This window comes from Nerophis lumbriciformis, linkage group LG08, assembly GCF_033978685.3.
Source record: "Nerophis lumbriciformis linkage group LG08, RoL_Nlum_v2.1, whole genome shotgun sequence".
NCBI lineage: Eukaryota > Metazoa > Chordata > Actinopteri > Syngnathiformes > Syngnathidae > Nerophis > Nerophis lumbriciformis.
The window spans coordinates 19,695,717-19,817,612 of record NC_084555.2 but is presented as its reverse complement, the minus strand read 5'-3'; the positions used below and the strand labels follow the sequence as shown (position 1 = coordinate 19,817,612).

Genomic DNA, 121,896 nt, shown 5'->3' with positions numbered 1-121,896 from the left:
CAATGTGCTCTAAAGTGTAAACAAAATACTGCCGAGGTGACTGTTTTTAAAGCCAAAGTGCAACAGAAAAGGGATTTATGTCACAGTCGAAAAACATGTCAAAAGGGAATCAACTGGTTCTTTTCATTACTGGCAAATAAGAACTTAGCAAACATCAGTTTGTGTTTATTTTTGGGGTATGTGTGTTGTTTTACCAATTGTTCTTGAAGGCCCCCTGGGGATTTTTTCTAAAAGCTGACTTCTTTCAGCATTGTCAGGCTCAAAGTGCCCTGTGACAGGAACATCACTGCTCATGTATTATAGAAGAGACTGAGTCGCAATCTGCAGTGGAATATCACCATTAGAACATGCCTTCACAGTTGTCAAACAGCGGGGGGTGTTGGGGGGGTTCATTCCAATTCCAATCCAGTCAAGTTCAAGACAAAACACATGAGAGTCACTGGGAGGTTGGTCAGTGTCGCTGGCCATTTTTTCTTTTCAGGAATGGCAATTGAAAAAGGAAACATTCTTTTTTTCTTGGTGTTGAAAAGCAATCAGTAGATCTAAAAAATAAATGTTGTTATATATTTTATGGCAAAAAAACGAAAATCCCCAGTCAGCAAAAATGATAAAATTGACCAAAAACATGTTTTGAACCGGAACCGAAAGTTGCTACTTAAAATTGAGACTGCAAACTGGCCTGCAGGACCCTGCTGTAATGTTCTGGTGTATGTCTGAACCCCGGGATGGAGAGACGGCAGGCAAGTGCATGAAAGAACCCCAAGTGCATGAAAGACGCAGGTAACACAAAACAAACAAAGATGTGAAGACCAGACCAGAGAAGCGGTGGTAGATGGAGGTAAATAGGAAGTGGAGTGAAAAATAAGAGCAGTGGAGAAGAAATAATAAAAAATATAGGGCTTTAATGATAAATGTCATGTGAGATCATGACATCTGCGTCAGAAAGACAGATCGTCGACCAATAACTTTTTGATAGGGCTATCAAAAATACAGAGTTAACTCATGTGATTAATCACAAAATATTATTAATTATGTATATACGCAGATTAATAACGCAATTTCTTTTGACTGTACATGCTTCTTTAGCTTAACTGTATGGAGCCAAAACACTGCCAGTAAGATTTCCTATAAAAATGTTTTTATAGCACCAAAACAAGCTCTGGCAACAAATAAATAAAAACATTGAAAAAAGACAATAATTTTGGTGGCTATTTTTTTGTATCATGGAATGTTATTGATGCCAATATATATATGTATATATATATATATATATATATATATATGTATATATATATATATATATATATATATATATATATATATATATATATATATATATATATATATATATATATATATATATATATATATATATATATATATATATATATATATATATATATATATATATATATAAGGGACGGCGTGGCGCAGTGGAAAAATGGCCGTGCGCGACCCGAGGGTCCCTGGTTCAATCCCCACCTAGTACCAACCTCGTCATGTCCGTTGTGTCCTGAGCAAGACACTTCACCCTTGCTCCTGATGGGTGCTGGTTAGCGCCTTGCATGGCAGCTCCCTCCATCAGTGTGTGAATGGATAAATGTGGAAGTAGTGTCAAAGCGCTTTGAGTACCTTGAAGGTAGAAAAGCGCTATACAAGTACAACCCATTTATCATTTATATACTATATATATATATATATATATATATATATATATATATAGTGCTTTACAAATAAAGTAAAAATTAAAAAAGCAATAAAAGTAGTTCACTATATTTTGTGTTCATAAAATGTTTATAAATCTGATGACAGCAACACACATAAGCCTATTAAAAAAAATAAATAAAAAAAAATTAACCTCATAGTTTCATATTATGAAGCTTTTAAAAAAGTATATTTTGATGCCCTGAGTCCTCCCGTCTTCCTTTACAGTCTTTTACCTGCATGCCCAAGTCTAGTAAAACTGTGGCACCTGCTGCCATTAATTTGAAACCGTAAAAGTGCACAAACATATGAATATTGGCATCGAAAACATGTCATGAAACAAAAAATATATCCACCATGATACTGTCTTTTTTAATGTTTGTATTTATTTGTTGCCGAAACTTGTTTTGGTGTCAATACAACTTTTTCTACGATGTCATTTTTTTTTTTTGTTACCAAATTTTACTAGCAGTGTTTTGGCTTCATATAACCGTGGATGGTTACTTGAAAGGCACCAAGGTTTTTTATTGATCAGGTCAACGCATATGTCAGTGCAAAGATGAGCGAGGGGACTCCAACGGGTGTGCTCGGTTGTAAATTTCACTTAAAAATAAACCCTGACTGGACTTAACATAACACTTTTAGCAATGTTTGAGCAAAACAACGATGTGCATTCAAGTAAAGCATTTTTAAAAAATGTTCCTGTATGACATTTTGACAATAAAATTGAATTTGTGTGAAAATACTGGGGTAATTTTTTCAAGTTAAATTGAATTATGCAAGCAAGTAATAACCTGTGATTACCGTAATCATTATTAATCCAAATTCAAAAGTGTAATTATTCTGGTAAAACAAAATCATCCTTTGACGGCACTAGTTTTATATAAAGTACAAACGCAGGCTACAACACCACCCTCTTTTTTCCAACAGGCCAGTCTGCAGTCTTGTCTTTGAATAGCAACTTCCGGTTCTGGTGTCAGAATATAGAAAACATCTGTTTTTGGTCGGGTTTTTTTGTTGGTGGTTTTATTTTATTGTATAAAATACAGTGGTACCTCAACTTAAGAGTGTTTTATGATAAGAGATAAGAGTCTCTCTGATAATTCTCGTGAGTATAAGAGTATGAGATGAAAGCTAAAATTTGAGTTCCAAGCATCCCAACAATTAGTTGGCGTAGCAAATGTCACAGTAAGCCTTATAAGATCCATCCAGAACATCTTATCTTACTCGCTAGCATTTGCATGTAGCTTTTTATTTCATTAAAGAAGAAATAATCAAAAACATGAATGAGTTAGAATGAGAATGAATCTAATGCTAGACAAGAACATTAAAATAACATCTAAACAGCAATCATTTATCCATACAAATATGGAAAAGCTGCTGATGGTGGGTTTGACAACAAAGCAGCTGGTAGGAGATACTGTAGGAGTCCACTCTCCAAGGTAAATTATGTCCATTATTATTATTACATTATTTCATAAAACTGCCATAGTTGTTTGTAGTACATTCAATTGTATTATTTTTATAAAATATTTCTAATCTAAAAGTTTGTTTTTATTTTTAAAATCCATGCTACATTTTGGAATCGTGATGGGTTTTTCCAAAGACATGCACCTGGGGATAGGTTGATTGGCAACACTAAATGGTCCCTAGTGTGTGAATGTGAGTGTGAATGTTGTCTGTCTATCTGTGTTGGCCCTGTGATGAGGTGGCGACTTGTCCAGGGTGTACCCCGCCTTCCGCCCGTATGCAGCTGAGATAGGCTCCAGCAACCCCCGCGACCCCGAACGGGACAAGCGGTAGAAAATGGATGGATGGTTTTTTTTTTGGTTTTTTTTGGGGGGGGGGGTCATGCTCTAATTTAATTGATTTTAATTCCTTTTAATGGGAGACATTGATTTGAGATACAAATATTTTGAGTTAAGAGCTCTGTCACAGAACAAGTTAAGCTCGTAAATTAAGGTACAGCTGTATAAAAAAAAAAATCGAATTGTTTTTTTTTATAAATAGTTATTGCATTTCGACACAAAATGGTTTATTTTTCCACTTTTATTTTTTGTATTTCAAAATGAAACTCAGATAAACAAATTGTTTTTGGTTTCCAATTTCCATTCTTGAAATGAAAATTCAATGACCGAAACATACACTGACCAAGGTTGCACCATTCCACAGTGTATGATTTGCTGCATTTTAGGAAATATTACAAATATTTAGAAGGCTTGTTTTTTCATGTTTGCGGTTACCACACATCAGAATTCAAACTGCATATAAGGTTTCCAAGTGCACTTTTTTTTAGAAGGACCTAAAAGCGTGGGCAATATTTTATATTTTTGTCACTGCTGCAGAGAAGTGTTGGACCACAAAGCAGTGTTTTAGAATATATAAGAATCATCCTTGAACAAACCTCCAAACTTTGTACTATAGTGCATTCAATATAAGAGACAATGGAGAGAGCATCTGCTTCAGATGGGATACGTTACTGTACATGGGGCCAGCGAGCAGTGATCACTGTATTAAGTCCTTCCATCCAAGAGTGTTGTTGTATAAGTTAAAGGCGATTTGTGATGCTGGTAGATTGGATGATGACGAGGATGTGTGCGTGTACGCAGTGTGGGTTGTGGTGTGGATGGCACAGCAGTCCTTGGAGCATCCATCTGTGAAAAAGAGTAGGAGGAGAACCAGTCAGTGGGTGAATTAAGAAAGCTCTCATCCACACTTTTTAGGTGAACTATAAAATAATATACAGTAGCTCCTTAATGATGTATTCCATATATTGGTGAGTTTTTGGTGACAGTATAATTTCCCTTGAATCAACATCCTGTACAGTAATAACATACAGTTGTATCTCGGCTTACGAGTTTAACTGATTTTGTAGCTAAAACAAAACTCCAACAGTGTTAACTCAACTAAAGAGCTGTCCCTCAGCTAATTGTTATGCTTTAAGTTGTCAAACGTTTGATTAATTAGACTTAAAAAAAAAACAGGAATAAATATTTATACAGTATTATAGTTATATTAGCATATAAGATAGGTAGCAACTAGCGCACTCATTTCTAGCTAGCTAATAGCTGCGCGATACTGTATTCTTTCAAAACCAGAGTATTGCACAATAACAAGGTTACTTTAGGACCAGTTTAATTTAAAGCACAAATTTATACAGCATACGTAAGTAGTGGGTCCCATCTGCATATGAGTTTTGGTAATCTAGCGCACGAGTGGCCAGCTAGCGAATATTGCTTGAGCTCTTGCTAGCAATTAGCGCTCTAGTTGCCAAGTAGCTAATAGTGGCGCTCTAATGAATTATTTCAATATGTTAGTAATGCACAATAACAAGGTGTCTAGCGACTTGCGCTCTAGTTGTCAGCTAGTTATTGGTTACTAAAACATGGCCACGAAGTGGACATACTTTGTCACATCCTGAGTAATTCTTCTCAGTTAGACCTAGGATTCCATGTGCTGAAACCACAGGCGTGTGTTCTGCAAAAAAAAAAAAAAAAAAGTAGCAACCGAAGCACAGAAGCCAGCAAGTGTAGAGGAGGAGACTCTAATGGTGCCAGGCAGACCTCTTTCTCTTCCCTAAATAGAGAGTTTTATCATCACTGCTGTTTATATTCCACCCAATGCTAACATTAGCACTGCTATGAGTTAGCTGTTAGCCTCCATGATTTCCTTTTTTGATTCAATGAAAATCATCCGCTTCTTCTCACCACTGTCCTTCAACCTCACTTACTCCCGACCCAGATTTTAATCTATAGCATAACAGTTAGCCAAGAGAAAAAACGTGTGAGCTGGGGTGCCACTGTATTTCATTTCACATATGTTGTTCTTATGCTTTACTTCCTCAGGTATATTTGCAGTATTTGAAATATATTGTAGTACTAAGTAGCCAATAACAAGAGCTACAAAAGGCTACGGTATAGATCGATATGAATCAATATACATACAGATGCATAAACACAGCTGTTTGTGGGACTCTGATGAACCAACCTCATTTGTTTTGATTGCGGATTCGCAGACATCGCCTCTTCGGTGAAGGCCCCAGCTCTGGGCTGCCGGTTGCTGATAATGGTGTACTAATGGAACAGGACAGAATGGCTGTTTTCTCAGTGCCGGGCTTTGGCACAGGCTGGATAACCACGCAACCTCCTGTAGATAGTAGAGGCACGGTGTAGGCATGTTCCCCATCCTCCACATTGGAGTCAAGGTCTGATTTACTCTCTGCCTCAAACATCTGGCCATGCGTTGAGCACCGCTTCACAGATTCCCATTCTCCCACACAACAGTTGTTCTCTTTTAGGGCTTCTCGCTCCAGATCACCATTTGCTGGGTGCTCCACTGCCTTTTCTTCCGCTGCAACCCCATCTCGTGTTCTCTCAGAGTGAAAAGTATGAAGTGAATGCCAATCTGTGCCATTGACAATAACATTACACGGGGATGCAGGGCTTGTTTGGAGTTGAATCCTTGGTGTGCTGGAAGCAAGTTGTGTAGTAATGTCATTTTGAAGACCATTCACATCCAAAGAAAAGCTTTTGTCACTGGAAGTTGAATTAGATGTTCCCAGAGTGTCTGAGCGAGTGGTCCCAAACATCTCAGTATTACTGAGGGGTCTCTGTAATGCCGGCCCTTCCCATAGATTGTGACAGCCGTTAACTTCCTTTTCTAGCCCAACAGGTGGTGAAGGTCTTGACTCAACCACTGCTTCTATTTTGCTCTGAGCCTGAGGCGCCATCCGCTGAAAGACGTGCTGTTGGCATGATTTCTGGCTCACAGTTAAATCAATAACCCCTTCCAGTAGTTTAATGTCATTGGTTGGACTCACGTTCCTCATATTGTCCTCCACCTTCACAGTCATGTTCATCACCGCTAACCTGTTTCTCTCTGAGCTTTCAGGAGAGAGGCATTCTCCATTGCTAGCATCTTGCCTCTGTGTGTCTCTCTCTCCTACAGGGGGATTTGGAGACCTAGATGCTGAAACATCTGAAAAGACAGGAGCGCTGTTGTCTTGCTGGTCCTGGGATGATTTGGGATTGAAGGGGATTGGAATTGGAATGGGAATTGGGACTGGAAGGGGTACAATGACAGGGTAAGGGACTAATAGGGTTGGTGGCGGTACTAATGGGGCGAGGGATGGAAGGCCATAATTCATCATCGGTGGCAGGGGGATGGGTCCATTGGGCATCATATTGATAGGTGGAAAAGGGGGAAGCCCTGGCATTTGAAAACCAGGATAAGGTGGCATCATGCCAGGATTAGGATTGGATGAAGGGTACAAATGCGGGGACATCATGGGTCTATGCATGGAGCTAGATGCAGCACCAAGAGTCCGGGGTGGAGGTGGGGGACCTATACCAGGGATCATGGGGTTTGACAGGGGACTGTTGGGTCCGCCTGGGTGGACCGATGGACGTAGATATGGTGGTCGGATCTGCTGCATCATCTGATGTTCCATAAACAGAGGCAAAGGCATTGGCCCCCGAGGGGTCATCACCATCGGGGGGCTTCCAGAGGGGACCCCAACAGCTGGATGCAAAGTAGGTATGGGCGGCTGGGGGAGCGTTGGGCTCTCATGGGGTCGGGGTGTGGAGATCTTGGCTGAGGAGGAGGAGGACGGTGAGCAAACGACATCCGAGGACATGTTAGATGAAGTGCAAGGAACTGAAGAGTTGATGGGTCCTCCCGGTGATGGAGCTGTCCGCCGAAGGTCGTTATAAGGCGTTCCCCAGGATTCAGGAGTAAGTAGCTGTACACCTCCACTGCACTCTGCCTTACCCTCCAATTCAGGCCCATGTCCTGGGTTACAGAGAGATACTGGCAGTGCTGCTTGGGTCTCCTTATAAAATATGTCCATCTTATATTGGTTCAAGCATTTGGCACTGCAGAACTGCAGCCGTCGTTCACCTGCCCCAAAGTCCAGGTACTCCTTTGTGTGGCGGATATGCTTGCACCAGTCACACACCTATGTCAAAGTAAACAGAGCACACAGCTTCTCAGTCACCCTGCTTATAAACGTGGAAAAAAAAACAACACATTGTCCTTTAAAGCACCCCCAACCATATGGAGATACACATTAAATAACGTATTTTGATGCTACATTTTTACACACGGCACTAAACCTTGACTGAATAATGTTCAATCCTCTGTTCTGTGTTTGTGTAATTACATGGTTGTTAACAAGGCCAATTTGCAATGTAAAACACACTCGCAATCTACTAAAGATCACGACTGGAGAGTTGTCCTCAACAAGGACAAAAACCCAAGTCCCATTAGTAAGACTTTTTACACTTTGCATCTCAGTGTGTGAATAACTAATAGACAATTGATCCATCTGTTGTTACATCTATGTTCTAGATAACATGTTTCCTGTTCAGGGTCATAGCAGGAGTTTGAGCCTATCCCAGCTGACTATGCCTTGGACCTAGGCTTTGTGTGGCCCTAAACAATATTTTGTTTGTGGCTCTATTTGTGTCCTTAATATTACTTATTTATTTATCATCATTAAACTCCTGAAGGGCCAACCCCCCCATCTTAAACCTAACGTCACCACCCCACACACCATCCATCCATCCCATCCATCTTCTTCCGCTTATCCGAGGTCGGGTCGCGGGGGAAGCAGCTTAAGCAGGGAAGCCCAGACTTCCCTCTCCCCAGCCACTTCGTCCAGCTCCTCCCGGGGGATCCCGAGGCGTTCCCAGGCCAGCCGGGAGAGATAGTCTTCCCAGCGTGTCCTGGGTCTTCCCCGTGGCCTCCTACCGGTCGGACGTGCCCGAAACACCTTCCTAGGGAGGCGTTCGGGTGGCATCCTGACCAGATGCCCGAACCACCTCATCTGGCTCCTCTCGATGTGGAGGAGCAGCGGCTTTACTTTGAGCTCCCCCCGAATGACAGAGCTTCTCACCCTATCTCTAAGGGAGAGCCCCGCCACTCGGCGGAGGAAACTCATTTCGGCCGCTTGTACCCGTGATCTTGTCCTTTCGGTCATGACCCAAAGCTCATGACCATAGGTGAGGATGGGAACGTAGATCGAGAGCTTTGCCTTCCGGCTCAGCTCCTTCTTCACTACAACGGATCGATACAGTGTCCGCATTACTGAAGACGCCGCACCGATCCGCCTGTCGATCTCACGATCCACTCTTCCCCCACTCGTGAACAAGACTCCGAGGTACTTGAACTCCTCCACTTGGGGCAAGATCTCCTCCCCAACCCGGAGATGGCACTCCACCCTTTTCCGGGCGAGAACCATGGACTCGGACTTGGAGGTGCTGATTCCCATCCCAGTCGCTTCACACTCGGCTGCGAACCGATCCAGTGAGAGCTGAAGATCTTGGCCGGAGGAAGCCATCAGGACCACATCATCTGCAAATAGCAGAGACCTAATCCTGCAGCCACCAAACCAGATACCCTCAACGCCCTGACTGCGCCTAGAAATTCTGTCCATAAAGGTTATGAACAGAATCGGTGACAAAGGGCAGCCTTGGCGGAGTCCAACCCTCACTGGAAACGTGTCCGACTTACTGCCGGCAATGCGGACCAAGCTCTGACACTGATTATACAGGGAGCGAACTGCCACAATAAGACAGTCCGTTACCCCATACTCTCTGAGCACTCCCCACAGGACTTCCCGGGGTACACGGTCGAATGCCTTCTCCAAGTCCACAAAGCACATGTAGACTGGTTGGGCAAACTCCCATGCACCCTCAAGGACCCTGCCGAGAGTATAGAGCTGGTCCACAGTTCCACGACCAGGACGAAAACCACACTGTTCCTCCTGAATCCGAGGTTCGACTATCCGGCGTAGCCTCCTCTCCAGTACACCTGAATAGACTTTACCGGGAAGGCTGAGGAGTGTGATCCCACGATAGTTGGAACACACCCTCCGGTTCCCCTTCTTAAAGAGAGGAACCACCACCCCGGTCTGCCAATCCAGAGGTACCGCCCCCGATGTCCACGCGATGTTGCAGAGTCTTGTCAACCAAGACAGCCCCACAACATCCAGAGCCTTAAGGAACTCCGGGCGGATCTCATCCACCCCCGGGGCCTTGCCACCGAGGAGCTTTTTAACTACCTCGGCAACCTCAGCCCCAGAAATAGGAGAGCCCACCTCAGATTCCACAGGCCCTGCTTCCTCATAGGAAGACGTGCTGGTAGGATTGAGGAGGTCTTCGAAGTATTCTCTCCACCGATCCACAACATCCGCAGTCGAGGTCAGCAGAGCACCATCCCCACCATACACGGTGTTGACACTGCACTGCTTCCCCTTCCTGAGGCGGCGGATGGTGGTCCAGAATTGCTTCGAAGCCGTCCGGAAGTCGTTTTCCATGGCTTCCCCGAACTCCTCCCATGTCCGAGTTTTTGCCTCTGCGACTGCTGAAGTCGCAGACCGCTTGGCCTGTCGGTACCTGTCCGCTGCCTCAGGAGTCCTATGAGCCAAAAGAACCCGATAGGACTCCTTCTTCAGCTTGACGGCATCCCTCACCGCCGGTGTCCACCAACGGGTTCTAGGATTACCGCCACGACAAGCACCAACTACCTTGCGGCCACAGCTCCAATCAGCCGCCTCGACAATAGAGGCGCGGAACATGGTCCATTCGGACTCAATGTCCAGCACCTCCCTCGTGACATGTTCAAAGTCGTTCCGGAGGTGGGAATTGAAACTCTCTCTGACAGGAGACTCTGCCAGACGTTCCCAGCAAACCCTCACAATGCGTTTGGGCCTGCCAGGTCTGTCCGGCATCCCCCCCACCATCGCAGCCAACTCACCACCAGGTGGTGATCGGTAGAAAGCTCCGCCCCTCTCTTCACCCGAGTGTCCAAAACATGAGGCCGCAAATCCGATGACACAACTACAAAGTCGATCATGGAACCGCGGCCTAGGGTGTCCTGGTGCCAAGTGCACATATGGACACCCTTATGTTTGAACATGGTGTTCGTTATGGACAATCTGTGTCGGGCACAAAAGTCCAATAACAAAACACCGCTCGGGTTCAGATCCGGGCAGCCATTCTTCCCAATCACGCCTCTCCAGGTTTCACTGTCGTTGCCAACATGAGCATTGAAGTCCCCCAGTAGCACGAGGGAATCACCCGGGGGAGCACTCTCAAGTACTCCCTCGAGTGAATCCAAAAAGGGTGGGTACTCTGAACTGCGGTTTGGCGCGTAAGCGCAAACCACAGTCAGGACCCGTTCCCCCACCCGAAGGCGGAGGGAAGCTACCCTCTCGTCCACCGGGTTGAACTCCAACGTACAGGCTCTGAGCCGGGGGGAAACAAGAATTGCCACCCCAGCCCGTCGCCTCTCACTGCCGGCAACGCCAGAGTGGAAGAGAGTCCATCCCCTCTCGAGAGAACTGGTTCCAGAGCCCTTGCTGTGCGTCGAAGTGAGTCCGACTATATCTAGCCGGAACTTCTCCACTTCACGCACTAGCTCAGGCTCCTTCCCCCCCAGCGAGGTGACGTTCCACGTCCCAAGAGCTAGCTTCTGTAGCCGAGGATCGGACCGCCAAGTGCCCTGCCTTCGGCTGCCGCCCAGCTCACATCGCACCCGACCTCTATGACCCCTGCTATGGGTGGTGAGCCCATTGGAGGGGGGACCCACGTTGCCTCTTCGGGCTGTGCCCGGCCGGGCCCCATGGGGACAGGCCCGGCCACCAGGCGCTCGCCATCGTGCCCCACCTCCGGGCCTGGCTCCAGAGGGGGGCCCCGGTGACCCGCGTCCGGGCGAGGGAAATCTGGGTCCTTGTTTTTTATTATTCATGGAGGTCTTCGAGCTGCTCTTTGTCTGATCCCTCACCTAGGACCAGTTTGTCTTGGGAGACCCTACCAGGGGGCATAAAGCCCCCGGACAACATAGCTCCTAGGATCATTGGGACACGCAAACTCCTCTACCACGTTAAGGTGGCAGCTCAGAGAGGAGCACCAAGACACACACCCAATCATAATGTTTACATGCACTGAAAAATTAATTACTGACCTAATTTGGTTGAAATAGCTTTTTGAAACACATTCAACATGCCGCTTGTATTGTCTTCTTTGATTTTGCATGGAAAAAACTTTAATAATTAATTTAATAATAATTTAATTTAAATTTAAATTTTTGACATTTTAATATATCTAGATGATGTGATTGTAAACTAGTTCCTTCTTGCATGTATGCACTCCCATCCATCCTTCATTGTATCTTGCATTCTACGCATATGCCATATATCTTTTCAACGTGACAACTCTGGAAGCACAGTAGATGGCACACACCATGATCAGTAAGCCCATAATATTTACATGTTTATGTCAGTTTCTTTAATAATTTTTCATCAAATGTTCGAACCAGAGGCATCCATCTATCCATCTTCTTACGCTTATCTGGGGTCGGGCCGCACGGGCCTCAGCCCAAGCAGAGAAGCCTATACTTCTCTCGGTAAGCTTATGCGCAGGCAATTGTGTCTCTTAAATTAGTAAAACAAGGAGCACAACCCATTTAGCGTGTCTGTCTTCATGAATTTGCAGAATATATGCTCATAATCAGAACGCCCACAATACTGGCAAGCAACAATGCCAATAGAATAATTTTACAGTTTACATACGCTGTTTTTTGGAACTTAGTAGATCAGGCCCAGTGTTTATGCGACGGGTCGATCCTGCTTTTACCGCTCGCCAGTCAGATGCAGGGAAAATGGGTGGAATTCTCACAGTAGCTGAATGAAAGCCAGCTATAAATCACATGGCTTCCATCTTTGTTTTACTTTATACTCAGTATTACAGTAAATCCTATTGGAAATATTTAATTAAAATGCGAAAAGTAGCTGATTTTACAATTTAGAATCCACAAAATGCTTCCCTGACACCACACAGAGATGACTGAAAAGTTATCTTTCCCTGTACATAACCCCTAAACAACCCTGCTGCACTGTGTCATCGCTGCAATACACCTTTACGGGAACAAGCGGTGCACATTTTTCTTGTGGAAGAGAATGAATGTGACCCTGGTGGAGCAGATAGCAGTGGGCGAGCCCCAAACACAGTGTTACTTGTCAGGCCACACACAGCTCACTCTGTCAGCTCAGGGAGGAGTGGCGGGTCCTTGCTGGAGATAATTAAGGCATTAATCAGTTGTCAAACTCCTCAACGACATCCATCCATCAAAGACATCTTAAACATCCCTTGGTACTGAATGTTAATAAGACAAAGGATGCAACTAGACTGGAAAAATTATTTTGTAGCCCACGGCACAGCAACATTGGTTTAACTGACACTGTCCTCTTTAGCAGGAAAGCGAAACAGACGTGGATGTCGACTCAATAGCTTCAGTCGGTCACAATTTACTGCACAGTTTGTTCTATCTACATAATTCAAAAGCCATTCTTTAACATACGTGTTTGAAGGTCCTGATTTACTATGGTCCAAATATCATGCACTAAACAACGTGTGCAAACTATAAAATAGTGTGTACTATTAGTGGGCGAGTTGCGTGTGATCTACTAAGACTTTGTGTACAATTGATAACTGGTGCAAACCCTCCTATGAGGCTTTCACCATGGAAATACTCATTTACAGCACATTTATGTTATAACGCTTCTACGGTTTTTTCTGGGTAATTTAGAAGCAGTCCTGCAGTGCGATCTACAACAGAGCACATTTTTTTGGCGTGCTGAAGGTGCGATCTTGGAAGATGCTGTTATTAACTGCGAGTGTGCGCTGTACTGTTCCGGACGAGACCTGGCTGCAGAAAAACATATTGGGGAGGGGAGCACCCAGCATTTTTGGCAAATTTTTTCAAGCTACAATTGATTTGCTTCAAGCTGAACAATAGCTCTGTGAACATCTCTGGTCACAGCCTTAGGAGAACTACATGTATCATAACAAAGTATATACTGTGCTGTTTACGTGTTGAAGTACCCTTTAAAAAACTGAAATCTACCCCACATGACAATACAGTGGTTGCCAAAAAGGAATTCAAAATCAACCTCAACAGGAAAAAGGGTACTTTCAGCTTTTTAAAGAGTAACTCAAAAAGTAAACGGTACAGACGCAAGAAAATTCATATTGTTCGTTGACACCAAAAAGCCTCAACTAAATTTGTAATCATCCCCTTAGGTCATCCATCAACTAAACAAATATAAAATGACAGTGCTGAATATGTCTAATATTTTTTTTGTTTTTGACAGTAAATATATGTTCACAAGAATACATAAGCCAGAGCTGTAGCCCAAATGCCTCTTTTCTCACAGCTATTTCTGTGTAATTGACAGTTTTTAATATTTTTAATAAATATAGACGCCAAAACTGCAGCAACAGAACAATTCCAGTCTCAGTATTGTGAGCGTTCTGATGATCAGCATTAAGTCTGCATATTTAGTCACGCTACATGGATTGTGTTCCTTAATTTGTTCACTTAAAAACTCACCTCTGACCTGGAAGTGTATCCTTACCCGGCATATAAACATTGAAGAGATGCAAGCAAAAAGTTAATTTTGATTTCGTATCTACGCCTTGTTGTGCGAAGATACCGAAAATGGCTGTGAGTGTAACCAAGAAAAGGGCTTTCTTTGTCTGGACCCACGACGAGGTGGAGTTATTACTGAAAGTAAAAAACGATTAAAAAACATTGACTGGGAGTCCTCGCCATCGAAGTATGGGGACATTCTGTCGCGATTTCTCAAGTGCTACCCCTCGCCGTTGGAGGCCAGCTCAAGCACCAAAGATTTTCCCCACCAAAATTGCTATTTTGCCATCTGAGATGTGGTGTATCCGAAATAGCTGCATTCGCGCATAACCTTCTCTTAAGGTATTCTTGTGTGATTTCTATAAGCGCCTGTACATGTAGAAGAAGGAGAAACACGGGCATGTCTGGATGATTCGCCTCCATCTTTCTAGAGTTTACTTCTAAGTGGAAACCGGTTGTTATAAAGCTGGCTGTGGCGCGTTGTTTCTGACGTCACTTGCTCTCCGAACTGAGTTTATAAACGATCAACGAGTCTACACCGAGCTAAGAGATTCAAAAAATAGATCCGTGGAAAAAAAATTCCCAAGGAGGGGCACCTTAAACGATGGGTTAGTGTAGCTGACACGGGGTTTAGGCTAAATAGTTATTTGTTTAAGGAGTTATCCGGCCTAATATAGATAGGGCCTCAGAGACGCAATCCTCTGCAAACCAGTTTAGTAGATCAGCTTTGCGTGCGCTATCAAGTTTGCACGTGTTTTATTACACGCAAATCTTTAGTAGATCAGACTCCAAGTGTATTAAATAGATAGAGTCGTGGTCAAAAGTTTACATACACTTGTAAAGAACATAATGTCATGGCTGTCTTGAGTTTCCTATAATTTCTACAAATCTTATTTTTTTTGTGATAGAGTGATTGAAACCCATACTTGTTGGTAAAAAAAAACATTCATGAAGTTTGGATCTTTTATGAATTTATTATGGGTCTACTAAAAATGTGACCAAATCTGCTGGGTCAAAAGTATACATACAGCAATGTTAATATTTGGTTACATGTCCCTTGGCAAGTTTCACTGCAATAAGGCGCTTTTGGTAGCCATCCACAAGCTTCTGGCAAGCTTCTGGTTGAATTTTTGACCACTCCCCTTCACAAAATTGGTGCAGTTCAGCTAAATTTGTTGGTTTTCTGACATGCACTTGTTTCTTCAGCATTGTCCACACGTTTAAGTCAGGACTTTGGAAAGGCCATTCTAAAACCTTAATTCTAGCCTGATTTAGCCATTCCTTTACCACTTTTGCCGTGTGTTTGGGGTCATTGTCCTGTTGGAACACCCAACTGCGCCCAAGACCCAACCTTCTGGCTGATGATTTTAGGTTGTTCTAAAGAATTTGGAGGTAATCCTCCTTTTTTATTGTCCCATTTACTCTCTGTAAAGCACCAGTTCCATTGGCAGCAAAACAGGCCCAGAGCATAATACTACCACCACCATGCTTGACGGTACGAGTGGTGTTCCTGGACTAAAGGCCTCACCTTTTTCCTCCAAACATATTGCTGGGTATTGTGGCCAAACAGCTCGATTTTTGTTTCATCTGACATCACATGGACAAAGATAAGACCTTCTGGAGGAAAGTTCTGTGGTCAGATGAAACAAAAATTTTGCTGTTTGGCCACATACCCAGCAATATGTTGTGGACGAGAAAAAGTGAGGCTTTTAATGGGACAATGAAAAAAGAGGATTACCTCCAAATTCTTCAGGACAACCTAAAATAATCAGCCCGGAGGTTGGGTCTTTGGCGCAGTTGGGTGTTCCAACAGGACAATGACCCCAAACACACGTCAAAAATGGTAAAGGAATGGCTAAATCAGGCTAGAATTAAAGTTTCAGAATGGCCTTCCCAAAGTCCTAACTTTAAACGTGTGGACAATGCTGAAGAAACAAGTCCATATCAAAAAACCAACAAACTTAGCTGAACTGCACCAATTTTGTGAAGAGGAGTGGTCAAAAATTCAACCAGAAGCTTTCCAAAATCTTGTGGATGGCTACCAAAAGCGCCTTATTGCAGTGAACTTGCCAAGGGACATGTAACCAACCTGTATGTATACTTTTGATGAAGCAGATTTGGTCACATTTTCAGTAGACCCATAATAAATTCATAAAAGAACCAAACTTCATGAATGTTTTTTTTCACCAACAAGTATGTGCTCCAATCACTCCATCACAAAAAAATAAGAGTTGTAGAAATTATTGGAAACTCAAGACAGCCATGACATTATGTTCTTTACAAGTGTATGTAAACTTTTGACCACGACTGTACATATTCTAAAAGCATGAAAATGTCCAGTATGTAAAGGCAACTGGTGTGCGAAATTACATCATAAGAGCTTTTGTCAATCAAATTCACTCTCGACAACTTAACGTTGGCCATTTAGCGCTGGTTAATTTAAGGATCATTACTAATTTAAAGTCAAAATAGCACTCTTATCAGTTGAATTTGACAGTAAGCCTTGGACATTTTGAATAATAAATGTGCTGAAATGTTTCATCACTGTGAAGGACAGATGGAAAGCACTTAACAACTTTGTGCGCTGTGAGTGAAATTCCACTGCACATTACGCTAATGGAGCTGTGCTCTTCACATCCTGCACACAGATGTTTGCAGTTGAATTTAATTACCATCATTTATTTCCACTGCGGCTGACGTACAGACACCGGTGGTGCGATTTAACCGTTCACAGTACAGCAATTACCATGGTTCCTGCAAGTCAGTAATCTCACCAAGTCTTTATCTGTACATCTGACCTGATGAGCAGGCCTCCTGTAATGAAATTGCTGTCCTATGATTTGATTCGACATTGATAGATTGGATAAGAGATGTATTTGACAATTGAAGGAAATTTTACTTACAAATAAAAATGGAATGAACGGGTTGTAGAAAAAACATTCGCTCCTTTCACACTGTCCTTACAAAACCAGCTTTAACCAGGTTGTTATGATTCTGTTTCAAATGAGTTTAGCATGTCTGCATGTATCTGCAAAATAAATGCTGATTATCAAAACGCTCAGAATACTGGTAGGAAGAGATATCAAATATAATAATTTAGCGCTCGCAATGTGTTTTATCCGGACTGTTCTGCAGCCACTTTTTTACATTTATATATAGCACATGGAAAATGCGCGCGCAAACTGGCACAGTTAAATACACAAATGGCTGTTTTGTCTAGAATGCACTTTAACAGTATATTGCCAAGGGAAGTTGGTGTGTGCTGCATATTAAACCACATTACGAAAAAGCACAGGTTGGACCGTTGGAGCATATGATGCCATGAACGTGGAGAAAAATGAGTGTCGCCAAAAACCTAACCGTAAGGCGGTCTGGACCACATTTGCACTTGTTATCATTTGCAGGGGCAGTCTTAGTAGATTACCAGTAACACGCTCACTAATAGGACACTACACACAATTGTATAGTGTGTACATGCTATTTAGCACGCAGTTTTAGGATCTTGGTAGGTCAAGCCCATTGTATAATAATATGTGCGATCTATGCATTTGTTTGCCAAACTGTTTGACATATTTTCAGGCATGCAGACACTTCCCCAGACTCCAGAATACCTTTTCTACCAGTTTGTTTTTTTTACTTGTCACTGCAGCAAAGACATGATGCCTGAATTCATTTTCGATGTTGATGCTTCATCATCAGTATCTCTTCCTTGGACACTTGCATGAAACATGAGCACTGAGTAATATTATCAGTCCTGCTTGTTTGCTCATGCTTGCAGTGTGATACAGGTAAATTAATTATAACAATGTTTGCCTTGAAAAAGAACTAAACTTCACAATCCACCTCGACTCTCACTGAATATTTTGTAGCTGCAATGATTTATAGTAATTTCTAACTAAGTCACGTACAGTGATGAAAAATGAGAAAAGCAAATGAGTATGCGTATTTCAGAAATGTAAACCCACAAACTTGAATAGGCAAATATTATGTAAACAGTACAGAGCAGCAAAGTTTTCCCACTATAAAAAGCTGAAGTCGAAATTGTGGAAACATTTTGGGTACTGACCAGGAAGTCATTGAAGACAAGGGCTCACCCATTTGCAAAACCTGCCATAAGAAAGGTGCAGCTAAAGGGTCTATTATGTACAATTTGTGGGCTCACCACCTAGTTTTACATGCCAAAGTAAAGGTAAGACATAATAACTGAGTTAATTTGTTAGTGTCAAGTTACTTCATGAAGAATTGAGTTCAATATAAAGGTGTCACAATCAGTAGCTTAGCGTTGAGTAAACAAGCAGCAAAAGGTACTCCTGTCAAGGGCTTCATTTAGTGACCATTCAAGGTTAGACGTGTGTGTAAAACACTAACAAAACAGAAGAGTGTTTATAGGTCAGATTTGACTTTTATTTAATTGCAAGAGAGAGAAACATTTTGTTTTATATTTACTATTTTGTACTATTATTTGATTACTGTTATTTTCTACCAGGGCTGGGCGATAAAACGATATCGATATATATATCACGATAGACACGTAATCGATATCAATAAAAAATGCATTAGGTAAAACTTTTTTTTTTCTTTGTCGGAAGAAACCGGAAGTTGCAAAGCAAGGTTAATTGCATTAATAAAGTCAATCACTTCCTGGTAACCGAGCAATGCAGGAAGTGATCACTGATTAGTTGGCGTGACATGCTAACAGCCAATCAGGTAACAGGTAGCTATCATGTCTGGTTGCGCTATCTTGTTGTCGTGTAGTTAATTATTTGCATGGAGTAAGAAGATAAATCAGAAATGAGGACTGCAGACTACAAAGAAATTGTCGATAAAACCGGTACAGTCACCTTGACAGTGTGGCCATTTTTTTTGTGTTTTTATTTTAAATCGACCGTAGACACACTAAGGCGCTCGTAACAAGTAATACCACACCACCTGAGATGCGCTCACCCTTGAGCACAGGCGGCACTAAACCTGCATAAAGTAGTTCTTCTCAGGCTTCTCTATGTTCACATTTTCACACTTTGTAAGCATTTGTTACATATTCCTTATTTTTGCGCCCTAATTTTAAGAGGTTATTGTTAAGTGTTCAATGTTTTAAAATTTTGTAAACAATGATTGTTTGAGTGTTTTCCATGTTGGTGTTAACATTTCTGCATTGATAGCTGAGGGGATTATAATTAGAGGAAGGTGACATTTGAAATAAATATGTTTACATTTAATGTATTTTTTGACGGGGCCCGAAGTGTAACAAGCTTGCGTACGCACAAAAACCTGTCGTACGCCCTTTTTTTTACTGCAAAGTTGAGGTCTATCAATACTGACAGTGATGTGTAAATATCTGATGTACGCACATTTCTACAGGCCATGTGATGCTGGGTAACAGTTCACAAAAAAATGTGCCAGCTTTTAGCCCTCAGACTGATTAATGAGCCCATCAGAGACATACGAACAATTACCCCGTCTACCCCCTAAATTTTGTGGTAAATTGCACACATTATATTTATATTGGGGGTAATCAGAGTCACCAACCTCTTCTAAAGTTTTACGTATCGTTGTGCGACTATCTTTTCAAACGGGGTGCAGCACTAATTCTCTCGAGTTAGTTTTGCACACGCACTTCTACCTTCTTCTTCACTTCCTTCCTGACACGATCATTTCTTTGTTTTCTATAAATCTATGTTCAATTCTCTGAGACATGGAAATGGCAGGCTGACAATTGTTTTGTCTTTGCTCAAAACACAAGAAAAAAATCACCTCCACTGACTTGGGATTGGTCAGATCGCACTGAGCTCAAGCACATGGCTACTTTCAATATGATTTGCGCATGTATAAGGGAGCGTAGTCTGGGCATGGTATTGGCGTGCTAAGTCACGCACCCGTCTGTGGTCGATTCCAAGTAGATTGCGGTGTAACAGAAATGTGCTTGGATTTGTGCTTGCGAAAATTCTAATATATCTGTATTTTTACTTGCGTACGCCCATTTTTAGTAGGAAAGCCACGCAACTGTTGTTACATGAGGGCCCTGGTCCTAATTTTCAATAAGTCATAAACAATGTCAATAATATCGGTATGTACAGATTAGGGTTGTACGGTATACCGGTATTAGTATAGTACTGCGATACTAATGAATCATATTCGGTACTATAACGCCTCTGAAAAGTACCGGTCCGCCATACCCCCCCCCCCTCTGCCCCTCCGCGCCCCCGTCGTGGTCACGTCGTGTCATTGCTGGTTTAAGAGCAGACGAGCATGTTCGGTAGCTCACAATCACGGAGTACTTACAAACAGACACAGTGTGTAGACAGAAAAGAAAGAACGAACGCAATTTGGCTTAAAAAATGACGATAAAAGTGAAGTTATATCACTGAAACACCCACCGGAAAAGGTGCTTTAAGACATGGCTAGCTAGCTAGCAGCTAAAGTCCAGCCCCAGTTGGCACGGTTTTAGCTACTTCTAAATCACTAATCCTTGTCTCAATGGCGACAAATAAAGTACGTTTCTTACAAGTATCATCCCTGCAGGACGAGGAATAGCTAAACATGCTTTATTACACACCGTAGCTCACCGGCGTCAAAATGTAAACAAACGCCATTGGTGGATCTACACCTGACATCCACTATAATGATACCAAGTATAGGGATATTTTTAGCATCACAACATCTTATTTTGTTTTTTTAAAATGTATATTATGTTTATAAACTCAGTAAATATGTCCCTGGACACATGAGGACTTTGAATATGATCAATGTATGACCCTGTAACGACTTGGTATCGGATTTATACCCAAATTTGTGGTATCATCCAAAACTATTGGAAAGCATAAAGAAGCAGAAGAATAAATGATTATTGCATTTTAATAGAAGTGTAGATAGATCATGTTAAAAGAGAAAGTAAGCAGATATTAACAGTAAATGAACAAGTAGATTAATAATGTGTTTTCTACCACTTGCCCTTGATAATGTTGACAAAATAATAGAATAGAAAATGACACAAAATGTTACTGCATATGTCAGCAGACTAAATTAGCCTTTGTTTGCTTACTTACTACTAAAAGACAAGTTGTCTCGTATGTTCGTTATTTTATTTAAGGACAAAATTACAATAAGAAACATATGTTTAATGTACCTTAAGATTTTTTGTTAAAATAAAGCCAATAATGCAATTTTTTTTGGTCCCCTTTGTTTAGAAAAGTATCAAGAAGTACCAAAAAGTATCGAAATAATTTTGGGACTAGTACCGATACCAAAATATTGGTATCGGGACAACACTACTACAGATATAGAACACTAATATCGTAAATACAGTTTTTAGTCATATCGCCCAGCCCTATTTCCGACAGTAATAAACTACACATCGAAATCTCTAAGGAATGTAAATGTGATTTTATAAATGTTTTCTTATGACGTTAATCAATGCATAACAGTCATAATAAACGTGAAACTGTGGTTATTACTCAGACTATAATTGTATAGTCATAATCTATAATTGTTGTATCCCTAGCTGACAGTATAAGGAAGTATGAAGGTGCCAGTCCTTGTCGATGACCTAACAGAAAAATTATCCCCTTTTCACAAAAAAAAAAAACACAACAACATGAAAACATTTTTGCGCAGTAAGCTGCCAAGCTTAAGCAATATCTGGTGTTAAACAGTTTAGGGTCCTTACAAGCACATCGCTGTTTGTCTTGAAGACAAGCCTGGGCGTGTCCTGAGTAAAGCTGTGCTGGAGTAATTTCCCACCGAGGCCATCGTCGTCTCTCGCCTGGGGTGGGGGGAGAAATAATGGCTTCTTTTTATGGATGGACAAAATGAACAAGTGAACAGACCCAACAAGTCAACTCAAGAATGAAAAACAAGAGTGAGGAACAGAAATGGTGACTGTAACATGGCGAAGCATTTATTAGTTTATAAATAAACCAATAAAAGAGCTTCTTTAAACTAAAAACTGTGGGAGTGAGTGTTCATGCAGAATTTCACTTTGCAGTGCACAGTTATCTCATGCCAGATGAAAATAAAACATAATGATAACAAATGTAAATGATACAAACAAATTAAATATGAATATATTTTAAATCTAAATATTTTTTTATTTGATCCTGTTTCTGCTGCACTCTATGCAGAGGTACACAAAGCAGAAGCCACCAGTAAAACGGACAAATCTTCATTTATATTCATTTAATTTTCGCCAAACCCAATTGGAAGTTCAGGCTAATATTTACAGTAAAAATCCGTGGGTCCGCTTGCCAAGTAATACAATATGCTGAAAAAATTCAAATGTGTGTGTCCATAATTGGTCAGATGAAGACATGGTCAGAAGGAATATAAACCAATCCAATATCTGAAGTGCTAAACACCAGTGTTATAACCTCATTATCTGAACATTTTATAAAAAATGGAAAGCACTACACAGAATAACAATAGCACAAACATACCATGAGATGAATAGTAAAGTTTAATGTAAAAGTAAAATATTTATATTTCAAGTCTCTTTACCTGCTCTGCTGACAAACCGCCCTGCATTTGGATAATCATTAGTGTATCATCATTTATCACTTAAGTCCTGAGCGGCACTCCAATGCACATGTCAACTGTCTAATCAAATCATATGTTTTTTTCTTGTGTAGGTGAAGCCAGAACACTACCAGTAAGATTTGGTATTAAAAAAAAAAGACCTTGTAGAAAAATTTGTATTGGCAGCGAAGCAAGTTTTGGCAACAAATAAATACAAACATTACAAAATACAAATATATTTTTGGTGGATGTTTTCAATGCCAATATTGATATTGTTGTATTTCATTGTTTTTGTGTTTCAAAGGTTTTTATGATTGCTTCTCTTTTTTACAGTTTTGTCTTTTTTTTTTCGGTTTCGCTTCTTTTTTTTACGGTTTCAAAATAACGGCAGTGTTTTAACGCGAGGGGCGGGTGCCTGTGGGCAGGGCTTATAACAAGTTCACAAAAACTTACAAAAACACAGCAGAAGAAAGGAGGACCGATGGCGTCTAAATCAAGTCCATCCATCCATCCATCTTCTTTCGCTTATCCGAGGTCGGGTCGCGGGGGCAGCAGCCTAAGCAGGGAAGCTCAGACTTCCCTCTCCCCAGCCACTTCGTCCAGCTCTTCCTGTGGGACCCCGAGGCGTTCCCAGGCCAGCCGGGAGACATAGTCTTCCCAACGTGTCCTGGGTCTTCCCCGCGGCCTCCTACCGGTCGGACGTGCCCTAAACACCTCCCTAGGGAGGCGTTCGGGTGGCATCCTGGCCAGATGCCCGAACCACCTCATCTGGCTCCTCTCGATGTGGAGGAGCAGCGGCTTTACTTTGAGCTCCTCCCTAAATCAAGTGTAAAAGTTATATGATATATTTGTGTTAACCTAGCCATACTTTGAGGATGTAGTACAAGCGGTACAGAAATTATGTATTTTTAAATTATCCATGTTTGTCTCGATATAGCCGTGATATTTAACGAAACTCCAATGGAACAATACTTTGGCACTTTGGTACTTTAACTTTAACTTTGTTACATTTCCACGTGGAGAGAAAAGAGCGACTTTAAAATGTAAGTGTAGCTGTATTTATTCATTTAAAACGTTTAACACCAGACATCTAAAGCTGGTGTGACATGAGCTTGTATGTGTTAAAATACAAGACTTCGACTATTGTAATGTTGAGCGACCTCTGGCGGTTCATCCTCTTGTGCCCCCGTGTTATTTTGTGCTGAAACAACCGCTGTTGTGATTAATTACCTGCCTTAATTGCAAATAATACAAAATTGGGGGATACATTCAGATATCCTAAATAATATTCCACATAATATTTACATGTACATTTGAAAGTACAACCTACACCATATTAACATCATCGACTGCTAAAATGTAGAGCTATGGGATTATTTAAAATTAATTTAAAACATAGGCTGGACTTTTAGAACAGACATTTCTATTAACAATTACTTTAAAACATCTTTAAAAATAATATCTGAATAGTACTTTTTGATGTTACTGTATATAATTCAGCAAGAAAGACAAAGACAATCTCTGCCTTTGTGGGACAACTGGGCAAAGCTGATGGTTGACTGTTACATTTTATTAAAACAATTAAACAATCATATAATGAATCCTCCATAACCTTATCATAACTAATAATTATGAGTAATATTATTATGAGCAATAATTATTTTTTTGCTTTGTAAAGACAATTGATGCAAAAGACATTTAATAAATAACAGAAATATATCCGAATAAACTCTTAATGCTGAAATATGCTGCATATATAAAACCAATTGTGAAAGTAACAAAGTTGACCAGAGTGCTTTACGAAGTAGTCAAAGAGTAATAAGAGTAGTTGACTGTATCATGTTTACGAATACAATATTTCTATCTGAGCAGGAGACGAATCTGCCGATAGCAACACATACAGGTCTACTCAAGATAAATGTAAAAAACTACTTTTTAAAGCTTAAAACTTTTTCCGGGTAAACGTGTTGTAAGCCCCGCCCACAGGCACCCGGGTAAACACTGCCTATAGTTTGAAAGCGTAAAAAAAAGAAGCAAAACCGAAAAAAAAAGAAGCCATCATTAAAAACCTTTGAAACACACAAAAACAATCAAAGTGTACAAAAATATGAATATCGGCATCGAAAACATCCACCTAAATTATTGTATTTTTTCATCGTTCATATTTATTTGTTGCCAAAAAATTGTTTCTGTGCCAATACAACTTTTTCTACAATGTCAAATTTTTTGGGGATACCAAATCTTACTGGCAGTGTTCTGGCTCCATAAAACAGCAACTTGTAACAGTATATCAACTCTTTATTGCTTAAACTGCAAAATTGTCCATCACCCGCGTACCTCAAACCTACTTATGGTTTCTGGGTGATGTACTATATGTACTATATATAAACATTTACTTCCTGGTTCACATGTTTTTCTTTAACTTTATGTATCCAGGATAAGGCAATTAAGAACAGATTTTCATTTGCAATGATAACCTAGCAAAAAGGCAGCATTTACACGACAGAGTTGTTGACGTGTGATGATAATCTCTCATCGTCTCTCATTTCTATTACCTTACCTTGCGTTTACGTTAGTAGTAGGGGTGTCCCGATACAACATTTTCATTTCTGATACGTTATCGATATTGGAGCCTTGAGTGTATTAATCTGATGCAATTTCAGTGGGAATCATAGTGCATATTTTGATTATTTTGTTGTGTAGAATGTTAGAAAATGTTTGATTAGGTGAAATAACAGAGAACAATAGTAAGTATGAAAAACATTAACCTTAAGACAGATGTATGTTTTTGAAGTGGAGTGTTAGTCTGTGTTTTCGTGACACTTGTGGTCATAATAAATCATTAAAATTAAGGGCATTACGCAGGAAGTTGAATGACAGACGACTTATACATGCATTGCTAGCCTAAAAAAAGTATTTAAAAAAAATTAATACAAAAATCACAGAATTTTAATCAATCTAAATAAAGATATGAAGTTACAAAGCAATTAAGGAGACATACAAATACAGTACTTATTAAATACAATACTGAAAGAAGGAAAACCATTATAAAAGCAACAGTATCAATAATAATAATGATAATATCAGTAGTGTAACATTGTTAATCAAAAGATTAATTTAAAAAATCATAAAAATTGGCAAAGAAATGTACAATTAGTTTTTTTAAATCGTTTCTCGAAATAATTTTGGAGCACCAATTTAATATAAGATAATATAATACAATATGATATAATATATTATAATGTAATGTAATATAATATAATACAATTTAATAATATAACATAATATAATATAATATAATATAATGTAATTATTGCGACTATAATTATTTGATACTTGTTTATATTGACAAATATTGTGTTTTAGACTGCAATATTAAGTATGTTTAGCTTGTGTGCTATTGTGTGCTTGGCTGTTGTGTAGCTGCTAGCTCTTGGTAGCCAATAGCCTACCATGTTTACCTTTTGTAAATTACAAGAGGGACACGCGGTAGAAAATAGATGGATGGATGGATGGACTTCACTTAAATATAAAACCAACCTTGTGTGCTTATTGGAGAACATTTAGCTTTTAACTGCCAGCCAATATTATCCAATACTTGCTGATATCGGACCGATATCTTATATCAATATCGGGTTGGGACACACCTAGTTATAAGCTTAAACTTTCAGGAAATGTCTGAAATTGGATAAGGAACAACTAATAAGATTTTGGGCCTGACTGAAATCATTTTCTAGTATGTTACCTAACATTAGGAGCTACAACTTATGTGTACCATATTTTTCGGACTATAAGGCATACGGTACTTAAATTCCTTTCATTTTCTCAAAAATCGACAGTACCCTATATAACCCGGTGCGCCTAATGTACGGAATAATTTTGGTTGTGCTTACGACCTCGAAGCTATTTTATTTGGTACATGATGTAATGATAAGTGTGTCCAGTACATGGCAGTCACACATAAGATATACGTGTAGACTGCAAGATGACGGCAGTAAACAACACCAAAACTTAAAATTTTCCATTGAGAATATAGAAAATTACACACGATCACAAATCTGTCAAAATGTTTAAGTACGACTTTGGTAAGCTATGAAGCCACACCGCTTGATAGATTGTCTGACTACTATTGTGCTTCATCATACAAGTACAAAACCCAAAACCAGTGAAATTGGCACGTTGTGTAAATCATAAAAAAAACAAGAATACAATGATTTGCAAATCATTTTCAACCTTTGTTGAATACACTGCAAAAACAAGATACTTAAAGATCGAACTGGTAAACTCAGTTATTTTTTGCAAATATTAGCTCATTTGGAATTTGATGCCTGCAACATGTTTCAAAAAAGCTGGCACAAGTGGCAAAAAAGACTGATAAAGTTGAGGAATGCTTATCAAACACTTTTTTGGAACATCCCACAGGTGAACAGGCTAAGTGGGAACAGGTGGGTGCCATGATTGGGTATAAAAGCAGCTTCAATCAAATGCTCAGTCATTCACAAACAAGGATGGAGCGAGGGTCACCACTTTGTGAACAAATGCGTGAGCAAATTGTCAAACAGTTTAAGAACGACATTTCCCAACGAGCTATTGCAAGGAATTTAGGGATTTCACCATCTACGGTTCAGAGAATCTGGAGAAGTCACTGCATGTAAACGGCAAAGCCGAAAACCAACATTGAGTGCCGGCGACCTTCAATCCCTCACGCAACATCAGTGTGTAAAGGACATCACCACATGGGTTCAGGAACACTTCAGAAAACCACTGTCAGTAACTACAGTTCGTTAAAACTCTACTGTGCAAAGCCAAAGCCATTTATCAACAACACCCAGAAACTCAGCCGGTTTCGCTAGGCCCGAGCTCATCTAATGTGGACTGATGCAAAGTAGAAAAGTGTTCTGTGGTCTGACGAGTCCACATTTCAAATTGTTTTTGGAAACTGTGGACGTCGTGTCCTCCGGACCAAAAAAGAAAAAAAACATCCGGACTGTTATAGGTGCAAAGTTCAAAAGCCAGCATCTGTGATGGTATGAGGGTGTATTAGTGCCCAAGGCATGGGTAACTTACACATTTGTGAAGGAAGCATTAATGCTGAAAGGTACTTACAGGTTTTGGAGCAACATATGTTGCCATCCAAACAAGGTCTTTTTCATGGACGCCCTAGCTTATTTAAGCAAGACAATGCCAAGCCACATTCTGCACGTGTTACAACAACATGGCTTCGTAGTAAAAAAGTGCGGGTACTACACTGGCCTGCCTGTAGTCCAGACCTGTCTCCCATTGAAAATGTGTGGCGCATTATAAAGCATAAAACCGGAGACCGCGGACTGTTGAACAACATAAGCTGTACATCAAGCAAGAATGGGAAATAATTCCACCTGAAAAGCTTCAAAAATTGGTCTCCTCAGTTCTCAAACGTTTACTGAGTGTTGTTAAAAGGAAAGGCGATGTAACACAGTGGTAAAAATATCCTGTGCCAACTTTTTTGCAATGTGTTGCTGCCATAAAATTCTCAGTTAATGATTATTTGCAAAAAAAATTCAGTTTCTCAGTTCGAACACTAAATATCTTGTCTTTGCAGTCTATTCAATTGAATGAAAGTTGAAAAGTATTTGCAAATCATTGTATACTGTTTTTATTTACGTTTTAAACAACGTGCCAACTTCACTGGTTTGGGGTTTTATATTACCGGTATTATAGTGCGTATAATATCTGTTTCTGAAAACCTGCATCTGTGTCCAGAGTCCTATTCGGTTCGTGACAGCCAGGATCTTCAGCTCTCACTGGATCGGTTCACAGCCGAGTGTGAAGCGACTGGGATGAGAATCAGCACCTTCAAGTCAAAGTCCATGGTTCTCGCCCGGAAAAGGGTGGAGTGCCATCTGCGGGTTGGGGATGAGACCCTGCCCCAAGTGGAGGAGTTCAAGTACCTCTTAGTCTTGTTCACAAGTGAGGGAAGAGTGGATCGTGAGATCGACAGGCGGATTGGTGCGGCGTCTTCAGTAATGCGGACACTGTATCGATCCGTTGTGGTGGAAAAAGGAGCTGAGCCGGAAGGCAAAGCTCTCAATTTACCGGTCGATCTACTTTCCCATCCTCACCTATGGTCATGAGCTTTGGGTTATGACCGAAAGGACAAGATCACGGGTACAAGCAGCCGAAATGAGTTTCCTCCGCCGGGTGGCGGGGCTTTCCCTTAGAAATAGGGTGAGAAGCTCTGCCATGCAGGAGGAGCTCAAAGTAAAGCCGCTGCTCCTCCACATCGAGAGGAGCCAGATGAGGTGGTTCGGGCATCTGGTCAAGATGCCACCCGAACGCCTATCTAGGGAGGTGTTTAGGGCACGTCCGACCGGTAGGAGGCCACGGAGAAGACCCAGGACACGTTGGGAAGACTATGTCTCCCGGCTGGCCTGGGAACGCCTCGGGATCCCCCGGAAAGAGCTGGACGAATTGGCTGGGAAGAGGGAAGTCTGTGCTTCCCTACTTAGGCTGCTGCCCCCGCAACCCGATCTCAAATAAGCGGAAGAAGATGAATGGATGGATGGCTAAATGTTAAAAGTATATTAAAACAAACCTTTAAGAGTGGTCACTGCAAACTTGTGCATTATTCAGCTCTGCTCCCTTGTACTGGAGTGTGAGGTACTTTTGTTGTCTTTTTTCATTCACTCTTACGCTTTTCTTGATTACCTCTCAAGGAACTTTGAAGAAACTTTTCGTTAAACGGTTCGTACAGTCAAAAACGATGCAAGCATAGGGCATTTTTCTTCAAGAAAGGCTAAGTGGCGTCTAGTACCCATTGAGAACAGACGCTGCCTTGACCACCACGCGTATTCGGACAAGATGTTATTTTAAAATCCAAGCAATAAGCTATTTGTCAAAGCTGAAATATGCAAATTCCATGCGTCATCTGTGTCTTTTCTGAGGTACATTGTGGAGCAAGGTCAGCTTAAACCCGATCCGGCCAAGATCCAGGAAATGGCTGACTGGTCTTTTCCTACATCTAGAAAGTTCCTGCAGAGATTCTTAGGTTTTGCTCATTTTTATTGTCGATTTATTCACGATTACAGCCAAGTCGCTCAGCCACTCACAAAGCTTACATCAACCAAGATCCAATTCAGATAGACCCCAGAAGCTAACAGGGCGTATCTCAACCTACAAATTATTTTTACCACTTCTCCTGTCCTTGGTCATCCTGATCCTGCCTCTCCTTTTTTGTTTAAGTCAATGCATCGGATTCTGGCATTGGAGCCGTCCTCTCCCAACGCGATTCCACCAGGGGCAATCTGCAATCCTGCTCCTTCTCCAATCGCCTGACTACGGCAGAAAGAAACTAGGCAATCGGGAACTACTGGCTGTCGTATTAGCTTTTGCAGGAGTGAAGGCACCATCTGGAGGGCTCATGACAACCATTTACCATATAATAAAAAATGGCTTACCAGCACTACGCCTAGAGACTGAACCCCAGACAGGCATGGTGGGCTCTATTATTCTCCAGATTCAACTATACTCTGACATTCCGCCCCGGCCCTAAAAACGGCAAGTCCAACACCCTGCCTAGTATACATTCCTCTGTGGCAAACAATACTCCCCAAAGACTATTGTTCCACAGTCTCAAATCTTTCGAGGTCTGCAATGGGGCATCTAGAAGGCAATGGGGCATCTAGAAGGCTCTCAATGGGGCATCTAGAAGGCTCCAGCCACCTGTCCTGCTGGTCGGCTATTCGTTGCCCCTGATGTCCGTCCCAAGGTGCTGGCTTGGCGCACAGCTCAAACTGGCTTGTCATCCTGGGGTGAATCAGACTGTCTTTCTGCTGGCGCAGCGTGTTTGGTGGCCCGACCCTGAGGACTAAAGCCAGCTTGCTCTGTCTGTGCCTGCAACAAGTCTTCTCATCAGGTGTCTGCTGGACTACTAAGGCCTTTGCCTATTCCCTCTCGTCCCTCGTCACAGGTTGCATTGGACTTTGTAACAGGACTTCCGCCCTCTAATGGCAACACAGTGGTTCTAACCATGGTGGATCAGTTCTCCAAAATGGTCCACTTCCTTGGACACCACTAAACTATTTTTTGCCACGCTCGGCTGGCCTGGCATCCTAGCTGCGCTATCCCGCACTTCTGGGCGCAATCAGCGGTAGGCTGCACCGGGTTATAGACTAGTATAAAAGGTGTGGTTATTCTCCAAGGATTTTCCACTCCACACAGACTAGGTTTATTGTTACTTATTCTTTCGAAGGCATCATTTGTCCCGCTGCCTTCCTGAGGCTCTCAAGATCCATCCAGTGTTCCCCATCTCCCTCCTTAAGCCTGTGGTGTCCTGCGATTTGAACCCTCCTGAAGTGCCTCCTCCTCCTAGGCTGATTGACGGCCATCCGGCTTTTACGTTCAAAGCTATCTTGGTTGTCAGACGAAGGGGCAGAGGTTTCCAGTACCTGGTGGACTTGGAGGGGTACAGTCCTGAAGATCACTCTTGGGTGTCTCTCTCGCTTATCCACGGCCCATCAGTGCTCGCAGAGTTCAACAGGCGTTTCCCGGAAGAGCCGGGGAAGCCGATAGGTGGTGTTCGTTAAGGAGGGGTTGCTGTGATATTCCTGTTTTTCTCTCCTGTAGGCTTTTCCTGGCCACCATGCTCCCGCTCTGTTCTTTCTCTCTCTCCCCAGTTGTCATGGCAGCCAAGGAAGGCGGGAAGGCTTAGGCACACCTGGCACCAATCACCACACCCTACTTATAGAGATTGCAAACACCTGTCCTTTGCTGGTTCTTCTCTTGATTCCCTCTGAGTCCAGACTATAACAACCTTCCTCCTGCCAAATCACTAGCAAGTAATTTTAATGTTTCATTTGTTACTTTATTTTCGTGCTCAGCTTTTTTGCCTGCCTTCCTACTGCAAGTTTATTTTGTACTTTGTTTCCTTGGTTTTTCATGGCACTGATTCCTCCACGCAGTACCATTGTTTTTTGTTCCTTCCCTTATTTGGATAAATTAAGACACTTTTTGAACTGTTACATCTCCCTGTCTGTCTGGGATCGAACCCTTGCTGGGTGTGACTACATTGCTGTAATGATACAAGCACCCTTTAATCTGTCATTCTAGCTTCATAAACAAACATTTTGCATTTTGTTGGTGGGACATAATGTGCAAACTAATGTGTTTAGAGCCATTGGCCAGGTGGGAGCTATTTTGTTACACAAGAAGCTTTTGCAGGCAATCGACCAAATAGCTTCATCCTTCAACATTTAATGAAAGGCATCTTTTGAACCTGTATATTACAGTTTTTACTCGCTTAATCGTTTATCAGTGATATACAAAATGGAGACACAGTAAAGCTATAATCTTAGAGCTCCATCCAAAACCCGATTGCAATCAGTACCCGCATCCTTGACAGTAATTCACTTTTTGCATTTTAAAGGATACAAACCTTAAAATACGTTTTATCTTCTTTTACAATGTAACAGGACAGATTTTAGTTAGTCACAAATGGGTTTTAAACAAAATGCTTGTATAGTGAATGATCTATCTCTGGTACACTCAGTATTCGTGCACACACGAACACACACGCATACACACATCTTATGGTCACAAATGTTCACACGGATCTGAGCGGATTTTGGTTGTGGTTGACAACATACACACACGTGCGCGCACACACACACACACACACACACACACACACACACGCACACACACACACACACACACACACACACACAGCATTATCCTGTCTCCAGTTTGTGCTCTGACCCTCTGGCCATGCGCCAGCTCATTTGCATATTGTGCTAATGAGGTGCTGGCACTATGAACGAGGTGTGAGGCATTCACTGGAAGCCACCCAGATAGATAGATAGACTTTACTGTCCTAAGGGGACACCACACCAGCTGTCACCGTGCGAGCCTCCATCTGAGCTTTTATACATGTCCAGTGGTATGTGGCAGTCACCAGCCGACAAACTGCATTTTACACACAAAAAATGCCTCCGAACTGATTTAAAAATCCATAGACAAACGCAATCAAAATATTTATTTACAGTTGTGGTCAGACGTTTACATACAACAGGGGTGTTCTAAGTCCAATGACAGACTCACACTAGGCTAAGAGTTGGTAACCTTTACTATCAAAACTGCCATTTTATCCAATCTTACTCTTAATAAAAACAGCCTGGAGCCGCAAAACAATGGCACAGATTAAGTTCTGATTTTAATTATTACAGTGCATGTGTATTGCATGCCGATTACTAAAATGGCTGTGCTATAGTACTTTGTATAAACCTCATACAGCGAGATGACAACCCATTCCTTTTATCTCCATGAATACCCCCTGCAAGACTTAACTCTAATCAGTGGGGATAAGTGGTTGCTGGTGTGTGCAAGGGTGAACTGCGTGGATGACCACTTTTACACATAAGGATGGTTACCTTTTCACATTTTAACCGATACGGTACCAAAATACGGTATTTTGAAATTCATACCGGTACACAACGGTACCAAATTTCGGTACTTTTTTCTGTGTTAATAAATGTTAATTGTTTAATAATAAAATCTAATTATTTTAATGTTACATAAAATAAGATTATTGTAATAACTGCTGTCAAGTTGTTACAGTATATCTTATTTTCTTATTACAGTCTCATTTGCAAGTATTATATGGTAGACTATGCATGCAGTTAAAATTTCAAGACAGTAGATGGCAGTAGTGTATAGGCTCCAGTGTGTTGCCTAGCCAGGAAGTAGTGTTTGCCATTTAGCTGAATCAAGTCTATCTGTTGGCCCTGTGATTGTCCAGGGTGTACACCGCCTTCCACCCGAATGCAACTGAGATAGGCTCCAGCACCCCCCGCGACTCCAAAAGGGACAAGCGTTAGAAAATGGATGGATGGAAGTCTTTATACTGCAAGTATTGTACGTTTCTTGGGCTTGGGCTAGAGCAGATTTGGCAAGCTGCATATGGCTCGTCAGCGTACTTATTGTGGCTCTCTTCCAAGGATGTTTTCTTAACACAGGAGTGGGAGAAACATGAACGTAATTTTCCTACAGTAAGTGTGTGACCTTTTACAACAGAGTACGCTAATTGATTAGATCCCAAGAAAATTCAATCTTAGAAGAAAATAGTTTAGTTTGCAACGACAAATGACTTTATCTGTAAGGTCAAAAGTTTAAAAGGTTTCGTGTTATGTTTCGCGGCCCCAGGCTAATTTTCTTGAGTTGAAGAGGGGTCAAAATATATTCTTTGTTTGAAAAAGTTACCCACCCCTGCACTAGACCATCAATATTGTGGTGGATTTGGGTGCTATTGTTAAACTGTTAATTGCACTCACAAGAATTAAATAGAAACATTTAAGTTAATATATGTGATCAATACCGATTGATATCACTGATGGATGATTGGTATCTGAGAACCAAAGTAATTACCGCTAAATCAGAGCCAGTAGGAAATAATTAAAATATGTATTTCATATTGTTACACCGCTGTCCTGTGTTTTTGTCTGATTATAATTGTGATCAAAAATTTAATCATTCAATGATCTTGGATATTTTAAGTATCAGTACAAGCATTGGTATGACTAATAGTGCCCATGTCATTACTAGGTATTGGATCGATACCTGAATTTCTAGTATTGTCCAAAACTAATGTAAACTATCCAAAAAACAGAAGAATAATGTTATTATATTTTAACAGAAATGCAGATTGAACCCTAGCTATGTGTACATGGACACATTTAATCGGATTAAAAGCCTAACCGGAATAAAAATGCTTTGTGTAAATACGCCATTCGGAATATTCTGACCCGATCACACACGTTCGGATCAAAATTTCCTTTAGGTCGAGATAGGTGGGTTATGTCAATAGTCATTTGAATTGCAGCGCATGAAAACATATTTTCGGAAATTCGAGTTAGAATTTGACTTACTGTGCATGTCTTTGATGTCCGCCATACTTTAGTGGTAGAGGTGGGACTAAATTTAATAGGTTTGGAATGAAGCGATTGTCTTGCTACTGTCTCCCCCCACTCAACATGTACAAAAGTAGCGTTATACTGTTGAGTTTGTTGCTTTAAAACGAGACTAGCAAAAACAAAAGTATGGTCTGGAGTGTCATGTGTCGATGTAACAATAAAAGAAGGGATCCAGTTGTCGTCTTAACGAGCTGTTTATATTCACGACATTACAGCTACTCCAAGTGTTCACTGCTAGCCTCAAACACATACACAGAACGTCGTAACATGAAGATGCGCCGCAACCCATACATAATCACAACATAAAGTACAGAACAGCTCCATTTCAAAACGAGAGGTAAAATAAAAGTAGTGAACAGAAGGAAGAAATTATAAATAAATACTGGACAAGCAAAAATGCACAAACCCATGTTTCTTTACAGTGAAAGTTTACTGCTTCTTCAGCACCTGCAGTGAGCAAACTTGTCCAAAATATGGTGCCATACTACAAATAACACACCTTTCCTTTTATGTTAGGTTCTGCGCATGTCAAAGTAAAGTATTCCGACTCAAGGTGTGATGCATGAAAATGCACGTCATAATCAGATAATTTTTTAAGAGTCCATGTACACAGTAACATTCTAATCCGAATGATGATCAGATTAAATGTGAAGTGAAGTGAATTATATTTATATAGCGCTTTTCTCCATTGACTCAAAGCGCTTTTACATAGTGAAACCCAATATCTAAATTACATTTAAACCAGTGTGGGTGACACTGGGAGCAGGTGGGTAAAGTGTCTTGCCCAAGGACACAACGGCAGTGACTAGGGTGGCGGAAGCAGGGATTGAACCTGCAACCCTCAAGTTGCTGGCACGGCCACTCTACCAACCGAGCTATACCGCCCCAAATAAATGTTGTCCATGTACACGTGGCTATAGTTACAACAGAAAGTAACAAGATATTAATAGTAAATTAGAAAATAGATTAATAATAGTTTTGACAAAATAATATAACCAGAAATGATGCCATATGTTACCGGATATGTCAGCAGCCAACTTAGGAGCCTCTGTAACTTATTTTGAAATGGTTGTATTATCATTTACATACCAAATAATATATTGCGATATATATTATATCGTAGAAGGCTGCAATATACGTATATCGCAATATATATTTTAGGCCATAATCTATTTATTTACATGTGCATACGTCATTCATTCATGCACTTTTTTTCTATACCTAACTTCTTCGGGATCTTAGAGAAGGTACCATCACTTTGCTGATTTAGGGGTTCCCCGTCAGTTACAGGGTAAACGAAGTTACTGACCAGGAATAGAGCCACTGCTAAAAAGTCAACTATGTGACCCACTACACTGTCAACATCAGGAAGCCTATACAACAAGGGGGACACAAAGAGAAGGACAACAAATGTTCATGCTCAACAGTAACACATAAGTTAAGGCCTTACCATAGCACGATAACACATTCAAAGAGTGTATTAAATTGCCTAATAATTACATATTTATGTGGATAGTTAGATTGCTTAGGTAAAACGTTATACCCCATTAATGTGAAAACTTGAGGTACATTTGCAAGTGGGGAAATATACTTTTCCAGTTCCCTACTCTGACAAGAAATGACACAACTCAAGCAAGTGCCTAGTTGGTGGGGATCATTTCTATCTTCATTTGAAGAGAATAGCTGGCAGCTACATTATAATCACCTTCTTCATTATGTCCTGAAGCTGTGTTAGGCAGGCCCGAAGGTTTCCTCACCACCGCTGAGACTCAATACACACACACCTAGCTGATCCAGTTTACATGCGTGCCAACCACACAGTGGTATGTGGGGGAGCAGACGTTTGTGTTTGAGGTGATGTGGCATTTCTAGGATGACATGAAGTGGCACTCTTCCCCCTGGTGCCCGAAGGTAGCTCCTGGGGAAAGATGACGATTGGAGTCTCAGGTCTCCAGGGGGCATATTTTATGGTATGAACAAAGAGCACAGTGCTACGGCATCAACAACCTGATAAACACAAACGGGCCTGATCTACTGAGCTTCCAAATAGCAAATAGCAAACGCTGAATAGTGTGTGAAAATGTTTGTGTTTTGGGTGATCAACTATGACTGTGTTCGCAAAAGTGGTGCAGACCGCCCTATTTAAATGAGGATTTTGCGCGTACCACCGGCTATCAACAAGGAGACAGTTATTTTCCCCAACCTCCATGGCATCATGCTCCAATTTATGGTGTTTTGCTATGTTCTGGAACATGCAGGAGACAATATAACCTACGACACCTCTTTTGGGCAATATAGAAGGTCCTTTCCTCTTACAACGGAACATATTTTTAGGACCTCGAAGGTGCCCCCTGGGAGAAATTGGTACTAATTTGCACTAGAATGATCAAGATGCACGAAAATGCAGTGTTGCAAGAAGTTTTTTCACATAGGAGATATATTTATTACTATGATATATTTATTTTGGTGACTGTTGGCTCCGAATAGGCTCTTAAAGGGAAACTGCACTTTTTTTTGGAATTTTGCCTATCGTTCATAACCATAATGAAAGACATGACAATGAATGGATTTTTTTAATGCATTAAAAAATTAAATAAATATAAATACTAGTCTACTTACAGTGGAGCCAATGGGTGCTCCACTATTCCGCCCATAAAATCCGATAAACAACCATTCAAAAAGTGCCAACTATACTCAATTTACATTTCGTGACTTGAATATTAACCAAGTGTTAGTGATATTGTTATTATAAACGCTAATGCAGACAAACTATTTATAGCTGTGACTTAATCACTTCTGTGTGTGCCTAAGATTACATCATCAGTTGGTCTGCTGTTTCCTCGCTTCCCTGTAAGTTTATTGTAGATCATAAATCATGCATCTCACCTAGACATGAGCAATCTGAGTAGGTAATCCGACAATTGGGACACTTTGACAACCAATTTAGGACCTGGAACTCGCTAGAACGACACCAAAAGCGCTTGTTCCCGCCACCCTCCAACTCGTTTCTTTGTGAGTATTATGAGACATTTTTCATCTAAATAGGAATATATGAACATCTTAGCAGTTGGCATCCTAATGACAGCTGACCTTATACAGTAAGTGATGTTTTATTATGTTTGTTGGCTCTCATAAAGTCAGCAGTGAGCAGAAATCAGTGATGAAAAAAAAAAAGCAAACGCTGTGATGCGTTTATTAAATTAATGTGCCACGTATTGCTTAAAATGATCAAAATATGTGAATATTAAATGTTAATATAAATGGACCAGTTACTACATTACATATATACTTACATCATGTACATAAAACCTTAATGAAGATGTTTGGATGTTTTTTCAGGGGCTCAATAGGCAGAATTGAACGACTCACATAGGTTCCATTGTAAGCTGACTTTTAATCGCATTTACTAAATATTTAGAATGCAAAATATCCATCCGTCGTCATGTCTTTCAAAATGATTGTGAACGATAGGCAAAATTACAAAAAAGTGTAGTTCACCTTTAAGTCATCCAGCAGCTCTAAAAAACAGCCGTTTTGTCCCCCAAATTTTTTTTTACATATCAAATATGTCCACATGCGCACAAAAAATGTTTTCTCTCTGTCTGTCATGGCATCAATCGCCTCCTTCTTGCAACAATGGCCGCAACCATTTATGCGTAACTAGGGATAATAGTAAATGGATTCCACTTGTCTAGTGCTTTTTTACTGTCAGGGTACCTTCACGGTGGTGTAAACACTTGCCCTCTAATGTCTAGGAATTGCAACTGCATGCAAAGTCTACTATACAATACAGTAAAGTACAGTGCTTGCAAATGAGACACAGAAGTGTAAGAAAACAATTTAATGACTAGACAGCACAGCTCAGTGTTGAATACTGAATTTAAAAAAAAAATTTTTTTTAAAAACAATAATCATATTTTTTCGGACTACAAGGCTCACTTAAAATCGTTTTATTTTCTGGAAAATCGACAGTGCGCCTTATAACCCGGTGCGCCTAATTTATTGATTGATTCTGGTTGTGCTTACCGACCTCGAAGCAGTTTAATTTGAAACATGATAAGTGTGACAGGTAGATTGCAGTCACACATAAGAGGTATGTGTGGACTGCAGGTTGACTCCTGTTCAATAAATGATGCTAACAAGCAAGACCAAAACTTTGATGTTTCATTGAGAATAAAGAACATTACACACAGCAATTAAAAATCTGTCAAAATGGGGACTTTTGTTTGAGCATGGTCGGTGCAGGGCATGCTTAGCGGGGACCCAGTGGAAATATGGCTTTTTTTATATTTTATAGGCGCTTTTTCTAATTTCAGCCGTCAACTCTACCATACTTTTTACAGACCTGTCGTGTATAGCTTCTTTTTTGTTGATTGCGCCTGGGAATACCGCAATGTCTGGCCGAAGGAAATCCGACAAGCCAGGCCGCTCCAAGCCTCGTTCGTCTCCGGTTCCAGATACTATGGAGGAGTCGGTCATCGACTCGACCCTTTATAACTGGATAAGTCAGAAGATGGACAAAATGAGAGCCAACATCCTCGGAAATCTTAAATCCGTTGTCAGAGGGGAGATGGTGGCTGCCATAGAGCCATTCGAGAGCATTCTCTCATCCCATCGCTAGCCTGGAGCTCGCTGCTAACGCTAATGCTAATGAGCTAACCGAACTCCGCACTGCCCTGGAGAAATTTGGTAACAGTTTTGTTTAATGGATTAAGCTCCTTTATTCATCTCCTGAGGCCTCGGTCAGGACAAATTGTATTCAATCTGTATATTTTCGCCAGTACTGTTCCACCCGGCAGGGCTGCCCCATTAGCCCATTGCTTTTTGCTCTTGCCATTAAGACTCTGTTAAAAACGCTTCGTACCAACCTACTTATTACGGGCATATGTAAACAGGATATGCAGGTGAAAGTCTCTCTCTATGCAGACGACCTCCTTCCATATGTCTCGGACAACTCCACCTTGGTCCCTGCTGCCTTAAGTACTCACCAAGTTTATATAGAAATATTCTCTGCACAAATTATCCTTTTAAAATGCCTTGTAGAGCTTCACATACTTGGGTGTCCAGGTCACACATACAATTGCATAGTTTTATAAAGCCAACTTTGTTCCACTGAATTCAGAGAGATTTTGATCGCTGGTCCTTACTTAATGTATCTACAGTGGCTCTTAAAATGAATGCACTTCCGCGATTTATCTATTTGTTCCAGTTTTTACTACATTTTCTCTCTCAGTCCTTCTGTAAGTTAGTCAGATTTTAGACTTCATTTGGAATAAAAAGACTCACAGGTTACGTCAGCAATATTTGCAGAGACCTAAATCGTCGGGAGAATTAGCAATACCAAACTTTAGGTTTTACTACTGGCCCACCAAGAATTCTTAAATAATGGCTGGAATACAAAGCATTTGATCCTCCTCCATTATGACTGGTTATGGAGGCACACTCAACCAAACCAGTTTTTCTTAGGAGTCGTGTTCACTCTCCTTTTCACTTTCCTATTCATTCATCAACATTCCAATCGTAAAAACATCATTTAGGAACTGTGTTCAGTTTAAGCGCTATTTTGGCTTGCAGACTATTTCTAGCCTTGCACCCATCACTGGTATTTATGCTTTCCCTCCTTTTTAAGATAGTCAAGTCAGTGGCTCAACAGCATTAAAGATTTGAACATTGACATCACTTTTGCCTCTTTCCAGCAACTTTGTGATGATTTTTCTCTCCCTCACCAACATTTTTTTTTTTTAGATATTTACAGATCCGTAGTTTTATTCATAATACTTTCCCTTGGTTTCCAGATTTACCAACTGACACAGTTTTAGATATGTTTCTGACACTGCTCCCAACTTTAAAAAGATCAATTGCACGTATTTATAACAAAATTCTTCTTTTACATTCTGAGTCTCTGAATTCAACTACCGTAAGTCACTTTGGGAGAGTGACTTTGGAGTTACTCTATCTGAGGAGAGCTGGACAGAGATTTTAGGTAGAGTTTATAAGCCTTCTATTTCTGCTAGACACAGCCTTATTCAATGCAAACTAATACATTGCACTTATTATAACAAGGTCCGACTGGCTAAGATATATAACGGAATATTGGTATTATGTGATCGGTGTCAACAGACTCCAGCTAACTTAATGCATGTGTTTTTGCTTTGTCCTTCCCTGTGCAGTTACTGGAATTACATTTTTAAAGCTTTGTCTTTGGTAATTGGCGAAAAGATCGAACGGAATCCTTCTAAGCAGACTTGTTGTCTATAGCTTTATATCAATATTTGCCTGTACCATTTTGACTGATGCAGTTTTTTTTTTTTTTACAACATTTTTACATTTGTTATTTTTTATTTCTGGACAGTATATGTCAAAAATCCAATAAACAAATGTTTTTAAAAAAGTACCGGTATCTGTCAAAATATTTTAGTACGACTTTGACAAGTTACGAAGCCACACTGCTTGATGGATTGTCGGCGCATTACGGCTACCGCAGTCAGACATGCTGTGCTTCAACATATGGGTATTATAACTATGGTGTGTGTAGGACCCCAAAATGGCACCTATTAGGAGACATATTATCTGGCGTTTTGTTTGGCAATATTGTGCAAAACCAACTTTTCCTACTTATTGGTACATGCTGTTGTGTATTTGAGATCTGCATAAGTCCAGAAAGTTTGCGCGTGTCCGCCATTGAAGCCCCTTCTTTTTCTCTATCCTCTTGTTGTGGGGCATTCAACCTCCGCTGTTGCCATTTCTAATACAAAGTAGCGTACAGTTCTATCTTATATCTGTCAGTAGACTCGCTATGGAAGCACTAAAAACTACAGGTACAACAAAGATAACTGCACATCCTGAAGAGACGGTCAGAAACCGGCTTGAAGATGGTCTATAAAACATAGTCTATGCGGCATTTTGACCAAGGAACCACCATTACATGTTATGTAGACCACAAGGAAGTGTTTTACATGTAGAAAAAAAAATCATAACATGACCCCTTTAATACGCCTTAAAACAGTGAAATAGACCCACTCATCGGCAGAGCCCCTTATAATCCGGTGTGCCCTGTAGTCCAAAAAATACTGTAACATTTTAACGTTTGAGTTAAGGTGTCCCAGTATCGATTCCCAGGTACCGGGAATTAGTACCATATCGATTCAAATGTGAAAGGTACCCATCCTTATGTGTAACTTTGCCAGTTTGCTAAATATAGATGCAAAAACAGTGGTGGCACACACTTTCAGGGTTGATACATAACATTGCGGGCATTAAATGATGGCATTTGCATTGCCTCCTCCTAGTATTGTGGACGTTCAATGATCATCATGTATTCTGCATATAGTACATGAAGACAGACACGCTAAATGGATTGTCTGAGTGGAATCCTCGGAGCACAAGCTTACTTTGCTATCCAGTTTGCACATGTTTTATTACACACTAACTTTTAGTAGATCAGGCCCACAGTTTACTCTTCTTAATGTCTTCAGCTAGGAAGGTGTTTTTGGTGAATAATACAAAATAAATTATCCTTTTACAGAATAACTTGTACAAAAGTACACAAAAGCAGTACTGTTTGACATCTTTCATAGAACTATTATTTCTATGAACCTCATGTAATTTTAGTTTTAGTTAAGTATTTTTACTATTCAAGCTAAAACCAAGCCAAACAAGTATTCATCCAAAACTTTTGTTAAATGTGACAAAGTTTCCCTCTCAGTTGGCTATTGGGGATTTCAATCAATGGCAATGAATTGTATTTCACATCCTGTAATTCCAATCCAACATCCAATGGGTTGGAGCCAATTCAATTGAAATTGCAATTGTGGATTGATTTGGAATTATAAAGTCAGAATTTTGCACAGCATTCCAATTTTTGTGACATGAATGTTGTCTGTCTATCTGTGTTGGCCCTGCGATGAGGTGGCGACTTGTCCAGGGTGTACCCCGCCTTCCGCCCGATTGTAGCTGAGATAGGCTCCAGCGCCCCCCGCGACCCCAAAGGGAATAAGCGGTAGAAAATGGATGGATGGATGGATGGATGGAATGCATATTACCGGTACTGCTTACTTTGTAAAGGGATTTCTTCGACTTGTGTTGGATCTCATTAGGTTGTGCACATACCCTGTGAAGTTGACTAATGCAACAAAAAGGCGACATGTCCTCTAACCGCTGGTGTCACTCTCAAATAGTAATCCATCACAGCTAATTGCCTAAATAAGTTACTGCACCTTGTGAAAGTATTAGCAACCTTGTAACTGGGTTGAAACAGGCTTCTGTTAATTTTTTTTTTAAAAGCCTCAAGATTGTGATGTTGTATTCTTGTATGAAAAAAGGAAGAGGTTTAGTCGACAGTAAATCCAGCTCTTCACCAGGGTTACGTTCCAAGACTCTTTGCTAAATGTGAAAAAACTCAAATAATGGGCGCAACCATTAAAAGCCAGAGAAAAATGTGTGTTTTTCATATTGTAAACACTATAAAACGCCAATCAAAATTATTAAAAATATTTTGAATTAAATTGTACATATCACAACAATTACAGGCATACAGTATTCTAGGGCTGCAATGATTAATCAATTAAATTGATTAGAAAAAAGCTTCAATTCATAATCTCTTGCTTTGATTTAGCCTTTAATGAGTGTAACGAACAAAAATTGTTACTCAGGGCGACGAGTTATTTATGTTCAATATAATTAGTAATTGTCAAATATATAGACTTTTAAAATATGTATGTTCTGTTAAACCACATATGGTAACATATAATTTTTTTGGTTTGAAAACTATAACGTTAAAGAGGTTGTAAACAGTCCCTTTAAGTCAACGATGACCTACATGTTTGACTGATTTTGTCGACATACGTTTTTGAATGGTGAAATGAAATGAAAAATTGCTCCCTTTATGTATGACATATACTTGTGTATTGCCAACTTCCTTATTATCGCTAAACAGCGTAAATCTTCAACAGCAACATGCAGTAACTAATGTAAAGACTGTACACACTGTAAAATGTGTTTTAGTTTGTTAGCCACCTTAAGAAAGATTTATAGTATGCATGTATGAAAGCTTTATTGCCATTGAAGTCTTGATATACCGTTCAATGAAATAACCGCAACAGCTCGAATTTGATTTTTTTTTTAAATGCAGCGGATTAAAAAAGAATTTATCATCACTTATTGTGTAAGCAATGGTTTTTGTTCTATTTATGTTGACACCCGCTTATGTCAGCTTAAGTACCTCCAACATAAACTGATTCCACAGTACGGTAGTGAAAACTTGGAAAGTATTCTTAAAAATTATTTAACATTTTTTTTCCACTTATAAATAAATGATAAATGGGTTGTACTTGTATAGCGCTTTTCTACCTTCAAGGTACTCAAAGCGCTTTGACACTACTTACACATTTACCCATTCACACACACATTCACACACTGATGGAGGGAGCTGCCATGCAAGGCGCTAACCAGCACCCATCAGGAGCAAGGGTGAAGTGTCTTGCTCAGGACACAACGGACATGACGAGGTTGGTACTAGGTGGGGATTGAACCAGGGACCCTCGGGTCGCGCACGGCCATTCTTCCACTGCGCCACGCCGTCCCTCACTTATAGCATATATAATCATCACTAATAATAATTTCATTTGCTGGCCTTTTGGTCATTTTAATAGCCAAATTGTATATTTTAATTTAATTATAAAAACAACATGACTAATTGATTGTATAGTATTACACATTACATTACATTATTAACACATTATTTTTAAATTGGCCGTATACACTATTATTTAATATTACAAAAATGTAAAAATAATAAAATATATATTTTTTAAAAGGTTTGTGTCTATTAATTTTCTGTTGCGTCTAAATGTTTTTTTGCGTCTCAGTGGTTGGTAAAATGCAAACACAATATCCGCACTGATAAATGCTGCCATGCACTATGAGCATACCCTCTGTGTGTGTCGTAGACACCTAGGAATATTTCATAAGTGTCAACATGTAAAAACATTTTTTAGACTGTATGCAGCTGGTAGATGGACAAGAGAAAAGGCTCCCTATTCATCTGTCTTTTGTTTGGCTGTTGTAATGTAAAAAGCCAACAATATAAAAACTTGAATGAGCAATAGCAAAGATATGATGTGTGTGTGAATGTTTCAGGCATTTAATTTATTGCTTACCAGTCTGATTAAATTATTAATGTTTTAAAGTTGTGCACTTTAGACACATAAGATTTTGTTTTTAATGTTGTACTTTGGGAGTACAAGATTGCATTTTTTTCATTTTGGATACTTGGGGCCTGATCTATTAAAGGATTGTGTGTATAAAAAAACACCTGCAAACTTGATAGCACACGTAAAGCTGATCTACTAAGCTCGTGCGCTGAGGATTGCGCCTCTTAAATAAGCAAAATGGTTCACGCATTCCATTTTGCATGTGCAAAATATCCGCAGAATATTACAACGACCACAATACTGGGAGGAGGACATGCAAACGTACGGTAATCATTTTGTGCTCACAATGTGATTTATTAAGGCTGAAAACATTTTGGCTGCTGTTTTTGCATCTACAGTATCTTTACCACATTTGGAAGGTACGTGCAAACTGGCCTAGTTACGCATAAATTGCTGGGGGCGTTGTGGTGAGAAGGAGGCAATCGGTGCAATTACAAACGATGGAAAGGGAAAATCTTTTGTGAAAGTATTAACATATTTGGACAGTCAGAAATACAAATAGTAGTGACATATCGTTTATCCAGCAATTCCATTTTAGAGCTGTTGGATAACTTAAGGGCTGAAAATAAAATGTAAAAAATACTTCTTATATATGTAAAAAAATATGTTGGCCTGGAAGTGCAGAACACTTTAACATTTCATGAAACAAGTAACAATTACAGAAAACGTAAAAACAAAAGACGAAAGACTCTACAATCTCAGAAAACACAAAAGCCGATGCATTTTAAAATTTCAGAAAACACAAAAACACAAGCCGAAACCAGAAAAGCAATGTCCTAAATCAGTGGTCCCCAACCTTTTTGTAGCTGCGGACCGGTCAACGCTTGAAAATTTGTCCCACGGACCCGTGTGGGGGTATGGTATTTATTTATTTATTTTGTCATAAAGAAATACAATCATGTGTGCTTACGGACTGTATCCCTGCAGACTGTATTGATCTATATTGATATATAATGTAGGAACCAGAAATATTAATAACAGAAAGAAACAACCCTTTTGTGCGAATGAGTGTGAATGAGTGTAAATGGGGGAGGGAGGTTTTTTGGGTTGGTGCACTAATTGTAAGTGTATCTTGTGTTTTTTTTGTTGATTTAATAAAAAAATTTAAAAAAAACATTGTTTTTAATTTTTCTGATTTCTTCTGCGGCCCGGTACCAATCGACCACTGTCCTAAATGACAAATTGACAGCTATGTCAGCCAATTAATTTGTCCACATCCCATGAGTCTTTACTTCCGCATTTGGGCTCTGCGGACATTACCAAAATGATTGGCTGATTGAGCTGTCAATCTCGGCTTTTGGGACGTTACCTTTCCAGTTTATGTTATTTAAATTTGTTTGGCTTTTGTTTTTGTGTTTTCTAAAATTGTAAAATGTTTTGTCTTTTGTTTTTGTGTTTTCTGTAATTGTAATTTGTTTCATGAAATGTTGAGGTGTTTTGCACTTCCAGGCCACTGTAAAAAACACAGCATTTTCTTGGATCTGCATCATACCAGTCAGTGCGAGCATCTGCCAGAGAGCACCTTCGGTGTGCTAAAAAGTTGGTTTGTTCCGTGGCAGGAGCTTCTATATTGCTTAGAAAAAATATCTCATACTACAGTAATGTGGTTCATGTTCCACCATAGCAAAACACCACTGGTTGGAGCATGATTGCTCATTGATTGTCTCATTGTAACAGCCGGTACTAGATGCAAAAAAACTAATTCAATTAGGGCGGTCTGCAGCACATTTTCGCTTGTTATTAAAGGTGCCAGATGTAGGAATGTGGACAAAAATGGTACTGCAATCACAGTCAAAATTCTGTAGTCCCCTCCCACTCTCCATGACTGAGGTTGCCAGTCCAAGGAACTTCAAATGGCAATCGACGAGTCCTACGCTGTGGGTTTCTCTTGTTTATGCTTATTGCAAGATGGTTTACTAAGTAATTATGCCACATTTTACTGATGTCAATTAGCCAATTGTATTTGTAAAGTTACGCAGCAATATTTTCGTCCTGAGATTGTTGGCATTACCCTGCTAAAATCTCTAGTTTGACCGCACGAACCAACATCAAAATAATTATATATAATAATATATAATATATTATATATCGCATAGGCCTACTTTGATGACAAGCCAAGGCCAACAGTAAAATTACCGCCACATTTTGTTCAGCATAACTCCATGTTGCATCTAACCTGACGCACTGCATTCTCTTCCTTGTACGCACATCACCATCTTTCAGTGCAGAGTGCAATTTTATGAGCCAACCCACGTTACGCAAAAACCACGTTACGTATAAATCATATAGCCTACTACCATGTCAATACACGAAGTAGAAAATCATTACATGTAATGTATTATATTGTGCCAAGCAAATACCACCCAATATGTGCCCAATGCACATACAATACCCAAAACTGCAATAAGCCTTGCTAATGTTGGAACGCATTTCTTCAGCATATCTGCATATTGAGAACGAAATAGGCACTGACACTACTCATATTCACATAGATTTTATTTGTCGAAAATATATGTTGCCCTGTCAGTTGGAATACACATCAACATACAGGCTAACGTTTCCCAAATCCTCGTTTTGTTCCTGGCTTTGTCATGAATAAATTGAGAATTGTAACGACGCCTTTTAGATTTACTAAGGTCTCACATGTTTAGTAACTTTACCAGTGGCAGTAGCTCGACAAAGAGGGCGGTGCCTAACTGGCAACCTGGATGTGACACACTCACGGACATTCTAATTGGTCAAACGGTGGAGGGGCGGGGCATTAAAATGAAAACAATAACAATATTTCGGGGCTGTACATCTAATTTTGTAATGAGCATATCCGGCTGAACTACCGTTATCAGTTATAATGGTGTCCGAAAATAACATGATTAATTAATGCCTTTTTACAATATCAGGGCTATTTAATGATGACTTGACATGAAATTATTACATATGGCACCTTTAACTGCACTCGTTGTCTTAGTAGATCACCCGCAAAACGCTCAATAATAGTCGAGCAATTTTATAGTTTTCCCACGTCATTTAGCACTTGTGATTTGATTGTTAGTAGATCAAGCCCTTAGTGCATCTATACTGTGAGTTGTTTGTTTTTCTACTCCATGTCAGTACTTTCGGATGAATGAAGACAATCTTTTTATCAATCTCGAAAAAAGTGTAAATCTAAATGCTGACCTTTTAAATGAATGTAAGCAAAGTATTAATGAAACCATGCCCACTTAAAGTTCTTTTCGCATTCCATTCATGACCAGTCAGTAATTTGTCTTTCATTTTAAGTTGCCATTTATAATTGTTGAACACTTACAGTGCACAGACTAAACCTAGCTACTTCGCACATGTCTCATTTCATAATCAGATCTGCAAGATGATCATCAGGTTTGATATAAAGAGTTATTGTTACATTATCTCAGAGGGAAAATCAGATCTTTACCTTGTTCCTCTTGAAATATGCTCTGCGGCAGGCAGCAAAGCACTTCTCGCTGCAGAAACTCTTCATCTCACTGCCCATGCTCAGAGAATAGCGTTTGACACCGACCTTCTGGCACCAGGCGCATAAGATCTGAACATTGTTTGCATCTTCGTCTGTTGAAGAACAGGATGGAGGACAGATTCAGTGTGTGATTCATAAGGAAAAATGAACCTCTGTGTGTATATATTTACATTTCCATAATTTTTGCACACAAAAGGTACGGTAATATTATTAAATCAAATCAAAGCTAATTTCTGTAGCACCTTTAATACTAAAAATTGACACAAAGTGGCATTCCAAAGGACTAAACACAGTGCACTAGCAGTAGCTACCGCTACACTTGGCCAACTGTACCGTTCTTGGGCCCAGTTCACATCTAAAGTACAGAGCCATGAGTATGATCGCACTGATCCGTACCCAGCTGTGACCCACTTCCCTTCCATCAATGCCCTTTTAATGTTTTTTTACTGCTTTAATGTGCTGCTTGATAATGAATCTGACTTAACAGACCTTTAACAGGCCTCGGCTAATGGTGCATTCATCCTGTAACCTGTACTCAAACCGAATAAGCTTTTGTATGCTACACCTGGATGCCTCACCTGTGCCGATGAAACTGCTAGCAAGAGGTGGCTAACAATGTCGGTAATGGTGAGTCATCTATTCCACTTATCAAGCCCTCTAAAAATAAACGTCAATTATGCTCCATTTACATGCCGTGACCTGCATATTAACCGAGCATAGCGACTTTGTTATTGTATGAGCTAACGCCAAGGATGCCATCCCATCAGTCGGCATTCTAGTGAGAGCGGACATTGCAAGTGACTTCTTGTGTTCATATTTTCCTTAGCACTAGTGCTACATGATGGTGTATTGTTTCACAAGAGCTGGATATTCTTAGCACCCAGCGTCTAAAACGTGTAGCTCATTGTCTGAATATTCAGGCTAAAAAAGATAAGGTCCTGGATCAACATTTGTCTCTAAGTATTGTATTTTTCGAGCTATACAGCGCACTGGTGTATAAGCCGCACCTACTAAATTTTAGAAGAAAAATGTCACGATTGGCTTTCGCCGGAGTAAGACGCCAACAAAGAGAAGACGTAAGAATAATAACAAAAAGCACAGTCAAAAAGGAATGAAAAAAAAAAATAAAGCAGACAGGCGGCAGCAGAGCTGCCAGATCATGACAAAAAATATATATTTCCATATATTAGCCGCACCGGACTGTAAGCCGCAGATATTTACATTGTGAAATGAGTTATTTACACAGAAAGATTTTGTAAATGTTTATTTACATACCTTAATTGTTTCCAAACGGTGTTTGTAACATCGCAATAAAACGGCTGATCGAATAAAACAGAAGTCATCGTCATGGACCCACAAGCTGCGGAAGTTAGCTCTCCAATCAGCTAAACAGATTCAATAACTTCACGGTGACGTTTTGGTGAATTTACTGAGGAATTTGTGAAACTAGAACAATACAAACAGAATGCCATTGTAAGTTCATAATACTAACTCAGACACTTGTAAATGTGTTAGCATATTAGCTGTTGCTAACTTCATTACATTACGATAGCATGTACAAATATGCATGAAAACCCTCCTACAGACATCACACATGCATCGGTTTAGTTAGTATGAATTGTTTTAGTTGAACTGTGAAACTTACAAACGTTGCTTGTGGTGATGAATGAAGAATCCATACGAGGAGAACCCCTATGGACAAAGAGTAGACTAAACGGGACTTTTGATTGAAAGTGCAGTCTAAACAGAGGGACACAGCAGCACCTGTAGTGAGCAAACTCCTCCAAAAATGGCGCCATAGCACAAAAAATACCACACCTTTTCAATGTCTTTGCTTGTTTAAAAAAAACAAACTATTTGCATCATGGCCGTCAGCGAAGAAAAATACATAAATTAGCCGCACTGTCTTATAAGCCGCAGGGTTCAAAGTATAGGAAAAAAGTAGTGACATAATTTGTGGTAGTCGTCGTTGGCACTCACAAAGTCTGCCATGATTAGTTGTAGTTGTTGTTGATGCAAATAGCGTTTGTTGCTATTTGGTGTGTGAAAACCATGCGCCCAGGAAAGAAGTTCCAGTAAGGCTTAAAACGAGCAAAATATTACATTCATACCTTTCAAGTACCGTATTTTCTGAAATATAAGCTGCTACTTTTTTCCCACACTTTGAAACCTGCGGCTTGAAAAACGGTGCGGCTAATTTCTGGATTTTTCTTTGCTAACGGCCATAATGTTTGGTAATCAACCAATAGTTTTCATAAAACACCAACAAAGACACTAAAAAGATGTGTTATTGTTTATGGTATGGCGCCATCTTTTCACTCACTGCAGGTGTTGCGAGTTGAAAATGTATCTCCTGTTTTGTTCCTTAAACCGTAAGCATATTCGTCCATAGTGTTTCTGCTCGAAAGGACTCTTCATTCATCAATCAAAGCAACGTTTGAAAGTTTTACAATATAACTAAAACATTTCACACTTACTAAACCGTCCCATATGTGATGACTGTAGAAGTGTTTTCGTGCATATTTGTACATGCTATTGTAATGTAATCAAGCTAGCGTCTTTAGCAACATGTTTACAAGTGTCTGTGTTATTATTATAAACTTACAATGACATTCTTTTTGTATTGTTTCAGTTTCGTTAATTCACCAAGACGTCACTGAGTAGTTGAGTCTGTTTAGCTGATTGGAGAGATAGATTGCGCAGCTAATGGTGCTGTAGTTGTCTGCAACTTGAACAACAGTCCCTGTTGATGGTTCTGGTTCCGGATCAGGTGATCATTCAGCCAGTGGCGATATCTCAGGGGCGTCCAGCACCACCAGCGGGAGCGGAGCTTCTGGTTCAGGAGTAGATGTAGTAGGAGGATATGTTGAAGATTTACATTGAATTACATTTAGTTGCGCAACCTCACAACTGCCACGTAAAAGAAAAGCGATACAAAACTGGAAAAGAAGTCATGTTTCATCCATTGATGACTTCTGTTTTGTCTAATCAGCCGTTTTACTGCCGTGTGACAGGAAACAATTAAGGCATGTAAATTAACATTTACAAAAGCTTTTGTACCCTTATATATCTGGGGCTTATGGTCCGGTCAGGCTAATATGTGTAAAAATATCTTGTTTTTCTCAAATTTGGCGGGTGCGGCGTAAATACCGGTGCACTCTATAGCCTGGAAAATACCGTACATAAAACGTTGTTGCAGCTTTTTGGATGTTTTTAAAGTGCTTCATAGGCTAAATAGGTCAATCTCCATTACCTGCATCGTTAACTGCCTCTTGCTAAACGTTTTTACTACTTATAACACACAAAAAAGAGCAAGATGCGTGTTCACATAAGAATTGTGGACTTTCCAAAGTAAGTGCAGTTCCCCTTTAATCAACTTCTCCATGACTTTTGCTCCAGACTTGTTCTGATTGTTTGAGCTTGTCATGCGTCATTCTGTCACCTCACTGATTCATTACTGCCACAAATGGTGGAAAAGTGTATTACACCTGTGTATCGTACCGACCACAGCTAAGAAATACAGTAGATACTTTTTGGCGGCCCTCTGGGGAGAGTTCACTACCCATTGTTTGGCAGCCCTATGGTTTAGAAACACTAATCTAGACCACAAGGAAGCATGTTAAATGTAGATTAGAATCATTATAGGTCCCCTTTAAGCAACGCTTTTGTAGTGAGCGAAAAATCAAAATTCAAAAGTGTGATTGATCTGATCCTAAAAATGAATAGTTTGACTAGAAAATACCCCAAAAAATGTGTTTGTCAAAGTTGTGATTCACACTAGTTCTGGTCTTCAATGTGGAGAACATGCAAACTCCACACAGAGAGGTCCAAGCCGAGATTTGAACACAGACGTGGTTGTCGCTCCGCCAACGCCATGCCCTTTACAGCAGTAATTTTGACATTATATAACAACTATTAAAATTAAATATAAAATGACTCCAGCTTCCTCACACATACTAAAAAACTTAATTGTGCAAAGGTGTGAATGTGAGTGTCTATATGTGCCCTGGGATAGGCTCCGGCTCACCAGTGACCCAAATTAGGACAAGCAGTATGGAAAGTGAATGATGAAATTGAACATTTAAATGCTGCAATGAGTGGACAACAACTAATGTCCCACTGAAATGCTTCTTTGGTGTTAAGCCATGACTGCTGGTAATGAGCCGCAGGCTTTTAGTGCCGACGCTGCTGTGATAAGTGAAGAGTGATCCTATGGGAGTCTCTCTGCATCTACCAGTTTTTACATTATGATTGTGCGAGTGTGAAAAAACAGCAGATCCATTAGTCTTTCACCCCTTCTAACCACCTCATCCCATACAGGCGTTTCACCTCTTGTTGGGATTAATGCACCGACATGGCCATCATTTTTTAAGTTAAAAGAATAACTCACAATTAAGAGAATCGCTCCCTGGGGCTCTTTTGACACAACAATGAAGTCCAAATGCATAACTGAAAGGGCTTCTCTCTTTAACATCTCAATCTTGGAGGCTTTGTCTGTCTTTTATATCTGTTTTATTTCTGGACTCATGCCCACCGCTGATAATAATTAAAAAAAAACAAGATGAAAAATCAGATAGGAAAGTAAATTGCTTGGAAGAAATTAATGCATTGCAGATGTAGTCCCTGTGGATTCATAATCTCTCTTCATCTTCATGAAAAGCCCCATCTTGAGGAGGAATTGTTATTCACTTTTATACATCTGCCCGGCACCTCATAACAAGAAAGGTAAGATTTTGCAGTTTGCATGAATAATTCAGCGTATGTATGGGTACAGACTGGGGGGAGCACCTCGAAGGGGGTGTTGGCCAGGTACTGGGCTGCGCCGCACCATCTGTTACTAAGGGCCAGTAGGGATTCTTCTTGGGCAATGCCAAGGCGGCTTGTACTTGCCACAGGGCGTACTAACCTCCTGTGCAACAGCAAACACAGGAGATAATGAAGCCCGCTGTCTGGACGGAGAGAGCAGACATTTCCTTGGAGAGTTGATGGGTTAATATTGACACTTGAGCAGGTGGACAAGACGACCAGCAGGCAGCTAGCTCATTAGACACCTTAAGTTTTTTTGTCATATGTGCCTTTCGCTGATGGACCAGCAAACACTATGCAGGCAAAAGTACAGTACAGGGCTGACATATTCAACTAAATTGTTTTGGGGGTCACATTTTCAGAAAGCTAAGAGGGGCCAGACTTCTCCCTTCCCTATTAGTCTTATTTTGTATATTCCGGAGAACCAGCGTCCTCTATAGTAGACATTTGATTTTTGTTTATTTATTTTGTCAGTAGTGCAGTGCTGTTTTTAAGGACCGTCTGACAAAAAACTTGTCAAAGATCATATTTATGACAGCACTCTAGTGTTTTTAGGAATGCACTGCAAAAATGTGAGTCTCTCACATGTTTTCTGAACTGAACTCAGAGGTTATTGGTTGAAAAGCCCAAATGATGAAAAAGAGAGGATCTAAAAGGGAACCTTGAGGACACATCACTGGTATAACTAAAGAAGTTGAACAAATGACTCTTACAGGAACACATTGGTTATATAAATCATCCATCCATCCATCCATCTTCTTCCGCTTATCCGAGGTCGGGTCGCGGGGGCAGCAGCCTAAGCAGGGAAGCCCAGACTTCCCTCTCCCCAGCCACTTCGTCCAGCTCCTCCCGGGGGATCCCGAGGCGTTCCCAGGCCAGCCGGGAGAGATAGTCTTCCCAACATGTCCTGGGTCTTCCCCGTGGCCTCCTACCGGTCGGACGTGCCCGAAACACCTCCCTAGGGAGGCGTTCGGGTGGCATCCTGACCAGATGCCCGAACCACCTTATCTGGCTCCTCTCGATGTGGAGGAGCAGCGGCTTTACTTTGAGCTCCCCCCGGATGACAGAGCTTCTCACCATATCTCTAAGGGAGAGCCCCGCCACCCGGCGGAGGAAACTAATTTCGGCCGCTTGTACCCGTGATCTTGTCCTTTCGGTCATGACTCAAAGCTCATGACCATAGGTGAGGATGGGAACGTAGATCGACCGGTAAATCGAGAGCTTTGCCTTCCGGCTCAGCTCCTTCTTCACCACAACGGATCGATACAGCGTCCGCATTACTGAAGACGCCGTAGCTGCCAAAAAGAGAGGACTTAAAGGGGTGCCCTGAGGTACGCCTCAGTTATGTAAATCACAAGTTTTTGACTAGTAAGGTTAAAATGTCAATGCAAGAATCTGCCAATGTGTTTAAAGTTGTCCACGTTCCTCTATACAGCAGCAGCGTAAGTACTACAACAAGTACTATAGATCGGTGCTAGTGGGATGCAAAGATGATGTAGTTAGTAGTGATGCACCAAATTTTTGGCCACCGGACATTTCCGGCCTAAAATGTACCAAAACTGCATTTTTTTATATACTTTTATCACCGGAAAAAAATTGCAGAAACCGGATATTTGATCATCTAAAGCAGGAAGCAGGCACTCGCCTGGAGTGGAATGGATGCAAAAAGTCTGTGGTGTGGACTTACTTTAATACAGTTTGATTTACGAACATTGTACAAACTTTTTGATTTACAAACCACAGACCAAATTAAAATATGCTTTGTTTAACAAACCTTGTCTCAGTGTACAAACATGGTATCCACCTGTTGTGTATCTCGCAGCGCAGCCTTTTTGTGGCTGTAGCACATCCATTGTGGGCGGGCTGATCGATCTCCGGTGCTTTTTGTTTGTGAGCTTAGTGTTGCAAGTGTTAGCTACAGTGCTCAGGGCTACGTTGTGTGATTTGTTGTGTTTATTTATTAGCCTTTTTACAACATTTTTCTAGTTCCGCTAGCTTAATATGAGTTCAAAGCAATGGACAAGTAATGTGTGGTTTGAAACATTCAGGAAGTATCCACAGCGTTGTTGACACTGCCTCCCCCTTTCTTTTCCCTCCTTTCCACGGAACGCCAAGAAGATAAAGTGGATTTAATTTTTTTTATTCTTAATTCATGATTGTAGCAACCTGGCTGTTAAATTTTAAGAGTTTTTTTTTGTTTCAAACCGAGAGTGCGCCACAGGGCTTGTGACAGTGTGTGCGTGTTGGCAGGCCGTTTGCAAATTACAACAGTTTTCATAGTTTTGACTTTGTTAATAAATAGAAAGTTGATGCATGACCCCCTTATTATGTTTGTTGGATGAACAGTACTGTATAGCGCTTTATATTGTGTTATATTGTGCAGTGTTACTAAAATATCAAGGCAAGAAATGTTCTTCAATATAAAAACTTGTATATTTACTTTAGGTTTTTAACACCCTTTAGTGCCTCCGTCCACCTTGCTCATGTCTGGTAATGCAAACAACCCAAATCACTCCAAGTCAGTGTGTATAACAATCCACAACATTGTTTTGTGGTATGCAAACCCACCAACCGGCTCACAAAGAGGCCATAATGTTGTCAAATGCCTTAAAGATAAACTAGAACCACATGTTTACATTTGCACATTTTTACCGTTCTAAAAGATCCTGGTAATGGCTTGTCTGCCATAAACAAAAACACTGAATAACCCATGAGAAAGTAATGCTTATTTAGTTAGTGAAGAACATGTCTAAAATAATTTGTCAAATAAAAAAGTAACTTTTTGACTCAAAATGTGGCCATTTTTCTGTAGTACCTTCATATATATATATATATATATATATATATATATATATATATATATATATATATATATATATATATATATATATATATATATACTGTATATCTGTGCATGTGTGTACAATAAAGGGGTATGAAAATATCTGTGCATGTGTGCACAATAAAGGGGTATGAAAAGCTGTCTGTACCTGCAGGGGGCTTGATCAGTGGCGGAGGGACAGTGATGAACTGGTTGCCATGTTCCTTGGTGCTGGTCATGGAGGTGAATGGCAGGCTGGAGTGCTCGGTGACTCCATTCCTGGAGTTTGGTAAATAGTGGGAGCTGTTGGCTCGATCCGGAGAGGCTTCACTGCTTTCTCTTGAAGCTGCAATTTTTGGCAACAAGTTTTCTGTATAAAAGCGATAGAAGGACAACTTATGAGATGTTGTTTATCCGTCACTGCAAGTGATAAGATCCCTAAAATGTGATTTATTAGGTGACTTTTTTCTTGCGATTGTTGTTGTTTGCCTTTCTATCGTCTGACTGTTTGTTGGTTAGCAACAAAGCTCAAAAAGGTATAAGCCGGTTTTGATTAAACTTTCAGGAAATGTCAGAAAAGGATAAGGATTTTGGGGATGATTCAGAGCATTTCTTCTTTGTTACCTCATGTTTATGTTACATTGCTGAACTCCCCTTGTGTGTATGCTATAACCCGCCTCCACCCACAGAGACTAAGACAGTGGATGACTGACAAAGGGGTTCACTCCGTTTATTCAATTCTGCTGTAAAACGAACCTACTTTCAGCCTGTTTGCTAACGATGGAGGAAGAAAACAAAAACACACGTACATGGCTATTTCAATTATCATTCGATTTGCTGTGTTTGTTTGTCTGTCTATTAGGAACATAGCTCAAAAACTTATGGCCATTAAACTTTCATGAAATTTCTAAAGTAGGATAAGAAACGGGTGATAAAATTTCGGGGGTAATCTGGATCACCGTCTGAATTTTTTACTATTGGGATATTGGTCCTGGAGGAGGTCTGCGTTTTCCGTGTGCTTTTTAGTTAGATTTATACTTATTAGGGATAATTATTGTACAAAACAAACCAATAAATATTTATATAGTTTGTCGTCAACATAAAGGATTTCCTTATTTCCATGACACTGAACCAGTTTAGTCAAAAAAACTAAACAAAAAAGGCTTTGCTACACATCTTAAAGAAGGGAAAGTAGCCAGATGTGGCTCTTTTGATGACTGCGCTCAAAACATTCTCTTGCATTTTAATCCATTCATCCATTCTCTGTGGCTTAAGTTCAGGCCACGGTTTGGCACCAGCTACCTGCAAGTGTTGAGCCAATCAAAGCTACACGTGTTGTGAGGCCAAGAAGTAAACGGCCCCTGCCTTTCAATCAAACATTCAGCTTGATAGGTTATGATTAAAAACCTTTTAAAAAGATGATGGCGAAAACAAAAAAAAGAGTACCTTACATGTCAGAACAAACTGACAGAGGAATTTGCTGCAGGTTTTGCAGCAAATTGTGTCTACTGTGCATTTGATAACATTTCCTCAATAAAACGGTCAAATGTGAAGTGGACTTTCAACACACGTCACATTAAAGGGTAAGGAGTATTTGATTCATTATTGGTTCGCTTTAGTAAAAGGACATTATTATAAAGAATACAGTGTGAATGTTGTCTGTCTATCTGTGTTGGCCCTGCGATGAGGTGGCGACTTGTCCAGGGTGTACCCCGCCTTCCGCCCGATTGTAGCTGAGATAGGCTCCAGCGCCCCCCGCGACCCCGGAGGGATTAAGCGGTAGAAAATGGATTGATGGATGGCATTTAAACTTATTCTACACTAAAATTGTTTGTATTAAAAATGCCCTGATTTATTTGTATACAGTCCTGTAGCCATTTGGGTTTCAAGGCTATCATAGCGAAAATGTTCCTGACCCCTGTCTTACAGGCTGAGTGAAGGGAATTATATAGTGCTTTTCTCTAGACACACAAGAGGAGTGACTAGGTTGGTGAAAGAGGGGATCAAACAAGGAATCCTCAAGTTGCTGGCACTGCCGCTCTACCAACCGAGCTATGCTGCCCTGCTAAAGAACGTGTGAGCGCTAAATCTCTTTCTTTCTTCAGGGTGTAGGCCGGGGGTCAGCAACCCGCGGCTCTCGAGCCGCATGCGGCTCTTTAGTGCCACCCTAGTGGCTCCCTGGAGCATTTTTAAAAAAGGATTGAAAATGGAAAAAGATGGGGGGGAAATATTTTTTTTGTTTTAGTATGTTTTTTGTTTGAGGATAAACCTTCCCAATTGTTAGAAAACCCATTGTATAATATGGTTGTGTTTATGGTTCACTGATGAGACTATTTGGTGAACATCGTTTTGTCCTCCTAAATTTGGCGGTTCTTGAACTCACCATAGTGTGGACTGTGACACAACAGTTTGTCTACATGTAAAATCTTCCACTCTTTCTTTGTCTCATTTTGTCCACCAAACGTTTTATGCTGTGCGTGAATGCACAAAGGTGAGCTTTGTGGATGTTATTGACTTGTTGGAGTGCTAATCAGGCATATTTGGTCAGTGCATGACTGCAAGCTAATCAATGCTAACATGCTATTTAGGCTGTATGTACATATTGCATCATTATTCCTCATTTGTAAATATATTTGAGCTTATTTAATATCCTTTACTTTTATACTCTGTGTATATAATTTAGTTTTGCATGTCTCGTGACGCATTATATGTATGTAATATTGGCTGCATTTCAGATAATTGTTTGTGTGCAATTTTGTTCCAGACCACAGCAAACATTACCAAGCTTGCCAAAGATTGTAATAAATCCATTAGAAGAAGACAGCCTGCAGTTTCCTTTAACTTGGAGACACACATCTATATCTTTGGCCATTAAACGCCAGTAATTTCCAGGAGTTATCTCACCTTCTGAGTAGCCTCTGATTTACTAATGGTTTCTAATGTTGTAAAAATGTGTAGAATAAATATTACATTTCAACATTTCTGTCAACGAAGATTTGCTTCAGCCTGCGACACATAGTAATTTTGATAGTAGGCTAATATAGCTAATATAGACACGTCATGTGTTGCCTTCATTATAAGACTTACAGTATATACAGCTTTTAATTTTTTGCGGCTCCAGACAGATTTGATTTTTGTATTTTTGGCCCAATATAGCTCTTTCAACGTTTTGGGTTGCCGACCCCTGGCGTAGCTACGCGACTAATGTGGCAATTGTGTGCCTCCCCCCTGACTCCTTAATGAGAGCAGAATCAACATGAAAACTGGTAATTTGAAAATGCCTATTTTGGTCTCTTATTCACGCACAAACGTAGGTTTTTATATAAACCTATATAAAACTGAGCTTTTTGGAAAACTTTGGCCAGAGTGGAAGTTTTAAAAAACTCTGACTTCAGGGTTTGTGTGTGGATGGGTAAAACATAGCTTTTTGTGTAATTTTGGTTTGTGCAACACTATCTCGTGTTTTCAAACCTTATTTAACAACAGAACAAAAAGTTATTGGAAAAGTTTGGAAAGAGTGTGACGGCTGGTTTGTTTTGTTGTCCTTGTTTTTTGTTGCCATCACTTTCCAAATATCTGGGTACACTGGCTCATTTGTTTTGGGACGACTGGCATTGCGATCATATTTTTTCTCCTAATTTTTGATACTTTGCGGTGCTTCTTACTAGCCAGACAACTAGTGCGGCTCTCTGTCAGTGCATCCTAAGCTTGCTGTCCTGCCTCTGTCCACCAGGACAAAAATTGTGGATGACTGACAAGACAGTTCCCTCTGTTCATTAAATTCTACTATTGAAAAAACGTGCTCAGGTGCTGAAAGCGATGCACAGAGTAAACCTTTCATGCACCATGTTTGAAAGTGAGAATGGCAATGGCACACAGACATGGCAATTTTTCGATTTTATTTATGAATGTGCGTGTGAATGGTGTGTGAATGGGTGAATGTGGTAATACTGTCAAAGCGCTTTGAGTACCTTGAAGGTAGAAAAGCGCTATACAAGTATAACCCATTTATCATTATTTATCGTTCGATTAATTGATCTATTGACTATCGGCCCTATTGGTTCTTGCTGTTGTGTATTTGGGATCTGTATAAGTCCCGAAGATTTGAGCGCCTCTGCCTTTGTAGCCTGCGCCGTAGTCAAAAAAGCTAATCTTTTTGTCTATCCTCTTGTTGTGGGGCATTCATCCTCTGCTGTTGCTATTTCTAATATATAGAAGCGTACAGTTTTGACTTATATCTGTCAGTAGACTCGCTATAGAAGCGCTAAAAACTACTGGTACAACAAAGATGACCCTGTCAAAGTTGAGTCATGTAAATAAGACTGCCCATGAAACGGCGCATTTTGAAGAGACGGTCAGAAAGCAGCTTGAAGATGGTCTTTAAAGCATAATCTATGCAACATTTTGACCAAAGAACCACCATTACATGTTATATAGATCACAAGGAAGTGTTTTGCATGTAGAAGAAAAATCATAACATGCGCCTTTTGTTTGAAAATAGATCTGCTCATAGGCAGTGCGTTTTATAATCTGGTACGCCCTATGGTTCGAAAAATATGATACATTCGCGCTCAGTTGAATATTTGTAACAAGTTTATGTCATTTGAAAAATAAAGAATTAATGTAGTGTTGCATGTTGTTGTACCTGTTAATTTACACAAGAAACAAACATACGTTTTGGAGAGACAGTTGACTTGCGCTTTTGAGCGCTACTGAGAGATCAACATCCTGCCCTCTGACAACCGGAACTAGGAAGACAGTGTGAAGGCGGAGAAGCCGGTAACCAAATCAGAGAGAGAAACCATTAAAAATATGTCCTACCTGTTAGCAGCCGACACGGCGAATCAAGTCCCGCTGCAGAGTCAGTGTGCATCACACAAGCTGCAGCGAGCCTGCGCGCATGTGGCCTCAAACAACGGACATTTATCCGCTAAAATATTTAAAACCTGCAGAAGCTGTGTTTCAATTTGTTGTGTCTGGTCCTGACTGAACAAACTGGATGGTCAAACAATAGCTTTGGTTCATAAACACATTGCTTATTGTGTTTTGTAGAAGAGTAAAATCATCCAAAAAGGGACTTCTGCGGTCCGTCCTTCAAAGACGTAGTAGATTCGTTTGCCAGACACTAGAGAAACACGCAGCAGCTCTATGAAAACAAGTAGCTTATAATAAGGGGGTATGGATGAAGAGTCAGCGAAGGAGGCGCACATTAGTCCGCTCCCAAAGGTAAAAGCTAAATAATATTAAAACATTTCCACATAAGACTACTGTCATTGTTTGTGGTACATGCTATTCTAATGAATTTCAAACAGTATTTTTTATCAAAAAGTAGTTTTTTCATATTAAAAGGCATTCTACATTTTAAAAATGTGGTATTTTAGGAAGATCAAGAACAAATTAAATATATTTGAATTAATTTCAATGGGCGCGGCTGCTTTGAGATACAAGTGTTCTGAGAACGCAATGAGCTTGTAAGTTGTGGTACCACTGTGGCTGCTTTTTCAGGCTTCTAATTGGCCAAAATGCACATACAATTTTTTTAACTCAACTTGTGCAAACAAATATTATTTTAACCAACACCTTTTTTTATATATCCATGTTGTGTAGACATGGCTTGATATAGCCCTTTTTCTTCTGTGGAGGAACATCGTTCATAAAGCTACAGACATGCAAAGTGGTGTGTTCCCAGTCGGGTTTACTAAAATAACTTTTAATTCTAAGTCTAAATCAAGGCAAAATTGTGGTCAGCACGCTTCCGATATACTATTGAGGGACCCCAAAGCCTTATTCAGAGTTGTAGCAAAACAGGACCTTTAAAAAAATGTGATACTCCATCACTGCGTGCACTGTTAGCTCATTCTATGTTGTTTTTTTTATAATTTGTGCTAACCTATACAGTATGAACACCATTGTTGAGTCTCATTTTGAATTTTTATGCAATTGTTATTTTGTGACATTTCTCTAGGATTGTAATTGGCTTAAATAGACTCACATTAAGGGTTTTAGCACCATCTGTTGCGTTAGCATATGACTTATAACATGCAAATGTGTTGCAAAGTGTAAAGACGCCAAAGCGCCTCTCTACAATCTCGATCATATAAATGTCATCTTTTTTATGCAGCTCCTGTTCTAATCTAATTTACATTTAATCATAATATTTTATATATTTTCATTTTGGTTAATGGAAAGGGATTCCTGTAAAATATTTTACTGTTAAGAATGTTACCTGCTGATCCAGCCTGGTACTTTGTGAATGTACAGTACTTGTTAAGTTCATGGATGTGACTATGTCGCACCTGTAAGGACAGAGATGCGCTGCCGCGTCTCGCCTAACTCCAGGTTGTCGGAATCTCTCAGCTCCACTTTGTCATAGCCATACCAACCCAGCAGCTCATTCATGGTGTTCTCTGCAAAACTCTGCAATACAAACAAAATGATGATGAGCGCATTGAGTAGAAACCTTGATTATGAATCTCCTTTATATCGCAAAATAAGAACTTTGGTCACCCTTCCATGTCTATAAAATGATCTTCAAGCTAAATACAGATTATGAAGTGCATCAAAAAACAAAACAGGCAAGTAATGTGCATGAATTAATCCCCTTTTCAGCAGGCCAAAGGCTGTGAAGGAGGATTTTATTTTAACTTAAATTGATATACTCTAATCACTGTTAATACAGGTTGCACATTAAGATGATAACAACAAAAAGAAAGGAGTAATTCACTTTGATAAAAGTGTTGTGATCAAATATGTATTTGTTCCCTGTATTTGCTTTCATCAAATAAAATAAAAAAATATCTGGAGACTTTCAGAATCAGAACAAGAATCAAAGTCAGCTTCAATGGCTAAGTATGTTTACCACATAAAGAATTTGGACTTGGTAGACTGTGTTCTCTTTGTACAAGCTAGAAATTCATGTTGTAAAAATGTCTCTTTAAACATTATTTTGGCAACATTGTGGCAAGCAGACTAAACAGTAAGCCATGCCCTCTGCCTTTTCAGCTACCACAGAGGCACGAGACCCAGAAGCCTCAGAATATATTTGTGCAAACTTAGTGATGTTTAATAAGTAAATATCAAAAAACGATTGTAATTAAACAGAAAATACTTTTATAACAGTTTAATAGACAAATATATTAATGTGTATTTTATCTTTTTATAATTGATGTATTTATTTTTTTTAATTTATTTTTGTCTGACCACAAATCCCTGTTTTTTAGTTTATTAATTTCTGTGTACATATGACTCGTTTAGAGTGTGTACAGCCCAACCCTCGTGAACGTCGTCTTCTCTGATTTCAGAGCAACGTTTGCAAAAAAAAAGGAATTGCTGTAGCACATAGATTAATTGTAGCTCCAACATCCTTTTTAATTGCCATTGTCTGCACACGGCGAGGGAAGCTAACAAGCTAAAAGGACGATGAGTGTCATGGTATCTCACGACTCACTAACGACCGATTCTAGCAATTCACTGCATGGCACAAACTCATCCTCAATACCAAACTATAAAAGACTCACTGCAGTGTCGGAAGACTCACACACAAACACATGTGTCTCTGCTAATCTGAATTTGCAATTTAATTTAAATATGTCATTAAATTGTGATATCGACTTGTCGTAAAAAGAGATTCAGCCATTCAGAACAACATATGCAAGTCTCCTGTTAAAGGGGAATTACACTTTTTAGAACTTTGCTTATTGTTTACAATTCTTATTAGAGACAACACATATGTTTTGGGTTTTTAATTGTATTCTATTTTGTAATAGTCGGCTCGTTCTAGGTGGCCAGCAATGCAGCTAATGAAAGCAATTCATTCTGCTTCTAAATCACTCTAAAAATGCTTCCAAAAAACACCAACAATACTTCATGTAGGTTCTGTAACCTGTATAATAACCAAGCTGTAGCGACACTGTTATTGTAAGAGCAAACACGGAGGAGTTTTTCTAGCGTGGTAACACATAGGAATAAGAGAAGTACCATAAAACACACTGTGTCACGGCGCAGGCTCGATCCCGCTTTTCCCCGACAGCTGGTTCTGCCAGCACCTCTGCTGGCAGCGCGCCGAGACACGACCCTGCTCGCGCTTGTCGCGTCACGCTCACATGCCGGCAAGGCTGTGGGCGATCAGCAATCTGCACACCTGGGACTGATGACGGCCAGCGGTATAAGGACCAGTGGACCCTAGGATCCTCGCGGAAACTTAATTTCTCTATCGTGTACCGCAAGCCGACTCCAGCTTTATGCTCTCTCTCTCTCTCTCTCTGCGTTTCCCCTCCATGTCTGATGTCCGTGTTGTCCTCCCGCAGTGCTTTTTCCCGAGTTCTCCTGCGATCCCCTGTTGTTCCCCTCTGGATTCTGGACTGCCTCCCTTGGATCTCGACCTCTCGCATGACCACGGACTGCCTACCTACTTTGTCCCTCCTCTCGCCCAACACAACACTAGGTAACACACACTACAGCTAATCACACACATAGCCTCAAACACACTCTCTTGGATTTTGTCACACACCATTCTATAGTTTATTTGTTAGTATTGTTTGATTATTATATATATTGTCTATACATATAATAAATCATAGAGCTACATCACCCCTTTGTGGAACTGTGCCGTCATAACTCCCTCAGCAAACATAACACACTGAAGAAGTCAGTTCAAATGTATTTAATTATATTTGAGACAAGTATAGGTAATTAATTTCTTTCACTTGGTGCTGAGCAGGCATTGTTAATGACTCCTGAGTGGATATATTGATCTCTATTGATATGAAATACCACTGTGGTGGCAAGGACAATGGGCAGACGTGATAGACGTGAGCCATGCTTCAAGTCAATGAAAGATAAAGTCATGGTAACTACTGCATATGCACAAACATTTAAGACCTGATTTTCTAAAGGTTTGCGTGTACTAAAACACGTGCAAACTTGATAGCACACACAAAGCTGATCTACTAAACGTGTGCAAAGTGGATTGCGTCTGTTAAGTGAGCAGAATAAGGCATGCAATCCATTTTGCGTCTTGTGTTCAATAATATGCAAAACATATGCTGATCATTAAAACGCCCACAATACTGATAGAATAAAATGCAAACATAATTATTAAGCATGTGATTTATCAACACTCATTACTGCTTTGCGAGCACCATTTAGCGTTTTATCTAGCCTATGTCAGGACATGCAAACTGACAGTTCCACACACGGCTGCAGAATCAAAGCTTCCGCTGCAAAAACAGACGATCGACAGACGATGGAGAATCCTCGGTCCTACGTATGTGTGTCAATATTTTGGTGGACGGTCAGAAATAAAAATATTAAACATATTGTCTATTCAGCAATTCCCTACTATAATTTTATTACTGCTTGATGACTTATGGGGCTGATTAAAATTAATTCATTTGATGTGTTTTTTGTGTCTGCTGGCGTTTCTTTAATGTTGTTTTTTTTAATTTAGGAAATGTATTACTATAATACGAAGGTCCTGAGTAGTCGTGAGTTCAATCCCGGCCTCGGGATCTTTCTGTGTGGAGTTTGCATGTTCTCCCCGTGACTGCGTGGGTTCCCTCCGGGTACTCCGGCTTCCTCCCACCTCCAAAGACATGCACCTGGGGATAGGTTGATTGGCAACACTAAATGGTCCCTAGTGTGTTAATGTGAGTGTGAATGTTGTCTGTCTATCTGTGTTGGCCCTGCGATGAGGTGGCGACTTTTCCAGGGTGTACCCCGCCTTCCGCCCGATTGTAGCTGAGATAGGCTCCAGCGCCCCCCGTGACCCCGAAGGGAATAAGCTGTAGAAAATGGATGGATGGAATATACCTCCAACATGAAAATATGTCATTTGCTTGCGTTTTAGTTATTTCACACGCAAAAATGCGCTAGTGATGCGACCCACAGCCTCGCGCACAAAATGTGCAAGTGAAAAAGTGTCAGTGTGCATATGTTTCTGTTGTCTAGATTGTGATTGAGAAGTGGTGTTACAGATTATAGATGTGCCCTTCTGGTTCAACACATCGCACACAGATAGGAGCTTGATAACATTAATGTGCAGAAAATGATCGCCTTGTGGTGAATGCCTGTAAGCACGCAAAATCTTAATTTAAACTAGAGTTTATGCAATTCCGGTAGGAATTACGTGTGAATACCCCAATCATTGCTGAAGCCGAATTTAAAAGCTGAATGACTGCAGAATTAATTTAGAACAAAGTTTGAATAAACAGTAGGAATGGTTTGAAAAGTGGAGAGCTGAAGCTCAACTAAAATGCTAGTGGAATGTAGAATGAATGGTAGAAACGATGTAACTGTAAAATGGTTTGGAAACTGTACTGAAACTTACTATGAATATAGAAATGATAAATGTATGTCCAATTAGTTCAAAATAAACTATTTGACTCAAAGATGTAAAATTGCCAAAAATAGATTTGTTCTTCTGGTCCCTTCCAGGAATTGAAGTTGCATTATCCAGGTGAAAGTCATCTGTGTTATTCTCTTGACCAAAGAGTCTATTTGCCAAATTGGTGTCCAAATTTGGTTTTTAAAGGGAGCGATTCAACAATTGAAGATGGCGTGTGTCTACCAAGAATTAAATGCTGCAAAGGTACTATGTTTTTGCTAATTTTGGGGATAAAGCAACATTTGTATTACAATGAAATCCATCCATCCATTTCCCACCGCTTGTCCCTTTCGGGGGTCTATTAAACATTTACTTGAAACAATCTACATTTAAGGGGGGCAGTTGAAACCATAACTTAAATTAGTAGAGGAATTATAGACACCCCTTGCTGTTTGCCATTACAAGTCAAGTTCAATGGACTTGTATGACTAGGTGAAGCTTCTCGTTCTGTATGCATTCATGCAAAACTACTGTTTTTTATGCTAATTTCAGGCTAAATAAATGTTTATAAACCACAACTGCTGTTTTCCGATAGCTTTGAACATTTACTTGCACTCAAGGTTATTTTCAGGGAGGAAGAAAAAGACAAATGTAAGTGAGAATGGTGGGCTGACTACCAATTGTATTGTCCAATATTTTTGGAAAATCATGAATACCGTAAAAGCTAGGAATTTTTTGCCTTGAATAGACGGATGGCTTTTTTGTCCTGACTAAGTCAAACATTTTAATGGTAGAACAGTTGAAATTGGTTAAAAGACATGGGAGAAGAAGCAGAAAGAAAAAAAGGGGGTACATTTTGCAAAATTATGAATTACAGTAAAACCGGTAATTTTTGGAAAGTTTTGTTGAAAGAGCACACATGTCCTGAATGCGCTGAACGTTTTGATGTTCAAACGGGATCAATCTGATGAACAATGTGGGAGTTACGGACGGCCAAAGAAGAGGAAGCAGAATAAGAATAAATAGATGAAAAGTGGTGCTGAATAACATGCAAAATAACATGTGTATATTTGCATTCACACAGTAAGGCAGTTTGCACCACTTTTCAATTTCACACGCAGTGTTAGTAGATCACTTGCGATACGCCCACTCATAGTACACGCTATTTTATTTTTTGCACACACAGATAAGTGTGTGGTATTTGGATCTTAGTAAATCAGGCCCTAAGTGTACTTTAGTGTATATCTTTAAAAAAAAATCTAGAACATTCCTTTGTGCAATGTCTAAACAGTCTTAAACACTGCTTTCATTTAGATTTTGAAAGATTGGTGTTTATTTTCAAGACCACCTGTAAAAATTAGCAAGAGAAGCAGTTTGACTGAAGGTTTGTAGCGTCTCCCTGAATGGTCCCAACTGAAGGGAGCCCATGAAATAAACAACTGTTACGGCCTATAAAAACACACTAGTCAGGTGTTTTCACTGCAGGGTGACTCAACAGAGTTACACACAAACGTATTGCTTGTTCTTTAAAGCTGTAGTCCACTGCAATGTAAAGTATTTTGGACTTTTATAAGTTGCCATTTCTACTGTTGTTTTTATGGAATCTGGATAGAACAAACTACATGGTGTCAGAAGTGGGATCCCTGTGCAGTTTGCTTCAGAGTGAGCACATCTTGAGCTGAAGATGCTGGGGACATGGCACAAAATCAGAGTAATACGACATATTGATTATAAATGCCCATTGTTATTAAGAACTTCTAAGGCATGATTGCATTACAAACGGAGGGAGGTATTACAAACCTGAGCATGGATCATACGGCTGTGCAAGTACGTTCAAAATAGTAATCACGATTGTGTTTATCAAGATTAAAATCACGATTATTAATCACAACTATTCATTATGTTAAGCAAAGCATGTTTCTCACAGGTCGGCAGTCTACTAATATGTAATGAAATAGTCTAATAAAAGGGCTACATAAATGTTATCCAAATATTTAAATACAAATCTTTGTGGTTTTGTTTATTATTAGTATTAATATTACAGCTTTTTCTCAGTGCACGATGCCTTTAGCTCTATTTGTCCATTTTTGCTATTTTTTTTCGGGGCCATAAAAAAACAGCCACGTTCCGCAGGTGGCCCGCGCGACATCAATTGGACACCCCAACTTGACTTAATCATACATTTGTTCGTTTCTAAGGTGATAATGTATAGTAAAAGACAAAATAAAATAATATAGCGCAACGATTGAATCCTTCAATGCAGAATTACTTTTTTACATTCCCTGGATTTATACACATGCGCAGATGCAGGATGTGCATGAATTCCAATGGAGAATACATCTCGCCAGATCACCGGCAAGAAACGTTGGCACTGGACGGAATAAATGTCTCCAGACCCTATTTAGCATGATGGTAAGCCCTTAGTCCTGCTAGTGTGACTCAAAGAAGACAAGCAGAGCAGCATGTTGTCCAAGCTTCCACACCTGTCGCCGTCTCATAACAGCGGTACGACCTTTAACGCACACCAGGTTGGACTCCACTGAAATAGGTGAAACGAGGTAACCAACATTAGCAGCCCAGAAAAAGTTTGTTAATGCCGGCTAGCGAGGGGGTAGGCGTGATATGCAGCAGAGCTTGCTTTTTAAATGTTATCATCACCGACTATCACTCTCATTTAATCGTGGCAACCAGAATTGTGACCATGATTATGGCTGCAGCAATCGATTATTTTAGAATCTATCAATTAGTCAGTTTGATTGATCAAGAATTAGGATAAAACACACTTTATAGCCTCAATATGTATTTTAGGGAAAATAACTGAAATAAACAATATTTTTGCTGCTTGGCATTACCTTCATTTTTTGTTCTAATAATCATAATAATCATCACATCATCAACAATGAAATTGCACTTTTAACATATGTACCTTAATATATATATTTTTTTTATAAAAACCTCTCTGCTGTTTGCTACCACACAGATCACTGCAACTTTGTCCGTGTATTCAAAGTTCCAGCCACTAATTTGGATTTTGATGTAACTTTGTCAGCATGTTTGAAATAAACTAATTGTCATGATCTGGCAGCTCTGCTGCCACCAGTCTTCTTTTTGTTTTCAGTGCCTGGTTTGTGGGTCACAGGGCAGAGCCACCTGCACACACACCTGATACTCATTTTCTTCTAGTTACTTAAGCTCTCCAGACCATTTACTCGGCGCCAGTAGATTCCTGACGGTTCACCCTTCCAAACGTGTTTATCTCCTCTGCTTTGGCTCCTTTTTGGACACTAAAGCATCTAATATGATGTTCAATGCAGGTACTGCAATATGTTTGTTCTTACAATATGTATATTGCTAAAAAGTAATTGTCTTGTTCCAATGGCAACCCCAGGCTGATGGCTTGTTTATACACATTGCTCTTAAAATTGTATCACAGCTCAGTGTTAAATATGAAATAAAAATGAGAAAAACTGCACCAGAGGTCTCACAGATCAGTAGAGGTGTGGGAAAAAATCGATTAGAATTCGAATCGCGATTCTTACATTGTGCGATTCAGAATCGATTCTCATTTTTTAAAAATCGATTTTTTAAATTTATTTTTATTTTATTTTTTATTTATTTATTTATTTTTAATTAATCAATCCAACACAACAATACACAGCAATACCATAATAATGCAATCCAATTCCAAAACCAAACCCAACCCAGCAACACTAAGAACTGCAATAAACAGAGCAATTGAGAGGAGACACAAACACGACACAGAACAAACCAAAAGTAGTGAAACAAAAATGAATATTATCAACAACAGTATCAATATTAGTTACAATTTCAACATAGCAGTGATTAAAAATCCCTCATTGACATTATCATTAGACATTTATAAAAAATAAAAAAAGAACAATAGTGTCACAGTGGCTTACACTTGCATCACATCTCATAAGCTTGACAACACACTGTGTCCAATATTTTCACCAAGATAAAATAAGTCATATTTTTGGTTCATTTAATAGTAAAACAAATTTAAATTATTGCAATCAGTTGATAAAACATTGTCCTTTACAATTATAAAAGCTTTTTACAAAAATCTACTACTCTGCTTGCATGTCAGCAGACCGGGGTGGATCCTGCTGAAATCCTATGTATTGAATGAATAGAGAATCCTTTTGAATCGAGAAAATATCGTTTTTTAATCGAGAATCGCGTTGAATAGAAAAAAATCGATTTTGAATCGAATCGTGACCCCAAGAATCGATATTGAATCGAATCGTGGGACACCCAAAGATTCGCAGCCCTACAGATCAGTGTTTAACACCAAAAGCATTGTGTGAGAGTCAAGTGCAAACTGCATAGAAGCAAGGATTCCCCCCTAAGCAAATAAGTTCCAGACAAATTGAATGTCTTCAAGTGATAACAAAGCATCTCCCTCACTCTGCCTCACTTTTTCCCCAGCACCTTGTCCCCCCAGTACTTGAAGAAAGTGGGAGGGTTATTAAAAGCAGAATATAATCTTGGTTGGCGGCTCATCAGAGCAGCAGCACAAACTTTGGCTTTGGGGGAGCTGAGGATGAAAAGACAGCAATGCGCTGATCAGCCACACCAAATGTTTAGTACTGTATACTGTGTATTAGGTGTGTGTGTGTGTAGGGGGGGGGGGTTAGATGCATGTATGCGATTCTGAATCAATTTATGAACGGAAATTATCAATTATTGAATGACGGAATTCTGGCGGCGAATGAAGATATACGAGTGACATCTGTAATGAGAAAATAACATAATAGTTCAATGTATGATCATTGGACCGTGTTTCGATACTATGAACCAGTATTTCCCAACCTTTGTTGAGCCAAGTCACATATATAACTTTTTTTTTAAACCACCACCAAAAGAAAATGTATGAACGACAGTTGGTAGATAAACAGAATAATGATGTACCTTCTACCATCTAGGGCACAGCTGTCAAACTCAAGGGCCGGGGACCAGAACTGGCCCGCCACATCCTTTCATTTGGCTCACAAAAGTCTAGAAATAATGTGTGTCAATAAAGTACTTTAGCTTTTTTATTAAATGTATTCATTCTTTTCATTTTGACAGAAAAACAATTAATGCACTACATATAGATGCATATATTTGAATCTTTATACTATAACGGTACTATACTCCTTTTGAAACATACCTGTTCCCCCTTTTTTTCTTTTTCTTTTTCCCAACGGGCATGACGGCGCACCCACGTCCTTTACCAGTGGTGGGCCGTCAGGGCCAGCAAGGCCTTCTCTGATGGCCTAACATAACCAGAAATCATGATCATAATTAAAGATAAAAGTAATGTTTTATTTACTTTCCATAAATATCTAAAAGTATTAATATTCTCTTCATGTCATATTATGCTCCTTCCAGTGCTGTTGTTTTTAGTTTATAGAGTTTTTATCCAATCAGAATTCAGCTAACTTATGTTGCCATGCTATACCAAATCTGCGAGAAGCCTTCAGATTCAGCAATGCAGGCGCCCGTGCACTTTAAACGAACGGGGACATACAGTGATAGACAGTTGCAATAGCCAATCAGATCACGCGTTGTTGTCAGTAAGTCCTTCTAGATGGCCTAAGGCAGATATATAAAGTGATGTTAAGAGCCAGGTAAGATAAGAACTCCATTACCCAGAATGCCACAGTAGTGAAGAACATGCACAGCAGCCCCGTTTAGGTTGTTGAATGTAGACATGCCGGCAGCTGGATGTTATTGATGAGCACGCTGTGGAGTAAACTTTAAGAATTCAGCCAACACGCCTTGTCTGCATCTTTTATGATTATACAAGACAACACATATATTTGCAAAGCCATTTTTAGGAAGGATATTTAAAGAGAAACTACATCTTGTCAGACCATGTCCGTTAACTCCGGAAGCTAGCTCAGCTGTCGATGAAATGTGAGTTCAGATATTTTATTTCTTTATTTTTTCACATTTAATATGTTTTTTGCAATTTTAATTTTGACAGTACCAAATAAGATATATTTTAATTGCTGATGCGGGTTTATTGATTTTTAAATGCGCCAGAAAATAACCCGTTTTGTACAATGCCCAGTAGTGCGTAAATCTGTTTCTGTATAGTATTTCTCCAGCAATGGTCATGTGGTGACATCAATGATGGTATTTTGAGGTAATCATTGAAGTCGGACATCACTGAAGGCCTAGGTGGGAAACGCACGGCCCGCCACTGTATTTTACTGACCAGGTCCTCAAACTAAGACCTTGTTTCTTCCGTGATGGGAAGGCTGAGTCAGCCTGAGTATGTAAACTAGGAAAAGCAGGGCTCCCCTCTGTGCATGGTGCAGGAGAAAGGGACACACGGTCACACACAGCTTTCAGAGCGCACAGAATGCTCACTTCCACGTCAATCACTTGCGATTTGGTTATGCCGGTTATGAGTGTATTTCAAACATGTTATACAAATGGGCAAACATTTTACTGTAGTTTGATCCAATTTGAATGGATTTATTTTAGGAGAAAATGCAATGAAAGGGTAGAAATCCCTAATCGCACATGAGCGACATTTTTTTTTTTCAAGTTGCACAGTCTATTTTTAGTCGTGTTTGCGAGTAAATTTGTCGCACCGTACACCCCTGATATGTATGTAAATGTGTGTGTGTATAGGTATATATATATATATATATATACACAGGCAATCAAAAAAGCAGACAAAGGAATACACAGTGCAAACAAAAAGACCAACTGAATTGTGGTCTAAGAGTATCTTTTCAAAAACAAAATAATGGAACTGGCTTCGACATTCTAAGGCAATCAAGGGTCTTCTGTAACACTCAATGAAGACCTATGTCGTATTTTGGCCCACTCTCGTGAACAAACTGCTCCAGCTGTCTTGGCTTTGAAGGGTGCATTGTTCAGACTGCATGTTTCAGCTCCTTCAATAGATGTTCAATAGGATTTGGATCAAAGCTCTTACTATAGGCCACATCAAAATAGTCAAATGTTTTGTTCTTAGCACTGAGACCAAGTTTCCTGACAATAGGCAGCAAATTTTGCTCCAGAATACTTCGAAATGTCATTGTACCCTGAACAGACTCAAGACATCCGGTGCCAGGTGCAGAAAATAAGCCTCAGTCCTGTTTCAGTCATGTTTCATTATAGCTAGGAACTCTTACAATGAAGTTATTGGTGACCATTGAATGTTTTTTCTTTCTTTAACAGAAGGGTACTGTACCAACAATTATTTATGTGTCAGTTTACACAGTTCACATTTTAAAAATTACAAAAAAATGGCTAAACAATAAATTCCACACATTGGTTAAACCTTTAAATTTAAGGCGAAAATTATACTCATCTGCCAATGCCCATAACTGTATCTTAAGGTACTTTCCAAATAGAGCAACTATGCTTCTGACTCAGTCCCTTGTGTAACTCTAGGGCCCAAAACGGGCATTACATGTGCTCATTATATGATATGGTTGTTCAATTTGAAGGTTAGCTGTCTAAAATTTCACCAGGAAGCTTTTCCACATATTTATAAAATCGCATTGTGTTTTTGATTGCAGCGTTATGAGAATAGCATATAAACACAAAGTATACATATTTCTCTTAAGAACTCAACTGAGTCCCATTCACTTCCATTATAACTGCTATTTTTTACAAACTGTAATCCTGGTATATTAATATGCTTTGTCGATGAAAACCAAATTCTTATTCTTATTCTTGCTGATGAAAAACAAGAAAATATTGTTTTGGTGTAACTGTCTGCACCCCTTAACTACCAGATGGCGCCAGAAAATAATAAGCATCATTTTTAGAGCTTTGATGAGCGTAAATTAGTTAAACTGCTATTAAACAGCTGAAATGCAATTAAAAAAACGATCTTGAGCAGTCACATACTGTATAACATGGCAGATGTATACATAAAAGACTTGTGTGAACGCAAGAAACTCAACCAAGTCCTGCCTGCTTTTTCTCTCATTCTAGCTCAGTGGGCATTGTAAAAATAATCTTTTTTGTCTACTTGTCTACTCTATCACCATCAATGCTGTTCATTGTTGACCTATTCAAGACTGTGATTACCCATCCTGTGCAATGTATTTTTAGAAATATTGCATAGTTTGCATGTTTCCATTATATATATATATATTGTTTGACAAAAAGGCCATAACAGAGCTGAAGTTGTTCAAAGATGTCCAGCATTGAAAGTAAAAACAAATATTATTTTATTGCTGACTGTGGGGAGGCGGGGCCGGCAGACCGACAGCGAGGCGTGCCCCACCGGGGCCGACTCCAAGATGGCAGCGAGGAGGCGTGGCCGGCAGTCCAACAGCGCGGCAGGGCACACTGGAGCCCGCTCCAAGATGGCGGCGAGGAGGTGTGGCCGGCAGTCCAAATGCGAGGCAGGGCACACCGTAGCTCGCTCCAAGATGGCGGCGAGGAGGCGTGGACAGCGTGCGAGCAGCGAGGCGGGGGGCGCCGGGTTCGACGCCGCAAACGAGATCAGGTGCGTGGATCGCGCACCTGGAGGCACTTGAGTAATCCCCGCTCAGGGTGTAAAAGCACGACAGCCGAGAACGACGGGGGAACGTGGCAGAAGGAGTTGGAGAGCCAGCAACGCATACAGCGCGGAAGAGAGCAAGAGCAAGAGGCAGACGCAGACGACGCGGCCGGCTGAAAAGCGACCGGGAGAGCGAGCAGCGGATGCAGAGCGAAAGCGACCTGAGATAGGGTTTTATTTGAAAAAATTAAATAAAGTCAACCATGCTCGAAGCAATGTCCTTCCTTGGTGGTCCAGAGAACCCGCACGACGGCTTGAGTCTTTCACACTGACCTATGAAACTTATATGAGCAGATCCATTTTTGGATCCTAAGAGTAAGTGTGTATAGTCAATCTTAAGAATGCAAAAATAAAACCACAGAAGGTTGCGTTTCAGTTGTAGAAAAAATTAAAATGAAATGTACACAATATTTTGCTGCCGTATTTCAAGAAGTGATTTGAAAAAGAAAATTTCAGTCTTATTTCTCGACATTGGACAAAGGTAACTAGTGTAGCTTGCAGAAACGACGAAGATGGGAACTGGACGCCACCATTGCAGGTCACAGAACACCATGATAAAATTCCCAAATCAAGGCAACTTTTCCTTTTCCAGATGCCTCATCCTCTTTTCCCATCTCTACTTTTTCCAATCCCCTGCTCCTTCTCTCTGCTTTCATTTCCTTCTCTTTTCCTTGATATCGGATCCAACGGCAACACTCAGGTTACAGTTTTTACAGCTTAGCCAGCCCCATGCATGCTCCATACATTCCGTTCTCCCCTCCATGCCCACTCCACTTCTTCCCCTTGATTACTCACCAGCTTACTTTGCCATGGCACACATTAAGCTGCAGCCTGATGAACCCAATGCTGTAAGACTGTTAGGATTTCCAGTGAGAACCCTTACAAGGGATCATTGTGCAATTGTGTATGAGCGTGTGATTTTTTTCCTCAAGCTGTGGGTTAAAGTATCAAAAATGAAAAGACATAAAAAATAATAAAGGGGGCATATCCTACCACTTTTTCCATTGCTGCGTGTGGAGCAATGTTTTGAGAACAGCAATACAACATCAATGCATGCAGTCATACTATCAATTACATAAAATGGTAATAATTACACATTGGCGTTTCTGTGAACCGTACGAGAGAAAACTCAAGTTTGAATAGTGAGCAACAATTGAACTTGTCTTCCATTTGAGAAGTGTTTTGACACCTTAACCACATCTATTCTATCTATACTTCTCGTATTGACGGGAAATCCTGCAGTGGGCCCCTTTCCCTACATGAAGGAATCAATAAAGTACTATCTATCTATCTATATGCAACACTGTATTTGCAGATGGCTATTGATGAAACACGTTGTGTTGTCATTTCCCAAATAATTGATTATTTGGTCAGTTGCATAATAAAGCGACAGTAATTAATCATTGGAGTGCCAAGATGTCGTCATGCATATTACAGTTATCTATGACACTGATTCTTGTGTATGAAGGCACTCCAGGAGGTGCTTAAAACAGATAAAGAAAATAGATAATGGACTCCTTGCTGATTTTGTAAGTTCACCTTAACAACCAAGAAGTTAACCTTACCAAATATGACCAATATTACAACACTGCAAACATAATTTGGGACAGATGTAACATAATGCACTTCTGTTTTACATGATACCAGGGATGTACTGATCAATCTGCCACCAATCACTATCGGACGAATTTTCATGAAAAAGTATGTGAAGGCCAATCCCCTCTGGCGGATACTGTATTTAGTTTTAGTCTCAGGCTGACAAGCTAGCAGTAAATTGTGTGTCACCATACATAGTGTGGAGTCGCTCCAATGAGTTAGTAATAATCGCCTCCATTGTGTAAAATAAACTGCATTTCTTTGTATCTTAAGTACCATTATCACTGCAGTACGAGGCTAAACATGTTACACACCGACAGCAAGCCGAGAGCAGGCATGCTAATAGCCAAGCTATTCGCTAAGCGAACTTTAAAGAACACCAAGAAATAGAAGCTTAGTAAAGTTTAAGAAGTGTAGATGGAAGCGCGTTACAGCAGAAAGTAAGCAGGTACTAACAGGAAATTATCAAGTAGATTAATAAGAGTTTAGAGAGAAGATAATATCACAACAACTGTTGGTATGTCAATAGAAGTACACAACACGTCAGGAGAGGGCGGATCCACCCATATATTGGTGGTGTCGATACCAAGGGTAATATGATCGATACTAGAGCGATTCGGTCAATATTTTTATTTTTTCTAAATCATTTTGTGTTTTGTATTTTGCTGATGTTTACAAATTCAGGGAATCATTTCCTGAACAGACGATGACTTCAAGGGAAAGAACCAAAGGATTTAAATGAGAAGTATATAACAGTATTTGTTTTGGTATTGTAACTATTGACTTTGTTTTGCTTAAACAAATTGTATGTAATAAAAGAGAAAAAAGAACTGCCCTAAATATTGTGTTGATATTATTAAACTGTCAATAGCACTTATCACAAATATATTGAGAAATGTACAGTTAATACATGTGATCGGTATCGGTTTTGGTACCGGAAGATCGGAAACCATCGACATAATGCACTTCTATTTTACATAATCGCACCCACACAAAATAAATGCACAACACTATGTCTACCTGCACCATATAATATGACCAATTCTTGACAATATTGCTCAGATTTGACACAGTCAAAGAGATTACTTTGACATTCTGTTATGGCACCCAACGTGGAAGGACTGTGCTGCATCATACTGACAAAACACTGTAATTCTGCAATTTACAATTACCAACATTGTAAGGGTAAATGTACCTCAGAAGCCGCAAAAGGAATTTGCAGTCAAAATAAAATAGATTTTTGTAGGTGGAGTTTACTCCAGAAGTGTATATGTGTTTTTGTGTGTGATGTCACTACTATAACATGCAGGGGATCAGTAATGGCAGAGGTACAATACGATCAAGACCAATCAACCAGGAAATTGTGTAGTTCACAGGTATCTGCCCGACTTCTGAGTACAACATGGACAACAATAAGTTGGTCATGATAAAGTCAACAAAACAAGGCGAGCTGTGTAAGTTGGATCCCCCATGTCTTTCACCATCAGCGTTATATCACTAAATGCCTTTTTTTATGATCGCAGTAAATATATCATAAATTTCCTTTATTTCTGACAGCTGTCTCCAAATCCACTTAGCAGGTTCCTGATATTAAAAAACAAAAATCCCTGGAGAGAACAAGAACATGTTTACCTCTCTCTCTTCTTTGCCTGATCAGATCTTTATGAATAGTTCCTCCTGCTATAGGACAACTTGAAATTATGGCTCAAACAATAAACACAGACAAAAAATCATATCAATGAAACAGTTTGCGTTCAAGATTTTTATCCACTAAAATGATGTTCAACCAACTCATTCAAAGGAAATTTTAATTTGCTTGCACTTAATAGTCGAATATTTCCACAAAATTCAACAAGACATGCTGGGAAGCTTACATGTACACAACTTTATCAACTTGGCATTCAAGTGTATCACAATACTTTATTAGTACAATAACATTTGTTTTAATTAATTACAGAAAAATATATTCAAAATGACACACGATATTAATTGTAGTATTAATGAAACCTGGATATTTCAAATATCCAACAAAATAATTTATTTAACCCTTCATCTTGAATCTTGAATCCAAGATTCAATAGAGGAGAAATATAAGGAAAATTAGAGGAAAATCTAATTTAAAACACTTAAAACCTTTAGTATATCAGTATGTGGAATTAAATTATGGAAAGGATTAACCAAAGAAATCAAACAAAGCACTAATATGATTCAGTTTAAGAGACGGTTCAAACAACAAGTGCTCACAAAGTATACAGAACAAGAATTATGATGAACATCTTCAACCCTTTTTGTCCTTTTTTTTTTCCATTGAGACAAAGATTTTTATGTATTTAATATGTGTATGCTTACTATGGTATATTATTTATTTGTTCACTGTTCTGTTACAGAGAACAAGGAAATTGGATAAAATTGCTATGGTATGAAAATGGGTAGGATTAAATAAACTCTGCTTCTTCCTATTCCTTTTCGGACGTGCTGTAATGAAACAACTGGAATTGTGTGATGCATTAAATTGTATCATATGCATGTATGAAATAAACTGGAACTGAACTGAATTTAATAATTTTAATAACATATTTCATCCATCCATCCATCCATTTTCGCTTGTCCGTTTTGGGGTCGCGGGGGGTGCTGGAGCCTATCTCAGCTGCATTCGGGCGGAAGGCGGCGTACACCCTGGACAAGTCGCCACCTCATCGCAGGGCCAACACAGATAGACAGACAACATTCACACTCACATTCACACACTAGGGCCAATTTAGTGTTGCCAATCAACCTATCCCCAGGTGCATGTCTTTGGAGGTGGGAGGAAGCCGGAGTACCCGGAGGGAACCCACGCAGTCACGGGGAGAACATGCAAACTCCACACAGAAAGATCCCGAGCCCGGGATTGAACCCAGGACTACTCAGGACTTTCGTATTGTGAGGCACATGCACTATCCCCTGTTCCACCGTGCTGCCAACATATTAACATATTAACATATTTCAATATGGTTTATTTGTTTAGGTTCAACAAGTTATATTGAGGAACATCCCGTTTACACTTGCATAATTTAACCAAGAGCAGTAGGCAGAACCAAATGGTAAATGGGTTATACTTGTATAGCGCTTTTCTACCTTCAAGGTACTCAAAGCGTTTTGACACTATTTCCACATTCACCCATTCACACACTGATGGCGGGAGCTGCCATGCAAGGCCCTAACCACGACCCATCAGGAGCAAGGGTGAAGTATCTTGCTAAAGAACACGACGGACATGACGAGGTTGATAGAAGGTGGGGATTGAACCAGGAACCCTCAGGTTGCTGGCAAGGCCACTCTCCCAACTGCGCCACGCGTACACCATAGTGTATTTATACCTGCGACTTTTCACTGTTTGTTACTGATAATTAATTTACAACATTATGTTTTAAAGGGGAACATTATCACAATTTCAGAAGGGTTAAAACCATTAAAAATCAGTTCCCAGTGGCTTATTTTATTTTTCGAAGTTTTTTTCAAAATTTTACCCATCACGCAATATCCATAAAAAAAGCTTCAAAGTGCCTGATTTTAACCATCGTTATATACACCCGTCCATTTTCCTGTGACGTCACACAGTGATGCCAATACAAACAAACATGGCGCATAGAACAGCAAGGTATAGCGACATTAGCTCGGATTCAGACTCGGATTTCAGCGGCTTAAGCGATTCAACAGATTACGCATGTATTGAAACGGATGGTTGTAGTGTGGAGGCAGGTAGCGAAAACGAAATTGAAGAAGAAACTGAAGCTATTGAGCCATATCAGTTTGAACCGTATGCAAGCGAAACCGACTAAAACGACACGACAGCCAGCGACACGGGAGAAAGCGAGGACGAATTCGGCGATCGCCTTCTAACCAACGATTGGTATGTGTTTGTTTAGCATTAAAGGAAACTAACAACTATGAACTTGGTTTACAGCATATGAAATACATTTTGCAACAACATGCACTTTGAGAGTGCAGACAGCCCAGTTTTCATCAATTAATATATTCTGTAGACATACCCTCATCCGCTCTCTTTTCCTGAAAGCTGATCTGTCCAGTCCAGTTGGAAATGCATCTGCTTTGAGTGTCGCAGGATATCCACACATTCTTGCCATCTCTGTCGTAGCATAGCTTTCGTCGGTAAAGTGTGCGAAACAAACGTCCAATTTCTTGCCACTTTCGCATCTTTGGGCCACTGGTGCAACTTGAATCCGTCCCTGTTCGTGTTGTTACACCCTCCGACAACACACCGACGAGGCATGATGTCTCCAAGGTACGGAAAACAGTCGAAAAAACGGAAAATAACAGAGCTGATTTGACTCGGTGTTTGTACTGTGTTTGAGAAAATGGCGGATTGCTTCCCGATGTGACGTCACGTTGTGACGTCATCGCTCCGAGAGCGAATAATAGAAAGGCGTTTAATTCGCCAAAATTCACCCATTTAGAGTTCGGAAATCGGTTAAAAAATATATGGTCTTTTTTCTGCAACATCAAGGTATATATTGACGCTTACATAGGTCTGGTGATAATGTTCCCCTTTAACGCTGACACTTTTTTATTTGAATATTTAAAAGTTTGCTCCTGTGTTCAAGTGTCACAATTTATGAAATAGAATGTAGATTGACATTGTGCAAATGGTAACACAAATATCAAAGCATTTAATAATAATGCAATATATTTGAGAATATATTGCATTTGAATTTGAAAAAAAAAACGTGGTAGTAGTCTAGAGTTGACGTCTGCATATTGGATGGCTCTTAACACAAAAGGGTTGCAATCCTGCTTTTCATTGCAACTAAAAATCGCAATTTCCACAATCATCCCTGTAAAATCTCTGCACATCCACCCAGAGGAGCGTTTTGCACGAGACTGCCCAAAATGTGTACAAACAATGCCCAAATGGAGACAAAGCGGACACGCACACACACACACACACACACACGCGCGCGCGCGCACAAAATGCCAGGATCACTTTCTTCCACCTCAATTAACCGCATTGGAGCTCAAATATCATGATATGCACGGCATTCAATCCAGTAATGGAAACAACGTGTTTTGGATCAATTGGGGGGGACCTTGCAGGCCCAACACGGTGCGTAAAGCTCTCAACAGACGCACATCTGGAGCACACGCATCTGGCCAGAGCACCCAAACGCATCTCACTCCGCCGTCATGGACACGTGAACGCATCGCGAGGAGTGCCCCCCCCCCCCCCCCTCCCCCCCTCACACTGATGTGTACTAATTGTGCGCGTGCATCGTTGATGGCGATAATAGTAGTGGAGGTGCCTTCATGGCGCACAGCGTTTCCTATTAACCATGTGAATTATCGCTCAGAAACACAGTGTATCTCACGCTTTAAAACTTACTGTTTAAACAATACAACTTGGGTCATAAAGAAACATAAGGTGATTTGACACATATAATAACATGCAGACTATATTACCTTCATTTCCTCGTTTATCTCCCTCTTCACCGGGTGTGCTGGTTTTCGGCTTCTTTTATGTTCCGGAGGTCTGCCTTCTTTCTCCGTTTCTGCCATGTTTTCTCGTTGATACTTCTGTCAATATTTGCGGTGAGGTGGGAAGAAGCTCTTCACAGGCGCCAGACGGCGGGTGTTTGGTCGCTTCTCAGCGGCCCTTTAGACGCTGGCGACGCCGCCGAGGGCTCGGCGTGCCGGGCTAAAAAGTCAACCATCTTCCGCCCGTCCCCTCCGCGGTCAGGGCAGCAGTGGGTGAGACGCCTCTTCTGTCCAAGAGTCCGAGCGGAGGTTGAGTGAAGCGGGCGATGGAGACAGGGGGAGGAGCCTAATCCGAAACATTATATGACGCGTTGATGATCATAGGGAGGATGTGGTTTCACGCCTTCCCACGGAGCACAATGCCACAATCAGTGCAGTCACATCTTCATGGGGAGCCATGCAATCACACTTTTTCTAACGGATATATTTTTAATATTTAGCTAAGTTTTCTCACATGTATACTACCTTTCTCACATTTAGCTCAATTTTCTCACATTTAAGGTATTAATTAAATGGTCAAACTAAATGATGAATCTAAATGTTAAATCTAAATGTTGAATCTAAATATTAACTCTAAATGCATCCCATCCATCCATTTTCTACCGCTTGTCCCTTTTTGGGGTCGCAGGGGGTGCTGGAGCCTATCTCAGCTGCATTCGGGCGGAAGGCGGGATACACCCTGGACAAGTCGCCACCTCATCGCAGGGCCAACACAGATAGACAGACAACATTCACACTCACGTTCACACACTAGGGCCAATTTCGTGTTGCCAATCAACCTATTCCCAGGTACATGTTTTTGGAGGTGGGAGGAAGCCGGAGTACCCGGAGGGAACCCACACAGTCAATCAATCAATCATCAATCAATGTTTATTTATATAGCCCTAAATCACAAGTGTCTCAAAGGGCTGCACAAGCCACAAAGACATCCTCGGTTCAGAGCCCACATAAGGGCAAGGAAAAACTCACAACACAGTGGGACGTCGATGTGCATGACTATGAGAAACCTTGGAGAGGACCGCAGATGTGGGTGACCCCCCCTCTAGGGGAGACTGGATGCAGTGTGGGTTTAGTATAATATTGTGAAAGTCCAGTACATAGTGGATCTAACATAATAGTGAGAGTCCAGTCCATAGTGGGGCCAGCCGGAGACCATTCCGAGCGGAGACAGGTCAGCAGCACAGAGATGTCCCCAACCAATGCACCCGACCAGTCACGGGGGAGAACATGCAAACTCCACACAGAAAGATCCCGAGCCCGGGATTGAACTCAGGACTACCCAGGACCTTCGTATTGTGAGGCACATGCACTAACCCCTGTTCCACCGTGCTGCCCAACTCTATAATTTTCTAAAATTATTGGAAAACTGTTTAACAACAGATTGGACAAATTCATAAATACAAATGTGATGATAATGTCGATGAGGGATTTCTAATCACTGCTATGTTGGCATTCTTATTAATATTGATACTGTTGATGTTATTCATTTTTGTTTGACTACTTTTGGATTGTTTTGTGTCATGTTTGTGTCTCCTCTCAATTGCTCCGTTGATTGCTGTTCTGAATGTTGCTGGGCCGGAATTGGAACTATATTATTAGTGTATTATTGTGGAATTGGAACTATATTATTAGTGTATTATTGTGTATTATTTTGTTGTATTCCATCCATCCATTTTCTACCGCTTGTCTCTTTTTGGGGTCGCAGGGGGTGCTGGAGCTTATCTCAGCTGTATTCGGGCGGAAGGCGGGGTACACCCTGGACCAGTCGCCACCTCATCGCAGGGCCAACACAGATAGACAGACAACATTCACACTCACATTCACACTCTAGGGCCAATTTAGTGTTGCCAATCAACCTATCCCCAGGTGCATGTTTTTGGAGGTGGCAGGAAGCCGGAGTACCCGGAGGGAACCCACGCACTCACGGCGAGAACATGCAAACTCCACAAAGAAAGATCCCGAGCCCGGGATTGAACTCAGAACTACCCAGGACCTTCGTATTGTGAGGCACATGCACTAACCCCTTTCCACCGTGCTGCCCAACTCTAAATCATTTTCTAAAATTATTGAAAAACTGTTTAACAGATTGGACAAATTCATAAATAAAAATGTGATGATAATGTCGATGAGGGATTTCTAATCACTGCTATGTTGGAATTCTTATTAATATTGATACTGTTGTTGATATTATTCATTTTTGTTTGACTACTTTTGGATTGTTTTGTGTCATGTTTGTGTGTCCTCTCAATTGCTCTGTTGATTGCTGTTCTGAATGTTCCTGGGCCGGGTTTGGTTTTGGAATTGGAATTGTATTATTAGTGTATTATTGTGTATTATTTTGTTGGATTGATTAATTAAATAAATAAATAAATACAATAAATAAATAAATAAAAATGAAACACTCACAGACAACCAATACGGATACAGAGCCAACATCTCAAAATCAATGGTATTAATCGAAATAACGGAAGAGATCACCAATGCAATAGATAGCAAAAAAATGTGAAGTGAATTATTTTTATATAGCGCTTTTCTCTAGTGACTCAAAGCGCTTTTACATAGTGAAATCCAATATCTAAGTTACATTTAAACCAGTGTGGGTGGCATTGGGAGCAGGTGGGTAACGTGTCTTTCCCAAAGACACAACGGCAGTGACTAGGATGGCGGAAGCGGGGATCAAACCTGGAACCCTCAAGTTGCTGGCACGGCCACTCTATCAACCGAGCTATACCGCCCCAGCAAAAAAAAGTGCTGCTGCTGCAGTGTTTATGGATTTAACAAAAGCATTTGACACAATCAATCACAGTATCTTAATAAACACATTATAAAGGTATGGCATCAGAGGGTTGGTCTTGAACTATGGGTAAGAAGCTACTTAACCTGTTACGGTACAGGGTGAAGAAGACGGCACGGAATGCAGGACCTCGTTTAGCTCTATGATTTATTAAATATAATAGTATGGAAATGAAGTGTAAAACTAATCCAAATGTGTGTGGTGTGCGACTATGTGTGGTGATTAGCTGTTGAGTGTTACCGGTAGTGTTGAGCGAGGTGCGGAAGAACAAAAGGGAAAGACAAGCTCGGAGGTCCGTGAGCAGGCGTGAGGTCGAGGGCTGGAGCGAGGCGTCAGAGTCCGTAGCCAGGCGGGAGCTCGAGATCCAAGAGGCAGCCAGGGAACCAGAGGGAACACGGGGAGACGAGACACGCAGCTCGTGACGCGGCAACGAAGGAATGCTGCTGGATGACGACAAGGGACACAAGATAAATGAACACGGAGGGGGAGAAACACAGAGAGAGATAGTGTGCATAGAGCTTGATAAGTCGGCTTACTGTACTGGAACAGGTCGCTACGTTCTGGCCCAGAATGCAGGTCTGCTCTGGCTTAAGAAGCCCAGGGAGCTCATCAGCGATAGGTGTGTTGAGTACTGACTGATTGATGATTGATTGCAGCCGGAGTGGCGCATGCAGGCGCGCGCTTGGAGTTGCAGTCCGAAAAGCGCACGGGTGAATGCGCATAGGAATGCGCCCGGGCTGTGACATAACCAACAGGAAGCAATACGTGAAGATAGGCGAATACACTTCCACAGAGCTGAAAATATTTTGTGGCATACCTCAGGGATCAATACTTGAACCAAAATTGTTCAATCTTTTTCTAAACGACATTTGTAAAGTTACAAAGGACTTAAAGTTAGAATTATTTGCAGACGATACAACTGTGTTTTGTTTAGGAGAGAACACACAAAAGCTAATACAAATAATAACAGAAGAAATGTGTTATGGTCCGTTGCCCAGATCATAGTTTGTTTACGTTTATTTAAGTTTTGATTCACTCGTGGTTCAAGTTCTGTTACAGCACCCCTGTTTTGTGTTTCTTGGTTGTCATGGGTGCTGATTGTTTTCACCTGCCTCTGATTAGTGTTCGGGACGCTCACCTGTTCCTGGGCACTAATCAGAAAGCTATTTAGTCCTACCTGTTGCTTCACTCAGTCTGGTGTATTTGTTTGCTCTCATGCAACAGTTATGTGTGTTACTCTGGATTCCTGAACTAAGCTTTGCCTTTTGTGTTTTCTTGTGAATATGCTTTGTTTTCCTTGTGAGCTATTCCGTTAGCTTCCCGTGCTATAGGAACGCTTGTTTTGTTAGTTTTTGTATTTTTTTGAATGATTTATAGGAATAAATAATTTCCTATCTGTACTTTTGTCTACGCAGTTCCTGCTTCATCGTTTGGAAGAACAATCCGCGCATCACCATGCGACCACCGTGTTACAAAATGAACAAATTGTTTGACAATGGCTTGATAAAAACAGATTATCTTTGAATGTGAGTAAAACTAAAATAAGGTTATTTGGTAACAGTAAAAGGGAAAGTCAAACACATACAAATAGACGAAGTAGACATTGAAAGAGTAAAAGAAAACACATTTTTGGGTGTAATAACAGATGATAAAATGAACTGGAAACCTCATGTAAAAAATATACAACATAAGGTAGCAAGAAACGCGTCAATAATGAACAAAGCAAAATATGTTCTGAACCAAAAATCACCTCATATTCTCTACTGCTCACGAGTGTTACCATATCTGAGTTATAATGTAGAAATATGGGGAAACAACTACAAATGTGCGATTCATTCACTAACTGTGCTACAAAAAAGATAAACTAGAATAATACATAACGTTGGATATAGAGAACATACAAACCCTTTATTTATTAAATCACAAATATTGAAATTCAACGATTTGGTGCATTTGCAAACAGCTAAAAGTATGTACAAAGCAAACTATAACCTGCTACCCAAGAATGTACAACAATTCATCTCAACCAGAGAAGAAATATAACTTTAGAGGAAAATCTAATTTGAAACATTTGTAAGCGCGTACAACACTTACAACCTTTAGCATATCTGTATGTGGAATTAAATTATGGAATGGATTAACCAAATAAATCAAACAAAACACCACTATGAGCATACTTGCCAACCCTCCTGAATTTTCCGGGAGACTCCCGAATTTCAGTGCCTCTCCCGAAAATCCCCCGGAACAACCATTCTCCCGAATTTCTCCCGATTTCCAGCCGGACTTTAATGCACGCCCCCTCCAGGTCCATGCGGACCTGAGTGAGGAGTCGGACAGCCTGTCCTCACGTCCGCTTGGCCAACCAAAAAGTAACCACAGAACACTTTGTATAGTGTTCTGTGGTTACTTACATTGGCCAACGGTTTACTGTATTGCGCACCCTGACGGCAAGTGTGGGAGTCTTTTTTTTTTTTTTTTCTTCAAAAAACATTCAACATTTACGGTACAAATAATCAACAAAAAAAAATCGAAACAAGTACAGAAACAGTACAAAAACAGTACAAAACAGCGCCAGGGGTTTGTAAACTCAATAAAGCAACTAAGGAAGAATGCAAAATATACTGTATATATATATATATATATATATATATATATATATATATATATATATATATATATATATATATATATATGTAACAAAATGTAAAGCCATAGGCTCACACAAGTTCTGTAAATAATCCAAATTTGGAGCACAGCATCATCGTTTTCACAGCTTTTTGGTTGCTAGAGGTAGAGAGTGTTTTAATGTAGAGTTCAAAATCTTTTTTAAAGGCACAACAAACAGGTCGGGTATTGAGAAACTTACATTTATGAATATAAAACTTAGCCAATAGTATAATGAGGTTGCAAAGGTAAAATTCCTTTTCAAATTGTTTTTAATATAGTGTAAATCCAAATATCACATCTTTAAAACAAAGCACAAATTTGTCATGGCCAAGTGTGGGAGTCGGTTCTGAAGTATGAAGTAAAGAGACGTAACTTCATCACCTCGCCTGGTTATTGACTCCAATCCAGAATATTGCACTGCCCATACCTACGCTCCTTCAAAGGCTGTGCTACTGGCTGCAAAGCATTGCACTTTCAAATACAACAATGAGTAAAGAGGAGTGTTATGTGTGTATATGTGTAAATAAATAAACACTGAAATTCAAGTATTTCTTTTATTATATGTATATATATATATATATATATATATATATATATATATATATATATATATATATATATATATATATATATATATATATATATATATATATAAAATACATATATTTATATATATATTTAAATAAATAAATGATAAATGGGTTATACTTGTGGGCAGCACGGTGGAACAGGGGTTAGTGCATCTGCCTCACAATACGAAGGTCCTGAGTAGTCTTGGGTTCAATCCCAGGCTCGGGATCTTTCTGTGTGGAGTTTGTATGTTCTCCCCGTGACTGCGTGGGTTCCCTCCGGGTACTCCGGCTTCCTCCCACCTCCAAAGACATGCACCTGGGGATAGGTTGATTGGCAACACTAAATTGGCCCTAGTGTGTGAATGTGAGTGTGAATGTTGTCTGTCTATCTGTGTTGGCCCTGCGATGAGGTGGCGACTTGTCCAGGGTGTACCCCGCCTTCCGCCCGATTGTAGCTGAGATAGGCTCCAGCGCCCCCCGCGACCCCAAAAGGGAATAAGCGGTAGAAAATGGATGGATGGATGGGTTATACTTGTATAGCGCTTTTCTACCTTCAAGGTACTCAAAGCACTTTAACAGTATTACCACATTCACCCATTCACACACACATTCACACACTGATGGCGGGAGCTGCCATGCAAGGCGCTAACCAGCAGCAAAGGGTGAAGTGTCTTGCCCAAGGACACAACGGACGTGACTAGGATGGTAGAAGGTGGGGATTGAACCCCAGTAACCAGCAACACTCCGATTGCTGGCACGGCCACTCTACCAACTTCGCAACGCCGTCCCTATATTTAAGAAATACTTGAATTTCAGTGAACTCTAGCTATAAATATACTCCTCCCCCCTTAACCCCGCCCCCGTCTTTACGTGTGCTCTAATGCAGTGGTCCCCAACCACCGGGCCATGGCCCGGTACCGGTCCGCAGACCGATTGGTACCGGGCCGCACAAGAAATAAAAAAATAAAAAAATAAAATTATTGATTTATTTTAATTGTTTTTATTAAATCAACATAAAAAACACAATACATACATTATATATCAATATAGATCAATACAGTCTGCAGGGATACAGTCCGTAAGCACACATGATTGTATTTCTTTACAGGGGGAGAGGGGGGGGATTTTAAATCCCCTCCCCCCCACCCCCCGGTCCGTGGGACAAATTTTCAAGCGTTGACCGGTCCGCATCCGCAGCTACAAAAAGGTTGGGGACCACTGCTCTAATGCACAAACGGTAAGTTAGGTTTCACTTCCAATTCTTAAGTTTTGATTCCTGCTGGCAAGGCGTGGCAAGCCGGACAGACAAAAAGCCTGTGAAGACAGGCAACCATTAGGGAGACCGCTTCGACCTCCTGATAGCTTGTTCGCACTCTCTCCAAGCCTAGTATCTGTGTTGTTTGTACTTACTCCTGTGTTGTACGTTTGTAGAATACATTGTAAAACTACAGTTCTAGTCACCCCTCTTCATTGTAGACAGCCTTGGAATAAAAGGATTCGGGAGGACTCTTCCCCCCTAAAAGGGAGAATCCTAATAATTGGTGCTGTGAACCAGATTCTTTGGCTGTCTTGCGGCGACCGGCTCCAGTGTCTGGACCAACCACTCACTCAGCTCACCGGAGGACGTCCGCAAATTACAAACGTAGGTTAAACTTTTTTCTTTTTTGAGCGATTGATTTATTTTAATTTATAGTGGAGTTGTGGGATAGTGTCGCTCAAGCACAGAAGTTTAGCCAAGTATTTCGGAATGCGTTGAAACGTTTAAAGAATGTTTGTGGAGTGGGTGAGAACAACAATGATACACCCAACACACACAGCTAGGAAAAAACAAATAAGTGTCCAAACTAGGTTAAATAATTGACTTTACTAAGACTCAAAGGGTAGGCCGGCATACCATAAATCCACCTGTATTCAATGACAGGCATCCCAAAAGCATATTTAATAGAGACCAAGATACGGCCATAAGATTATTATTTGGTGGTGACGCATTTAGAGCCAAGAAACCGGCTGACTTAAAATTCATTTTGTATAGGTGAAGGTTTAGTCTGCTTGTTGCGCTCTTTGTGATGTTTGTCACGTTTTTTGAGCCGTTTTTGTGTCCGACGTAGTACTATTGGCAGTGCTGGAGAGGAAATTGTTGAGTACCTCACTATGGCGCCAGGTGATTGGCCGATGTGCTTCCTCCCTGTAACCGACTGCGGCGGTAGGCCTTTGGCCGTCACCGTTGTGCGGGGGTCACGTTGTGCGGGGGTCACGTTGTTACAGTCTGCTGGATGGCGGGCATCATTCCAAACCACACTTTGGTGCACTGAGTGTCTCTCGAAAGTACTCCTCGAGGCTGTTCCGTGGTGAGCTGCGCTTGGCGGACATTGAGCGGGCTCTCGCACTCAGAGTGACAGAGCAGCTTAGACCACTTCAGCTGAGCATTAGTAAGGCCAAAGCTTTCTTGGTAGCAAGCTACCCTCACCCTAAATTTGGTGGCCAAGGGCACTAGCCGAAAAATAAGCCACCCGGCGAGGTCAGGTTTGGGGGATTCCCAAAAAGGACATAGGGAAAGATTTGAAATATTTTACCTTGTTACGCTATGAGGTATTCTGGTTCTTGCGTGTCTTTTGATGTCCTGGAGTCAAACTCAGTTGGTTTTAACTCATGACTGAAGGGTACAACGTTTGAAACAAATACTTGTGCGAGTAATTGATAGACGCTAAATTGTAGCGGCAACGACAAAGTGACCGATTATCACCAATTGATTAACATAGAATGCTTGGGAGCAGTGTTGGGTTAGTTACTGAAAACCAGTAACTAGTTACAGTTACTAGTTACTTTATTTCAAAAGTAACTCAGTTACTAACTCAGTTACTTACACCAAAAAGTAATGCGTTACTGTGAAAAGTAACTATTTAGTTACTTCTTCTACTTTTTTTTTTTTAAAGCTCCCATTAATGCCCTTTTAGCCTTCATTTCAGTACTGTTATTGCACTGGAGAATAATACAATCTGTTGATCAACTTGACATACATTTGCATCACTGAACTCTGCTAAGCAATGTGCTCTACATACAACACACAAAGACAAAGATATGTTTCAAAGGGCCAATTTATTTCAGGCCAGAACAAATTGACAAAACTATTTTAAATAGCTGCAACATAACATACATAAGTAACAAACAGCATAATAACACTAACACTAACCACGTTAAACCCAGATTCCGAACTAACAAAGGTCTTAACTCATTCTCTTTCTATGCCACTTCAATATGGAATGCACTCCCAACAGGTGTAAAAGAAAGGGCATCTCTATCCTCCTTCAAAACCGCACTAAAAGAACACCTCCAGGCAACTACAACCCTAAACTAACACCCTCCCTTCCACATCCCACCTCTTCGGATTGTAAATAATCAAATGTAGACCTTTTTTCTGATACTTTCTGATCTCTCTCTCTGTGTCCACTACTTGCTGTACATATCCTACCAAGTCAGTCCTACACTGTTTCAATGTCCATTTCTCTGATGATGCAATTGTTGATGACTGAAGTGTTGATACCAACCAAACCTAACCCCCCCCCCCCCCCCCCCCCCTCCATATCCCACACCCCGGATTGTAAATAATGTAAATAATTCAATGTATATACCCTGATGATTATCTTGTGTGATGACTGTATTATGATGTTAGTATATATTTGATAGTATCTGTATCATGAATCAATTTAAGTGGACCCCGACTTAAACAAGTTAAAAAACGTATTTGGGTGTTACCATTTAGTGGTCAATTGTATGGAATCTACAAATAAAAGTTTCAATCAATCAATCAATCAATCAACAACATAGCTGTAAACCTGGCTTCACCTAAGGAAGGCACACGTGACATACACAGAGCCTAACCAGGCAGATTTGAATTGTTGTTTTGGGCAGGAGACGGGATCTTTGATCCAAGACACAACTTACATTTAACTAAAATGTTCTTTTCTTTGTGCTCGACAAAAGAAAAGAAGTGAGAATATCTCATACTTGCCAACCCTCCCGAATTTCAGTGCCTCTCCCTGGGACAACCATTCTCCAAATTTCTCCCGATTTCCAGCCGGACTTAAGGCACGCCGCCTCCCGGTCCGTGCGGATATGAGTGGGGACAGCCTGTCGTCACGTCCGCTTGGCCAACCAAAAAGTAACCACAGAACACATAGTGTTCTGTGGTTACTTTTTGGTTGGCCAACGGTTTACGTTGTATTGCACCCCCCTCCCCTCCCCTTCCCACACCCAGACACACACACACACAGAGAGCGCAGAGGAAGAATCAGAAGCACGTCTCTGCTTTGCTGCAATAAAACACACTCAGATCCTCAGTTTCTAGCCGATACTACATAAAAAATAACGTAAAATAACGCAGTAACGCATCATGTAGTAACGGTAACTGAGTTACTGAATATAAAAAATAACGCGTTAGATTACGAAACTAACGGCGTTACAGTAAGTTAGTCCCAACACTGCTTGGGAGTGAGGGTGTGTAAACAGGCCAATGCTTGGGGAACATGGATGGATGGACCTTATATCACTCATTATGTGCCACTGGACTCTGCTGACATTTGACCTGACATGACTATGAATCCAGTACAAAACAACCCAACTTCTGACTTAGCAACCCTAAAAGCACAGCAGGAAGATATCTCTGAATGTACAGGGATGCAAACATCATCCATAAGTTGTTCTGCCACCACAGAATCAAAACAGGATGCTTCAGGACCCTGAAAGAACAAATTCCACCTCCAGTCTCCACAGAAGGCTGGGTCTCCAGGAAACAACACTGCCACAATTTGAACTAACCATGCTGGTTAGGCCTATTCGAAGTAGTACACCACTAATTACAGCCTTAAAGTTCGGCTAACAGCTGCCAAACAAAGCAACGGGATCAATGCTAATCATTGATATAGTTGTTCATGTTTTTGCACTCCACAGGGTGTTTACACTTACCATAAAGGGGAGTTAAGTGGGTGGGATTTGGGTTCTCAATCAGTGAGATGCCGGTAATCACCATGATTTTTATGCCATTTGCTGAAATGTACAGATATATGTGCTTGCTTTGGATACATACAGGTCTTCTTGCTTTAATGAAATGCAGCTACACATAACTGCTACAAACCGCTAGCTCATGTCCAGAGGTAGGTCATCTACCCATTGCCGATTGTATTGTACCATATGTCCCGACAAGAAATCTGCTTTCAAAGAACTCCGGCTTATTAGTGATTCCCAGAGCCCAAAAAATGTCTGCGGGCTATTGAGCGTTTTCTATCCGAGTTCCAGTACTATGGAATGCCCTCTCGGTAACAGTTAGAGATGCTACCTCAGTAGAAACATTTAAGTCCCGTCTTAAAACTAATTTTTATATTCTAGCCTTTAAATAGACCCCCTTTTTAGACCAGTTGATCTGCCGTTTCGTTTCTTTCCTCCTCTGCCCCCCTCTCCCTTGTAGAGGGGGGGGGGTGGGGGGGGGGACAGGTCCGGTGGCCATGGATGAAGTGCTGGCTGTCCAGAGTCGGGACCCGGGGTGAACCGCTCGCCTGTACATCGGCTGGGGACATCTCTGCGCTGCTGACACGTCTCCGCTCGAGATGGTCTCCTGCTGGCCCCACTATGGACTGGACTCTCACTATTATGTTGGATCTACTATGGACTGGACTTTCACAATATTATGTCAGACCCACTCGACGTCCAATGCATCCGGGGGGGTCACCCACATATGCGGTCCTCTCCAAGGTTTCTCATAGTCATTCACATCGACGTACCATTGGGGTTGTGAGTTTTTCCTCCTCCAGTGCCCATCGGTTAGCTGTAGAGTCATCAGCCAGGAACCACCAATCCTCAACATTTCGCGCTTTTATCCTGGAATGTCTCCTGGTGGCGGAGCAGTGACAGGGACATCTCCCTGTCACTCCCTGCAGCTGATAGATCTTACCCCTGTGGCTCTTTTTGAATGAGGCTTTCTTTCCCCAGCTTGTGTCCTTCCTCCTCAACCAGAGCCAAAAGCTGCCTTTTTCCACATCCTCTGCCAGCTCTTTTAGTGCCCTCTTCATCTTCCCTCCGGTCACTACTGCGTCCCTCGAAAGACGTGTAGTTGACCTTCCGACAAAGCTTCAGCATCCAACATCATCTGGGTAGATGGTGGTTTTCCAGCCAGAACTCAGCAGCCAAATCAGCTTATTTGGCCTTTTTTTATCTTGAATGCAGCTTCAATCCCTTCCCCATGCAGAATCGTCAGTTCGATGAGGTGCATTGACTTTGCGTCAGTGGACCAAACAACAATGTTTCGACGAAAAGATGTAGTGGTGATCTCTTTGGAAAACCGAAGTTGTCTGCCAAGGTCAATCAGTATCAGAATCAGAATCAGAAATATTGTATTAATCCTCGGGAGGACATTGTCCCACTCATGACCAGGTGTGACAGTTTGACCTTAAACTACAGTGTAAAGTAAAACATATACAATAATACTTACTCATGTATACTAGTCTCACTGTGATTTTGTCCTGGAACTTAAAAGTGCGAGGCCAATTGCGCCTGGCCAAGCGGCAACCTCCGGCTCGGCCACCACCACCTGTCCTTCAACATGCCAAGCCGCAACCTCCAGCCAGGCCACCTCCGCCAAGATCAAGGATAGCACCTGCTCCAGCACCAAGGCTAGCACCTGCTCCAGCACCAAGGCTAGCACCCGCTCCAGCACTAAGGCTAGCACCCGTTCCTGCTCCATGGCTAGCACCCGCTCCTGCTCCACAGCTGCTTCCAGTCCCTGCACCAAGGCTGCTTCCGGTCGCTGCACTACGAATGGTCCCCGCGCCAGCACCTGCACCACGGTTGGTTCCCGCGCCAGCACCTGCTCCACGGCTGGTCGCCGCGCCAGCACCTGCTCCACGGCTGGCCCCTGTGCCAGTACCACAGCTAGCAGCACCACGGCAGCCCCCTTCTCCTGCCGCTCAAGCTCCAGAGGTGCCTCCATCTTCCTCGTCTCCGGCGGGCCGTCCCACAGCGCCGCCTCCGTCTTCTTCGTCTCCGGCGGGCCGTCCCACAGTGCCACTCTCATCTCCAGCGTCGTCGCCACCGCAACCTCCAGCTGGCCTGCAGCACAAGCGGCCATCAGGCGCCCGCATCAGGCCATTTCGTGGTTGCCCGGCTCACCTGCTGCAGCGGTGTTCCACTCGCTGCCGCCACTTAACTTGTCCTCGGTGGATTCGGGGACACTTGGCCTGGCGACCCACCACCAAGTCCTTCCTCCGCCCTCCCGTGACTCTTGAACTTGGTCTTTTTTTAATTTTCTGGGGACATCTGGAATCTGTCCTTTAGGGGCGGGTTTATTTTCATGATTCGTTGCAAGGATAATGTTCTGTTTCGTTTTGGACTCCCTCAGTTCCCTTTTTGTGCACATCTGGGTTTGTTTTGGTTACCATGGGTGCTGATTGGTTTCACCTGCCTCTGATTCATGTTCGGCACGCTTACCTGCTCCCGGGCACTAATCAGAGAGCTATTTATTCACGTTGCTCACCACACACTGTCTGGCTTCCTTGTTTTCTCTAAGCAACAGTTACGTTGGTATATTCCTGTTTTCTAGCTCATGATTCCTGTTCAAAGTTTTTGCCTTAGCTCCCCGTGCGATCGGCACGCATCCCTTTTGTTTGTATGTTTGTATTTCCTTGTATGATTTATGGACATTAAATCATAAATCCTACCTGCACACTTCGTTTGGAGTTCCGTCTGCATCCCCGGAGAACAACCCACGCATGAACATGCGATCCAACCGTGACACCTTGTACTGTATTTGCTTAGAGATGCACATATCATGTCATTACCCTCACATCCCTGTTGTAATGAGCACCTCTTACAGCAATATGCTCTTGTCCTGTTTTTTTGTATATACCGGTACTAAGTGCCAAAGAAAATCAATAAAAAAGATTAAGACAAAAAGAGTGGCCTTCAGAGTACCCGAGAATGATGACGCCGTCTACTCCCACCAACCCCACTGTCGCCACCCTGGCAGGGAGAAGATACGCTCAACAGCTGTAAACAACAAAGCTGTGGTTGTGATGTACAGTAGTTACAACTATTCGCACTTTGGCAACAAAACCTCGCCAGCATCTATCAACTAGATATGCAGTACAGACACATACACAATAATAATAATAATACACACGTCATATTATTTTAAATACAACGATGTCAAGTTCGGGCCACCAGAAGAACGAGTTCTTGTTTGTCTCCTTTACTATACTGGACACTACTGCTAAAGCCAGTGTTTTACTGTAATAAACTGTTCTATTATGTACTTGTGACGTTTAATATTGTAACTTTTGTTAGCTGTGGAATGAGAATGAGATGATGTTGGTGAATTGTGTGCGTGGTGTAAAGAATAACAGCCATTTCTTTACTTTTTTAAATTTTATTTTTTATTGAGTCGTCATGCATTCTCTTCCATTTACGCATATCACCATCTTTCAGTGCACAGTGCAATTCTATGAGCCAACACACATTACGCAAAAATCACGTTACGCATAAATCATGCAGCCTAGTACCATGTCAATACACAAAGTAGAAAATCATTACATGTAATGCATTATATTATGACAAGCCAATACCACCCCATATGTGTTTGATGCACATACAGTACCAGAAACCGCAATTAGCCATACTAATGTTGGAACCCATTTCCTCAGCGTATCAGCATATTGAGAACGAAATAAGCACTGACACTACCCATATCCACATAGGTTTTATTTGTTGAAAATATATTTTGCCCTGTCAGTTGGATGACACATCGACATACAAGCTGGCGGGCATATATTTCCCCCGTTAGCCTATATGTCGATGTGTCATTGACCGGGCGAGCATGCTAAGCATTCGTTGCACGAACATACTAGCTTTGTTTGACAAGGTCATAGACTGTATTGGACAATATAGTTTACATACAAAATGTCCATTTCCATTTATTGCAAGTAATGAGGAAAAAAAATGCCTTACTTACCTATCAGGGAGGAAATTAGCAAGTTTGGTGGCAGATGAAAACATCTTCTCCGCCTTCAATCGTCTCCATCTTTCAAAGACATCCTCGATACAAATCCTTGTTTTGTTCCTGGCTTTGTCATGAATAAATTGAGAATCGTATCGAGGCATTTTAGATTTACTAAGGTCTGACATGTTTAGTAACTTTACCAGTGGCAGTAGCTAGACAAAGAGGGCGGTGTGTAACTGGCAACCTGGATGTAACACACTCACTGACTTTTTAATTGGTCAAACGGTGGACGGCGGGGCATCGAAATGAAAACAATAAGATTTCGGGGCTGTAAATCTAATTTTGAAATGAGCATATCCCGGCTGAAGTACCATTATCAATTATAAAGGTATTCGAAAATAACATGATTTATTAATGCCTTTTGATGTATCAGGGCCATTTAATGATGACTTGACATGAAATTTCTACATATGGCACCTATAAGCTCCGTAGCTTCGCTACATGTAGCTTGTTACTGCCCATCACTGGATTTTTCAAATGTGTTACTTGAATTAATTGAATACATTTGTTTGTTAAAAATGTGTTAACAGTTTTAGCTGAAGTCCCATCTGGGTGTATTTTGAAGTGAAATATCTCCACACTTATCTTTGCACTGATGTATGCTTTGACCTGATCACAGACCTTATAACAACCTGCGCCCTCAGGTAACCATCCATAGGTTAGGTAAAAGAGCAGGATTGGTCAAAATAAATTGCATGATTTGTCTGCGTAAATACATGATAAATGTGATTATTTAACTCGTTAAATTTGACAGCCATAATATAAATTAACATTTGAAATCTAAATGGTAAATAAATAGAATATGTTATAAATATTTAATACCGTGATTTATTATTTACATTCGGCAGCCCATATATCTAAGGGTGGGCAATTACGCGAATGTTGGTATTGTTTAATAACAAGTAAAAAAAAATACTGTACCGGGTCAGTATTGGCAAAACTTAAATTATTTACTCAGTTTTCTACTCGCTGTGAGTTGGCGACTTGTCCAGGGGGTTCCGCGCCTTCCGCCCTAGTGCAGCTGGGATATGCTCCAGAAGAGGGACAAGCGGTAGAAAATGGATGGATGGATGGATTCTACTCACAATCTTAAACAAATTAGAACGCTATGGCATCAGAGGGCTGGTCTTGTAATGGGTAAAATGCTCCTTAACCAACAGGAAGCAATATGTGAAGTTAGGGGAACAAATATACAGTGCTAAATATATCTTGTGGCATACTCCAGGGATCAATACTGGGAGTCTGGGACCAAAATTGTTTAATCTTTATATAAAAGATTATTGCAAAGTTACGAAAGACTTAAAGTTAGTATTATTTGCAGACGACATGACTGCGTTTTGTTCAGGAGAGACCAGACAAAAGCTAATAAAAATAATAACAGAAGAAACGAACAAATTAAAAAGACAGTAAGTCAAACACAAATACAGATAGACGCAGTAAATATTGAAAGGGTAAAAGAAAACACATGTTAGGGTGTAATAGTAGATGATAAAATGAACTGGCAATCTCATGTAAAAAACATACAACACAAAGTAGCAAAAAATTTGAATAAAGCAAAATATGTTCTAGAGCAAACATCTCTTCATATTCTCTACTGCTCACTAGTGTTACCATATCTGAGTTATTGTGCAGAAATATGGGGAAACAACTACAAATGTGCACTTCATTCACTAACAGTGTTACAAATAAGATCAATTAGAATAATACATAATGTTGGATATAGAAAACATACAAACCCTTTATTTTTAATAAAAAATATTGAAATTCAACGACTTGGTGCAATTGCAAACACCTAAATGATGCTCAAAGCAAACTATACCTTGCTACCCAAAAATGTACAACAATTATTTGTCAACAAAACAGGATAAATCTAACCTCATAACACTTAAGACTTTTACCATATCAGCATGTGGAATTAAATTATGGAATGGATTAAGCAAAGGAATCAAACAAAGCTCTAAAATGAATAAGTTTAGGAGACTGTTCAAACCACAAGTGTTCACAAAGTACAAAAAAGAACAATTATGATAAACATCTTGAAACTTTTTTTTTAAATAAATGAGATAATGATAATTTATGTATTTAATATTTGTTTAGTTATTTATGGTATATTTACTATTTATTTATTCACTGTTCTGCTACAAACACAGAACAGACACATAGGATAAAATTGCTGTAATATGAAAACAGGGAGGATTAAATAAGATCTGCTTGTTCCTACTGATGATGCTGTAATGAAACAACTGGAAATACATGCATTACATTTTAATTTTATTGTATGCATTTTCAAAACAAAAGGAACTGAACTGAAGTCGTACAACACTTAAAACCTTTAGCATATCGGTACATAGAATTAATTTATGGATGGATTAAGCAAGGAAGTCAAACAAAGTATTAATATGATTCAGGTTAAGAAACTGTTCAAACTACAATTGTTCACAAAGTACAAAAAAGAAGAATCCTGATAAACATATTGAACCTTTTTTTTTTAATTAAATAATTTCATTCATCTCCTAGGTGAACCATATATTACATAACTATTTTTTATGAGAACTTTAATTATTACGCATATGTTTATATGTCTAATATGTGTTAATGTATTTAATAATTGTTTACCTAATTTTTGTATATTATTTTCTTTATTTACTAATTGATCTATTCACGTTTGCGTTACAAATAGTGAACAAACAAATTGCATAAAACTGCTATGATACAAAAAGGGGTAGGATTAAATCAGCTTTTTGTGCTCTTTTTTTTGGACATACTTTAATGAAACAACTGGAAATACGTGATGTTGTACATTGTAATTGTATTGTACGCATGTTCGAAATAAACTGAAACAATCAACTTTTGTTTTCTGTTTTACAAGTGTTCAACGTGGCCACCACCTGTAACACGGGCAACATCAATGTGATATATTTCTCTCAACTCAGTACAGTATTTTTATGAAAGTGATGCAACATTACTTTTCTTTTTACTTGTTTTTTTAATGCTAATTTTGTTAGTTTAATATTAAAGCCAAAAATAAGATTGGATACCATATGTGCAATACGTTGGATTTTTTGGGGGGGGCTGATTTTGCCATCTAGACGCCTAAAGCATGAACAAGTGTTTGCTTTTTTTGCTCCAATTCCTCTTATTTTGCTTTTTTCCACATGTGTACTATCTTGATTTTTAATTGTACTACAAATGGAAACCCTACCACTGTGCTAAATCTGATTTTTATTTGCTACATTGCAGTAAAAATGCAATGTTTCAGAATAAAAATCAGATTTATTGACCAAAAATGTTTAAAAAACAAAGGTTTTGACTTGATAGACTGTGCTCTTTGTTCAATACAAGAAACAAAGAAAAACGCAACTATATGTTCATTAATACGCACAGTCCCATTCCAAACAAACAAACACATTATTTAATTAGCACAGTCAAGGATTACATGTTTTTAAGATAACTCAAATTTTCACTACAGTAAAAAAACCAAAACATACTATTAGAGCGGTTATGTGCTCAAGCTGTATATCCTGAGAGCGGACTTGACTTGACAATTGATGTCAATCATCTGTTTGTGGAATGTGAGAGTGTATGTACATGTGTTTGGGGAGGAGATCAGAGATTGGCTGAGAAACAAGGGTGTGGAGATGTCCCCATTCACTATAGAAGAGATCAAATTTGGTATTTTTATAAATAACTGTAACATAGAAATGTTTGTCAACATTATTATGCTCCAGGCAAAAAAAAATTCTACATAAATGTCGATTTATGAAAGTAAGGCCTACATTTTCTAATTAGCTCAATGGTTTACAATCATCAATCAAATCTTGGAGGATGATTAAGAGTACAAAAGCCCTTAAATGGATATTTTTGTTGAAAACATTTAAAGTGATTTAGGTAGCCCTTTTGTCATTTTTTTCTTCATCTTTTTTATAATTATTATTTATTATTATCCATCCATCCATTTTCTACCGCTTGTCCCTTTTGGGGTCGCGGGGGTGCTGGAGCCTATCTCAGCTACAATCGGGCGGAAGGCAGTGTACACCCTGGACAAGTCGCCACTTCATCGCAGTATGTATTATTATTTAATACTCTATCTGTATTTGATTTTTTCTTTTCTTTCCTTGACATGTTTCGCTGATGTTGAAAGTGCCTTGACTTTTGTGTGCATTATTAATGTATGTTTGTTGTTAAATAAATAAATTAAAAAAAATAAAATAAATAAAAAAATAAATAAACTTGACTTCACAATTCGCAGAACATCCATCCGTCCATTTCCTACCGCTTGTCCCTTTCGGGATAGCGGGTGGTGCTGGAGCCTATTGTCTGTAAAAATAACAAAAATAAGTCCAAATGTATTATGTTGTAGCGTGTAAGAACGGGAGTCAAAGGACTGTCGAAGGATGGAGCTAATAGTTTAAATGACATTCAGACTTTGTTTTTAAATCGCAAAGGAGCAGTATCTATGCATTCATGGCTTCTTAGGGTAACACGTAACACCGGAAATGTGTCCCCTGAAAACCCGTTCGACCGGAACACTCTGACAAAAACGAAACATTTCCTTATGTGCTTTATGTACACCGACTACACTGTAACATTTTGCACATACAATTACTTGTCAACTATTCAAAAAAAACATACGGTTTAAAAGTAGTAACGGTGCCAAACTCTAATACTACACCGATACAACAAAAATGACCGGAAATGTCGTACATTTGGCAAACCATGACGTCATGTCCTACGTCATTCAAGATGGCGGCGCACTGTGACAGGTCGTGAGTTAAAACACGGAAAGTTAGGAGACAATAAGTTCAATAAAACGCCTTTTTTTTTTTCTTTACAGCATATTGCGATGAAAGGACTAAGTCATTAAATGGTGTTTAATACCTTCACGCCATTGTAGTCAGTTGTGAAGAAGTGGCGTTAAAGCAAATACAATGATTGTACCTCCATGGATGCGACTACCCTGTCTAGTCTGCTCCATGCCGGCAAAAAGGACATTGAGCCTCTTCTCTGGCCCGGGACCTTCAAACTGGAGTAAAGTGGTGTCTGACGCCGAGAAGATTGTGGGTTATCCAACGTCTTTCATGAGCCTCCGCTGTCTGCTCAGCGATGAGCTGAGTAACGTCGCCATGCACGTCAGGAAGCTGGTCGGCACTCAGCACCCTCTTCTCAACACAGCCAGGTAACACCAACCTTCTTTTTTCTCTTTTATAATTCACTCAAAGCCGATAACACTCTTTCAAAATGTCTTTCCGACCGAGTCAGGTAGGTTGTATTCAGATGAGTGTCCATAGAAAACTTCTCCTGATGTTTTTTTTGATTGATTGATTGAGACTTTTATTAGTAGGTTGCACAGTACAGTACATATTCCGTACAATTGACCACTAAATGGTAACACCCCAATAAGTTTTTCAACTTGTTTAAGTCAGGGTCCACGTTCAAGGCCTACTGAAATGCGATTTTCTTATTTAAACGAGGATAGCAGGTGCATTCTATGTGTCATACTTGATCATTTCGCGATATTGCCATATTTTTGCTGAAAGGATTTAGTAGAGAACATGGACGATAAAGTTCGCAACTTTTGGTCGCTGATTTAAAAGCTTTGCCTGTACCGGAAGTAGCAGACGAGTAGCGTGACGTCACAGGTTGTGGAGCTCCTCACATCTGCACATTGTTTACAATCGCGAGAGCGATTCGGACTAAAAAAGCGACGATTTCCCCATTAATTTGAGTGAGGATGAAAGATTCGTGGATGAGGAAAGTGAGAGTGAAGGACTAGAGGGCAGTGGGAGCGATTTAGATAGGGAAGATGCTGTGAGAGGCGGGTGGGACCTGATATTCAGCTAGGAAATATCTATCTATCTACTAAAACAGTAAATAAACACAAGACATATATATACTCTATTAGCCACAACACAACCAGGCTTATATTTAATATGCCACAAATTAATACCGCATAACAAACACCTCCCCCCTCCCGTCCATATAACCCGCCAATACAACTCGAACACCTGCACAACACACTCAATCCCACAGCCCAAAGTACCGTTCACCTCCCCAAAGTTCATACAACACATATATTTCCCCAAAGTCCCCAAAGTTACGTACGTGACATGCACATAGCGGCACGCACGTACGGGCAAGCGATCAAATGTTTGGAAGCCGCAGCTGCATGCGTACTCACGGTACCGCGTCTGCGCATCCAACTCAAAGTCCTCCTGGTAAGAGTCTCTGTTGTCCCAGTTCTCCACAGGCCAATGGTAAAGCTTGACTGTCATCTTCCGGGAATGTAAACAATGAAACACCGGCTGTGTTTGTGTTGCTGCAGTCGGCCGCAATACACCGCTTCCCACCTACAGCTTTCTTCTTTGCGGTCTCCATTGTTCATTGAACAAATTGCAAAAGATTCACCAACACAGATGTCCAGAATACTGTGGAATTTTGCAATGAAAACAGACGACTTAATAGCTGGCCACCATGCTGTCCCAAAATGTCCTCTACAATCCATGACGTCACGCGCTGACGTCATCATACCGAGACGTTTTCAGCAAGATATTTCGCGCAAAATTTAAAATTGCACTTTAGTAAGCTAACCCGGCCGTATTGGCATGTGTTGCAATGTTAAGATTTCATCATTGACATATAAACTATCAGACTGCGTGGACAGTAGTAGTGGGTTTCAGTAGGCCTTTAATCAATTCATGGTACAAATATATACTATCAGCTCACACAAGTTAATCATCAGAGTATATACATTGAATTATTTACATTATTTACAATCCGGGGGGTGGGATGTGGAGGGGGCTGGGGCGCGGGGGTTAGGTTTGGTTGCTATCAGCACTTCAGTCATCAACAATTATATCATCTGAGAAATGGACATTGAAACAGTGTAGGTCTGACTTGGTAGGATATGTACAGCGAGCAGTGAACATAGTGAGCTCAGAAAGCATAACAACAAGTATATACATTTGATTATTTACATTTGATTATTTACACATTATTATGTGGTGGGGGCAGGGGGTTAGGCAAGGGTTGTAGTTGCCTGGAGGTGTTCTTTTCGTGCAGTTTTGAAGGAGGACATAGATGCACTTTCTTTTACACCTGTTGGGAGTGCATTCCGTATCCATGTTCAGGGGGAAATTGGAATGAGAGCCTTCATCAAATGGTTCATTCTCTTTGGCTGGAGGAAGTAAATACTGTCCTGCCATCTCCCTCTCTTCACTTGTGTAGCTGCACTATAGTATGTTGCGGAAATATCCACCGGCGACGCTTTAAGAGCAGTGCTGGACAATGAATTGACGGCCAAGGACGTAGAATTGACTCATTGGCTAGAGATGCTTAATCTGACTCTCGCCAGATCCTTGTAGTTCGCTGAGCTCCACACAAGGATCTGGGATTGAGGGCAATGCAAAGTTCTTCAATCAGTGGACAGGACACTGCGCAATATGGACGACATCCATCCATCCATCCATCCATCCATCCATTTTCTACCGCTTGTCCCTTTTGGGGTCGCGTGGGGTGGAGGAGCCTATCTCAGCTGCATTCAGGCAGAAGGCGGTGTACACCCTGGACAAGTCGCCGCCTCATAACAGGGCCAACACAGATAGACAGACACCATTCACACTCACATTCACACGCTAGGGCCAATTTAGTGTTGCCAATCAACCTATCCCCAGGTGCATGTCTTTGGAGGTGGGAGGAAGCCGGAGTACCCGGAGGGAACCCACGCAGTCATGGGGAGAACATGCAAACTCCACACAGAAAGATCCCGAGCCCGGGATTGAACTCAGGACTACTCAGGACCTTCGTATTGTGAGACACATGCACTAACCCCTGTTTCACCGTGCTGCCCATATAGACTACATACGATATAAATTAAATACATTTGGCCGACAATAGAGCTTTTAATATTGTCCTGTCAGGATGATAATGCATGTTGATGACACGTTATAGCTGTGTCCCGCAAATTAGATAGGGACAAGTGAACGAAGGCGTCCTCAAAACAATGTAACGCCCCTGCTGGCAGCTAATGTGCCTCCACAGTGCAGCTTCTAAATCACAAATTCTCGCCTTCTTGGTGGTAAATAAACTGTTTCTTTACAAGTATTATTATCACTAGAGGACTGAAGGAAAAGGTATAGCTTAATGTGTTACTCCACATGCCATAGGAGTGTACACAAAAGCATTGCTAACCACTAAGCTAGAGCTGAACATCCAAACAGGGTGGGCAAATCGATACAAATTTAAACGGTAATGGTACCAAGTATAATATCAGTATACTGTCAATACTACAGTAATTGGATCAATATTTTTGTTATCTAATAAATTGTCGTTTTTGTCATTGTTTACAAAGACAGGAAATAAGCTAGAGCTATGTATTAATACTGTTTGTCTGTGTGTTGGTCTTGCTTTGGAATTCATTTGTAGCCCTTTCAGAGATCACATTTCCATTCACATGTTGCACAATGAGATAAGCCTGGGTGATATATTCACACATACAGTATATTTAATTTTATTTATGGTTTATTGTATATTATCACCTGGTTTGATCTGTCCCATATGCGGCAGAAACTTCAAAGCTCGTATTGGCTTGTACAGCCACTACAGAGCACATCATTCTTAGGGACGATGGACCCCTATCTTCTAACAAGAAGAGGAGCCAGCAAGCAAGCAGTATTTAATATATTTAACTCTGTTGCACTGTTAGCTATAAGATAACTAGCAAAACAGTGAAACACAAGCATAACATACTGGTAATGACATTGACTGGCTGCATGCAGGGCTGACTTAGCCTAAAGGGGGGGCCCTGGAGCTTAAAGGCGATTTGAAACCTCAACATCCCCCCCACCCAAAAACACAGTTTGAAAAAAAAAAAAATCATGATTACACTCAACAGAACAGCAACAAAGCAATAGTATCACCCATTTTAAAAATAATTTCGCTCATGAATACATGTCCTTCACGACATGCACATGCAATGTAATAAAAGCTTGTCAACTTCAAGGAAAGTGCTGGCGATCCGGGAGACTGCCTGTGTTTTAGCTTAATAGTAGTCGCTGGTCTCTCACACAGGCGATGTTGGTTCGGGCCCCGCTCGGAGCAGTAGGAAAAAACAACGCAGCCGAGAGAGAAAGAGTACACAATCGCTAGATGAACCTGAGCTGTTTGTGATTGACAGCTATGAACACCAATCATTGCATTCCGCCGTCAATAACGGGGGCCCTGGGCTTTAGTACAGGTAAGCATTAAGGCGGCCTTGGCTGCGTGTGAGCCGCATCGTAGTGTAACAACCTGGTATTTACAGTTTGTGTGGTGTTGGACTTGTCCGACTTTTTGTGTTGCTATACACGCCGTAATCAGTAGCAGAGTCTAAAGGGTGTGTCTGTTGGCGCAACTGAGAGAGAGAGAGCGCGGCTGCTGTTGACACACTTGACAGAGAGTATGGTTTTTGCGTGGTTTGTAGGGCAAAAAATTTACAGATTTGCTAGATAGTAGTTTTTGCCAATGTTTTTTGGTCTGGTCATGGCCGACAATAAACAGTTTTGCTCAATAAATTAATCAATAGACCTCCTGTCCTCCTTAAAGCATCCCAACAGACATTACGATAATTATAAATAAAGTTGATTTGATTTGATTTGATTTGAACAGTGTTGACGAACATTGTTTTATTGTTTTTACCTGTCACTCACAGATTTGCATTGCAAAATTGTACAGAATAAAGTGGTAATAATTGATGATTATTTTGTTTAGCATTTTGGTTGTATTGTACAACTCAGTGGCCTAGTGGTTAGAGTGTCCGCCGTGAGATCGGTAGGTTGTGAGTTCAAACCCCGGCCGAGTCATACCAAAGACTATGAAAATGGGACCCATTACCTCCCTGCTTGGCACTCAGCATCAAGGGTTGGAATTGGGGGTTAAATCACCAAAATGATTCCCGGGCGCGGCCCACTGCTCCCCTCACCTCCCAGGGGGCGAACAAGGGGATGGGTCAAATACAGAGGACACATTTCACCACACCTAGTGTGTGTGTGTGACAATCATTGGTACTTTACTTTAACTTTAACTTTGTGCTCAGAGAACGCCTGAGCAGTGCCCAATTGCGCAGGTACGCACCTTAGAGGGAACATTGCTTCTGCTGGTATGCATTTTTTCTTATCGATTTTGTCAAACATGAAATCAACAAGAAGCTTTTGCACGCAACTAAAAGTAATAAACGCATTCAGATGTCAACACACTTGAAGTGATAACAGCAACTTTTGCTAAATGCACTATTCTGCAGTTATCAACTCAAGAGTAAGAAAACCTCTGTCTTTGAAATAGAACCCAAAGGTTGTAATAACCTATACGCCTAAATTTGATATGACAATACTTTTGAGTGTTGTAAAACGGTGTGTGTGTGTGTGTGTGTGTGTGTGTGTGTGTGTGTGTGTGTGTGTGTGTGTGTGTGTGTGTGTGTGTGTGTGTGTGTGTGTGTGTGTGTGTGTGTGTGTGTGTGTGTGTCTGTCTCAGGGTTTTAGACTTTTTCACAGTCTGTCTCCTGTCATCTTTGTAGGGCTGGTTCATATTTCCCACTATGTCTCTGACTTAGACACGCAGTAGATAAAAATATCCGCAATAGCAGACAGGCAGGTCTCCTTGGTGTGGTATTTCAGTTTTTCATTTCATTCTCTTAAACTGCGCCAAAGCTAACTGTTCTTCAAAGTCTGCGAAAGTCTGTGGTGTGTTTGCATATGCACAGAACAACGGAATACAGTGGAACCCTTAAAGGTGACGCTGGTTGACATCCATCCATCCATTTTCTACCACTTATCCTTTTCGGGGTCGCAGGGGGTGCAAGTTCTAATTTCAAAAGTCTTTCACTTATGTGATGAGATTTGATTTGTTGCTGAGTAAAAAAAATTGAACTGTTCATGCAATATTTTAAGGAACATTTTAAAATCCCTAAATGTCATACAAGTTTAGGGTTGGCCATCGATCATCAATGGGAACCAGGGCTAACGTTACAATTCTCCCGAATCATTAAAAATTTTAAAATTTTGATTCCTATTTTCAATGCCTGACAGTAAGAAATAGTCGCTCAATAAGGAAGAAATAGCCTCCGCCAACAAAGAAGAAAGAGCTGCCACTAACGAAGAAGAATTAGCCACCAGGAATGAAGAAGAAATGGCTGTCGCCAACAAAGATGAAATAACCGCTAGCAACGAAAAAGAAGTAGCTGTCAGCAACAAGGAAATAATCGCCAGCAATGAAGAACATATAGCTGTCGCCAACAAAGAAGAAGTAGCTGCCGCTAACGAAGAAGAAATAGCTACTAGCAATGAGGAAGAAATGGTCTCCCCCTATAAAGAAGAAGTAGCCGCCACTAATGAAGTCATCTCAGGGCCTGTCCCACAGAACCGTTTTTAGGTGAAAACGGTCACAATATGTACTGTTTCAGCCTTTTATCCCCACTAACAACGTTTTTGGTGGTTTGAAGCAAATGTTTTTGAGAACAGCCTCCATAGTGGGAAGGTCTGAAAACTCTGGCATTGTCGTTTCCGTGGGGCATCCAGGTCGTTGTAATCTCAGGTAATTCAATCGATCGCCACTGGACTGTTTGGTTTGTCTTAGATGACGTTTCGCCTCTCGTCCCAGTAGGCTTCATCAGTTCATGCTCATAGACTTCGATTGGTCAGACCTAGCCTTACACTTACATTGGTCAGATCTTGTCTAGCGGCTAGTGCCAAAACTCCAAATATTTTTTACTCCAACCCCCCCCCCCCTTTTTGAAAATTATCTGTCTAGGGTACACTACAACAGGCTGCCTGCGACCAGGAAAAGCAGAAAGAAAAAGTCAAATGAACAATAAAAAAAAAGTGTAAAATATAATAAAAGACAGTAAGATAAAATGACCAATAATTAATTATTTAGTAAATAAATGTGATTAGAATTTCTTTAAAATAATAGCTACAGCTTGAACAAAGCTGTTTCTATACTAATGGGGTGGAGTGTCTCACTGGCTTGAGTGGCTGTCTAGAAACTGTAAGGGTTCCTGATACAATTCCAGTTCAGCCCCTTCATACGATAAAACAAAATCACCATGTGGATCAAAATGTCTTCTACTTTTCCATTTATTCTATTTTAAATAGAATAAATGGAAAGGTTCCGAAAAAATAGATTTAAATGATTATCTAAATAGTGTAGTTCCTGTTGTACTCATCAGGCTAAGTTTGGGACCAAGGTACTACATTTTGTGCCACCTAATGTGTCTCATGTGTGCTGGTACGACAGTTAAAGGGGGACTGCACTGTTTTGGAATTTTGCCTATTGTTCACAATCATTATTAAAGACATGACGACGGATGTATTTTTTTCTATTTTTCTAAATATTAAACAAATGCAATCAAAATTCCGCCTACAATGGAGCTTATGGGAGCCGCTCTATTCTGCCTATAAAGCCCTTAAAGTGGAACTGCACTTTTTTTTTTAATGTTGCCTATCGTTCACAATCATGAGAGACAAGATTATAAAAGTTTTTTCTTTTGCAGTCTAACATGTAAAAATCAGCTCGTTTTAGGTGGCTAGCAATGCAGCTAATGGGAGCAATTAATTCTACCTCTAAATAACTTTAAAATGCATTCAAAAACCGTCAACAATACTTCATTTACTTTCCGTAATCTGTATAATAACCAAACTGCAGCGACATTGTTATTGTAAGAGAGAACACTGAGAAACTCTCTTTCTAGTAACAAACCGGCATGCTTTGGTGTTAGCTGTAACAGCTAACTACAGAAAGAGATAAGCTAGCTTCTAGATCAGCACAAATCGCGTTTGAGTTTGTAATGCACAAACAACACTGCTATAGGACTCCAAACTGTACTGGCTGAAAAACATGAACAATCATATTACAATATCTGTTAAGTATTAGCCTACATTTCATGTTTTGTTTGTACACAGCTGAGCTAGCCGGAGTGTGTATTCACTGTAGTTGTAATAACACGCCTGACGTGCTGCATGTATCATGGTCGATATTAAAGTGACCCACTTGATGGACAGTTGTTCGTCTGGTCCAGCTGGCCGGTGAAGTTTCCTGTTGATAATAGGTAAGCACTCCATCCATCCATCCATCCATCTATCTTCTTCCGCTTATCCGAGGTCGGGTCGCGGGGGCAGCAGCCTAAGCAGGGAAGCCCAGACTTTCCTCTCCCCAGCCACTTCGTCCAGCTCCTCCCGGGGGATCCCGAGGCGTTCCCAGGCCAGCCGGGAGACATAGTCTTCCCAACGTGTCCTGGGTCTTCCCCGTGGCCTCCTACCGGTCGGACGTGCCCGAAACACCTCCCGAGGGAGGCGTTCGGGTGGCATCCTGACCAGATGCCCGAACCACCTCATCTGGCTCCTCTCGATATGGAGGAGCAGCGGCTTTACTTTGAGCTCCCCCCGGATGACAGAGCTTCTCACCCTATCTCTAAGGGAGAGCCCCGCCACCCGGCGGAGGAAACTCATTTCGGCCACTTGTACCCGTGATCTTGTCCTTTCGGTCATGACCCAAAGCTCATGACCATAGGTGAGGATGGGAACGTAGATCGACCGGTAAATCGAGAGCTTTGCCTTCCGGCTCAGCTCCTTCTTCACCAAAACGGATCGATACAGCGTCCGCATTACTGAAGATGCCGCACCGATCCGCCTGTCGATCTCACGATCCACTCTTCCCTCACTCGTGAACAAGACTCCGAGGTACTTGAACTCCTCCACTTGGGGCAAGATCTCCTCCCCAACCCGGAGATGGCACTTCACCCTTTTCCGGGCGAGAACCATGGACTCAGATTTGGAGGTGCTGATTCCCATCCCAGTCGCTTCACACTCGGCTGCGAACCGATCCAGTGAGAGCTGAAGATCTTGGCCAGATGAAGCCATCAGGACCACATCATCTGCAAAAAGCAGAGACCTAATCCTGCAGCCACCAAACCAGATACCCTCAACGCCCTGACTGCGCCTAGAAATTCTGTCCATAAAGGTTATGAACAGAATCGGTGACAAAGGGCAGCCCTGGCGGAGTCCAACCCTCACTGGAAACGTGTCCGACTTACTGCCGGCAATGCGGACCAAGCTCTGACACCGATTATACAGGGAGCGAACCGCCACAATAAGACAGTCCGTTACCCCATACTCTCTGAGCACTCCCCACAGGACTTCCCGGGGTACACGGTCGAATGCCTTCTCCAAGTCCACAAAGCACATGTAGACTGGTTGGGCAAACTCCCATGCACCCTCAAGGACCCTGCCGAGAGTATAGAGCTGGTCCACAGTTCCACGACCAGGACGAAAACCACACTGTTCCTCCTGAATCCGAGGTTCGACTATCCGGCATAGCCTCCTCTCCAGTACACCTGAATAGACCTTACCGGGAAGGCTGAGGAGTGTGATCCCACGATAGTTGGAACACACCCTCCGGTTCCCCTTCTTAAAGAGAGGAACCACCACCCCGGTCTGCCAATCCAGAGGTACCGCCCCCGATGTCCACGCGATGTTGCAGAGTCTTGTCAACCAAGACAGCCCCACAACATCCAGAGCCTTAAGGAACTCCGGGCGGATCTCATCCACCCCCGGGGCCTTGCCACCGAGGTAAGCACTCCATTTACGTCAAAATAGCTTGTCTCCAAAATCCACATTTGCCGTTTCGCGTCGCTTTCACCTCACTCTCTCGGCTTCCATCTGCTCCAATGTCTCACTCTTCCTTCAGGCTCGCTTCTATAAGCAGCAGTATATTTAGCTTCAAAAATATAAGATTTTGAATCCTTATTTGTCAAAAAATAGTCGTCTTCGTTGTCTGCTTCCAAGTCTTTAATGATTACAACACACACAAGCATGTTTGATTCCGGAAGTACGAACAAACAGTTGTTGCCAGAAGTCAGACGTGCGCTGCTATGGAAACAGAAATCAATGCGCAGAAGAAATCAGTCCCGGAAATGATTAAAATAATCAAAATACGGTAAATATTGAACATATTACATATTGTTATGAATGTGTCTGTTACAACTTTATGTATATACTTACAGTGTGTAAATAAAACGTTGCTGGAGGGTTTTGAAGTTGTTTTAGAGAGCTTTGAAGGCTACAGCGGTGACTCCCATTAGCCGCATCTTTCAAGCGTTTTCTATCATCTTTAAAATCCTAAAAAAAAAAAGTGCGTTCTTGTTTCTCATGATTGTGAACGAAAGGCAAAATTTAAAAAAAAGTGCAGTTCCCTTTAAGAAAAAACATCCAAACACCGCCAATAAGGTTTTATATTAATGATGTAAGTATACACAGTATGTAATGTTAGTAACAGGCACATTCATAAGAACATTTGATATTTATGTATTTCGCTTATCTTAAACGTCTGTGGCGCATTTAATTTTAAAAAAGTTGTTTGCTTTATTTTTCCAACTACATCACTGATTCCTGCTCACTGCAGACTATTAGAGCCAACAAACATAATAAACATTACTTAATGTCTGTTGTCACTAGGATGCCGACTGCTAGGATATTCATATATTCCCATTTAGATGAAGAATGACTCATATTCCTTGCAAAGAAAAGGTGGGTGGAACCGAGCGTCTTTTTGTGTCGTTCTCGCCATTTTCGGGTCTAAAATGGCTGTCAAAATGTACCAACTTGTCGGATTACAGAGGCATGATTTATGATCTACAATAAAGTTTGACGAGCAAGGAAACGAGGAAGCAGCTGATCGGTCAATCATGTCAACATTAACACACAAGCTCATGATCACGTCACAATAAATAGTTTGTCTGCGTTAGCGCTTATGATAACAATATCACTATCACTTTGTTAATATTCATGTCACAAAATATAAACAGAGTATTGTTGGCGCTTTTTGAATGTTGTTTTTTATTGGGTTTTATGGGCGGAATAGAGGCCATCCCATTGGCACAGCTGTAAGCAGACTTTTATTTACATTTATTTATGAGTTAGAATGCTTTTTTTTTTTTATTATGATTTTGAACGATAAGCGAAATTTAAAAAAAAAAGTGCAGTTCCCTTTTAAGCTCTTTGAATCCTGTCATGTTGAAATGCATGTGGATGTTTCTTCTTTTGGTAGACCATTTAACTTGCATGGATTAATTCTTGGCCCTTCTAGGACCTATGTGAAGCCCCCCCCCTACCCCGCCTTCCGCCCGAATGCAGCTAAGATAGGCTCCAGCACCCCCCGCGACCCCAAAAGGGACAAGCGGTAGAAAATGGATGGATGGATAACTTAAGAATGATAATAATTAGACCACAAATCTTTGTAGCACAAACATAGCGCAAACAAATGGGAGAAGTTAGGACATATTTTGATATAGTTGGGGAGGGGGGTCTAGTTATAATTAATTACATGTTAATAACATAAAACCATAGAACTTTAACTTAAAAACTATTATAATAACTAATAATAATTTTGTAGCACAAATTTTGCATGAATGATTGTTTTAACAAGTTGGGGGGTGGGGAGGCTGGTTATGAATATTGTAACGTTAATAACTTAAGAACTATAATAGTCAGACCAAAGATTTTTGCAGCACAAAGGAATGGGAAAAGTCTGGGGTGGGGTGATTTGGACACGGTAGAGGGGCTGGATGACATCACTAATCAGAAAATGTATTTTATAATAACTTAAAAACTGTAACAGCACAAACGAATTGTTTGCATCACAAACCAGAGCAAATGAAAATGTTTGCATCACAAACCAGCACAAACGTTTGGGACAAGTTTGTGGAGATTTGTACGAGATTGGGGGGCCAACTTCATACAGGTCTGCAGCCCATTTCTCTCGCTTCCATCTATGCCCCCTAGCTCACTCGTTTGCATACCACCCTTGCCCCATTCCCTTGCACAAGACCGGGTTTGATTGATTGATGTATGCTGTTGTGGATAGTGACACAAATATTAATCATCTCCAGCCCTCAGGTCACTGGCCCATACACTCTCTTAAAGGAGGACAGCTTCATATTACTCTCTCTACAACTCTCTGTGTTGTACGCAGCATGTCCTTGTTCTACTGTGTAAAAACAAAATAAAAAACATTAGCGTGACCATAATTGCACCTTTTTAGCAGAGTGGAGAGATGGTGCTCCACAAGGTCAGCTCTGTTTGTGGAAAAAGCAGCATAAGGATGGTTTGTGTTAATGGAAGGTGCACAACTTGTAGCGTGTGCCTGTATGTGTTGTGTGTTTTCCATTGCTACAACAGTGAATCACTCATGCATTCATTCTGCCATCTTTTCTTCTTTTTTTTTTTTTTGCATTCTCATTTCTGCTCAGACTCTTTCCCACTATGTCTCTCTGCGTTCCCTCCCTCTTTTCATGCTCCATCTCCCACATCCACTCTGTTCTTCACCTCCCCCCGTGGTGCAGAGGTGGGTCTTGGAGCCGGGGGGGTTGCTGCTGGGTTGACGTTGTGGTGGGTGGAAGTTGTGAGGTTGACGTGTGGCCAATGTGGGACATTGAGCAGTGGGGGTGTGGCCGCTTGTCTGCCTCGGAGCCCCTAACGAGAGCTTGATTCATTGCACAAGGGGCTCCCATAGGGACAGAATTAGAGGTGCTCAGTCTAAGCGCTCCCCGGAGACATTAAAAGGATATTTAATCTAGCCACCACACAGGCTGCGTCCATTGCGCTGTGTGCGCGTCTGTTTTAGTTTGTGTGCATGCAAAAGAAAAATACACTCTTGAAGCAAAACCATGTTCTATTGCTGTATAATCCATCATGTCAGCATTTTAATTGCAATTTAAAATACTTCATCCACACATCCCTTTCAGAAATGCAGTATTTTTTGTTGGCTGAAAAAGTAGTTGTGTGGAAAATTGGTATTAGTCAGTGGGCAAACTAAAAAAAAATGTTTAAAGAAGTTTTTTAAAGAAAAACTTAGCAAACTGGCTTATTAATCAGGCTTGGCTGTGTTTATTATTAATTACACCACATTCAAATTCTTTAAATTATTAAGTATTCAGTACACAGCTGCCATAGGCCAGTCCAATGGAAATTATGTTGGATGACTAAAATATATTGGATATGCTTTGGTGTAAATTTAGTGTGAATTTTGCTCCACATAACCCGTATTTTGAGTCTGTCTGCAAGATGTTCCACACAGGATATAATTTATCTTTCGAAAATGTACAATGTTTAAGTATATATTTTGGAAGTCATCACCGCAATATTTTTTAATGCATATAGTCTAAAAAAAACTTGATAAATATTATATTGTTTTATCTTTTTGTGTTCCCTCACAGCCTGATCAGAGGCTGAGAGCTTTACTTATCGTAAATTCTGGACTATAGCTGGGTTGCAATCATGTGATCTAGAGGCACTTCCGGGTTTCAGGCAATGGTCCAGGGCCCTATTAGGCTACTGTTTATTTACCTGAGTCAGGACGTATTTTGAAAGGTTTAGACGCAAATATATAAGCGATCATAAACATTTAAAAAAAAAATGTGATGCAGTAGAATTATACACTCTTAAGAAAAATATATTTTTTAATGATTTGAACCATTTACATCACCACGACGTTACTGCTTGCTACAACCTCACTTCCTTTGATACTTACAGTATTTAGAGAAGAAAAGATTAGAGGCAGATCATGTATTTACATCTGAGAGGTCCACGAATTAAGCATTAATTGTGAATATGAGTCTGAATGTTGTCTGTCTATCTGTGTTGGCCCTATGATGAGGTGGCGACTTGTTCAGGGTGTACCCCGCCTTCCACCCGATTACAGCTGATATAGGCTCCAGCACCCCCCGCGACCCCAAAGGGAATAAGCGGTAGAAAATGGATGGATGGATGGTGAAAGACAAAGTTGGACTTATTCGTGCATCGTTAAGTTACGTATTTGATTGACACAAAGAGTGGGCTAAATTGAGCATTTTCAAGCATAAAAATTAGCAGTGCTAAAAAAAAAGATTAACATCTGATGCACAATTCTTATTTATGCCAATTATATATAAATTCATACATTTTCAATAATTGATTAAAAAAAAGTTTAAAAAGACATTTTAAAGCAGGCACTTTGTAAATAACAATTTAGGTTATGTGTTTGTGTTACAGCTTAGTTGTTATTGGCCACATAGCATGGTAGTTAATTGTTGTTGTGTGTTAACAGTTACACAAGATGGCGGCGCGCACAGACGCAGCGGCTTACGGCTCTCCATTTCAGTGCTCTTTCTTCCTTCTTTTCTTCATGTTTTTTTTCCTTTTGTGCACCACCTGTACTGCAAACACCCGGTACACCCGCCAGTCACTCTTGGATATCGGTAACTCGCACCAGATATCTGTTTCGAGCGACTTTCACCACGAGCACAACATCCCAGATGACATAGCGAGAGCACAGGGCTCTCCGTGGTTTGTTGTCGGGTCTGGGAGACGGCGCAGACGGAGGAGGGAGAGGAAGCAGAAGCGTGGCCGCAGGTCCGGCGTCTTGCTCAGGCTTAGGAAACAACCCCACAATCCACCTCTACCGAGCCTGTTCCTCTCTAATGCCAGATCCCTTGTACAGAAGATGGACGACCTGGAGTTACAACTTGCTGGAAACCGCTATGTTCGGGACTGTTGTGCTATGATTATCACCGAAACCTGGCTTCACCCGGAAATACCCGATGCTAGCATGCAGCTAGCCGGACGCACTCTGCTCCGCCGGGACAGAACTAAGGACTCCGGTAAGAGCAGAGGAGGGGGGCTCTGTATCTACGTGCATGAGAACTGGTGCAACAACGGGACAATCACTGAACAGCACTGTTGCCCGGACGTGGAGTACATGTCTGTTAGATGTCGGCCTTTTTTTCTCCCGAGAGAGCTGTCTGTTGTTATCATCACGGCTGTGTATATTCCACCGGACTCCAAAGTAAACACAGCGCTCTCTCTTCTGCTGAACACCGTCAACGAACAGCAGCGGGCCGACGGTGTTCATATCATAGCAGGGGATTTTAATAAGGCCAATCTGAAGACTGTACTCCCTAAGTTCTACCAGCACGTGAAGTGTTCTACAAGGGGCAAGAACACCCTGGACCACGTGTATACCAACATAAAGCACGCGTACAGAGATACACCCCTCCCCCAGCTTGGACAGTCAGACCATCTTTCCCTCCTGCTCTCTCCTACCTACACCCCCATCAGACGCCAGGCCAGGCCTATCACAAAGACTGTTATGACCTGGCCTGACGATGCACTCCCCAAACTTCAGGACTGCTTCCAACACACAGACTGGGACCTCTTCCAACAACAGGAGCTGGAGACAGCCACAGGAACGGTGCTGGACGACATAAAGTTCTGCATCGGGAATGTGACTGTGGAAAAAACCATCCGGGTTTACCCCAACAAGAAACCCTGGATGACCAGCCAGGTCCGCACACTCCTCAGGGCCCGCGACGCAGCCTTCAGGTCAGGGGACAGGGCACTGTACAGTGTTGCTAGAGCCGACCTGAAGAGAGGGATTAAAAAAGCAAAGGCGGACCACAGGAGGTGCATAGAGTCCCATCTGTCCAGCAAAAACTCACGGGAGGTGTGGCGGGACATTCATGACATCACGAACTTCAGAGGCTGCAATATGACAACTGCGGATCAGAGTGCGACACTGGCAGAGGAGCTTAACTGTTTCTTTGCCCGTTTCGAAACCCCCCAGCGACACTCATCTGCTCCAGCCCTGCCCCCGCCCCCACCGGGCTCCGGCGCCACTCCACTTACTGTACAGGAGCACAGTGTCAGACGAGTATTCCTGGCTGTGAACCCCAGGAAGGCTACCGGACCAGACGGAGTACCTGGAAAGGTGCTCAGGACGTGCGCCCACCAGCTCGCTCCCCCCCTCACCAGGATCTTCAACCTCTCCCTGGCTCAGGCAGTCATCCCATCCTGCCTGAAGTCATCTACAATAATCCCGGTGCCGAAGAAGTCTCCCATCACCAGCCTGAATGATTACCGACCAGTGGCCCTCACTCCGGTAATCATGAAGTGCTTCGAGCGACTTGTTCTCCAGCACATCAAGGACCATATCCCTCCAGACTTCGACCCCCACCAGTTCGCATACCGGGCGAACAGGTCCACAGAGGACGCCATCGCTGTTGCTCTCCACTCTGCTCTGAACCACCTGGAGCAGCAGCAGAGCTACGTCCGGATGCTCTCTGTGGACTATAGCTCTGCCTTCAATACAATAATCCCGGACAGACTCTGCAATAAACTGGACACTCTTGGCCTCCCCCCTCTCACAAACGCCTGGATAAGGGACTTCCTAACGGACCGACCCCAGAATGTGAGACTTGGCCCGCACCTCTCATCCTCCCACACGCTGAGCATCGGCTCCCCACAGGGCTGTGTGCTGAGCCCCCTCCTCTACTGCCTTTACACCCATGACTGCAGTCCGGCCCACAGTGACAACCTTACCGTCAAGTTCGCCGACGATACCACAGTGGTCGGGCTCATCTCCAGGGGTGACGAGGCTGCCTACAGAGAGGAGGTCCTGAAGCTGACGGCCTGGTCTTCGGAGAACAACCTCGCTCTCAACACCAGCAAGACCAGAGAGATCATCGTCGACTTCAGGAGGAGCAGCACCGACCCTGCCCCCCTCTACATCAACGGCGAGCGTGTAGAGAGGGTCCACACCTTCAGGTACCTTGGAGTCCACATCTCTAATGACTTCTCCTGGACAGTCAACACCACATCAATCATCAAGAAGGCTCAGCAGCGGCTACACTTCCTTAGAGTCCTCGGGAAGTACAACCTGAAGCCTGACCTGCTGCTGACCTTCTACCGCTCGTCCATCGAGAGCCTGCTGACCTACTGTATTACGGTATGGTACGGCAGCTCCACTGCAGCAGACAGGGAGAGGCTGCAAAGAGTGGTCAAGACGGCTCAGAAGATCATCGGCCGCCCTCTCCCCTCTCTGACGGACATCTACACCTCCCGCTGCCTCAACAGAGCCAGTGCCATCATCAAGGACAGCACCCACCCTGGCTCTGACCTGTTCCACCTGCTGCCCTCTGGGAAGCGCTACAGGTGCATTAAAACCAAAACAAACAGGCTAAAGAACAGCTTCTTCCCCAGGGCCATAACCATCCTGAACGGACTGCCCCATTGTCCCTCATAACTGCCTTCTCTTCGGTGCAATAACCCATTCCACCAACCACCCTGTTTTTGTTTTGTTTTTTCATGTATATATTCATTTCACACCATATTCATTGCACTTCTACATTTTTTATATTTTTATATATTTGCACATTGTTTTTCTAGCATGCACACATCGCACTGTATGGAATGGCCTCAATCTCGTTACCTTGCGTAATGACAATAAAGCTGATTCTGATTCACATCATGCTTTTTTATTTTTGTAGTTCACATCATAGGTAAGACTATTGTTCTGTTTGATCACCGATATGAAGTTCCGAAGCCGTCTACTTGGAAGACGTTGTAACTACACTCCATTCAGTTCAGAGTGATATTTATGTATAATGTGAGGTTGAGCAAATAGCATTAAGTCTTTAAAAAAATAAATAAAAAAGTAGTGCCGAGTATTTGTGGCAGTACAATTTTTTTGTTGCGGGCTGCCAAAATAAATGAATGTATGAGAAACATAGTGATCTTACATTGAGCCTAATAGATATTTAGGCTGAAAACTTAGTCAATTAACCAAACAATAATATAAAATTAACTTGATAACTTTGCCAGCCTCGATAACCGCCGTGTGCATGCGTTTTTACGGGCTGCAAGAGGCAGAGCGGTCACTCTTTGCAGCAGTCGCGGGCGTTTGTACTACATGCACCTAAACCGTAGTAATGATAAGTGCTATAAAACTCTTGCCGGTTAGTATGTATTACCGTATCAAATTAAAATGATTGAAAAAACGTAATTGATAACCACATGTTGATAACATTTTGGACCAACAAGCGTTAGCTTGCTAGCTAGTTTAAATACTAGCATGAAAACAAAAGACATTAATGTCTTTTCTCGTTAAAAAACGTCCTACCCCAATCTAAACTTGTATAAACTCATTATTGCCTAAACAACTAAGATACAGTATTCACATTGAACCATACTTCCCAACCTTGAGACCCCAGAATTAGAAAGCTATTCAAAGGAGGTGGTGTAATATATACACTATTCCCTCTAATTGTTCGTGTGTGAGCAAACGCAAAAATTCCATGAGCATTTAGTTGAGCACATGTGAGCAAGATTAGATGTGCACCTGTCCCAAACCTGACATCATAACAATTTAAATATATTGTTATATAATTATAATAATAATTAAATGAGAGCTGTCATTTCCATGAGATTATTTTCCTATATAGATGATTTGGCCCATTTACAATGAAAATAACAAAACAAATCTTGTATTTCACTAGCTACTAGTATTGTATGTCTGGGTCCTACTTTGGAAAGAATGTGTACCCCTTTCAGAGATCACATTTAGTTACTCTTAAAACATTCACATGTTGCACAATGAGATGTAAGCATGGGATAAAGTGTACATTCCTGTAACTTTCTGTCTGTAAAATATATTTTTTTATTAGCATTTCTGTAATCTAGTAACATAACTTTATGATTAATATCCATAAATTATCATTTTTAATAAATTACAGTAGAATAAGCACACATTTGATTGAGGAGTCATAGTGTAACGACCTGGAATTTACACATTATGTTTGATGTTGGAGTTGTCCGACTTTTTGTGTGGCCGTAAACGCATCAGTGGCTAAGTGCCATGAGTGCGTATGTTGGTGCAAGTGAGAAAGAGCGGTGGCTGCTCTTGATATGACAGATGCCAAAGAGTTGGTTTTAGCCTGGTTTGTACGGCAGACAATGACCAGTTTTGCAAGATATACCTTTTTTTACTAATGCTTTCGGCGTGGTTAAGGCAATACGGCCGAATATAAACAGTTTTGCTAAAAAAAGTGATTGATGGAGAATTCCTGTCCTCCTTAGAGCGTCTCGACAGACGTTACAATAATTGAACAGTGTTGACGACAGGGCCGGTTCTAGGTAGGCATATATGAGGGAGCAGTCAGAAATGTGAAGGGGGATCATGTGTACACGCTGCTCCATTAGGTTCCAGCACTTTTTTTCTGTGTTAATACAGTAGTCACATTGCTTTCTTCATAAAATTTGGTTGTTGGCTACAGTATGAGCCTAATTTACTAAGGTGCAAATGCCACGCACTAAACAACATGTTAAATATAAAAATAGCGTGTACTGTTAGTGGGCGTGTTGCGTGTGATCTACGGACACTGCGCGTGCAATTGTAAAGTGGTGCAGACCAACTTATTTAAATGAAGATTTTGCATGTACTATACGGGGCATCACTCTCATTTACTGCACATTTATGTTATCATTATGCTATGTTTTCAAACATGCAGGAGACATCTACCACTTTTTAGTGGCATTTTAGAAGCAGTTGTACAGTGCATATACCGGTACTGTACATTGACACCACTTTTTTTTGTTTTTACCGCTGAAGGTGCATGGGAGAGAGGCTGCACTTACTCCGCTCAATATGCAAAAATGCATAATTCAAGAAGTTTTTTTCGTATAAGCAATATTTTAGAGATATGTATTCTATGTGGAAAAAAAACAAACATAATTTTTTTTAAATAAATAAAGGACATCAAAACGCAGCAATTTAATTTGTTTCAATCAACCCTTAAGTCCTCTAGTAGCTAAAAAAATATGTTAATGAACAGACGATATGTCTAATATTTTATTTTCAGATCATCCCAAAATGTGGACACACATACGTATGACAGAGGATTCTCATATGTCCATCGTCTGTCAGTTTGCACAGTTAATAAATAAAATAAATACATTGAAAAATAAATAAAATAGTGTTTGCAAAACAGCGGGCGTTTTGATGATCAGCATATATTTTGCATATTTAGTACACGCAAACTTTTGGTAGATCAGGACCTCCAACCTGGACAAGAGG

At 40.8% G+C, this 121,896-nt stretch overlaps 2 protein-coding genes across 3 annotated transcripts in view; one reads left to right on the top strand and one right to left on the bottom strand.

Moving 5' to 3' along the window:
* Positions 1 to 1,798: 1,798 nt before the first annotated feature.
* Positions 1,799 to 82,131, bottom strand: sobpa (sine oculis binding protein homolog (Drosophila) a). 2 transcript variants are annotated; one of them, XM_061968438.1, is made up of 7 exons: positions 81,837 to 82,131; positions 62,214 to 62,334; positions 56,087 to 56,287; positions 48,231 to 48,382; positions 21,800 to 21,895; positions 5,692 to 7,660; positions 1,799 to 4,358 (listed from the first exon to the last, which is right to left on the bottom strand). In XM_061968438.1, exons 1-6 carry the CDS (start codon positions 81,930 to 81,932, stop codon positions 5,693 to 5,695), a joined length of 2,634 nt encoding a protein of 877 aa, XP_061824422.1. In that variant the 5' UTR covers positions 81,933 to 82,131; the 3' UTR covers positions 1,799 to 4,358; position 5,692. The 2 variants fall into 2 exon arrangements, with proteins under 2 accessions (XP_061824422.1, XP_061824423.1); XM_061968439.1 differs by lacking the exon at positions 21,800 to 21,895.
* A 19,590-nt stretch (positions 82,132 to 101,721) lies between these two features.
* The window catches only part of pdss2 (prenyl (decaprenyl) diphosphate synthase, subunit 2), a 78,747-nt gene continuing 58,572 nt past the window's right edge, over positions 101,722 to 121,896 (top strand). The window contains exon 1 of the mRNA XM_061967948.2: positions 101,722 to 102,163. Coding sequence (XP_061823932.1) covers positions 101,916 to 102,163 — 248 coding nt within the window. The 5' untranslated portion in view covers positions 101,722 to 101,915. The remainder of the gene's footprint in view (positions 102,164 to 121,896) is intronic.

What these genes read in the sequence shown, in the direction of transcription:
- sobpa (XM_061968438.1), bottom strand. Translation starts at nt 81,932, where the DNA reads ATGGCAGAAACGGAGAAAGAAGGCAGACCTCCGGAACATAAAAGAAGC. An exon ending in AGATAAACGAGGAAATGAAG is followed by an intron (nt 62,335 to 81,836) that starts GTAATATAGTCT and finishes TTTGTATTGCAG; the next exon opens with AGTTTTGCAGAGAACACCAT. An exon ending in ACTGATCAAGCCCCCTGCAG is followed by an intron (nt 48,383 to 56,086) that starts GTACAGACAGCT and finishes GTTCTTCAACAG; the next exon opens with ACGAAGATGCAAACAATGTT.